Here is a 136077-nt window from a genome sequence, read left to right as displayed (position 1 = left end):
TGGGGGGCACTGGGGATTGAACCCAACAGCACCCTAGCTTTGAGATATGGCCCCGGCCTGTTTCTGTTTTTGGTTTGAAATGAGGGTCTCATTAGGTTGCTGAGGCTGGCCTCGAACCTGCAGTGCTTCTGAGCTACCCAAGTACCTTTCATACCTATCATTATTATTATTATTGTTGCTGTTTTTTATGAGAGAGAGAGCGTGTGTGCGCGTGTGTGCGCATGTGCATACTGGGCATTGAACCAAGGGGAATGCTACCTCAGAGCTTCACCTCTAGCCCCTTTTTATCTTTTATTTTGAAATAGCACCTCACAGCCAGGTGTGGTGGAGCACACCTGTAATCCTAGTACTTGGGAGACTGAGACCGGAGGGTCAGAGGTTTAGGGGCAGCCTCAGCAAGTGGCGAAATTCTCAACCTGAGCTGATGACTCTTCGAAATGAAATTAAGCCGGGCGCGGGGGCGCACGCTTGTCATCCCAGCATTTGGGAGGCCGAGGCAGGAGGAACACAGGTTCGTGGCCAGCCTCAGCTACTTGGTGGGGCCCTCTACAACTTAGTAAGACCCGGTTTCAAATAAAAGAATAAAAAATAGGGCTGGAGGTTTAACTCAGAAGTAGAACACCCCTCCTGGGTTCAATCTCCAGTACTGCAAAAAAAAAAAAAAAAATTAAAATTGGGTTGCGGGTGTAGCTCAGAGGTAGAATGTTCCTAGGTTCAATCCCCAGAACCACAATAAATAAATAAATAAATAGTATCTTCCTAAGTTGCTGAGGGGCTCACTACTTGCTGAGGCTGGCCTCGAACCTGCGATCCTCCTGCCTCAGCCTCCCAAGCGCCTATCATTGTTTCCCTGTGTTTGTTATTATCACCATCATTTATTTTTATACACGCTACCCATGCGTCACGCTGGCTCCAGGGAGACGAGGGTGGGACTGAGGCTGCCTTGAGGGGATGGTGTCTGGGGACAGCACGCTGGGTGGCCTGAGTCCAGGGTAACGTTCAGACACTGAGGGAGCTCTGTGGACGGGACGCCTCCTCTCCTGCCCGTGTGGGACGCGGGGACTTCCAGGCAGACCCTGGGTGTACCTGATGGTCATTTCTCTCCCACAGTACGCTGGCATTGACCCCTCGGACAGCATCAACTCAGAGGTAAGATGCTCCCAGGTGAGGTGAGGTGGTGCCCCCTGGGTGAGGTGGTGCTCCCTGGGTAAGGTGCTCCCCAGGTGAGATGAGGAGGTGCTCCCCAGGTGAGGTGAGGTGGTGCTCCCTGGGTGAGGTGCTCCCCAGGTGAGATGAGGAGGTGCTCCCCAGGTGAGATGAGGAGGTGCTCCCCGGGTGAGGTGAGGTGGTCGCCAGGTGAGGTGGTGCTCCCTGGGTGAGATGCTCCCCGGCTGAGGTGGGGCTCCCCAGGTGAGGTGAGGTGGTGCTCCCCGGGTGAGGTGAGGTGCTCCCCGGGTGAGGTGTTCCCTGGGTGAGGTGTGGTGCTCCCCGGGTGAAGTAAGGGGCTCCCCGGATGAGGTAAGGTGTTCCCCAGGTGATGTGATGCTCCTCGGGTGAGGTGCTCCCCAGGTGATGTGATGCTCCTCAGGTGAGGTGCTCCCCAGGTGATACGATGCTCCCCGGGTGAGGTGGTGCTCCCTGTGTGAGGTGAGGTGAGGTGAGGTGCTCCCCGAGTGAGGTTAGGTGCTCCCCAGGTGGTGTGATGCTCCCCGGGTGAGGTGAGGTGCTCCCGGGTGAGGTGGTGCTCCCCGTGTGAGGTGAGGTGCTCTCCGTGTGAGGTGGTGCTCCCCAGGTGGTGTGATGCTCCCGGGTGAGGTGGGTGCTCCCGGGTTGAGAACCGGGTCCTCTCCCTCCGGGTCTGTCCCGGCCCGTGGCTTCAGCCAGCAGGGCCTTTCTTCTGGGTGTGGGCTTGGACCAGGATCTTCTCCCTGTCCTTGTCCGCCGGGGTGGATTCTGCTGCGCTCTGCTTGTGATGCCTGCTGTGGCCAGGAATTAGCAGAGGGTCCAGGCCGCCCTCCTACCCTCTACCAAAGCGAGGGCCTTGGGCAGTTGAGCTCCAAGCAGGACGCTCATGGACTTGTCCGGTTGCATTTTTCGTTGCTGGTGTTTCTGGTACTGGGGATCAAACCCAGGGACATTCTACCTCCAAGCCACACCCCAGCTCTCCCCCTTTGTTTAATTTGGAGAGGGTCTTGCTAGGCTGGCGGGAATCTCACTACCTGCTGAGGCTGCCCTCGAACCTAAGATGGTCCTGTCTCAGCCTCCGAGTCCTGGGGCGACAAGTGTGCGCCTCCACCCGGCTCTGTTTATCTGTCTTGAGACCGGACCTTGCTGTGTAACCCAGGCTGCCCCAAAACTCCTTAGCTCAGCCGGGCGTGGCGGCGCGCTCGTCATCCCCGCGCTCGGGAGGCGGAGACGGGAGGATCGCGCGGGTTCGAAGCCAGCCTCCGCTGCTTAGTGAGGCTCTCAGCAGCTCAGTGAGACCCTGTTTCTAAATAAAATAGAAAATAGGGCTGAGAGAGCCGGGCGTGGTGGCGCCCGCTGTAATCCCAGCATTTCGGAGGCTGAGACAGGAGGATCGAGGTTCGCGGACAGCCTCAGGTGCTTAGTGAGTTCTCTGCCAGCGACACCCTCAGTGTGATTTGTGTGTGTGTGTGTGTGTGTGTGTGTGTGTGTGTGTGCGCGCGGTACTGGGGATGGGACCCAGGGGCATTGTACCTCTGAGCTCCACCCCCGGCCCTCTTTTTATTTTTTATTTTGAAGCAGCGTCTCACTGAGCTGCAGAGGGCCTCACTGAGTAGCTGAGGCTGGCCGCGAACCCTCCTCCAGTCTCAGCCTCCCGGATGCTGGGATGACCAGCGTGCGCCCCCACGCCCAGCTTCTAGTTATATTATTAGTTATATTATTAGGACTAGAGTCTGAAACACAGGAGGGGGTGGCCGTCCTCCACCCCCCGCCCGTTTCATGAATGGCAGTGACAGGGGTGCCTGGGGCGGGCAGGACCCTGACGTGGACTTTGCCCCCTCTCCGTGCAGGTCCTGGGAGCCACGCGGGTGACCCGCCATAAGAACGCCATGGCTGAACGCTGGGAGGCCGGCATGTATGCCGGCGAGGACGAGGACTGAGCCGGCGGACAGGAGGCCCGCCCTCGTTGCCCGGGCCATCGCGGGTCCCCACCATAGGAAATAGGCCCCCACCTAAACCCACGATGGAGACCCCTCACCCTGAGCGCGCAGCCCCACACCTTTTCTTTTTTTGTTGTTCCGGGGATTGAACCCAGGGGCGTTCTACCTCCGAGCGACACCCCTAGCCCTTTTTTTTTTTTTTAATTCTTTATTTTGAAAATAAGGTCTCACCAAGTTGCCGAGGGCCTCACTAAAGAGCCGAGGTTGGCGGCGAACCCGAGATCCTCCGTCTCGGCCTCCCAAGTGCCGGGTTTTCAAGCTGCGCCACCTCGCCCGGCCCGGCTTCTTTGCTGTTTTGACTTTCCTGGAAGCAGTTTTCTGCTTTTCGGCTGAGATGAGACCCCTCCCCAGACCCATTCCTTCTGCTCCGGAGACTGCCAAGCCCTGGGGGCCCAGAAGACAGGCCAGCTGCCCCCTGCCGGGGTCTCTCCCGCTGCCAGCCTGAGGGTGGGGGTCTCCCAGGGAGGGGTGGGTCTGCACACTTGGGCACCTTGCAATCTGGGGGAGGAGACGCCCACCCCCACGTGCACCATAAAATAAACCAGGAGAGGGCGGCCCGCCCGGCCCAGCAGCTAGACCGACGCCCAGAGCCTCCGTGCGTGGTGTCCCCGGGCGCCGCTGCCCTGCCGGGGGAGGGGGCTGCGGACCTGCGGCCAGCATCCTCGCTGCGCGCTGCAGGGGCGCCCCTCCCGCCGAGCCCGTCCCACAGCAGCGGCGCCCGGGGTACTTACTAAGCGCCGACTGAGTCCCCAGCGGCTGGTATCAGGAGCCGGGCGGGGTCTCCCGGCCCGGGGAGGCTGGGGCCAGCTGGTGAGGGGCGGTGCCGGACCCCGTCCCTTCTCAGCCACGGCCCTCGGGAATCCTCCGCCCGCCGGGGACTCAGTTTCCCCTCGGTGGCGGGGATGGCGGTCAGACTCCGGCTCCAGCGCCCGGTCGGCTGGGTAATTAAGGCTGAGGCGGACAGGGGGCGGGGCGGGGCGAGCGGGTGATTGGGCGGCGATGCAGAGTGGGGCGGGGCGAGTGGGCGAGTGGGCGGGGCAGTGCAGAGGAGGTGGGGCGGGCGGGGAAGATGGGGCGGGGCAAGCAGGAGAATGCAGCGGGCGAAGGCAGAGTGGGCGTGGCAAATGCATAGGGGCGGGGCGAGTGGGGAGAAGAGGCGGGCGAATGCATAAAGGGCGGGGCAAATACAGAGTGGGCGGGGTGAGTGAGAAATGGGGTGGGGCAAACGACAGGGGCGGGGTAAATGCCTAAGGGGCGGGGCAATGCGGATAACGGGGTGCGGCCAGTTCGTGGGCGTGGCCAGTGGAGGCCCCGCCCCGGGAGGCGTGTCCGGGAGGGGCCGCGTTCCCGGAGACCTGGGTTTCCTAGGAGGCCGGCGTGGGTCCGGCCTTTGTTCGGCTGGCCACCTCCGTCCTGGCCCAGCCCCAGGAGCCCAGCATGGCCCGGCCGTCCCCCAGGAGGCAGTTTCAGGCCGGACACACCCGGGGTGGGATGAGAAGTGACGCTTTACCCTGGGGACAAGTTTCTGCCATGTGTATTGGCCTGAAGCCGGTCCAGGCTCTGTGTGTCTGGAGTCTGCAGTCCAGGTGTGGAGGCTCAGGGGGAGGCCGGCCTCCCCCAGCTCCTGGAGGCCCCTTCCTCCGCCTTCAGGGCCAGCAGCAGAGCTTCCCCCGGACTCTCTCTGCCCCCCACCCCCTCCTGCCTCGCTCTCAGAGGACCCTGGGGTGACACTGAGCCCAGGGGACCCTGGCAATGGCCGTGTCAGGGGCGTAGTCCCTTCGGCCATGGGAGGTGAGATGCCCTCCTGTCCTGGGTTTAGTGTTTTTTGTTTGTTTGTTTGTTTTTTTTTTGGTCCTGGGGACGGAACCCAGGGGCCCGCTGCGCAGTCGGCCACCACTGGCCGACCTCACCATCAACCCTGCTTGGCCGGGTGAAGCCCTCCCTCCCAGAGGTGCCTCCACGAGGGCCCAGAGAGGCCCAGAGCGCCATCGGGGGCACACAGCCGGCCAGGGAGCTGGGGTCAGGACTGGAGCTGGCTCGGCAGTGGTCCAGGTGGTTCCGATTGTAAGAAGAAATGGAGGATCGCGGTTCGAGGCAGCCTCAGGTACTTAGCGAGGCCCTCTGCAACTCAGTGAGACCTGTTTCAAAGGATAAAAAATAGGGCTGGGGGTGGAGCTCGGAGGTAGACTGACCCTGGGTCCCATCCCTGGTACCAAAAAAAAAGTTGCGGCTCCAGATGGGCTGGATCAGGCCCCAGACAGCACCCCAAGTTCCTCCACGCCTTGAGGGCCCAAGCCTGAGCCACACGCCAAGCCCAACCCTCTCCCAGCCTCAGTCTCCCCTTTTGTAAACGGAGGTCGCCACGCCCCCTCCCCGCCAAGGGGCGACGCGGGCGCGTTGCCGGCCCCTGGCGTGGAATCAGCGCTGAGTAAATGTTAGTTCTTGTTACCAAGGAGAAAGTACACAAACAGGGCCCCAGCCTGGGCTCAGGTCAACTCCCCGCCGGGGAACCAGACACAAGCGCCGGCGCCGCCAGAGGGCAGCAGACACCACCCGGCGGCCTCCACCTCCCTCCAGCTGGAAGGGCTCCGGCCCCAGCCCCCGCACTTTTTATTTGTTAACAGGGCCTCACTAAGTAGCTGAGGCTGTCCTCAACCCTGCAATCCTCCTGTCTCAGCCTCCCAAGGGCTAGGATTACAAGTACACCACCACGCCTGGCTGATTTTATTTTTGAAACAGGGTCTTGCTATGTCGCCCAGGCTGAGCTCGAACTTGCGACCCTCCTGCTTCAGGCTCCGAGGTGGCTGGGACTACCGCGCGCCCCGCCACGCCTGGCTCGCGTCATTGACAAATCTGTCATTGATTTGTTCTTTGCATACTGCAGACAACGGTCCTCAGGTGGATTATGAGTATCTGTCCCCCAGTGTGCGGTTTGGGGTATCTTCCTGGGACATTTGGGCAAATCGACTGGTTTAAAATGAAAGACAAGCCGGGCGTGGGGGCGCACGCTTGTCATCCCCGCGCTTGGGAGGCTGAGACAGGAGGATCGCGCAGGTTCGAAGCCAGCCTCAGCTGGCTTAAGAGACCCTGTCTCCAAATAAAATATAAAATAGGTCTGGGAGTGTAGCCCAGAGGTAGAGGGCCCCTGGGTCCCATCCCCAGGTCCATAAATAAATAAATAAAAATAAATAAATAAAAATAAAAGACAAGACAAGCCGGGCGTGGAGGCACACGCTTGTCATCCCAGCATTTGGGAGGCTGAGGCTGGAGGATGGCGGTTCATGGCCAGCCTCAGCTACTTATTGAGGCCCTCTGCAACTCAGTGAGACCCTGTTTCAAACTAAAGAATAAAAAAAATAGGGCTGGGGGTCTAGCTCAGAGGTGAATGCCCCTGGTTTCTATCCCCAGTACCAAAAAAAGAAAAAAAGGAATTAAAAAAGAGAGAATTCAACCCGGGCTTGCATACTTGTCCTGGGCTCTAGCAGAAGCCTGGGAGGAATGTTGGTCTCCGGAAGACACACCCCTCGTCCATATTAGGATATTTCTGAGCTAATCTGCAGGTTTGGAATGAAAGGCTCCGATTGAAATTGCAAAAGCCCGTTTCCTGCCCAACCAAACAGACACGAGGTCATTGTTTACGTTGCGCTCTGGCCAGCGGCCGCGAAGGGCCAGACGTTTGTGGGTCTCGGAGTGGAGATGAGGGCCGAGGAGCCCGCAGCCCAGGGATGCTCCCCAGATGGCGGCCAGAGCATCCTCGGCCCACGGCCCGGGGCCGCTGCTAGGTCTTCAAAGGCCTTCCCAGGGCAGCGGCATCGCAGTGGACACTCGAAGTAGCCGTCTTACGCATGGAATACTTGTGGTCAGCGGGCGTGGTGGGCACGCTTGTCATCCCCGCGCTTGGGAGGCGGAGGCAGGAGGATGGCGCAGGTTCGAAGCCAGCCACGCGCGCTGGCTTAGGAGACCCTGTTTCCAAATAAAAAAAATGTAAAAATAGGTCTGGGAGTGTAGCCCGGAGGTAGAAGGGCTTCCAGGAACCCCAGGACCACCAAAAGTAAATAAAAGTAAATAAAAATAAAAATAAAAATAAAATAGGGCTGTGATTGTAGCTCAAAGCTAGAAGACCCCTAAGTTCAATCCTCAACACCAAGACAAGAGAAAATATCTGAGTCTTAAAGTTTCATCCCGAGACTGGAGTGTGGCCCAGTGGGTTAGTGATTGTCCAGTGGGCACAGGGCCCCGGGCTCCCTCCCTCACACTGCCAAAAGAAAAAAAGTGTTTTTTGATTATGTTTTATGGTGCTAGGGATTGAATTTAGGAGCATTCTACCTCTGAGCTACACCCCCAGCCCTATTTTATTTTTGTTTTAAAACAGGGCCTCCCCAGCCGGGCGCGGTGTCGCAGGCTTGTCATCCCCGCGCTTGGGAGGCGGAAACAGGAGGATCGCGCAGGTTCGGAGCCAGCCTCACTGACTTAAGAGACCCTGTTTCCAAATAAAAATATAAAATAGGTCTGGGAGTGTAGCCCGGAGGTAGAAGGGCTTTCAGGAACCCCAGTACCACAGAAAATAAAAGAAAATAAAATAAAAAATAAAACAGGGCCTCCCCAAGTAGCTGAGGCTGTCCGTGAACCCTGAACCTCCGGTCTCAGCCTCCCAAATGCTGGGATTACAAGCGTTTGCCACCACACCTGGCCTACGCTATTTTATTTTATTTATTTATTTTTAGGTACTGGGGATGGAACCCAGGGGCATTCTACCTCCGAGTACACACCAAGCCCTATTTTTCATTCTTAATTTGAAAAATGGTTTCACTGAGGTGCAGAGGGCCTCACTAAGTAGCTGAGGCTGTCCTGGAACCGCGATCCTCCGGTCTCAGCCTTTCTAGTACTGAGATTACAAGTGTGCGCCGCCACACCTGGGACCCTATTTTATATTTATTCTGAAACAGGGTCTCTCTAGGTTGAGAGTCTCACTGCTTGCTGAGGCTGGCCTCGGACCTGCGATCCTCCTGTCTCAGCCTCCCAAGTGCCGAGATCACAGATGTTCGCTGCCACCCAACTAGAGTTTCTTTTTTTGTGGGTTTTTTTTCCACCAACATGAACCTCGGGCCTCAGAGAAATGGGGCACAAACATCCCTAGCAGGTTTTTCCAGCCCACGGAGTCCAAAGTTGTCCAAACTTGCTGGAAGTTCCCAAGTCCTCTGCTGTGTACATGATAAACGGGTCCGTCACGCAGCTTCCCGGGAGCCCAGGCTGCCCCGGAGCAGGATCTGCGAAGGCCACAGGCCGGGCTGAGGCCCTGGCACTTCCTTCCTTCCTTCTTCCTTCCTTCCTTCCTTCCTTCCTTCCTTCCTTCCTTCCTTTCTCTCTCTCTCTCTCTTTTCTTTCACTACTGGGGAACCCAGGGGCATTCTACCTCTGAGCTGCACCCCCAGCCCTATTTTTTATTCTCTATTTTGAAACAAGGTCTCACTGAGTTGCAGAGGGCCTCACTCAGTAGCTGAGGCTGTCCGCGAACCGCGGTCCTCCTGCCTCAGCCTCCCGAGTGCTGGGATGACAAGCGTGGCCACCATGCCTGGTGCAAGCAGAAGGGGAATTAAGGGACGCGGGCTGGGGACAGTGGCGCAACCTATAATCTCAGTACCTGGGAGGCTGAGACAGGAGGACTGCAGCCTTTGCAATAATTTAGTGAGACCCTGTTTTTTTTGTTTTTGTTTTTTTTTTTGGTGGTACTGGGGTTCCTGGAAGCCCTTCTACCTCCGGGCTACACTCCCAGACCTATTTTTACATTTTTATTTGGAAACAGGGTCTCCTAAGCCAGCGCGCGCGGCTGGCTTCGAACCTGCGCGATCCTCCTGTCTCCGCCTCCCAAGCGCAGGGATTACAAGTGTGCGCCACCACGCCCGGCAAAGAGACCCTGTTTTGAAGCAATAAATAAAGACCCGGGCGTGGTGGGCACGCTTGGCATCCCAGCATCCGGGAGGCCGAGACAGGAGGATCGCGGTTCGCGGCCAGCCTCAGCTACTTAGCGAGGCCCTCTGCAACTCAGTGAGACCCTGTTTCCAAATAAAGAATGAAAAATCGGGCTGGGGGTGGAGCTCAGAGGTAGAAGGCCCCTGGGTTCCATCCCCAGTACTGCAAAAAAAAAAAAATAAATAATAATAATAATAATAACAATAATAATAAATAAAATCGGGCTAGGGCTGTAGCTCAGGGGTGGACAGGCCTGGGTTCAATCCCCGGCACTACATGAATTAGGAAAGCGGGCACCCTGGCCTGCGGCCGGAGCTCTCAGCTGTACTAAAAGCCTAAAAAACTGCTTCTCACTCTCCAGTCCAGAGAAAGGAATTCCTGGCAGAGTCTGCTTGAAAAGATAAAAAACAAATAAACAACGTGTGTGGGGGGGACCAAGAAGAATGCGGGCGGCTCTGCGGATCAAGGGCCCAGACATCTCTCTGAGATTACGGGCCTTGGTTTTCTCAGCTATTCCTCGCTGCGAGGTAAAGAGGAAATATGAAAGGCTTGCTTCAGGGATCCCAGGAATCCTGCTTTGGGGCTGGGGTCAGCCTCTCCTCCTGGGGCTTGGGAGCTCTGGACAGGAAGTCCCTGCGGGCTTTGCATTCCTCGGGGTTAGAGCGGCGGATTCCGCGGACGGCTCAGAGGCAGGAGGTTTGCAGAAAGAAATCGCCATGACCTTTACAGGTGGTGGGGAAAGTACTGTGATTTTATTTTATTTTATTTTATTTTGGGCGGTACTGAGGATGGAATCCAGGGGACGTTCTACCTCCAAGCTATATCCCCAGCCCTATTTTTTATTCTTTATTTTGACATTTTTATTTATTTATTTTGTTTTTGTTTTTTTTTTTTTTTGCAGTACTGGGGATGGAACCCAGGGGCCTTCTACCTCGGAGCTCCACCCCCAGCCCTATTTTTTATTCTTTGTTTTGAAACAGGGTCTCACTGAGTTGCAGAGGGCCTCACTAAGTAGCTGAGGCTGTCCGCGAACCGCGATCCTCCTGTCTCAGCCTCCAAAATGGTGGGGTTATAAGCACGCACCACCACGCCCGGCTGATTTTATTTTACTGGTACCTGGGTTATTTTTTATTTTTATATTTTTGTAGTACTGGGGATGGAATCCAGGGGCTTTTCTACCTCCAGGCTACACCCCCAGCCCTGTTTTTTTATTCTTTATTTTGAAACAGGGTCTCACTGAGTTGCAGAGGGCCTCACTAAGCAGCTGGCGCTGGCCTCAAACCTTCGATCCTCCTGTCTCAGCCTCCCGCGTACTGGGATTCTAAATGCACACCACCAGGCCAGACTGAGAGCTGTGATTTCAAAAACTGAGCTGCCCTGTGGCCCGGGCCTTGCCGGAACCTCGTACAATATCTGGAAATGACAAAGAACATTCCAGAGCCCTTGCTTTGGAGATAAATATGTTTGTTTTTTTATTGTTTTATGGTTGGACCTATTTTATCTTGAGAGAAAAAAAGAAGTTACCTAGAAAACAGACTTAGGAAGTCGGGGTGGGGGGGCAGCCTACCATTGTCCAAATGATTCTAGACTTTTATTTTCAGGATATTGTCCATCTCGGAGAGTTCAACCTGCTGGTTCCAGAGAGGAGCTGGGGCGGGGGGCAGGGAGGAAAAGATTCACAGAGGTTTATTTTATTTTTACTTGTTTATTTTGGGGTACTGGGGATGGAACCCAGGAGTACTGTACCTCTGAGTACCCCCTCCCTATTTTTTAGTCTTATTTAATTTTAATTTTTATTTATTTATTTTGGTGGTACTAGGTTTGGAACCCAGAGGTTTTCTACCTCTGAGCTATACCCCCAAACCTATTTTGTTTTAATATTTTATTTGGAAACAGGGTCTCACTAAGGTGCTGAGAGCCTCACTCAGTAGCTGAGGCTGGCTTCGAACCTGCGCGATCCTGTCTCAGCCTCCCAAGCGCGGGGATGACAAGCGTGCGCCACCACGCCCGGCTTTGATTTTATTTCTTATTTGGAAACAGGATCTCCCTAAATTGTGGAGGGCCTCACGAAGTAGCCGAGGCTGGTTTTGAACCTGCAACCCTCCTGTTTCAGCCTTCAAAGTACTGGGATGACAAGCGTGCCCACCACGCCGGGCTTGTTTGTTTTGAAGCAGCCTCTCCCTTGGCTGCTGAGTTGCTGGGGGAGGGCTGGACCCCCAGGCCCTGGGCCTGTCCGGCCTGCAGGCGGAGCAGGGTCGGCCAGGCCTGTGTGGCCGCCCCAGGCCCCCAGCCGGTTAAAGGAAACCATTAACCAGGTCGGGCCTTGTGTGAGGGCCGCGGCCGCAGGAAGGAAGCGGGCTCAGCGCAGGAGGGGACGGAGACCAGCCTGTGGTCACAGGAGGGGCGGCGCCCACCGCCTCTTCTGAACTTCTGCGGGACTTGGGGAACGAACCAGGAGGCTGTGTAGACGCACACAGCCCCCTGACTGAGTACTCAGCGCCGCCATGTTCCCTGAATCTGTTTGGGTATCAATAAAGTTTCTTTCTTTCTTTCTTTCTTTCTTTCTTTCTTTCTTTCTTTCTTTCTTTCTTTCTTTCTTTTTTGCAGGTCTGGGGATGGAACCCAGGGCCATTCTACCTCCTAGCTCCACCCCAGCCCTATTTTTTATTCTTTTTTTTTTTTTTTTTTTGCGGGTCTGGGGATGGAACCCAGGGGCATTTGACCTCCGGGCTACACCCCCAGCCCTATTTTTTTATTCTTTATTTTGAAACCGGGTCTCACTGAGTTGCAGAGGGCCTCACTGAGTAGCTGAGGCTGTCCGCGAACCGCGATCCTCCAGGTCTCAGCCTCCCGAATGCTGGGATTACAAGCGTGCGCCACCACGCCCGGCTTTATTCTTTATTTTGAAACAGGGTCTCCCTGAGTTGCAAGGGGCCTCACTAAGTAGCTGAGGCTGGCCACGAACAGTGATCCTCCTGTCTCAGCCTCCCAGGTACTGGGGTGACAAGCCTGCGCCCCATGTCCGGCTGTCCATACAGTTCTGAAGACAGATGAAGGGGACGTTCACACCGCAGGTGACCACCGGATGCTGCTAAGCAGGGCTGGCCCAAGACGGTGACTGCTGTCAGGTCAGCTTTACACAACAAATACGTAATGTTTCAAGCCGGGCCTGGTGGGGAGGCTGAGGCAGGAGGCTCACAGGTTTGAGGACAGCCAGCAAGTTGTGAGACTTGCATCAATCTAAGGAGACCCAGTTTCCAAACAAGAAAATAAAACAGGGCTGGGGGTATAGCTCGTAGGTAGAATGCCCCTGGGTTCCATCCCAGTACTGTAAAATAAATAACTGAATAAATAAATAAAGTCGGGCGTGGTGGCGCACGCTTGTAATCCCAGTACTTGGGAGGCTGAGACAGGAGGATCGCGCGGGTTCGAAGCCAGCCTCAGCTTGCTTAAGAGACCCTGTTTCCAAATAAAATAGGTCTGGGAATGTAGCCTGGAGGTAAAAAGGCCCCTGGGTTCCATCCCCAGTACCACCAAAAAATAAAAAATTAAAATAAAAATTAAAAAAAAATAGGGCTGGGGATGTAGCTTGGAGGTAGAATGTCCCTGGGTTCCATCCCCAGACCTGCAAAGAAATAAATAAACAAAGAAAGAAAGAAGGGAAGAAATAAAGAATAAAGAAAAATAAACTAGGGCTGGGGGTGTAGCTCGGAGGTAGGATGCCCCTGGGTTCGTCCCCAGCACTGAAACAAAACAAAACAAAAAAACGAATACAGTGGCTAGCTTGTAATCCTGGTACTGAGGAGGCTGTGACAGGCGTCTCAAAGGTTTAAAGACAGACTCAGCGGCTTAGTGAAACTGTTTCCAAATAAAAATAAAATAGAGCTGGGGGTGTAGCTCAGAGGCAGGACACTCCGGGGTCGGATCTCCAGCATTCCACGCACAAAAAGTCAAAAGGGCCAAGGGCCGGGGTCCTACAGCCCAGGGCGGTCCTAGTTCTACCTCCCAAGCCCCCCGCAGAGGGTTTCGGAAGAAATACTCAGATCCTCTGGATAGTTTCAGGGCATAAAACAAAGGGGACTCGGAAAACAGCCTCTTAGACAAGAAAAAAATCCGCCCTATTTGGTGAAATAACAAAGCTACAAAGTTAAAACTTTAAACCCAGTGAGACGCAACAGTTGTTACCTGGGTGCTCGGATGTTGGTTTTCAGCTTTTGTAGCCGATTCTAACCTTAATTGCTTTTCTGGGGCGCTGGGGGAAGTCCCAATTTGTTTGTTTGTTTTTTCTTTACTTTTTTTCTTGGTACTGGGGGTGGAACCCAGGGGCTTTTCTACCTCCGGGCCGTACCCCAGCCCAACTTTATACTTTATTTGGAAACAGGGTCTCACTGAGTTGCAGAGGGCCTCACTCAGTAGCCGAGGCTGGCTTCCAACCTGTGCGATCCTCCTGTCTCAGCCTCCCAAGCGCCGGGATGACAAGCGTGCGCCACCACGCCCGGATTTATTCTTTATTTTGGAACAAGGTCTGTGTTGCAAAAGGCCTAAGTAGCTGAAGCTGCCCGAGAACCGCGATCCTCCGGTCTCAGCCTCCCGAGTGCTGGGATGACCAGCGTGCGCCACCCCTGGCCTATTTTTATTTTGAAACAGGCTCTCCCTAGGTTATGGAGAGCCTCACTAAGTTGCTGAGGCTGACCTTGAACCTCAGATCCTTCCTCTAAGCCTCCCAAATCCTGAGATTACAGGCGTGGGCCTCCACGCCCTACTAGAGACCCTTTTTCACAATTAAGAAACTTGAACGCCGGGCGTGGCGGCGCAGGATTGTCATCCCAGCACTCGGGAGGCTGAGACAGGAGGATCGTGGTTCCTGGACAGCCTCAGCTACTCAGTGAGGCCCTCTGCAACTCAGTGAGACCCAGTTTCAAAATAAAGAATAAAAAATAGGGCAGGGGGTGTAGCTCAGAGGTCGAAAGCCCCTGGGTTCCATCCCCAGACCTGAAAAAAAAAAAAAAAAAAAGAAATTTGAGATCTGGGTGTGGCGCAGGCTTGTAATCCCAGCCTTGAGGAGGCTGAGACCGGAGGATCACGGTTCGTAAACAGCCTCAGCTACTTAGTGAGGCCTCTGCAACTCAGTGAGACCCGGTTTCCAAGTGAAGAATTAAAGATAGGACCGGGGTATAGCTTGGAGGTAGAACGCCCCGGGTTGCATCCCCAGTACCGCAAAAAATAAATTAATTAAAAATAGGGCTGCGGGTGTAGCTCAGAGGTAGAATGTCCCTGGGTTCTATCCCCACTACGAAGAAAGAAAGAAAGAAAGAAAGAAAGAAAGAAAGAAAGAAGAAAGAAAGAACGAACATCTGGCCGCCTGAGAGCAGCCTGGGCCGCTCCCCCTGGACGCAGCCGGGCGCCGTGGAGGGCTCCCGGGCGCCACCCGAGCCGGCGCCCCGAGCAGGTGTCCGCTTCCTGCTATGAAGTATTGATGGGGTGGCGTCACCGGGCAGCTCGGCTCTGGTTTCCCCTTACCTTCCATGGCACTGGGGGCGGCCAGGACCGGGATGGCCGCGGTCCTGGACCCCGCGGGCCCGGCCTGGGCCTCCTGGATGGGCCACACCTTCTGCTGGGACTCTCCCAGAATTAGTTTAACCAGGCCACCCTCTGCCCTCTGAGGGCCAGCATTACTTTTTTTTTTTTTTTTTTTTTGTGGTCCTGGGGGTGGAACCCAGAGGCTTTCTACCTCCGGGCTATACTCCCAGACCTATTTTATATTTTATTTGGAAACAGGGTCTCACTGAGTTGCTGAGAGCCTCACTAAGTAGCTGAGGCTGGCTTCGAACCTGCGCCATCCTCCTGTCTCAGCCTCCCCAGCGCGGGGATGACAAGCGTGCGCCACCACGCCCGGCTCCTGATTTTATTTCTTATTTCGAAACAGGGTCTCACTAGGTTGCCGAGAGTCTCACTACTTGCGGAGTCTGCCCTCAAACCTGAGATCCTCCTGTCTCTGCCTCCCAAGTACTGAGATTACAAGTGTGCGCCACCAGGCCCAGGTCTTATACATATTTTTTTTGGTGGTGGGGAATTAGGGATCGCATCCAGGGAGGGACATCCTACCTCCTGAGCTATGCCCCCAGTCCAGGTTTATATTTATTTTGAAACAGAGTCTCACTACTTGCTGAGGCTGTCCTCAAACCTGTGCTCCTTTAGTCTCAGCCTCCCAAGTACTGGCAAGCGCCACCGCACCTGGCTTCACTGCTAATTATTTATTTATTTATTTATTTATTTATTTATTTATTTATTTTTCACTTTGCGTGTCTGGGGATGGAACCCAGGGGCATTTAACCTCTGAGCTATACCACCTGCCCTATATTTTATTATTTCTTTCTCTCTCTTTTTTTCTTTCTTTCTTTTTTTGTGGTACTGGGGTTCCTGGAAGCCCTTCTACCTCTGGGCTACACTCCCAGACCTATTTTTTATACTTTTTTATTTGGAAACAGGGTCTCGAACCAGCGCGATCCTCCTATCTCCGCCTCCCAAGCGCGGGGATTACAAGCGTGGGTCACCACTTTTTCTTTATTCTGAGTTGCCGAGGGCCTCGCTAAGCAGCTGAGGCTGGCCACACACCACCATCCTCCGGTCTCAGCCTCCCGAATGCTGGGATGACAAGCTTGCCCGCAAAGCCCAGCTTACTTGCTAATTATTTAAAACAAACAAACCAAGAAGTAAACAAGGTCTGCATACCTGCAGCAGGAGGGGGGCCGGGTCCTGAGGGCCTGGGTCTCCAGGCCCGCCCCCACCCGCAGCCTCCACCTTGACCCTGGGCCCGTGGGGAGCAGGTGGCCCCTGGATCACTTACAGCCCGGCTCACTTTCCCTCTCCTATCGAGACATCTTCCTTTTAATAAATTTTGCAAGGCCACGGAGGCCAGCTGGCCAGCAGGCCCGGCTGCATCCCCACACCCACCGGAAGCAGGTGGGGGCAAGCCCGGGCCCCCCAGCTCAGCCCTCCCGCAAGGCTGCGCCCAGAGCCACAGACTCACAGCCTACTCCGGAGGCTGAGACACGAGGATTGAGCGTTGGAGGCCAGCCTCAGCCATTTAGCAAGACCAACCTTCCTCACTCCCTCCCTTCTCTCCTTCCTGTCTTTCCTGAGCATCAAAGCCAGGGCCCTATTTATTTATTTACGTATTTATTTATTTATTGGTACTAGGGATGGAACCCAGGGGCATTCGACCTCCGAGCAACATCCTTAGCCCTGTTTTTTCACTCTTTATTTGGAATCAGGGCCTCACTGAGTAGCCGAGGCTGGCCGTGAACCCGTGCCCTCCTGTCTCAGCCTCCCAAGTGCTCGGCTTGAAACTGTCTTAAGAAATAAAACCGGGCGTGGTGGCGCGCGCTCGCCAACCCCGTACTTGGGGGGCAGAGACAGGAGGATCGCAGGTTTGAGGCCAGCCTCAACGATTTAGCGAGGTCCCCTGCAACTTAGAGAGACCCTATTTCTAAATAAAGAATAAAAAATAGGGCTGGGGGGGGGCATAGCTCGGAGGTAGAACGCCCCTGGGTTCCACCCTCAGTACCGCAACAAGAGAAAAAAGAGACAGGGTTCCACTGAATCGCCCAGGTTGGCCCCCCAACTTGAGAGCCCCCTGCCTCAGTCTCCAGCCCAGACACAATCGGAGGCCAGTTCGCCTCTGGCTTCCAAACGGGGTCTCACTAAATAGCTGCTGCGGCTGACCTCAAACCCACAGTCCTCCCGTCTCAGCCTCCCGCCTACTGGGACGACAGGCGTGCGGCGTCACCCCGCTGCGCCACTGCCCCTCATTCTGACGGAGGGGTAAACCGAGGCAGGACCTGTGCAGACCTGTCGGGCTGCGGGAGGCCCGGCCGGAGTCTAGAGCGCTCTGGGCTCTGGGCGCCCGCCCGGCTCCCTCCCTGCGCTGCCCGGATCATTTTCCGATGATAACAAGGAGTCCAATGTGCCTCTCAGACAATGAGAGCAAGGTGAGCGCCGCCCCACGGAACCTAAATCATTCATGAAGGAAGCAGCTGCCCCAGGGAGACACAAAGAGGGGCCTCGCGCGGGAGCAGAAAGAAGCGGCCTCCGGCAGGCGCCGCATGGGGGGTCGGCTGGGTTTTGTTTTTGGTATGGGAGGCTGAACCCGCAACCTTCCACCCCTAGCCCCTTTTGTTTATATTGTGGTACTGGGGATGGAACCCAGAGGCATTCTAACCTTCCAGCTATACCCCTAGCCGGGTTATTTATTGATTTGGAAACAGGGCCTTGCTAGGTTGATGAGGGTCTAGCTACTTTGGTAAGGCTGGCCTTGAACCTGCGATCCTCCCTCCCGTCTCAGCCTCCCAAGTGCTGGGATGACAAGCAGCAACATCGTGCCTGACTATTTATTTATTGAGGTACTGGGGATGGGACCCAGGGGCGTTTGACCTCAAAGCTACACCCCCAGCCCTATTTTCATTCTTTATTTTGAAACGGGGTCTCACTGAGTCACAGAGGGCCTCATTAGGGCTCCTCCAGTCCCAGCCTCCCGAATGCTGGGATGACTAGCGTGCGCCACCACGCCCGGCTCCTAATTGTTTATTCTTCATTTTGAAACAGGGTCTCACTGAGTTGCAGGGGGCGTCACTAGGTAGCTGAGGCTGGCTGGGAACCGCGATCCTCCCGTCTCAGCCTCCCGGGTACCGAGATTACAAGTGTGCGCCCCCACGGCCAGTTTCTTTTTATTTTTTAGTTGGGTGGTGCTGAAAATGGAACCCAGAGCCTTATCATGATTGGCCAGAAAGGCTACTTTGTCATAGAGCTGGCACCTTGCAAGACAGGAGGCCCATGTCTGTCATCTCAGTACGTGGAAGTCTGAGACAGGAGAATTATGGGTCGGAAGCCAGCCTTAGCAGCCTGGCAGGACTCTGCTTCAGAAAAGAAAAGAAAGAAAAAAAAGGAAAAAAGAGAAAAGAAAGAGTATCAAGGGTGTAGCCTGAGTTCAATTCCCAATTCCTCTTAAAAAGACGAAGCCGCTTGGTCATGGTGTAATCCTCGTACCTGGGAGGTTGAGACAAGAGGATCACAGGTTCAAGGTCAGCGTGTCTAATTTAGCAGTACCTCGCTCAAAACAGAAAGGGAGCCGGGTGTGGGGGCGCAGGCTTGTCATCCCAGGATCGGGGGGGCTGAGACCGGGGGATCTCAAGCTCACAGCCAGCCTGGCTACTTGGTGAGGCCCTCTGCAACTCAGTGAGACCCTGTCTGTAAACAAAGAATAAAAATAGGGCTGAGGGTGTAGCTCAGAGGTAGAATGCCCCTGGGTTCAATCACCAGTACCGCATTACCAAAAAAATAAAAAAATAAATAATAATAATAATAATAATAATAATAATGAGATTCTCATGGATTATTTAGGTGGACCCTTAATCTTATGAGACAAAGATGTTTAGAAAAGTCAGGAGCGGAGGCTCATGGTTGTAATCCTAGAACTTGGGAGGCCAGATGGGAAGATCACAGTTTTGCAACCAGCCTCAGCTACTTAGTGAGACCCTGTTTTAAAATAAAATACAGTTGGGCTGGGGGTGTAAGCTTGGAGGTGTAATTTCCCTGGGTTCCATCACCAGTAAAACACACACACACACACACACACACACACACACACCTGTCTGTGGTGGGGCTCACCTGAAATCCCAGTACTTGTAGGCAGAGGCAGTAGGGCCAGCCTCAAGAATAGAGACATGGACCTTCAGCAGCCTAAGGCGACCCTGTATCAGAATAAAAAAGAAAGCCGGGCATGGTGGGCACGCTGGTCATCCCAGCATTCGGGAGGCTGAGACTGGAGGATCGTGGTTCGCGGGCAGCCTCAGCTACTTAGCGAGGCCCTCTGCAACTCAGAAAGACCCTGTTTCAAAATAATGAATAAAAAAAAAATAGGGCAGGGGGTGTAACTCAGAGGTCAAATGCTCCTGGGTTCCATCCCTAGACCTGCAATAAACAAACAAAATAAAAAAGACTAAAAACTAGGGCTGGGTTTATAGCTTGGAGGTGCAATGCCCCTGGGTTACATTCCTAATACGGAAAAATAAACAAAAAGTATGGAGTCCGCAGGGTTGGGGGGAATCTCCCAGGGGAGCTGAGGATGCCAAGGCCCAGGCCTGGGGGGCTGGGCGTGCAGGAGGGTGTGGGGTGGGTCTAAGGCCAACTTGCCTGTGGGCAGAGCCAAGGCTGTGAGAAACAGCCCCGCACAGAGGCGCACACCTGTCACCCCAGTGCTTGGGAGGGTGACACAGTAGGGTCGCAGGTTCCTTGGCAGCCTCAGCAATTTAGTGAGACCCCCGTGTCCAAATAAAAAATAAAATCGGTCTGGTGGTGTAGCTCGGAGGTAGAATGCCCCTGGGTTCAATCTCAAGTACCACTTTAGAAAAAAGAGAGAGAGAGACGGGCGTGGGGGCGCACGCTTGTAACCCCAGCATTCGGGAGGGAGGCTGAGACCGGAGGATCGCGGTTCGCGGACAGCCACAGCTACTTAGTGAGGCCCTCTGCAACTCAGTGAGACCCTGTTTCAAAATAAAGAATAAAAAATAAGGCAGGGTGTGTAGCTTGGAGGTTGAAGGCCCCTGGGTTCCATCCCCAGACCCGCCCCCCCAAAAAAAGAAAGAAACTGGGGGGCCAGCTGAAGTTGGACCTGGGGTTGGCTAAGCGCGGAGGCAGGAGAGGCGGCCTCCACCCAGGTCAGACGGCACCTGGGCTCTGGCGCGGACACCAGCCCCTGGACGCACAGCTGGCCCTGGTGGCCCGGGAGTCCGGGGCGCGCAAATCCCCGGCGTGTACTGCGGCTTCTCCTAAATCCACCGGGGCATTCCTGATTAGTGACTCCGGGGCTTCAGAGTGCCGCTGGCTGGCGGGGGGCCTCGGTGGAAGTCGGAGCCGCCCCGGACGCCGTGCCGCTGGAATCCCCTGGCTCCGGGCCCGGGGCTGCAGGGCCGCGCCAGGTCTCCTGCACGGGCTCGAGACCCAGCCAGGGTGGGCAGGCGCGGGCGCACAGAGCAGGGGGGAAGGGACCCCATTTCCTCCCACCCGACCCCGGCCAGGCGAACAAGGGAAGATCCCTGTTTACTGACCATGCCCGGCCCCATTAGGGCCTCCTGCAGCCCGGCTGCCCACACCCCACTCGCTCTGGGCTAATTTCCCTGGTCAGGGCGTTCTGGAGGTTAGGGTCCCCAGGAGGGCTTGATTCCGCTGCCCTGATCGACTGTGTGCCCTGCGTGCCTCAGTTTCCCCATCTGTAGCAGCAGCGGCCGCCCGTGCGGCGCGTGCCTCAGTTTCCCCAGATGTAAGAGGGGCCGGTGTGCACACCAGACGGCCTGGGTCTCCATTTCCCCATCCCTGCCTGGGCGCCGGGGCTTGGTTACTCTGGGACGGACAGAGGACCGGTGGGGGGGCGATCCCGGGATCCGCGGCCTGCGCGCCCGGGCCGCGTCGCAGCCTCCATCTGCAGGCGCCCTAGTTCCCCAGCAAACGCTGGGTCGGAATCCGGAGGTTTCGGCTAAGTGCCCGCAAGCAAGATGGAGCCCGGCAGGTTTCACGCCCACTTCCAAGATGGCGGCGCATCTCCCTTTGCCCTCACGCAGCCGGCGGAGGGCCCTTGCCCGCTTGCAAGATGGCGGAAGCGCGAGGCAAGCACGCTTCTCTCCACCTAACTCGCCACGTACCCACTCTCAAGATGGCGTCTCCCCCCCCCAGCCACATACCGAATGGCGGCTCCGTTATTGGCTAAGACGACTGTCACGTGTTCTCACCCTGTTTCCCCGCTACCCCGAGTCCCCAGACCGTTTCCGCCTTCTGGGTTGAGCGACGGCCGCTTCGCCCAATAGCCGCCCGGCCTGTTCCCTGGCACCACCCCCGAGCGGTCTCCCAGCCACTGAAAAGTGCTGGCGGAGGCCCGAGCGGCTCGCCCCGCCCCCCTCCGCGGCGGGAGCCAATGGGCAGCGCGCGCGGGGGACGTGTGCGGGCGTCTCCGCCATCTTGTGAGTCTATAACTCGGAGCCGTTGAGTCGGTTCCTGCTATTCCGGCGCCTCCACTCCGTCCCCCGCGGGTCTGCTCTGTGTGCCATGGACGGGTGAGTCGCGTCGCGCCCCGCACCCGCGTCCCCCTGTGCTCTCGGGCTCCGGCGCGGTCCATCCCGCCTCCCCTGCTGCCCCTCGCCGCCCGGCCCGGGCTTCGCGCGGGGCCTCCGGTCCGCGTGGCGCCGGGCAGCAGCGGCCGCGCCCTCGCCGCCTCCGGCCCCCGCCGCCCCGGCCGCCCCGGCGCCCCCCGCTCCGCCCGCCCGCCCGGCCCCGGCGCCCCGCGCCCAAGCCCTCGGCGCCGCGCGCGGCCCTCGCGCTTCCCGTCGCCCCTCCACGCATGCGCCGCGCCCGCGCGCGATGTCCCTCGGCGCGCCCCGTCCGCCCGGCGCCGCGCGTGCGCGTGCGCAGCGGGCCCTCGGCGGAGGCGCGCGCCTTTCCCGCCGCGCGGGCGGGCTCTGCTCCGGGACCCCGCCCGGCCGCGGCTGCCACCTGGGCCGGGGTCCCCGAGCCCGGGGGTCGCCGGCTGTGCCCAGGCTGGCGCTGCCCCGGCCCCCTCGCGCGGGCGCCGCAGTCGCCCCGGCCTCTGCGAGCCCTTTCTCGCCGGGGCAGCCTCTTGGGGTGCGGGTTGAAGTCCGGCTCAGCTTCCGGTCTGGCCGGAGGAGGCGAGCCCCGGGGCCGCACGCCGGAGCGCGGGGGTCGGGGGGCGCGGGCTCGCGTGCCAGGGTCGCTAGGCCTGGCCAGGAGCCGCGCTGGCCACGTAGAGGCCCCGGGCGCCCTGCGCGCTGCGTTGGGCGAGTCCCAGGTGGAGGTGAGGGAGCTGGGACCGTGGGCAGCCATGATGGCTCGTCGGCCTGCAGAGGAGGGGAGAAAGTCCAGTCGTGCGGAGCCGGGGTTGATTAGTAACTGGGGTTGGATCCTGGCACGCACGTCTGTGCCGTTCGTTAATGTTAACACACCCTTGCAGCGGCCGCCCCGAGCCGAGGCCCCCGGCCCCGGCCCCGGCCCCCCCCCGGGGGGGGCGGTGCGGAGCTGGGGCCTTTCCTTGAGTATTTGCAGAGTTTTTAAACTTTTTGGGTACTCGGGATTGAACCGATGGCGTTCTGCTTCCGACCTCCATCCCCAGTTCCCCCTCCCGTTGCTTCTCGTCAAGTTTTGAAACCAGGTCTGGCCAAGGTGCGGAGTTTCGCCCGCAGCCAGCGATCCTGCCCCGGCCTCCCAAGTTCTGGGGTGCCTAGTGGGAGCTGCCCTGCCGGCCACCTCCAGTACTTGAGAAAGCAAAGGGGAGCCCTTGAACTTTAAGGGCCGGCCGCCGCTCTCGAGGGGGTGTCTTTTGTCTCTCGTGCTCTCCTGCGGCTCTTGGAGGCGGGGCCTGGGGGCCTGCGGGGAGGGAGGGGCTACGCGCAGGGATGGCCTCTTTTCCAGTTCGGAGTAAATGGCGTGGCTGCTCACTTCCCCGCCCTGCTCGGTTTCCTGGCCGCCCAGGCTCTGCCCGAGTGCACCTGGCTGACTTCTGCCCTTTTCTCTCCACAGCATCGTCCCAGACATAGCAGTTGGTACAAAGGTAGGCATCTCTGCTTCCTGGTTTTCGTGTTCTCGAGTGGGCCGGTCCCCTGTGCTGGCTTAGACCCTAGAGCAGCAGTTGTACCCGTTGAAGACTTGAGCCTTGAACCCAGGCGGTCGGGATCGCAGGCGGGAGCTCTTCAAGACCGGAGCCGTGAGCCCTGGCCACGGGGGTTGCGCTGCTCCGGGCCTTGTGTGGGCTTGGGACCGTGGCTTGGGGGGCCGTCCTCCGCTGAAAACACCCTTGGCCTGCGAAGCCTCGCCGAGAGCCTGTCTCCACGGGGCTGAGCAGAGCCGCCACGGCCGGGCTGCCCTTGCTTTCTTTCCTCCGTGTTTTGGTGGCGCTGTGATTCAGAAGAGTAGGCCCCCAGGTCACAGGTGGCTTTTCTCTGGGACTCTTTGAGGTGAACCAGTGGGGGCCCTGGTCCTTGGCTGTCCGGGGACCTTTGGCGTGTTCTGTGGCCTGGAGAGGTCTAGGCTCTCAGGCCCGTCTGCCTTGACTTCCAGAGCTGCTGGATGGTGGGAGTGAGCGGCGCTCCCAGGCGCCGCCTGCACCGCGTGTGGGCTGGGTCAGGGCCTCTTGGCAGCTGTGCTACGGGCGGCTTGTATGTGGGGGACGTCCTGTCTTCAGGGCTCTCACCCTGAGAGCCCTGCAGGCACCACAGGCACCCTAAGGCAGGTGGACCCTGGGGCTGCCCTGGTTGCCTGTGTGCACAGCTGCCTGCACGCCCCCCACCCACCCAGTGGGTCAGGCCTGTGCTGCGGCGGGAGAGGTGGTGCCTCAGGGAGCCTGGCCGCTCCTGGGAGCCGCCTCCCTCGTGGCCTGCACCTGGTGTGTCCTCCAGCCCACCCGGCTGCTCCTCGGGGCGCTCCCCGAGGCTGCTCTTCGGGGCTGCTCCTCGAGGCCTCCTCGGGGCGCTCCTCGAGGCTGCTCTTCGGGGCTGCTCCTCGAGGCCTCCTCGGGGCGCGAGAGGGCAGGAAACCATCCTGGTGGAAGCCCTGGGTGTGGGGAGGGGAGGCTTCTGCCATTCGGCCAGGCCTCCCCGGCCAGGGCAGGAGTGGGGCTCGTCTCGGTCCAGGGTGCCCGTGCCCATCTGCAGGTCGAGCACAGGTGGTGCCTGGGCGCCTGCTCACCCTGGCTGGGGCCGGGCTGCTTCAGGCTGGCGCCGTGCTGCGGACGCTGCTCCGGCTGGCCTGCGGCCCGGGCGGGCGTGGCCTCGGCTGCCACACAGTTCTGGGTGCGCCGGCCATGCCCGTGGGAAGGCAGTTAGGACTCGGGCAGGCGGCCAAGAGTGCCACTTCTAGGAAGCGTGTTCCCACCCACCAGCCCAGGCGGAAGGGAAGATGTCCCTTTAAGGCTAGGGTAGCGGCCACATGGGTGTTGGCCTCTGTCCAGCTCCGGGGTTCTCGAGGAGGAGGGGGTGGCCGTGGGCAGGAAATGACTTTGGAGCCTAGATGTGTCCTGGGTTCTGGAGCAAGGCCATACCTGAGGTGCACGGCCCTGTGGGGACACCTGTGTCCAGCCAGCGGGTACGACCTCGGGCTCCCCTGCTGCTCCCTGGAGGGGCCCAACCTTGGCCTGTGCACCTAGTGGGCACCTGGCTGGAGGTGCTGGCGTGGCCAGGTGAGCAGTGAGTGCTCCCGGGGTGGGGGGCCGGGGAGGCTGAGACAGCCTGGGAGGGGCAGGCTGAAGGCCACAGCTGGGCCCAGGGTTTCTGGGTGAGGTCCTGGGGCTGATGTTGGGAGATGCAGCTGCCCTCCACCCCCTCCCAAGGTAACCCTAGGCCAGCTAAAAGTCTGCGCAGGTGGGCCCTGATGGGCCCGAGCGGGCAGAGGAGGGCTGCTCCTGTGCAGCCTTGCTGCAAGGCCTTGCAGTGTCCTGGCCCAGCCCCAGGGCCCGTTTCCGGGTAACCAAGGACGTCCCAGCGTCTCCAGTTCCAGGTGTGGGCCTGAGCTCCACAGCAGGGCCATGTCTGCCTCCTAGGCCAGGCCCCGCCTCCTGGTGTGATTCCTAAACGTTGATTCAATTAAACTAATGAGGAGGCAAGTTGTCTCTGGAGGGAGGGCCCCGTTGGCGGGCGGGCCGAAGCCCCCTGGAGGACACCTTGGGCGCCGGCAGGAGCCGGGCGGCTAGGGGGGCTGAGGCTTCCTGGCTCAGCCCTGCCTGGCTGCTGGGACCAGGCTGGCCTGCGGCAGCGCAGGCTGAGCCCACTGCCATGGGGGGTGGGGGCGCGGCCATGGCCATGGGAGAGGGGAGTGCAGAGCTACAGGCCCGGCTCGGGAGCGGGGCAGCGTCTGCTCGGGTGTTGCAGGACTCTGGGGATGGGCGGGCGCGGGCTCGGCTGTGGCGGTAGTGAGCAGGGGCAGCGTCTGCTCGGGTGCTGGGGCTCCCGGGACTCGGGACAGGCGGGCTGTGGCAGCAGTGAGCGCCACGTGGCTCTTGTCTTTCAGCGGGGATCTGACGAGCTGTTCTCCTCCTCGTGTGTCAGTAACGGACCCTTTATCATGAGCAGCAACTCGGCCTCTGCAGGTGAGTGGCGGCCCGCCAGCGCCCGCCTCCCAGCCTCGCCCCTGGGCTGAGGGCGCACTTCGCCACTCAGGCTTCACTGAGCTGCTGGGGTCGGCTCTGGGGCCGCTGGGGCCGTCGGCTGTGACCCGGGAGGGGGGCCGGGCACGGGCGGGCCAGGGAGCCGCCCGCTCAGCGCCCTCCGCCCTGCAGCCAACGGGAACGACAGCAAGAAGTTCAAGGGCGACAGCAGGAGCGCCGGCGTCCCCTCCAGGGTCATCCACATCCGCAAGCTGCCCGGCGACGTCACGGAGGGCGAGGTCATCTCCCTGGGGCTGCCCTTCGGGAAGGTGACCAACCTGCTGATGCTGAAGGGGAAGAACCAGGCCTTCCTGGAGATGGGCACGGAGGAGGCGGCCAACACCATGGTCAACTACTACACCTCCGTGACGCCCGTGCTGCGCGGCCAGCCCATCTACATCCAGTTCTCCAACCACAAGGAGCTCAAGACGGACAGCTCCCCCAACCAGGCGGTGTGTCCCCAGCCCCTGCCCGGCCTGCGTCCTGCGGGGGCCGGCCGGCGGCGGGCTGACTTGCTGTCTCCACAGCGCGCCCAGGCGGCCCTGCAGGCCGTGAACTCGGTGCAGTCGGGGAACCTGGCCCTGGCCGCCTCTGCGGCCGCGGTGGACGCCGGGATGGCGATGGCCGGGCAGAGTCCCGTGCTCAGGATCATCGTGGAGAACCTCTTCTACCCCGTGACCCTGGACGTGCTGCACCAGGTGAGGCGGCGCCTCGCGGCGGGCGGCTTCTGGCGGGCGGCGCACAGCCGGGCTCACGCCTTTCTCGGCCCTTGCAGATCTTCTCCAAGTTCGGCACGGTGTTGAAAATCATCACGTTTACCAAGAACAACCAGTTCCAGGCGCTGCTGCAGTACGCCGACCCCGTGAGCGCCCAGCACGCCAAGCTGTCCCTGGACGGACAGAACATCTACAACGCCTGCTGCACGCTGCGCATCGACTTCTCCAAGCTCACCAGCCTCAACGTGAAATACAACAACGACAAGAGCCGTGACTACACGCGCCCCGACCTGCCCTCCGGGGACAGCCAGCCCGCGCTGGACCAGACCATGGCCGCCGCCTTCGGTGAGACACGGCCCTGCGTGGCTCGGTGCTAGGAGCGAGTGCGCACACCCAGGAAGGGCCCGCACCCCGCTGGCCGCGGAGGTGGCTGCGGTGGTTAGTGTCTTGTTTGTTTCTAGGTGCGCCTGGTATAATCTCAGCCTCCCCGTATGCAGGAGCTGGTTTCCCTCCCACCTTTGCCATCCCTCAAGCCACAGGTACTCGACTAGCCCAGACACTGCATGCCACACCTCCCAGGCCGGCTGCTTTCACGCGGCGGCCCGGCAGCGGCAGGGCCAGGCCCGCCCTCCCGGGAGAGGGGAAGGGAGCGCAGGGCAGCCGCTAGGCAGGGCAGGGCAGGGCGGCCTGCGGGCCGTGTGCGTGCCAGGGCGCTGACCGCGCAGTCTTTGATTCCCTTCAAGCGCCCGGGCGAGGACGTGACGCAGTGTGTGGAGGGATGTGTCCCTGTAGATTGAGGTTGAGTGGCCTGGTAAGCAAGTGGCCGCCGAGGCTGAGGAGCATGAGCCCCGGCCAGAACATGTGTGCCTCGTCCGGCGCCGTGGGCGTCGGCGCGTGCCCGCCGTGCTCGTCTGCATGGAGGCATGGGCGTGCACGCGGCCGCGGCGTTCCTGTGGCGGGCCCTGCTTGCAGAGGGCCTGCGTCTGTGTCGTGGCCCGGTGCTTTTGTGCTGTTGGCGCATGCAGATGGGCCCGTGGCCCAGTGGGCCCGGTGCTGTGTGAGGAGACACGGCCCCATGCGTGGGCCGTGAGCCCCCGGGCGCCCCGCGTAGGGCTGGAGGTGGCCACCGCCCGTGGCTCCTGTGTGCATGCAGAGGGGCGCCCGCGCCTCTCGGTGCAGCGGAGGCCGCCGCATGCTCATGCCCCGGCCGCTTCTTCCCCTGCAGGCCTGTCCGTCCCCAACGTGCACGGAGCCTTGGCCCCCCTGGCCATCCCCTCGGCGGCTGCGGCGGCGGCGGCGGCGGGTCGCATCGCCATCCCCGGCCTGGCTGGGGCTGGGAACTCGGTCCTGCTGGTCAGCAACCTCAACCCGGAGGTATGTGCTGCTTCCTCCCAGGCGCCCAGGAGAGCTGCGTGGTGTGGGGCGGGCTTGGGGCGGTGGCCGGCAGGCGTGGCCGCTTGGCTCTGCGTCCGTGCCATGTTGCGACGCCGCTCACGCTCACCCTTCTTTCCGAGAGCGCTCTGAGTTTTCTGTTTCCCTGGCATCTTGATTTGCAAGTGTTTGTCACCGAGGCAGTCTAAGTGCATTGGGAGCCCAGAGTAGAGAGCCTGGGCCGCTCGGCCCCGCCAGGCGTGCGAGAGGGAGTGCGAGTTGGCGTTGGGCTGGTGCTGGGCAGCTTGGCTGAGGCGAGGCTCTGGCCTGGTGCCAGCGCGTAGCCCTCAGTGCTTGGGCCTGCTCCTCCCTGCGTGCCCGGCGCTCCTGGGCTGGAGGCAGGCGTCCTGCCGGGGCCTACGCAGCTGCTCGAGGGGGCGCGCGGAGTGCCCGCGCCTGGCCGTGAGAGTGGGAGTGGCTGAGAGAACACTGCCTTGTTCCTTATGTATTTACTGACCTGTGTTTTTTGCTACTTTTTTTCTTTTCTCCCCTCCCCTTTCCCGGTTTTTTTTCTTGCCCTGATCCGGAATTTCTTTGCCAACTGACTGCACGGTTCTTCTGCTTCCTGTTGTTGCTTGAAACAAAACATAAATAAATAAAAAACCAAAATCCCCCCTCAAACCCTGCTCTCCGGAACCAACCTGCCCTTGAATATTAACATCCTGACAACTTCGTCACGTCAACCACTGCGCCGCCTGGGGACTGTCTTCCTCGCGGTGGACGATGCCCCTGACCTCTCCCTCTCCCTGTCCCTTCGCTGCCTTGCTCTGCTGTCCTCTAAAGAGAGTCACACCCCAAAGCCTCTTTATTCTTTTCGGTATGTTATTCACACTTTTATTACCTTGTTTTCATTTAATTGAGATTACTTTGACGCCCTGAGATGTACTTGAGTTTGGAGTTTGGCATTCGGCCTCTTAGACGTGTGCTTCCGGTGTGCGGTTTTACGTTGCCGTAGACGCGCATGGTTTTCCGCCCCGCATGCTTCTCAGGCCTAAGCGTAGCATGCGGCAGTGGGCGCCCTGACGGTCTCCTTACTCGGCTCAACCCAGCTGCCCCTGTAAAGGGCCCTGGGCCGCTAGGCAGGCTCCGGCGGCGGAATGGGCAGGCCCCGGGCTGAGCAGTCCTGAGGGTGCGGGCCGCGGGCGGGGGCCCCCCGGCACGCGCTCACGGGCTTCTCGTCCCTGCTCCTGAAGGCGTTTACGGTGACGTGCAGCGCGTGAAGATCCTGTTCAACAAGAAGGAGAACGCGCTGGTGCAGATGGCCGACGCCAGCCAGGCCCAGCTGGGTAAGGGCCGCCCGGGCTGGTGGGGGGAGGGGCGCCATCGCCGGCCTGCTCGCTCACCTGTGCCCCTCCCCAGCCATGAGCCACCTGAACGGGCACAAGCTGCACGGGAAGCCCGTGCGGATCACGCTGTCCAAGCACCAGAGCGTGCAGCTGCCCCGCGAGGGCCAGGAGGACCAGGGCCTGACCAAGGACTACGGCAACTCGCCCCTGCACCGCTTCAAGAAGCCCGGCTCCAAGAACTTCCAGAACATCTTCCCGCCCTCGGCCACCCTGCACCTCTCCAACATCCCGTGAGTGCGCCGTCCTGTGCTGGGTCGCTCCGAGCCTCGCCACCTCGCCGAGGCTGCCCTCAAACGTGTCATCTCCTGCCTCTGCCTCCCGAGGGCTGGGGCAGCGCTGACCATTGAGCCATGCCTGCCATCCCAGTGCCTTGAAGGCCGAGACGGAGGATCACAGGTTCAAGGCCAGCCTCAGCTGCTCAGGGAGACTAACCTAGGAGCCTGTTCCAAAACTTACCAGGGGGCTGGGGGTGCGGCCTGGTAGACTGGCCTGGGTTCAAGCCGTGTCATATAGACTTGGACAGGGAGCCAGGCACCGAGGGCTCGCGGGGTCCCGCTTGGCCCTCTGCCCAGTGGAGACTCCTGGTGCTGTCTGTGGGTCCCACGAGGAAGGCCTCAGGCTCACGGAGAACCAGGCTCGGGGTGGGAACAGCCCTCGCGTCTTCTCAGCCTCTCTGCGCCCTCTCCCCCAGGCCCTCGATATCTGAGGAGGACCTCAAGATCCTGTTCTCCAGCAACGGGGGCGTGGTGAAAGGCTTCAAGTTCTTCCAGTGAGTAGAAGCGGCCCCGCCCTGCCCGCGCGGCCCCGTCCCGCCCGCGGCTCCGCACCCTCTGACCCCTTGCCCTCACAGGAAGGACCGCAAGATGGCGCTGATCCAGATGGGCTCCGTGGAGGAGGCCGTGCAGGCGCTCATCGACCTGCACAACCACGACCTGGGCGAGAGCCACCACCTGCGGGTGTCCTTCTCCAAGTCCACCATCTAGGCCGCCGCGGCCGGGCCTGGCGCCGACTTCCGTCATTCCAGAAAAGCCACTTTAAAGCAGCTGAAGTGACCTTAACGACCAGAGATTTTATTTTTTTAAAGAGAAATCAGTTTGCCTGTTTTTAAAAAAATTAAATCTAGCTCACCTTGCTGACCTTGCAGCGACGGGACAGCTCAGGCCCTCGGGACTGTGGCGGGGGTCCCTGCCCGCCACAGCCACCCCAGCCCGGGGCTGCGCTCTGGGGGTCTGGGCGTGAGGCCCGCGGCGGGCGCCCCAGACCGCAGCCCAGCCTTCTCGTGCCTTAGAAACCTGCTCCCTGTGGCCCTGCTCGCCGAGGCCGCCTGGCTGGCGGGGCTGCCCTCAGGCCCCCCAGGATCATGTGCCTAGCGCGGAGGAGCAGAGCGGGCGCCCCACCTAATCAAGTGATGTGATTCTCCCCGCCCGGCCCGGGCGCCTCTTGCTTCTTGAGCTTTGGGCCTTTCTCCTAATCTTTGTACCATACTCCGATGTGGTCGCGGACACCTGTGCCTAGCAATATTTCCAGTTGACCAAATATCCTAATCTTTTTTCATTTATATGCAAAAAATATAGTTTTAAGTAACTTTTTATAGCAAGACGATGCGATGGTATGAGTAGGCTTCCTTCTCGTGGTATCTCTATGCTGTACTTTTTATTTTATTCTTTGTAATTAAATCCCAGGCGGGGTCCAGTCTCTAGGCGCGGGCGCGGGCGGAGCCCCGGAGGCGGCCTGGGTCTTCAGGCCGGCAGCGTTCTTCCCCCAGTTGCCTTATTCCAGCCCCACTTGTAATCTGCCTAGAAAAACAAGCGCTCAAACTTTCAGGGTTTTTTTTTTTTTTCCTTCAAATTTTGGACCAAAGTTGTATTTCTGTTGTATTTCTGCCTCTGCTGGGACCCGGGTGGTGGCCGTCCAGGTGTCCACTGCCCGCCCGCCGCCGCCCCGGTGGCCCTCCTGAGCGGAGGCGCTCCTCAGCCCTCGGGGAGCGCACCAAGGTGTACATATTTATAGTTTTTTATACCTGTCTGAGACGCGGAGGCAGCGGCGGTTTTTTATGGTGACAGATGTATATTTTGATACCAGGATCGCAGGCTCAGTATTGGAGCACATTCCACAGCCGCCCCATGGCTTGTAACGCGGAAAGAGCTCGATTAAACCGTTTTTAACAAACCCTCGCCTTCCTGTAGGCCTCTTTTTTGCTGTTGACATTGTAGAGGGCCGTTGGCCGGTCTGTACTTGGACTTTGAATAAATTTCTTCTGTATCCGCGCCTGGGTTTCCCTCTTTCTTGGGCCTGTCCACCCGTCCCCGCCCCGCCCCGCCCCGCACGGCGCCCCCCCAAGGACGAGCCCGAGCGAGCCGCGGCCTCCAGCAGCCTTTATTGCCCCTGCCCGCCCCTCAGTCCTGCAGCCGGCGCGCCTGCAGCCGGCGGTAGTAGCCCTCGGCCTCGGCCTCGCCGGCGCGCCGCAGCGGGGACTCGCGGCCCGGCAGCCCCTCGCCCGTGGCCAGGTTGACCACGGCGGCGCGCGGCTCCTCGTCGGCCCAGCCCGCGCCCGCCAGGTGCACCACCGGGTGCGGCGGCGCCGCGTCGGCCGAGTCGCGCTCGCTGCTGGACGGCGAGCGGCGCTGCGAGGACTCGGAGCTGGCGCTGGGCGAGGACGGCGCGTCCCGCGCGCCCTGCGACATGGCGAGCACCTGCAGCAGGCGCGGCGGGTTGGCCGGGCGCGGCGGCGCGCCCTGCTCGGCCAGCAGCAGCCACTTGGCGCGCAGCGCGGCGCCGGGCCCCGGGCCCTCCTCGGGGATGTGCACGAGCGGCGGGGGCGCGCGCGGCGCGGGCGCGGGCTCGTCGGCCGCGGGCGCGCGCGCGGGGCTGGCGTCGGGGCGGCCGTCGGGGGCGCCGTCCAGCGCGGGCCGGCGCCAGGGGCCGAGCGGCGGCGGCGCGCGCGCGGGGTCCAGCGGCACGTGCACGCTCAGGTGGCGGCGCGCGGCGTCGTCGGGGCCGGGCGCGGGCGCGGCGCGGGGCAGCGTGTTGCTGAAGGTGACCATGCTCTCCTTGGCCATGGGGCTGCGCGGCGCCAGCAGGTCGGCGTCCACGCTGGCGCGCTTGAGGCCGCCCAGCGCCGCCTTGGCGCGGGCCGCGGGCCGGGGCGCGTCCAGCGCGGCGGGGCCCAGCTCGTCCGTGCTCACCGACTTGTGCTGCTGGTACACCGAGTCGTGGCCGCGCTGCGTGAGCGCCCGCAGCGCGTCGGGGGCCGGCGGGGCCGCGCGCCGCTCCGCCCGCGGCGCCTGGAAGTTGCCCACGGCGTGGCAGGCCTGCGGAGGGCTCCCCTTAGCTTCCCCGCGGTGGCCAGGGGCGGGACCCGGGGCCTTCCACCCCCCGGCCCTCCCCCCGGCCTGTTGTACATTTTATTGGGACACAGGGTCTCCCCGAGCTGCTGGGAGCCTTGGTCAGTGGCTGAGGCTGGCTTCCCACCTGCGCGCCGTCTCAGCCTCCCGAGTGCTGGGATGACCAGTGCCCACCAGGCCTGGCTTCTTTGCAAACAGGGTCTCACGGAGTTGCAAAGGGCCTCACTAAGCAGCTGAGGCTGGCCTTGAACCTGCTCCTGCTGTCTCAGCCTCTGGGACGCCAAGCGTGCACCGCCACGCCCGGCTCAAGAGGTTACTTTATTTATTCTATTTGGTACTGGGGGTTCAGCCCAGAGGCAGTCTACCTCCAGGATACATCCTCTCTTTTAATACGTTTTTTTTTCGGTACTAGGAATGGAACCCGGTGGCATTCTACCTACCTCTGAGCTATGCCCCCCAGCCCTAGTTTTTAATTCTTTATTTTAATTCCGAGTCACAAAGACTAAGTGAATGAGGCTGGCTGCACACTGCAATCCTCCGTCTCAGCCCCCTGAATGCGGGATTACCCGATTTGTTTCTTATCTGGATCCGGGGTCTCACTGAGTAGCTGAGGGTAGCAGCAAACCCGCGGTCCTCCCGCCTCAGCCTCCCACGTACTGGAATTATAAGCGTGCGCCACCACACCTGGCTGCCGATTCGTTTCCTATTTGGACCCAGGGTCGGTCTCGCTAGGTTGCTGAGAGCCTCGCTAATTTGCCGAGGCTGGCTTTGAACCTGCGATCCTCCCGCCTCAGCCTCCCAAGCGCTGCAGTTATGAGCGTGCGGCCCCACGCCCGGCTCAGCCGAGAGGTTCTGCGTCCCGAGAGGCTACGATGCACGGGGCCCCCCAGGACAGGCCTTCCCACAAGCACACCTTGGTGGCAGCCCCCCCTCGGAGGCCAGCCTCCCCCAGGCCCCCGGCCCACCGCTCACCAGGTAGGCGGCGATGCCGGCGCCGATGAGGAAGCCCGCGTAGACGTCCACGGGGTGGCTGCGGTACTGGGTGATCTGCGTGAGCCCGCAGAGCCCGGCAGCGATGGCAAAGGCAAACACCAGCATGGGCTTGAGCAGCTTGGTGGTGTCGGAGATGACGGAGTTGAAGTACATCTGGGGGGCCGGGGTGGGGGCGTCAAGGCCGCGCCCGTCCAGGAGCATGGCGGGCCGGGGCGGGGCGGACTCACCGACACGTAGACGGCCGCGAAGGCGGACAGCGTGGCGTGCTGCGACGGGAAGGTCTTCCTGGAAGCGGGGTCCGGCGTGAGCCCCCCCCCCCCCCCCCGGCAGCCACGCGGTGACTCAGTTTCCCCACGCGTCCACGGGGGGGGGGCGGCTCACCGAGCGGACAGGATGGCGTGGGCGTCGTGGCCGGAGCAGATGTCCTGGGTGATGTAGGGGTTGGCCTCGCAGGACGTGCCCAGCAGGGTGTAGTTGGGCTTGCAGACGGTGAGGAAGAAGGGCGCGTGGTAGCCGGTGGCCAGCTGGATGACGTCGGTGACCAGGGCCGTGGCGCACAGGCCGAACACGTGCACGCCTGCGGGGCCGGGGCGTCAGGGCCGGCTGGCGGGGACACGGGGCGCGCCGTCGGGGCGGGGACTCACCCACGAAGCGCACCGTGCGCCGCAGGAAGGAGTTGAAGTTGCAGCCGCCCGCGTTGATGCTGCCCTCGGCGCCGCCGCGGCCCCACAGGCGGGCCTGCACGCAGTACAGGAGGCCCTCGCCCGCCATGATCTGCGGACGGGCCGGCGGTCAGCGGCCAGCGTGCACACACGCGCGCACACGCGCACACACGCGCGCACACGCTCACCGAGGCGGCGGGCGCGGCGAAGGCCAGACTCAGCAGCATGAGCAGCGGGATGAACTCCTCGTTGGCCTCCACGTACGGCATGGACAGCGCGCGGTCGTGGCACTGGAAGCCCACCTTGGCCGGCTTGAAGAGGTCGGTGAGCTCCAGGAGGTACAGGGTCACCGCCGCCGACGCCACGATGGGCAGCTGCGGGCGAGGCCGGAGCCGTCCCGCCCGCCCGCCAGGTCAGCAAGCCCCGCCTCCGGGCGCCCACCCAGTCACCTGTCCACACATTCACCTACCTGTCCGTCCACCCGTCTGTCTGTCCGTCCACCCACCCATCTACCCACCTGTCACTCAGCCACTGCCAACTCATCCGCCCACCCACCCGTCCACGCACGGCCCGCACCCACCTCTCCATCCCCGTGTCCACTCACCTGTCCATCCATACCCCTCCGTCAGTCCGCGGGTCCACCCCGGCAGCTCCCAATCCAACCAAGCCCGCCCCGCGCTCATGTCTCCCTCTGGCCACCCCTGTTTTCTTTTTCTTTTCTTTTTTCTTTTTTTTTTTTTCCAGTACTGGAGGTTGAACCCAGGGGCATTCTACCCCCGGGCTACACTCAATGCCCTGGTTTTTTTAATTTTTTTTTTTTGGTGTGTGTGTGTGTGTGGTACTGGGGGTGGAACCCAGGGGCTTTTCTACCTCTGGCTACACTCCCAGACCTATTTTATATATTATTTGCAAACAGGGTCTCACTAAGTTGCTGAGAGCCTCACTCAGTAGCTGAGGCTGGCTTCGAACCTGTGCGATCCTCCCGTCTCAGCCTCCCAAGCGCGGGGATTACAGGCATGTACCACCACGCCCAGCTCTTTCTTATTCTTTATTTTATTTCTCATTTTTATTTACTTATTTTGTGGTACTGGGGATGGAATCCAGAGACATTCTACCACTGAGCTACACCCCCAGTCCTAATTTTTATTTTTATTTTTTTGCAGTAAGTGCAGGGGGTGGAACCCAGGAACATTGTACCTCCTAGCTACACCCCCAGCCCTTTTTTATCTTTTTTTTTTTTTTTTTTTTTTGGTGGTACTGGGGTTCCTGGAAACCCTTCTACCTTCAGGCTACACTCCCAGACCTTCCTTCCCTCCCCCCCTCTCTCTCTATATATTTTTTTAACACGGTCTCCTAAGCCAGCGCAGCTGGCTGTGAACCTGTGATCCTCCTGTCTCCGCCCCCAAGCGCGGGGATGACAAGCCTGCGCCACCACGCCAGGCTTCTTTTTTATTTTTGAAGCAGGGTCTCACTGAGTTGCAGAGGGCCTCGCTAAGTAGCTGAGGCTGTCTGAGAACCGCGACCCTCCCGTCTCAGCCTCCCAAATGCTGGGATGACAAGCGTGCGCCACCACGCCCAGCCTTTTTTTCCCCCTTCTTTCCTTCCTTCCTTTATTTACTTATTTTTTGGTTGCAGTAGGGATGGAACCAAGGGGCATTCTACCTCTGAGCTACATCCCCAGCCCTATTTTTTTTTAGTCTTCATTTTGAAACAAGGTCTCACTGAGTTGCAAAGGTCTCAGTGTTGTAGAGACCCTGGGCTCAGTCCCCAGTAACTAACTAACTAACACTCAGGCACACCATGCCCCCTGGAGCCCAGGTGTCTCAGGACACTCAGAAGCAGCGCTCCCATACCGCCATGGTAGCTCACATTTGTAATCCCAGCATTCGGGAGGCAGAAGCCCGGCTGAGACCATGCGTGCCCAGCACTCGCCGAGGCTGGCCTCAGACCTGCCATCCTCCTGTCTCTGCCTCCCACGTGCTGGGATCCCAAGTGTGCGCACACGCGCGGCGTCCAGGGAGGAGTGCCCAGCACCTTCACACGCAGACGTGAGCTGGAACGCAGAGGAGGAGGGCGGTGCGGGCGGGCGTCTGCCTGGGCCAGGCCGGGCTCTGGCGGACCCTCCGATCTCCAGGTGCAAAACGGGCGTGACACATGAGCCCAGCCCGGCCCTCTGGTGCAAGCATCAATGGATAAACACATGGGGAGTGCTTAGCACAGTCTGAACAGACACTGTAATTATTTGTTCCATTATTATTATCAGCGTGGTTTGACTGAGGGACAGCCAGCACCAGGCCAATGGGAGGGCTGTGCCGGGGCCTGGGCACTGCCTTAACCCATGATGTACCGGAGGTCAAGTGTCCAGAGACTGTGGGTAGAGTACTACACAGCAGAGAAAAGGGCCAGGAACCACTTGGCTGCACATTAGGCCAAGGTCTCTCCTTAGGGGCCAGAAAAGACCAGAGCAGAACTCTGTGTTTAAAAAATGGGCAGCTGGGAGCCGGGCGCGGCGGCCATGCTCGTCATCCCCGCGCTCGGGAGGCGGAGACAGGAGGGTCGCGCCGCTTCAGAGCCAGCCGCGCTGGCGTAAGAGACCCTGTTTCCACATAAAATATTTTAAAAATAGGTCTGGGAGTGTAGCCCGGAGGTAGAAAGCCCCTGGGTTCCACCCCCAGTACCACCAGAAAAATAAAATAAAAATAAATAAATAAATAAAAAATGGGTAGGGGAGCCAAGCGTGGTGGTGAACGCTTGCAATCCCAGCATTTGGGAGGCTGAGATTGGAGAATCGTGGTTCGCGGCCAGCCTCAGCTACTTAGACCCTCTGCAACTTGGTGAGACCCTATTTCAAAATAAAGAATGAAAAATAGGGCAGGGGGTGTAGCTCAGAGGCAGAATGCCCCTGGGTTCCATCCCCAGACCCGCAAAAAAAAAAAAAAAAAAAAAAGGGTAGGAGGTGTGGCGTGAGTGCCTGTCCAGCCTGTCCATGCCTGGCATCCAGTACTTGGAGGCTGGGACGGAGGGTCCATGTCTGGGGCAGCGCTGGGGAACCCGGACCCTGCAGGAGGCGCCGGGCTCCACCTCCAGCGCCGCAGGGGAAAAAATAAGAACGGGGGAAGCCGGGCATGGTGGCGCTTATGATCCCAGTCCCCGGGAGGCTGGGACAGGAGGACTGGTTGTAGGTTCTAGGACAACCTCGGCCAGTGAGACTCACCGACCCAGTGGGACCCAGTCTCAGACTAAACATAAAATCGGGCTGGGGGCGGGGCTGGGAGGTCGAATGACCCTGGGCTCCGTCCCCAGTACCGCAAAGGAAAAAGAAAAAGAATGAATGCCCCTGGGTTTGCCCGGCGTGGCGGCGCACGCTGTCACCCCAGCACTCGGGAGGCCGAGACGGGAGGATCGCGGTTCGCGGCCAGCCTCGGCTACTCAGCGAGGCCTCCGCGACCCAGTGAGACCCTGTTTCAGAATAAAGAATAAAAAATCGGGCTGGGGGTGGAGCTCAGAGGTAGAGCGCCGCTGGGTTCCAGCCCCAGTACTGCAAAAGAAATAAAATAAATGCCCCGGGTTACACACACACACACACACATGTACACACACGTACACACAGGCACACGCACACAGGCACACACATGTACACACAGGCACACGCACGCACGCACGCACACACATGTACACACAGTGCACACACGCACGCACACACGTACACAGTACACGCATGCACACACATGTACACACACGCACACACATGTACACACACACACAACACACACACGCGCGCACGCACGCTGGCCGAGGTCAGGCCCTGCCCACCGCCCCGCCGCTCTGAGCAGGGACGACCTATTGTTGCGGGCAGGGAAGCACAATCCAGAAAAATTAGGGTTTTGTAGGGAGCAGGGGGGCGCCGCCTCCCCGGCCCGGGCCCGGCCCCGCCGCCCCCGCCGCCCCCGCCGCCCCGGGTCCAGGGCCGCGTTTCTGCCGCACCCACCACCTTTCCAGGCCGGGACCTCCCCGCGCCGGCCGGCTCCGCCCGCCTGCCGACAGCCCGGCCAGTGCGGGCTCCTACCCGAGCCTCAGAGCCCCAGCCCCGCGGCCCGCGCTCACCTCCACGAAGTAGAAGCAGGGCAGCAGCGTCATGCTGTCCTTCGGGCCCCGGCTCTTCTCCTTGGCCGAGATCATGGCGCGGCGGGCGGGGGGCGCGGGGGAAACTGAGGCTGCGGGGCCGCCCACCGCCCGCCACGGGCCGCGCATGCGGGCGCGGGCGGGGCGGGGCCGGCGGGCGCGGCCCTTTGTCTGCGGCTCGCTCGCCCCGCCCCCCCGCCCACCGCGCCTGCGCCGCCGCCGCCGCCGCGCCCCCCCCCCACGAGGGAAACCGAGGCTGGGGACTGAGGCCCCCGGGCCGGCGCGGGGAGGCCGAGGCCCGAGGATCGCGGCGGGAGGCCGGCCTCAGCCGCTGATGGAGGCCCCCGCAACGCAGTGAGCCCTGCTTCCAAGTACAGAAGGAAGATGGGGCGGGGTGCAGCCCCAGACCGCAAAGAAAATAAATTAATACAAACTAGGGCCGGCGGTGCAGCTCAGAGGAAGAAAGAAAGAAAGAAAAGAAAGAAAGAAAGAAAGAAAGAAAGAAAGAAAGAAAGAAAGAAAGAAAGAAAGAAAGAAAGAAAGAAAGGAAGGAAGGAAGGAAGGAAGGAAGGAAGGAAGGATAGGGCTGGGGGTGCAGCCCGGAGGTAGAATGCCCTGGGTTCCATTCCCAGGACCACAAAATATGTTAATAAATAAATCGTTTTCAAAGCCAGGCGCGGTGGGCGGGCCTGGCATCGGGAGGCTGAGACCCGAGGCTGGCGGTTCGCGGACAGCCTCAGCTACTTAGCGAGGCCCTCTGCAACCCAGTGAGACCCTGTTTCAAAATAAACAATAAAAAATAGGGCTGGGGGTAGAGCTTGGAGGTCGAATGGCCCTGGGCTCCATCCCCAGACCAAAAACAAAACAAAACAAAACCCGGAATACAGAGGCAGGGTCTGAGCGCCCACCGCATGCGCCAGGACCCTTGCCAGGCCACTGAGATGCCAGTGGGTGGCGGGACCCTCTGGGAAGCGCGAGGCCCCTGCGTCGGCCCTCCACACCACCGCCCGGCCTCTCCCCCGACCGTCGTAGCTTCCGTTAGTCACAATATCTTTCCGAAATTGACTCATATTTTCAGACTCAGCCCCCTGTCGTTGAGGATTTTCCATGTGGTGGTAAATTTGGAGAACTGACTGCGGGTGGGCGGCCAGGCCTGGGGGGCGGGGGTGGGTGCCTGGGCGCAAGGAGGCTGGGGGGGGGCGCGGGCAGGCCTCCGGCTGCAGGAAAAGGACATTTTATTTTTTAATTTAAATTTATTTTATTTTTTGCAGGTCTGGGGATGGAACCCAGGGGCATTCTACCTCCGAGCTGCACCCCCAGCCTGTGATCCTCCGGTCTCAGCCTCCCGAGTGCTGGGATGACAAGTGCCCGCCACACTGACTACAAGACAGACCCTCTGGAGGGGGAGGACGAGGAGGACCGGAGGCCGCCCGGGCCCAAGGATTGGCCCACCTGCCCGGGGGCCTAGGCCGTGCCCCACCCCAGGGCCCAGAGAGGGCAGCTGTCCGTTGTCCTCCCCACCCCTGGGCCCTGGGCCTCCCTCCCGGCTCAGCCAGCGGGGAGGAGCTGCTGCCATTGGGAATCGGGGTGTTGAAAGGCGGCCACAAACGGCCCAGGGGCGGCCAGGCGAGGGGGAGGAAGGTGTGGCAATCAGGACCTGGGGGGCCTGCCTCCTTCACAGCCCTGGGGGTGGCGAGGGCCGCCGGGGCTGCAGGCATGTCCACTTCCTACCCAGGCGCGGTGCCCCCAACCGCACCTGCAGCCCTTTTTATTTTATTGATTTATTTTTATTTTTTATTTTTTGTGGTGCTTGGGATGGAACCCAGGGCATTCTACCTCCGAGCTACACCCCTAGCCCTATTTTTTATTCTTTATTTAGAAACAGGGTCTCACTGAGTTGCAGAGGGCCTCGCTAAGTAGCTGAGGCTGGCCGCGAACCGCGATCCTCCTGCCCCATCCTCCCGAATTCTGGGATGACGAGCGTGCGCCCCCATACCTACCGGGCTCCTTTTTGTTAATTAAAAGCAGGCTATTGGGCCGGCGTGGTGGCACAGGCTTGTCATCCCCGCGCTTGGGAGGCGGAGACAGGAGGATCGCACGGGTTCGAAGCCAGCCTCAGCTACTTAGTGAGGCTCTCAGCAACTCAGTGAGACCCTGTTTCCAAATAAAATATAAATAGGTCTGGGAGTCTAGCCCGGAGGTAGAAAGCCCCTGGGTTCCACCCTCAGTACCACAAAAGAAAAAAAAAGAAAAAGACAGGGCTCCAGAGCCTCCGCGTCCATCGCCTCCTTCCGCCCTCTGCGCGGCGGGTGCTGGACAGCGCCTTGGTTTCCGTCAGCATTTCCGTCATGACCAGGCTGGCGCCATCTTCTCCCGAGCTGGCGGCCGCTTGTGATCTTCCTCCCAGAAGCGGCCTCTCGAGAGCTTCCTTCGTCCTTTGTTTTTGAATCACAAGAGTCTTTCTATTCGGAGACTCGGTCTTGATCTCCCCGCGACATTTCTCGCTCGGGTTCCGGGCCGTCCCGCTCGCCTGCCTGGGGTCGGGGTACGGGGGAGGCTGAGATAGGAGGATCGCGGGTTGGAGAGCAGCATGGTGTCATTTAGTGAGACTTGTTTCAAAATAAAATAAAATAGGAGCCGGGCGTGGGGGCGCACGCTTGTCCCCCCAGCCTTCGGGAGGCTGCGACAGGAGGATCGCACAGGTTCGAGGCCAGCCTCGGCGACTTAGGCCCCTGGCAATTTAGTGAGACCCTGTTTCAAAATAAAGAATAAAAAATAGGGCTGGGGATGTAGATTGCAGGTAGAATGCCCCTGGGTTCCATCCTTAGTATCAAAACAAAACAAAACAGGGTTTCGCTGAGCTGCCGAGGCTGCCGTCCTGCCGCGTTGCTCTGACCTGCCGTCCTCTCGCCCCAGCCTCCCTCGTACTGGGATTAGAGGCTTGCGCCACCACGGCCGACTCAGAGTGACCCCTAGACTGAACCACTGCTGCAGACGGGGAAAGAATAAATCTCCAAGACGAGAGCCGGACAGGAAGATACCTGGGATTCTGGCTGGGAGCCGAGGGTTTTATTTAGTTATTAATTCATTCATTTATCTTTTGTGTGCGGTACTGGGGATGGAACCCAGGGGCATCCTACCTCCGAGCTACACCCCCATCCCTATTTTTTATTCTTTATTTATTTTTTATTTTATTTATTTATTTATTGTTTGGTGGTCCTGGGGTTCCTGGAAGCCCTTCTACCTCCGGGCTACACTCCCAGACCTATTTTATATTTTTATTTGGAAACAGCGTCTCCTAAGCCAGTGAGGCTGGCTTCGAACCTGCGCCATCCTCCCGTCTCTGCCCCCCAAGCGCGGGGATGACAAGCGTGCGCCACCACGCCCGGCTTATTCTTTATTTTGAAGCCGGGTCTCGCTGAGTTGCAGAGGGCCTCGCTAAGTAGCCGAGGCTGTCCGCGAACCGCGATCCTCCCGTCTCATCCTCCCGAATGCTGGGATTCCAAGCGTGCCCGCCACGCCCGGCTTGGCTGAGGGCATTATATGACTCCGTGCTCCCTACGTCCGCCCCTTCCCTGTTGGTGCCCAGCATGGGGCGGGCAGCTGGAGCCAGGAGTCCCTGAGTCTCTGGACTGTAGTTCAACCCCAAGCTCTCTGTGACCCCCCCCCGGGTGGAAAGAGGAAGTAGGGGCGCCCAGCCCCACCATGAGGAGCCCCAACGGACACCCAGTGCCGGGTATAAGAGCCGCCAGCGGGCGGGCCCCGGAGACACCATGGCCCGCCGCCTGCAGGCCCCCAGCCCTGCCCTCGTGGGGCTCCTGCTGGCCTTGCTGCTGGGTGGTGAGTGGGGCGCGTCCTCTGCCCACCCTGTGGGCCTGGGTGGTTGGGGGGCGACCGCCGCGAGGTCCGTCCAGAGCCCTCCTGGCACCGCTGGGGAGACAGACAGGCTCTCTTTACAGTTTGACTGAATGCCTGAGGCTTGACTCAGTTTCCCCTCTGTGAAGCTGTTTTCTTGTTGAGTATTATTATTATTATTATTATTATTATTATTATTATTTTCTTTCAGTACTGGGGATGGAACCCAGAGGCATTCTACCTCCAAGCTACACCCCCAGCCCTATTTCTTATTCTTTATTCTGAAACAGGGTCTCACTGAGTTGCAGGGGGCCTCACTAAGTAGCTGAGGCTGGCCGCGAACCGCGATCCTCCGGTCTCAGCCTCCCGAATGCTGGGATGACAAGTGTGCGCCACTATGCCCGGCTCTGAGTTTTGTTTTCTGTATCTTAATGTCCTGCATGACCTTCAGGCCTCCAGGGACAGTTTGGGAATAATACCTCACCCACCAGTCCCTGCGCCCCCCTCCCCAGGCACTGAGCCCCTCTTCCTACACGCAGACCCACCCGGAGGGGACCAAGGCTCAGAAAAGCCCAGGCTCAGGCCCGGCATGGGGGCCCACGCTTGTCATCCCAGCATTTGGGAGGCTGAGACGGGAGGATCCCGGGTTCCCCAACGGCCTCAGCTACTCAGTGAGGCCTTCTGCAACTCAGTGAGACTCTTGTTTCCAAACAAAAATATAAAAAATAGATCTGGGAGTGTAGCCCAGAGGTAGAAGGCCCCTAGATTAAAAAAAAAAAAAAAAAAAAAAAAAAGGAGCCGGGCGTGGTGGCTCACACTTGTCATCCCAGCACTCGGGAGGCTGAGACAGGAGGATCGCGGTTCGCGGCCAGCCTCAGCTACTTAGTGAGGCCCTCTGCAACTCAGTGAGACCCGGTTTCAAAATAAAGAATAAAAAATAGGGCTGGGGGTGTAGCTTGGAGGTCGAATGCTCCTGGGTTCCATCCCCAGTACTGCAAGAAAAAAAGAAAGAAGAAAAAGAAAATAAAAAAGAGACTGAAAGCCCGGGCTCTGGTGCAGTAGCCCAGGCCCTTGCTGCCCTGGCCCCCGGCCAGCAGCACCCTGACACCCCCTGTCCCCCCAGGCGCAGCCCGGGCGGCGGACATCGTGGGCGGGCGGGAGGCGCAGCCCCACTCGCGGCCCTACGTGGCGTCTCTGCAGATGAGCCGGAATCCGGGCAGCCATTTCTGTGGGGGCACCCTCATCCACCCCAGCTTCGTGCTGACGGCCGCCCACTGCCTGCAGGACGTGTGAGCGCCCGCCCGAGCTCCCTCCATGCAAGGGCCGGGCCCCCACGCACCTGGGGGGGCTGGGGGCAGCAGCAGAGCCCCCCAGGGAGGGCCTGGGCGGCCCGGGGCGCTGATGAACCCGGGAGGGGGCAGAGACAGAGCCCTGACCCCCGACCTCCGCAGCCCCGCCGGCATGGTGAGCGTGGTGCTGGGGGCCCACGACCTGCTGCGCCCCGACCCCGCGGAGCAGAAGTTCACCATCTCCCGGGTGTTCCAGAACAACTACAATGCAGAGGAAAACCTCAACGACGTGCTGCTCCTCCAGGTGGGCGGGCATTTCCACGCACGTTTATCGAGCACCTACTGTATACCAGGGCCACGCTGACCCGGCCCTGTGGAGCTGGGGTGGGGAGGGCGCCATCCACCACGGCTCCCGGGCCCCCCTTGCCCTTAGCTTGGGGCCCGGCCCCCACCCCCATCCCAGTTTGCTCCCCGCAATCCCTGCGGGCCCACCTAAAAGATGGGCGGCTGCCCCGGCTAGAGGGAAGCCACGTGGGTGGCGCACGCTGGTCATCCCAGCACTCGGGAGGCTGAGGCAGGAGGATGGCGGTTCGCAGACAGCTTCAGCTACTTAGTGAGGTCCTCTGCGACCCAATGAGACCCGGTTTCAAAATAAAGAATAAAAAATGGGGCTGGGGGTGCAGCTCAGAGGTAGAATGCCCCTGGGTTCCAGTTCCATCCCTAGTACACACACACACACACACACACACACACACACACACAATTTTTTTTAACTGTCTGGTTTTGGAGTCCTGGCACTGAAACAGGCCTGGACATACAGTTGGTGCCCAATGAGTGCAGATGGGCGGCCTGGGCGGGCGGGAGGGCCAGGGCCAGCGCCTGACCCGCCCCCCTGCGCAGCTGGACCGCCCGGCCTCCCTGGGCGCCGAGGTGGCCGTGGCCACGCTCCCGCAGCAGGACCAGCCGCTGCCCCAGGGCACCCAGTGCCTGGCCATGGGCTGGGGCCGCCTGGGCACCCACGCGCCGACGCCCCGCGTCCTGCAGGAGCTCAACGTGACGGTGGTCTCCTTCCTGTGCCGGCCAAACAACGTGTGCACGCTGGTGCCCCGCCGCACCGCGGGCATCTGCTTCGTACGTACCGCCCCTGCCAGCTGCCCCACGGGACCGGGTCCAGCGCCCAGCGGGTGGCCAAGCTGAGCCCGTCCCCGCTCAGGGAAGGTGGTGCTCGCTCCAATCCATCCGAGGCTCGGTGCTGCCTTTGGGGTCCCCTGCCTGCCTTTGAGGGTCCCCTGCCTGCCTTTGGGGGTCCCCTGCCTGCCTCTGCTGCCTTTGGGGGTCCCCTGCTTGCCTTTGGGGTCCCCTGCCTGCCTTTGCGGGTCCTCTGCTGCCTTTGGGGTCCCTTGCCGGCCTTTGGGGTCCCCCCTGCCCGGCCTGCTGGGCCCTGGGGTGCTGTGGGTGACCCCCAGTGCAGTGGCCCGGCGGCCATGCGTCCCGGGCCCTCATCCGGCCCTGGCTGACGCCTCCCCCGCGTCACCCAGGGCGACTCGGGCGGCCCCCTGGTCTGCGACGGCCTTCTCCAGGGCGTGGACTCCTTCGTGATCCGGGAGTGCGCCACCCGCCAGTTCCCCGACTTCTTCGCCCGCGTGTCCCTGTACGTGGACTGGATTGGCTCCATCCTGCGGCAGCAAGGGGGCTCCGGCCGCCGCTGAGCCGCCCCCTAATGGGGCTGGCAGAACTTTCCAGAAGGCCCCTTGTGTCCCTGGAGGGTCTTGACGCTGCCCTCCCCGCCCCCACGGGGTTCCGGGGAGCCAGGCCGGTCCTGCAACCCCCAGCCCCAGTATGTCAATAAAAGTGGAACCACTGCCAGCCCTTCTCGACTTTTGTGCAGGATTAAGGCCCCTCAGGAAGGGGCTGGAGCCAGGCAGACCCCGCGGGTCCCGATGCACCCCGATGTGGGCGCCGGTCCAGCTCCTCTGGGTGGCTCTGGGCTAGGGGCCTCGCATCTCTGCACCTTGGTGTTTGCATACGGAATATGGGGTCACCCCTGACACACTGGCCGGGGTGGTGGGCTGGGAAAACGAGCCCCCCAGGCTGGAGCCTGTCAAAGGTCAAGTCAGCTGTGGTGGCCAAGTCCTAGTACTCGGGAGGCTGAGATGGGAGGATGGCAGGTTTTTGAGGCTGGCCTCAGCAAGTAGTGAGACTCTCATCAACCTACGGAAACCCTGTTTCTAAATAAAGAATTCAAATACAGGGCCGAGAGCCGGGCGTGGGGGCGCGCGCTGGTCACCCCAGCATTCGGGAGGCTGAGACAGGAGGATCCGGGTTCATGGCCAGCCTCGGCTACTTAGTGAGGCCCTCTATGACTCAGCGAGACCCTGTTTAAAATAAAGAATAAAAAATCGGGCTGGGGGTGTAGCCGGAGGTCGAATGCCCCTGGGTTCCATCCCCAGTAACACAATAAGTAAATAATAATAAATAAAAGTGAAATCAGAGCCAGGCTTGGTGGCGCTGGCTTGTCATCCCGGCACTCGGGAGGCTGAGACAGGAGGCTCGCGGTTCGCGGACAGCCTCAGCTACTTAGTGAGGCCCTCTGCAACCCAGTGAGACCCTGATTCAAAAATAAAGAATAAAAAATTGGGCAGGGGGTGTAGCTGGAGGTCGAATGCCCCTGGGTTCCATCCCCAGTAACACAATAAATAAATAAGTAAATAATAAGAAAAAGTAAAGTCAGGCTGGTTCTGTAGATCTGAGGGAGAATCGGGGCTCCATCCTCAGCGCCAAATCAAAACAACAAAAACCCAGGCCAGTTTGCTCCTGGAAGAAACCATAAATGGGAAGGCCGCGCTTGGAGATTTGGCTTACTCTGCTGCCCCCTGGTGGCGCCAATGATTTCTGCAGGAGTGAGGGCGACCCTCCCTCCCTCCACTTGGGGAGGGAGCCAGGGGCATTTGACCTCCGAGCTCCACCCCCTGCCCTCTTTTTTATTCTTTATTTATTTATTATTATTTTGGTGGTATTGGGGTTCCTGGAAGCCCTTCTACCTCCGGGCTACACTCCCAGACCTATTTTTACATTTTTATTTGGAAACAGGGTCTCCTAAGCCAGCGCGCGGCTGGCTTCCAACCTGCGCGATCCTCCTGTCTCTGCCTCCCAAGCGCGGGGATGACAAGCGTGCGCCACCACGCCCGGCTATTTTTTTATTTTTTATTATTATTATTATTTTTTTTGGTGTTACTGGGGTTCCTGGAAGCCCTTCTACCTCCGGGCTACACTCCCAGACCTATTTTTTATATTTTATTTGGAAACAGGGTCTCCTAAGCCAGCAGGCGCGGCTGGCTTCGAACCTGCGCGATCCTCCTGTCTCTGCCTCCCAAGCGCGGGAATGACAAGCGTGCGCCACCACGCCCGGCTTATTCTTTATTTTGAAACAGGGTCTCACTGAGTTGCAGAGGGCCTCACTAAGTAGCTGAGGCTGGCTTCGAACCGTGATCCTCCGGTCTCAGCCTCCCGAATGCTGGGATGACAAACGTGCGCCCCCACGCCCGGTCTTTCTGACTCTTTTAAACCCCAACTGAGCAGGGCGTGGTGGTACATGCCATGCCCAGAGCTAAAAACAAGTGCAAGACTGGAGCTGAGCTCGGCGTGGGATTGCACACCTGTAACCCCAGTACTTGGGACACTGAGTCAGGAGGATCACAAGCTCGAGGACAGCCTCAGCAAGTAGTGAGACTTTCATCAACCTAGACAGAGTCTGTTTTAAAATAAAAATAAAGAGCCGGACGTGGTGGCGCACACTTGTCATCCCCGTGCTTGGGAGGCTGAGACAGGAGGATTGCGCAGGTTCGAAGCCAGCCTCAGCTACTTAGTGAGGCTCTCAGCAACTTAGTGAGACCCTGTTTGCAAATAAGATATAAAACAGGTCTGGGAGCCGGGCGTGATGGTAAACGCTTGTCATCCCCGCGCTTGGGAGGCTGAGATAGGAGGATCACGGTTCGCGGCCAGCCTCAGCTACTTAGTGAGGCCCTCTGCAACTCAGTGAGACCCTGTTTCAAACTAAAGAATAGCCGGGCGTGGTGGCGCACGCTTGTAATCCCCGCGCTTGGGAGGCTGAGACAGGAGGATCGCGCAGGTTCGAAGCCAGCCGTGCTGGCGTAAGAGACCCTGTTTCCAAAAATAAAATAGGTCTGGGAGTGTAGCCCGAAGGTAGAAGGACTTTCAGGAACCCCAGTACCACACACACACACAAAAAACCTAAAGAATAAAAAATAGGGCAGGGGGTGTAGCTCGGAGGTCGAATGTCCCTGGGTTCCATCCCCCAGACCCACAAAAAAAAAAAAAAAAAAAAGAGAAGTCCCAACTGTCTCTGGGCCCCTATGTAACAACGATTTGAAGGAATGTTCTAGAAGGAGCAGCTGCGCTCAGGCCTGGCAGCGAGTGTTGGGGCCCCGTAGTCTGGGGTAACCACTGATGTGCGGGAGGAGCTGGGCTGGGGCTGTTGAAATCCAGGGCAGCACGAACCCAGAGGCACAGGAAACAGGACGTTCTGCACCCGAGGCTCCGGGCCCCCAACCGCTCTGCCTCCCCCGGCCCTCCGCCTGTATCCCCGTCTCCCCCCAAATCAGACCATCTCTCCAGCCTGGGTTTCACAATACCAGATGCAGCGTAAACAACCCCATCTTTCTGCTCCTCTATTTTTTTTTTTTTTTTTTGTGGTACTGGGGTTCCTGGAAGCCCTTCCACCTCTGGCCTACATTCCCAGACCTATTTTTACATTTTTATTTGGAAACAGGGTCTCCTAAGCCAGCGCGCGCGGCTGGCTTCGAACCTGCGCGATCCTCCTGTCTCTGCCTCCCGAGCGCGGGGATGACAAGCGTGCGCCACCACGCCCGGCTATTTTGGTTTTTTTTTGTGGTCCTATAGATGGAGCCCAGGGGCATTCTACCTCCAACCTACACCCCTAGCCCTATTTTTCATTCTTTATTTGGAAACAGGGTCTCACTGAGTTGCAGAGGCCTCGCTAAGTCGCTGAGGCTGGCCGCGAAGCGATCCTCGGCCTCGGCTTCCCGAGTGCTGGATGACAGGCGTGCGCCACCGCGCCCGGCCACTGTGGCAAACTTTGACCAAGTGGAAGGCGCACATCTCTATTGCCGTGGGTTACTCTTGACATATATTTCGCCCTCTGCTTCCAGAATTGACCGCCTCTGGAAGCTGCCACCTGGCCCTGCAGCCCAGACCCTGGCGAGTCCTTGCAATGAGTAACGGTCCATAAACCCTTGTGCCCGGGGGTGTCGCTCAGAGCTCAGTGGTAGAGAGCCCTAGCACGCGTGAGGTCCTGGGTCCACACACACGCACGAACCCCCAAAAATGACTTTCATAGGTCAGAGCTTAACAACTGGTAATTCATTGAGTGGGACGTGGTGGGCACGCTTGTAATCCCAGGGCTTGGGAGGCTGAGACAGGAGGATGGCGGTTTGAGGCCAGCCTTAGCTACTCAGTGAGGCCTTTTGCAACTCAGTGAGACCTTGTTTCCAAATAAAGAATAAAAAATAGGGCTGGGGGTGTAGATCGGAGGTAGAATACCCCCGGGTTCCATCCCCAGACCCGCAAAAACCCCACCACCACCACCAACAACAAAAAAAACCCTAAACCTACATGGCTCTCTGCCCCTACCCTTAGCTTGACACAAGGCAGTGTATACAGCAGGCGCTCACTAGTATCCCACCATGACTTCCAGGCTCCCACACACTGGGGGCAGGCGGGGGCCATGGGTAGGCACTGATCGGGCACCTGCTGTGTGTCCAGCTCCCGGGAAGAAGTGGGCCCTGGCAGAATTAAGGGGTTCAGGCGGGGGGCAGGGCTCCAGGTCCCGGCGACACCCCGCCTCCGGCCTGGGCATCCGTTGCTCCCTCGTGGCCCCTTGCCCCAGAGCCAGGAGGACGTTGCTCTTACGACACTCTTGGCGGGATGGGAGACGCGGCGGGCCAGCACCCCTCCCTCCAGCCCCGGCCGGGTGTGTCGCCGGGACTCAGGGCCTCAGGGGACCAGCAGGGCGGAGGGACAGCGTGCCCACGTGGCGGGACAGCGTGCCCACGTGGCGGGAGGGCCAGCACCCAGGCCTGGGGGCCAGGCTCCGCTCCGAGCGCTGTGGAGGCACCGGCAGACCCCGGCGTGCCTCAGTTTCCCCATCTCACAGGGGCCCAGCCGTCCCCTGAGGCTCCGGGGAAATCTCCGGCTGGAACCGGGCACCAAGACAGCTCAGTACATTATGCATTGCCTGTATTTTGCTTCGGGTAAACTGAGGCACGTGGCGGCTGGTCAAGGCCAGGTTAGCAAAAACACATGATTTCCAGTTAAATCTATAAGCCAGGAAAGTAAATAGCGACCGAAGGTGTGGATAAGTAGATCCTGGGCAGTACTTGGAAGAGACTTTGTTTTCTTTGTGGGTCTGGGGATGGAACCCAGGGCCATTCTACCTCCAACCTACACCCCCAGCCCTATTTTTTATTCTCTATTTTGAAACCGGGTCTCACTGAGTTGCAGAGGGCCTCACTAAGTGGCTGAGGCTGGCCGCGAACCGTGATCCTCCCATCTCAGCCTCCAGGATGCTGGGGTTATAAGTGTGCGCCACCACGCCCGGCTGGGAGATACTTTTTATCGGTATTTGTGTGTGTGGCACTGGGGATTAAACCGAGGTGCAGTCTACCTCCAAGCTACACCCCCAGTCTTATTTTATTTTGCAGTTCTGGGGATTGAACCCAGGCACCTTCTGCCTCTGAGCTACACCCCCAGCCCCATTTTTAATTTTTTATTCTTTATTTGGAAACAGGGTCTCACTAAGTAGCTACGACTGAAGCAAACCCGCCATCCTCCTGTCCCAGCCTCCCAAGGACCGCGATGACAGGCGTGAGCCGCCACCGGCCACATTTAATCTTGCAACCTGAATTTTATCTGGACACCCTGCCAGCCCAGCCTCGGCCTCCCAGTCCTCCCCCACGCCCCCCTGGTGCCCGGCAGAGGAAGTGGGGGTGTGGAACAATGTAACGGCCTCCTTGCCCGGCTATAAGAGGTGCGGTGGGGTGCAGGAGGGGCACAGGCCCGGAGCACAGCCCGCCATGACCCCCAGCCCTGTCCTCCTGTCCGTCCTGCTGGCCTCGCTGCTGGGCGGTGAGTGGGACCAGCGCCCGGCCATTCCGGCCCCCATCGCCCCTGGGGACCCTCCACTGGGCACCCCATCTGGGTGCCCTTACCATACCGTGGGTGACGCAGCTGGGACCAGGGTCTCCGGAAAGGAGACGGAGGTTCCTGGTGGACATTGGTAAACCTGTGGGTCATCAGACCAGGCCTGCGCTGGGGGCTCAGGGAGGGGCCGTGGGCAGCGCCTCATCCCCTGTGCCTCAGTTTCCCCACTTACCCCTAGGGCTCCTGGGGGGGCGCAGGGCCGGGCTGCAGGGGCCCCGGGGCGACCACTCACTCCCCGCCGCCTGCGCCCCCAGAGCCCGCCTGGGCCGCGGAGATCGTGGGGGGGCGCCCGGCCAGGCCCCACGCCTGGCCCTTCATGGTGTCCCTGCAGCGGCGCGGAGGCCACTTCTGCGGGGCCACCCTGATCTCCAACAACTTCGTCCTGTCGGCGGCGCACTGCGTGAACGGCCTGTGAGTCCCCCCTCCCCCCGCGAGCCTCAGTTTCCCCCAACCCTAACCCTAACCTTGGGGCCTTCTGTGTGCGCACTGAGCCCCCGGCCCCCAGGGCTCGCCAGGGCGGTGCTCGGGGTCCCCCGCGGCGCCCCGCAGGGCCACCCACCGCCCACCCGCCGCGCAGGGACTTCCGGTCAGTGCAGGTGGTGCTGGGCGCCCACGACCTGCGGCGGCGGGAGCCCGAGCGCCAGACCTTCCGCGTCCAGCGTGTCTTCGAGAACGGCTTCGACCCCTCCGGCCTGACCAGAGACATCGTGGTTCTGCAGGTGTGCGGCGGGGCCAGGCCCGTGGCTCCCAAGGGGAGCTCCTTTAATTTATTTTATTTTGTGCAGTACTGGGATGGAACCCAGGGCATTCTACCTGCGAGCTACACCCCTAGCTCTATTTTTTATTCTTTATTTGGAAACAGGGTCTCACTGAGGTGCAAAGGGCCTCAATAAGGAGCCCAGGCTGGCCTCCAACCTGGATCCTCCTGGATCAGCCTCCCAAGTACCGGGGTTACCAGTTCTTGAAGGGTTAAATGAGGTTACACCGGCTGGTGTGGGACGCAGGCTTGTAATGAGGCAGAGACAGGAGGATCGTGGCTCACGGCCTCAGCTACTTAGACCCTGGGTTCCATCCCCAGTACTGCAAAAAAAAAAGAGTTGACCCAAGGAAAGCTCTGGGCATTTGTCTCTACTGACCGGCCAGGGCCCAGGGCGGGGATGGTCTCTGTCTTCCCGAAATGAGGCGGAAATTCCAGCCTGGAGCAGGAGGGAGCCTTGAGGGGAAACGGTTCTATGAGATTCCCACTACCATCACTGCCGGGGGAGGCCGGGGAGGGAGTGTGTGCTTTGCTGAGCGCCTACTGTATACCACACCGAGGCCACGTCCAGGGACAGTCTACACCAGGCCACAAGCCGCCGTGGCCGCTCTGGCTTTGCGGATGGGGAATCAGGCTCGGGGAGGGGGCAGCTTGCCGGGTGCAGGGTGTCGCCGACCTCAGGGGGGGGAGGCCCAGCGCGGGGGCTGCCTCCGGCCGTGACGCCTGGCCTCTGTCCCCGCCTGGCACAGCTCAACGGGTCGGCCGCCATCAACGCCAACGTACAGGTGGCCCAGCTGCCGGCCCAGGGCCGCGGCGTGGACAACGGCACGCGGTGCCTGGCCATGGGCTGGGGCAGGCTGGGCATGAACCGGCCGGTGGCCAGCGTCCTGCAGGAGCTCAACGTGACTGTGGTGACCTCCCTCTGCCGCCGCCGGGTCAACGTGTGCACGCTGGTGCCTGGCCGGCAGGCCGGCATCTGCTTTGTACGTACCGGGCTGCAGCTGCACGCGGGCAGACCGCAGGACTCCCCAACCCTGAGGGCAGCCGGCCTCCCCGCCTGGCCTCCTGACCTCCCTGCCTCCACAGGGGGACTCCGGCGGCCCCCTGGTCTGCGACGGGCTGGTCCAGGGAATCGACTCCTTCATCCGGGGAGGCTGCGGCTCCGGCTTCTACCCAGACGCCTTTGCCCCTGTGGCCGAGTTCGCAGACTGGATCAACTCCATTATCCGCAGAGCCCACTAGTAGAGGCGGTCTCTGCCACCCGCCGCCCCGGCCAGGGCCGCTCCTCCGCCTGGCACCATCAAAGCCCGCTCTGGCCGGGCGCGGGGCGCACGCTTGTCATCCCAGCACTGGGGAGGCTGAGACCGGAGGATCGTGGTTTGCGGCCAGCCTCAGCTACTTAGCGACGACCTTTGCAACTCTGGGAGACCCTGTTTCAGAATAAAAAATAAACCACAGGGCTGGGGGTGCAGCTCGGAGGTAGAATGCCCCTGGGTTCCATCCCGGCACCACACAAAAAAAGTAAATAAAAAAATTAAAATAAGCTGGGCGTGGTGGCACACACTTGTAATCCTAGTTCTTGGGAGGTTAAAACCAGAGGATCGCAGAGGTTCGAAGCCAGCCTCGGCAACTGAGTGAGACCCTGTTTCCAAATAAAGTATAAAATATGTCTGGAGCCAGGTGTGATGGCGCACGCTTGTCATCCCAGCATTCGGGAGGCTGAGACTGGAGGATCGTGGTTCGTGGACAGCCTCAGCTACTACTTAGTGAGGCCTCTGCAACTCAGTGAGACCGTTTCAAATAAGGAATAAAAAATAGGGCTGGGGGTGTAGCTCGGAGGTTCAATGCCCCGGGACTTGGGAGGGAGAGAGCTGAAATGAAGACTCGGACAGTCGTCTCTTGGACCACTGACAACTTTATTTCTAGAACTAAGTTTTTATACTTTTTTCCCCTGCACCAAAACCACAACTTCAACAGAAAGAAAAACATCAAAGTACAATCTCAAACACAATGCAGAATGATTGATGTAGGACATACGTCATATGCTTGCAGAATACAATCATGGAGGGAATTTTTTTTTTTTTTTTTTTTTTGCGGGTCTGGGGATGGAACCCAGAGGCATTTGACCTCCGAGCTACACCCCCTGCCCAATTTTTTATTCTTTATTCTTGAAACAGGGTCTCACTAAGTTGCAAAAGGCCTCACTAAGTAGCTGAGGCTGTCCGCGAACCGCGATCCTCCGGTCTCAGCCTCCCGAATGCTGGGATTACAAGCGTGCGCCACCACGCCGGGCTTGGAGGGAAAATTAAAATACAAGAAGAAACCAAGAGGCCTGGTTAAAGATTATTAAGAGCATGATTGCAGCCAGTTCCCGCTCTCACCGGTGGGTCGGGGGTGAGAAATTCCGGAAAGACCAGAAGTCACCCAGAGTCTCGGAAAGCTTGACCTTTCACCAAACTGCCTTAACTCCTTTGGAACCTTTCTTTCTTCAGGTTTCCTCCGTGTCCTCCATCACCCTGTTGTGGGGGGAGATGGGGATATAGCCTGGGGGGCGCAGGCCCCTCTCCGCTTCTTCCCAGCACCGGGGGCTGCCCCCCATTAAAGCTGGCCCTGGCTAGCTCCCCGGAGAGACCCGGTCCCCTTGTGGGACCGTGAGAGGCGGGGTGTGGGGTGACTGGGGGGGGCACAGCCAGAGGAGAGGCCCCAGGGAGGAGGCACGTGGCCGGGGCGGGACCCCTCTTGCGCCAACCTGGCTGGAGACTTGGTGCAGGCTGGGCGGGCAGCTTCCCCTTACCCCAGCTGGGCAGCCGCCAGCGCAGTGGGCTCCAGGGGTGCCGCCCCCTGCACCCCCATAAAAGGGCACGGGCCGGTGGCCCAGCAGCAGCAGCAGCAGCAGCAGCATGATGGCGGGATCCAGCTTGGCGCGCCTGGTGGCCGCGGTTCTCCTGGGCGCCGCCCTGTGCGGTGAGTGGGTCTGGGGGAGACGGGGCGTCAGCCAGGGTCCCCTCTGCAGACAGCACCCTCCCAACGCCCATCGGTGGCCAGGAAGGGGGGGGGCTCTGGAAGCCAAGGGCATCCACAAACCTGAGCCCTTCAGGGTCGGCGACCTGGCTGGGGTCGTAGGCCAGGTCAGCGCCTAAGGCCAGCCTTTGGGGTGCACGCTGGGAATCGCTGCCGCAGCCCCTCCCCTGCGCCCTGGCCCTGGGGCGCTCACTCCGGGTGGGGAGGGGGCTCCCCCGGTGCTCGCTCACCCCCCGCCCCGCAGCGGCCCAGTCCGGCTTCGGGACCCTGGACGTTCCGGAGGCCCAGCCGCACGCGCGGCCCTACATGGCGTCGGTGCAGGTGAACGGCACGCACCGCTGCGGCGGCGCCCTGCTGAGCGCGAAGTGGGTGCTGAGCGCCGCGCACTGCCTGGAGGAGGGGTGAGTGTCCGTGGGGGGGTGGACGGCGGGTGAGTGTCGGTGGGGGCTGGACGGCGGGTGAGTGTCCATGGTGGGGGTGGACGGCGGGTGAGTGTCCGTGGGGGTGTTGGACGGCGGGTGAGTGTCTGTGGGGGGGTCGTCGGGTGCGTGTCCGTGGGGGGGTCGGCCCCCGGCCCGGCTGACCGCGGACCCCCCCAGCGCCCCCGAGCAGCCGCAGGTGCTGCTGGGCGCGCACTCGCTGTCGGAGCCCGAGCCCTCCACGCGCCTGTACGACGTGTCCCGCGCCGTGCGCCACCCCGACAGCCGCCCGGACTCCCTGGAGCACGACCTGATCCTGCTGCAGGTGGGCGCGGTCTCGTGGAGGGGTCCCGGGGGCCAGGTGGGGGTCCCGGGGGCGGGAGAGAGCCGGGGGCCCGGGTGGGGGTCCCGGGTTCGGAGGGAGCTGGGGGGCCGCGGTCCCAACCCGCCCGCCTGACGCCCCCTCCGCAGCTGGCGGAGGACGCCGCGCTGGGCCGCGCCGTGCGCCCCCTGCCCTGGCAGCAAGAGTTCCGCCAGCTTCCGCCCGGGACGCTCTGCGACGTGTTGGGCTTTGACGTGAGGACCCCCGCCGGCGATGGTCCCGGCAGCCTGCTGCGGGAGGTGCTGCCCGTGCTTGTCCGGTCCGGCTGCAACGCGCGCGCCCTGAACGTGGGCGGCTTAGACGCCTTCACCGAGCGCCAGATATGCACTGACCTCCGCCGCCTGGACAGATGCAGTGGGCGGTCCCTGGTAGGAGGGCCCAGGGAGGGGCGGGGCCAGGGAGGGGCGGGGCCAGAGGGGATGCCAGGGAGGAGGGGCGGGGCCAGGGAGGGGCGGGGCCAGAGGGGATGCCAGGGAGGAGGGGCGGGGCCCGGGAGGGGCGGGGCCAGAGTGGAGGCCCCAGCGAAGGGGGAGGAGACGGAGGGGCGGGGCCGGGAGGAAGGGGCGGCCTGGAGGAGAGGCAGAACTCGGGCCGGGGTCCGGGCGGTGAGGCTGTGGGACCCCGAACTGGAGCCCAGAGTGGGCGGGGCCAGCGAGCGGGAGGAGGGGCTGAGAATGAGCCCAGTAGGGAGGGCGGGGCCCGGCAGGATGGACAGGCGAGGGCGGGGCCGGCACTCACGAACCCCCCCGCAGGGCGACTCGGGGAGCCCGCTGGTGTGCGGGGGCGTGCTCGAGGGCGTGGTCACGTCGAGGGGGCACTTGTGCGGCGACCCCAGGGGACCTGGCATCTCCACCCGCGTGTCGAGCTACGCGCCCTGGATCCGGAGCGTGCTGGAGGACGGCGCGGGGAACTGAGCAGGAGCCGGCGGGGCCCGGGGGCTGGGGTGGCATCAATAAAAGCGTTCAGTGCAGCGTCCGGAGCCTTTTTTGGGGGGCGCTGGGGAAATTAGGGATTGAATCCAGAAGGGTCACTATCTCCAAGCTACATCTGCTGCCCTCTTTTTCTTGGGTGGGGTACTGGGGATGGAACCCAGGGGCATTCTACCTCCGAGCTACACGCCTAGCTCGGTTTCTATTATTTTGAAACAGGGTCTCACTGAGTAGCTGAGGCTGGCTTTGAACCTGCGATCCTCCTGTCTCAAGCGCGGGGATTACAAGCGCGCGCCACCACCCCTGACTGCAGCCCTATTTTCTTTTATTTTTATTTTGTAACGGTCTTGCTGCGTTCATGACAATCTCACCTACTGCTGAGACTGGACTCGAGCCTGTGATGGTCTTGTTTCAGCCCCCAAATAACAGAGCTACAGGCGTGGGCCACCGTGTCCGGCTGGCTGTCCCCAGTCGTGGTGGCACACACTTGTAATCCTAGTTCTTGGGAGGCTGAGACAGGAGGATCGCGCAGGTTTGAAGCCAGCCTCGGCGACTTAGTGAGGCTCTCGGCAACTTAGTGAGACCCTGTTTCCAAATAAAGTATAAAATAGGTCTGGAGCCGGGCGTGATGGCGCACGCTTGTCATCCCAGCATTCGGGAGGCTGAGACTGGAGGATCGCGGTTCGTGGACAGCCTCAGCTACTACTTAGTGAGGCCTCTGCAACTCAGTGAGACCGTTTCAAATAAGGAATAAAAAATAGGGCTGGGGGTGTAGCTCGGACGTCAAATGCCCCTGGGTTCCATCCCCAGACCTGCAAAAAAAAAAAAAAAAAAAAAAGGTCTGGGGCGTGTAGCCTGGAGGTAGAAAAGCCCCTGGGTTCCGGGTGGGTGTGGCTCAAGGGAGACTGGGTTCAATCTGCAGGACCACACAAAAATAAAAAAAAGATGGGGATGTTTATAGCTGCACCTGGTATTGTGAAATTCAGGCTGGAAAGACGTCCTGTATGGGGATTCCTCCCCGGGACTTGGGAGGGAGAGACCTGAAATGAAGACTCGGACAGTCGTCTCTTGGACCACTGACAACTTTATTCTCTAGAACTAAGTTTTTATACTTTTCCCCTCTGCACCAAAACCACAACTTCAACAGAAAGAAAAACATCAAGGTACAATTTCAAACACAATGCAGAATGATTGATGTAGGTCATACGTCATATGCTTGCAGAATACAGTCATGGAGGGAAAATTAAAAAACAAGAAGAAACAAGGAGGCCTGGTTAGAGATTATTAAGAGCATGACTGCAGCCAGTTCCCGCTCTCACCGGTGGGTCGGGGGTGAGAAATTCCGGAAAGACCAGAAGTCACCCAGATCTCGGGAAGCTTGACCTTTCGCCAAACTGCCTTAACTCCTTTGGAATCTTTCATTCCTCAGGTTTCTTCCGTGTCCTCCATCACCCTGTTTTGGGGGGAGATGGGGATATAGCCTGGGGGGCGCAGGCCCCTCTACGTTTCTTCCCAGCACCGGGGGCTGCCCCCCATTAAAGCTGGCCCTGGCCGGGCGTGGTGGCGTACGCTTGTCATCCCCGCGCTTGGGAGGCAGAGACAGGAGGATCACGCAGGTTCGAAGCCAGCCGCGCGCGCTGGCTTAGGAGACCCTGTTTCCAAATAAAAATGTAAAAATAGGTCTGGGAGTGTAGCCCGGAGGTAGAAGGGCTTCCAGGAACCCCAGTACCACCAAAAAAAAATAAAAAATAAAAAAAGCTGGCCCTGGCTAGCTCCCCCCCCCTTGTGGGACCACGAGAGGCCGGGGGTTGGGGCCAGACGAGAGGCCCAGGGAGGAGGCACGTGGCCCGGGCGGGACCCCTCTTGCGCCAGCCTGTCTGGAGACTTGGTGCAGGCTGGGCGGGCAGCTTCCCCTTCCCCCAGCTGGGCAGCCGCCAGCGCAGTGGGGCTCCAGGGGTGCCGCCCCCTGCACCCCCATAAAAGGGCCCGGGCCGGTGGCCCAGCAGCAGCAGCAGCAGCAGCAGCATGATGGCGGGACCCAGCTTGGCGCGCCTGGTGGCCGCGGTTCTCCTGGGCGCCGCCCTGTGCGGTGAGTGGGTCTGGGGGAGACGGGGCGTCAGCCAGGGTCCCCTCTGCAGACAGTACCCTCCCAACGCCCATCGGTGGCCAGGAAGGGGGGCTCTGGAAGCCAAGGGCATCCACAAACCTGAGCCCTTCAGGGTCTGAAACTGCAGGGGTCTTAGGTGCAGCCTTGGGGTGCACGCTGGGAATCGCTGCCGCAGCCCCACCCCTGCGCCCTGGCCCTGGGGCGCTCACTCCGGGTGGGGAGGGGGCTCCCCCGGTGCTCGCTCACCCCCCGCCCCGCAGCGGCCCAGCCCGGCGTCGGGACCCTGGACGTTCGGGAGGCGCAGCCGCACGCGCGGCCCTACATGGCGTCGGTGCAGGTGAACGGCACGCACCGCTGCGGCGGCGCCCTGCTGAGCGCGAAGTGGGTGTGAGCGCCGCGCACTGCCTGGACGGCGGGTGAGTGTCCGTGGGGGGTGGACGGCAGGTGAGTGTCCGTGGGGGGGTGGACGGCAGGTGAGTGTCCGTGGGGGGGTGGACGGCGGGTGAGTGTCCGTGGGGGGGTGGACGGCGGGTGAGTGTCCGTGGGGGGGTCGGCCCCCGGCCCCGGCTGACCGCGGACCCCCCCAGCGCCCCCGAGCAGCCGCAGGTGCTGCTGGGCGCGCACTCGCTGTCGGAGCCCGAGCCCTCCACGCGCCTGTACGACGTGTCCCGCGCCGTGCGCCACCCCTACAGCCTCCCGGACTCCCTGGGACACGACCTGCTCCTGCTGCAGGTGGGCGCGGGCCCGGGGCAGGGTGGGGGTCCCGGGGTCCGGGTGGGGGTCCGGGGTCCCAACCTGCCCGCCTGACGCCCCCTCCGCAGCTGGCGGAGGACGCCGCGCTGGGCCGCGCCGTGCGCCCCCTGCCCTGGCAGCAGGAGGACCGCGAGCTGCCGCCCGGGACTCGCTGCGACGTGGCGGGCTGGACCGTGGGGACCCCCGCCGGCCGCCTCCCCGACCGCCTGCTGGAGGCGGTTTTGCCCGCGCTGATCCGCTCCACCTGCAACCTGCGCGCCCTGAACGATGGCCACGGCTTAGTCGGCGTCACCGAGCGCCAGATATGCACCGAGAGCCGCCGCCTGGACAGATGCAAGGTGCGGGCCCAGGGAGGGGAGGGAACAGAGGGGCGGGGCCAGAGGAGAGGCCAGGGCGGAGGGGCGGGGCCGGGTAGGGGCGGGGCTAGAGAAGCCCCAGGGAAGAGGGAGGAGCCGGAGGGGCGGGGCCGGGGAGGGAGGGGGCGGCCTGGAGGAGAGGCAGAACTCGGGCGGGGTCCTGTCTGTGGGACCCGGGGCTGGAGCAGAGAGAGGGCGGGCCAGCGAGCGGGAGGAGGGGACTGAGAATGGCCCGAGCCCAGGAGGGAGGGAGGAGCCCGGCAGGATGGACAGGCCGAGGGCGGGGCCTCGGCAGGATGGACAGGCCGAAGGCGGGGCCTCGGCAGAATGGACAGGCCGAGGGCGGGGCCTCAGCAGGATGGACAGGCCATGGGCGTAGCCTCGGCAGGATGGACAGGCGAGGGCGGGGCCTCGGCAGAATGGACAGGCCGAGGGCGGGGCCTCGGCAGGATGGACAGGCCATGGGCGGGGCCTCGGCAGGATGGACAGGCCATGGGCGGGGCCTCGGCAAGATGGACAGGCCATGGGCGGGGCCTCGGAAGGATGGACAGGCGAGGGCATGGCCGGCACTCACGAACCCCCCCGCAGGGCGACTCGGGGAGCCCGCTGGTGTGCGGCGGCGTGCTCGAGGGCGTGTTCTCCTCGAGCGGGCCTTTGTGCGGCGACCCCAGGGGACCTGGCATCTCCACCCGCGTGTCGAGCTACGCGCCCTGGATCCGGAGCGTGCTGGAGGACGGCGCGGGGAACTGAGCAGGAGCCGGCGGGGCCCGGGGGCTGGGGTGGCATCAATAAAAGCGTTCAGAGCAGCGTCCGGAGCCTTTTTTGGGGGGGCGCAGGGGGGATCGGGGATTGAATCCAGAAGGGTCACTATCTCCAAGCTACATCTGCAGCCCCCCCCCTTTTTTTGGGTACTGGGATGGAACCCAGGGGGTTTCTACCTCCGAGCTACACCCCCAGCTCGGTTTTTATTATTTTGAAACAGGGTGTCACTGAGTAGCCGAGGCTGTCTGCGAACCGCGATTCTCCCGTCTCGGCCTCCCAAATGCTAGGACTGCAGCCCTATTTTCTTTTATTTTTATTTTGTTAAGGTCTTGCTGCGTTCATGAGACTCTCACCACTTGCTGAGACTGGCCTCGAGCCTGTGATCGCCTTGTTTCAGCCCCCAAATAACAGAGCTACAGGCGTGGACCACCGTGTCCGGCTGGCTGTCCCCAGTCCTCACCGAGACAGGCTGGGGTGAGCCTTGGTCCAGAGCCCAGCTCTGAGCCTGCGGGTGCCGTGCCCGCCTCGGCCGCACGGCGGCGCCCTCGCGCCCCCCAGGAAGCCAGGGGGCCCCCAACATGGCCGTGGTGCCGCTCTGCTCCCAGGCACTGAGGGCCGCTCTGGGCGGAGGGTGCGGGTCCCTGCGGTGGGCGTGGGGCGGCCTGGGGCCTGCGTTGAGCTCAGCTCGCCCCTGGATACAGGAGGGACGGGGCAGAACCCGGCCAGCCGGTGTCCTGCCTCCCACCAAGAGCCGAGCCTGGCCACAAAGGGGTGTTGTTGTTGCTAGGGTTGAACCCAGGGACGCTCTGTCTCTGAGCGACACCCCAGCCCTACTTTATTTGGAAACAAGGTCGAATTTGCCAAGCCTGTCCTCGAACCTGCGACTGCCCACTAGGAGAGGCGGCCTCTGCCACCCGCCGCCCCGGCCAGGGCCGCTCCTCTGCCTGGCACCATCAGAGCCCGCTCTGGCCGGGCGCGGGGCGCATGCTGGTCATCCCAGCACTGGGGAGGCTGAGACCGGAGGATCGCGGTTCGCGGCCAGCCTCAGCTACTTAGCGACGCCCTTTGCAACTCTGGGAGACCCTGTTTCAGAATAAAAAATAAACCACAGGGCTGGGGGTGCAGCTCGGAGGTAGAATGCCCCTGGGCTCCATCCCGGCACCACACAAAAAAAGTAAATAAAAAAATTAAAATAAGCTGGTCGTGGTGGCACACACTTGTAATCCTAGTTCTTGGGAGGCTAAAACCAGAGGATCACAGAGGTTTGAAGCCAGCCTCGGCGACTTAGTGAGGCTCTCGGCAACTTAGTGAGACCCTGTTTCCAAATAAAGTATAAAATAGGCCTGGAGCCGGGCGTGGTGGCGCACGCTTGTCCTCCCAGCATTCGGGAGGCTGAGACTGGAGGATCGCGGTTCGTGGACAGCCTCAGCTACTACTTAGTGAGGCCCTCTGCAACTCAGTGAGACCGTTTCAAATAAGGAATAAAAAGTAGGGCAGGGGGTGTAGCTTGGAGGTCAAATGCCCCTGGGTTCCATCCCCAGACCCCCCCCCAAAAAAAAAGGCTTGGGAGTGTTAGCCTGGAGGTAGAAAAGCCCCTGGGTTCCATCCCCAGTACCACTAATAATAATAATAATAATAATAATAATAATAATAATAATAATAATAAATAAAATAAAAAATAAATAAATAAATAAATAAATAAACATCGTTAATATTGGATAAATTGCTATAATACTAGATGTGAACCACTAAGCCAAGCATGGGAAGGAGGGATGGGGAGGGAACGAGTGGGGATCGGGTAGGGGCTAACTGTGCGATGTGTGCATGTATGTCTACAAAAGTAATTTCTTTATATCATTATGATGTATGAATACAGTGCACCAAAAAAAAAAAAAGAAAGAAAAAGAAAAGAAACCCAAGGAGACCCTAAACGGAGACCAATGAAAAAAACTGATTATATTCTACTACTCTAAAATATACTACCTTGCCGGGCGTGGTGGCACACGCTTGTAATCCCGGTGCTCGGGAGTGGGAGGCAGGAGGATCGCGCAGGTTGGAAGCCAGCCGCGCACGCTGGCTTAGGAGACCCTGTTTCCAAATAAAAATGTAAAAATAGGTCTGGGAGTGTAGCCCGAGGCAGAAGGGTTTCCAGGAACCCCAGTACCACCAAAATAAATAAATAAATAAATAAATAAATAAATAAACGAATAAATAAATAAATAAATAAATGGTTCTGTATAGCTGCATCTGGTATTGTGAAATTCAGGCTGCAGTGATGCTCTGTTTTGAGGGGAGGTGGGGATATAGCCTGGGGTGCGCAGACCCCTCCTCGCTTCTTGCCAGCACCGGGGGCTGCCCCCTATTAAAGCTGGCCCTGGCTAGCTCCCCGGAGAGACCCGGTCCCCTTGTGGGACCGCGAGAGGCCGGGGGTCGGGGCCAGACGAGAGGCCCAGGGTGGAGGCTCATGGCCCGGGCGGGACCCCTCTTGCGCCAGCCTGTCTGGAGACTTGGTGCAGGCTGGGCGGGCAGCTTCCCCTTCCCCCAGCTGGGCAGCCGCCAGCGCAGTGGGCTCCAGGGGTGCCGCCCCCTGCACCCCCATAAAAGGGACCGGGCCGGTGGCCCAGCAGCAGCAGCAGCAGCAGCAGCATGATGGCGGGACCCAGCTTGGCGCGCCTGGTGGCCGCGGTTCTCCTGGGCGCCGCCCTGTGCGGTGAGTGGGTCTGGGGGAGACGGGGCGTCAGCCAGGGTCCCCTCTGCAGACAGCACCCTCCCAACGCCCATCGGTGGCCAGGAAGGGGGGGCTCTGGAAGCCAAGGGCATCCACAAACCTGAGCCCTTCAGGGTCTGAAGCTGCAGGGGTCTTAGATGCAGCCTTGGGGTGCACGCTGGGAGTCGCTGCCGCAGCCCCACCCCTGCGCCCTGGCCCTGGGGCGCTCACTCCGGGTGGGGAGGGGGCTCCCCCCGTGCTCGCTCACCCCCCGCCCCGCAGCGGCCCAGCCCGGCGTCGGGACCCTGGACGTTCGGGAGGCGCAGCCGCACGCGCGGCCCTACATGGCGTCGGTGCAGGTGAACGGCACGCACCGCTGCGGCGGCGCCCTGCTGAGCGCGAAGTGGGTGCTGAGCGCCGCGCACTGCCTGGACGGCGGGTGAGTGTCCGTGGGGGGTGGACGGCGGGTGAGTGTCCGTGGGGGGTGGACGGCGGGTGAGTGTCCGTGGGGGGGTGGACGGCAGGTGAGTGTCCGTGGGGGGGTGGACGGCGGGTGAGTGTCCGTGGGGGGGTGGACGGCGGGTGAGTGTCCGTGGGGGGTGGACGGCGGGTGCGTGTCCGTGGGGGGGTTGGACGACGGGTGCGTGTCCGTGGGGGGGTGGACGGCGGGTGAGTGTCCGTGGGGGGTGGACGGCGGGTGAGTGTCCGTGGGGGGGTTGGACGACGGGTGCGTGTCCGTGGGGGGGTGGGACGACGGGTGAGTGTCCGTGGGGGGTGGACGGAGGGTGAGTGTCCGTGGGGGGTGGACAGCGGGTGAGTGTCCGTGGGGGGGTGGACGGAGGGTGAGTGTCCATGGGGGGGTGGACGGAGGGTGAGTGTCTGTGGGCGGGTGGGACGACGGGTGAGTGTCCGTGGGGGGTGGACGGCGGGTGAGTGTCCGTGGGGGGTGGACGGCGGGTGAGTGTCCGTGGGGGGTGGACGGCGGGTGAGTGTCCGTGGGGGGGTTGGACGACGGGTGTGTGTCCGTTGGGGGGTTGGACGGCGGGTGAGTGTCCGTGGGAGGGTTGGACGGAGGGTGAGTGACCGTGGGGGGGTTGGACGGCAGGTGAGTGTTCGTGGGAGGCTTGGACGGAGGGTGAGTGACCGTGGGGGGGTGGACGGAGGGTGAGTGTCCTTGGGGGGTTTGGCCGGCGGGTGAGTGTCCATGGCGGGGGTGGTCGGCGGGTGAGTGTCCTTGGGGGGTTTGGACAGCGGGTGAGTGTCTGTGGGAGGGTAGGTGGCCCGGCCCCGGCTGACCGCGGACCCCCCAGCGCCCCCCAGCAGACGCAGGTGCTGCTGGGCGTGCACTCGCTGTCGGAGCCCGAGCCCTCCACGCGCCTGTACGACGTGTCCCGCGCCGTGCGCCACCCCTACAGGCGCCCCGGCTCCCTGGAGCACGACCTGATCCTGCTGCAGGTGGGCGCGGGCCCGGGGCCGGGAGGGGGTCGCGGGGGCCGGAGAGAGCGGGGGTCCCGGGGCCGGGTGGGGGTCCCGGGGTCCCGCTCATCTCGCCTGACGCCCCCTCCGCAGCTGGCGGAGGAGGCCGCGCTGGGCCGCGCCGTGCGCCCCCTGCCCTGGCAGCAGGAGGACCGCGAGCTGCCGCCCGGAACGCGCTGCGACGTGGCGGGCTGGATCGTGGGGACCCCCGCCGGCGGTGGTCCCGGCAGCCTGCTGCAGGCGCTGCTGCCCTCGCTTGTCCTCTCCACCTGCAACGCGCGCGCCCTGAACGTGGGCGGCTTAGACGCCATCACCGAGCGCCAGATATGCACAGACCTCCGCCGCCTGGACAGATGCAGGGTGCGGGCCCAGGGAGGGGCGGGGCCAAAGAGGGCGGAGCCAAATGAGAGGCCCCAGGGAGGGGCGGGGCCAGAGGACAGGCCCTGGGAGGAGGGGCGGGGACCTAGAGGGGCGGAGCCAGAAGAGAGGCCTTGGGGGAAGGGATCCGGCCAGGGAGGGGCGGACCCAGGAGAGAAGACCCAGGGAGGGGAGGGGACGGAGGGGGGGACCAGAGGAGAGTCCCTAGGGAAGGGCGGGCCAAAAGGGAATCCGCAGGGAAGGGAGAAAAGGGCGGGGCCAGAGGAGAGGCCACAGGGAGAGGGCGGGGCCATAGAGGGGCGGGACCCGAGGACAGGCTCAGGGAGGGGCGGGGGCAGAGGGGAGGCCCCAGGGAAAGGGAGGAAGACGGAGGGGCGGGCCAGCCTGAAGGAGAGGCGGAACTCGGGCCGGGGTCCTGGCGGAGAGGCTGTGGGACCCCGGGCTGGAGCCGGGGTTGGGCGGGGCCGGCACTCACGAACCCCCCCGCAGGGCGACTCGGGGAGCCCGCTGGTGTGCGGCGGCGTGCTCGAGGGCGTGTTCTCCTCGAGCGGGCCTTTGTGCGGCGACCCCAGGGGACCTGGCATCTCCACCCGCGTGTCGAGCTACGCGCCCTGGATCCGGAGCGTGCTGGAGGACGGCGCGGGGAACTGAGCAGGAGCCGGCGGGGCCCGGGGGCTGGGGTGGCATCAATAAAAGCGTTCAGTGCAGCGTCCGGAGCCTTTTTTTGGGGGGCGCAGGGGAAATTGGGGATTGAATCCAGAAGGGTCACTATCTCCAAGCTACATCGGCAGCCCCCTCCCCTTTTTTTTGGGTACTGGGATGGAACCCAGGGGGTTTCTACCTCCGAGCTACACCCCCAGCTCGGTTTTTATTATTTTGAAACAGGGTGTCACTGAGTAGCCGAGGCTGTCTGCGAACCGCGATTCTCCTGTCTCGGCCTCCCAAATGCTAGGACTGTAGTCCTATTTTCTTTTTTTTATTTTGTTAAGGTCTTGCTGCGTTCATGAGACTCTCACCACTTGCTGAGACTGGCCTCGAGCCTGTGATCGCCTTGTTTCAGCCCCCAAATAACAGAGCTACAGGCGTGGGCCACCGTGTCCGGCTGGCTGTCCCCAGTCCTCACCGAGACAGGCTGGGGTGAGCCTTGGTCCAGAGCCCAGCTCTGAGCCTGCGGGTGCCGTGCCCGCCTCGGCCGCATGGCGGCGCCCTCGCGCCCCCCAGGAAGCCAGGGGGCCCCCAACATGGCCGTGGTGCCGCTCTGCTCCCAGGCACTGAGGGCCGCTCTGGGCGGACGATGCGGGTCCCTGCGGTGGGCGTGGGGCGGCCTGGGGCCTGCGTTGAGCTCAGCTCGCCCCTGGATACAGGAGGGACGGGGCAGAACCCGGCCAGCCGGTGTCCTGCCTCCCACCAACAGCCGAGCCTGGCCACAAAGGGGTGTTGTTGTTGCTAGGGTTGAACCCAGGGACGCTCTGTCTCTGAGCGACACCCCAGCCCTACTTTATTTGGAAACAAGGTCGAATTTGCCAAGCCTGTCCTCGAACCTGCGACTGCCCACTAGGAGAGGCGGCCTCTGCCACCCGCCGCCCCGGCCAGGGCCGCTCCTCTGCCTGGCACCATCAGAGCCCGCTCTGGCCGGGCGCGGGGTGCACGCTGGTCATCCCAGCACTCGGGAGGCTGAGACCGGAGGATCCGGGTTCGCAACTTAGTGAGACCCTGTTTCCAAATAAAGTATAAAATATGTCTGGAGCCGGGCGTGATGTGGCAGGGATTGTCATCCCAGCATTTGGGAGGCTGAGACTGGAGGATCGCGGTTCGCGGACAGCCTCAGCTACTACTTAGTGAGGCCCTCTGCAACTCAGTGAGACCGTTTCAAATAAGGAATAAAAAATAGGGCAGGGGGTGTAGCTCGGAGGTCAAATGCCCCTGGGTTCCATCCCCAGACCTACAAAAAAAAAAAAAAAAAAAAAAAAAAAAAAAGGCCTGGGAGTGTTAGCCTGGAGGTAGAAAAGTCCCTGGGTTCCATCCTCAGTACCACCAAATAATAATAATAATAATAATAATAATAATAATAATAATAATAATAATAATAAATAAAAATAAATAAATAATAAAAAACACATCGTTAATATTGGATAAATTGCTATAATACTGGATGTGAACCACTAAGCCAAGCATGGGTTGGAGGAATGGGGAGGGAACGAGTGGGGATCGGGTAGGGACTAACTGGGCGATGTGTGCATGTATGTCTACAAAAGTAATTTCTTTATATCATTATGATGTATGAATACAGTGCACCAAAAAAAAAAAAAGAAAAGAAAAGAAACCCAAGGAGACCCTAAACGGAGACCAATGAAAAAAACTGATTATATTCTACTACTCTAAAATATGCTACCTTGCCGGGCGTGGTGGCGCATGCTTGTAATCCCCGTGTTCGGGAGTCGGAGGCAGGAGGATCGCGCAGGTTCAAAGCCAGCCGCACGCGCGCTGGCTTATGAGACCCTGTTTCCAAATAAAAATGTAAAAATAGGTCTGGGAGTGTAGCACGAGGCAGAAGGGTTTCCAGGAACCCCAGTACCACCAAAAATAAATAAATAAATAAATAAATAAATAAATAAATAAATGAATAAATAAATAAATAAATAAATAAATGGTTGTTTATAGCTGCATCTGGTATTGTGAAATTCAGGCTGGAATGATGCTCTGTTTTGGGGGAGGTGGGGATATAGCCTGGGGTGCGCAGACCCCTCCTCGCTTCTTGCCAGCATCGGGGGCTGCCCCCCATTAAAGCTGGCCCTGGCTAGCTCCCCGGAGAGACCCGGTCCCCTTGTGGGACGGCGAGAGGCCGGGGGTCAGGGCCAGACGAGAGGCCCAGGGTGGAGGCTCGTGTCCCGGGCTGGACCCCCCTCTTGCGCCAGCCAGTCTGGAGACTTGGTGCAGGCTGGGCGGGCAGCTTCCCCTTCCCCCAGCTGGGCAGCGGCCAGCGCAGTGGGGCTCCAGGGGTGCCGCCCCCTGCACCCCCATAAAAGGGCCCAGGACAGTGGCCCAGCAGAAGCAGCAGCAGCAGCAGCAGCAGCAGCAGCAGCAGCAGCAGCAGCAGCAGCAGCAGCATGATGGCGGGACCCAGCTTGGCGCGCCTGGTGGCCGCGGTTCTCCTGGGCGCCGCCCTGTGCGGTGAGTGGGTCTGGGGGAGACGGGGCGTCAGCCAGGGTCCCCTCTGCAGACAGCACCCTCCCATCGCCCATCGGTGGCCAGAAGGGGGGGCTCTGGAAGCCAAGGGCATCCACAAACCTGAGCCCTTCAGGGTCTGAAGCTGCAGGGGTCTTAGGTGCAGCCTTGGGGTGCACGCTGGGAATCGCTGCCGCAGCCCCACCCCTGCGCCCTGGCCCTGGGGCGCTCACTCCGGGTGGGGAGGGGGCTCCCCCGGTGCTCGCTCACCCCCCGCCCCGCAGCGGCCCAGCCCGGCGTCGGGACCCTGGACGTTCGGGAGGCGCAGCCGCATGCGCGGCCCTACATGGCGTCGGTGCAGGTGAACGGCACGCACCGCTGCGGCGGCGCCCTGCTGAGCGCGAAGTGGGTGCTGAGCGCCGCGCACTGCCTGGACGGCGGGTGAGTGTCCGTGGGGGGTGGACGGCGGGTGAGTGTCCGTGGGGGGTGGACGGCGGGTGAGTGTCCGTGGGGGGGTGGACGGCGGGTGAGTGTCCGTGGGGGGTGGACGGCGGGTGAGTGTCCGTGGGGGGGTGGACGGCGGGTGAGTGTCCGTGGGGGGTGGACGGCGGGTGAGTGTCCGTGGGGGAGTTGGACGGAGGGTGAGTGTCCGTGGGGGTGTGGGATGGCGGGTGAGTGTCCGTGGGGGTTCGGCGCCCCGGCCCCGACTGACCGCGGACCCCCCCAGCGCCCCCGAGCTGCCGCAGGTGCTGCTGGGCGCGCACTCGCTGTCGGAGCCCGAGCCCTCCAAGCGCCTGTACGACGTGTCCCGCGCCGTGCGCTACCCCTACAGCCGCCCCGGCACCCTGGAGCACGACCTGATCCTGCTGCAGGTGGGCGCGGGCCCGGGGCCGGTTGGGGGTCCCGGGGGTGGGTGGGGGTCCCGGGGTCACAACCCGCCCGCCTGTTGCCCCCTCCGCAGCTGGCGGAGGACGCCGCTCTGGGCCGCGCCGTGCGCCCCCTGCCCTGGCAGCAGGAGGACCGCGAGCTGCCGCCCGGGACGCTCTGCGACGTGTTGGCCTTTGACGTGAGGACCCCCGCCGGCGGTGGTCCCGGCAGCCTGCTGCAGGCGGTGCTGCCCGTGCTTATAAGCACTGGCTGCAACGCGCGCGCCCTGAAAGAGGGCGGCTTAGACGCCATCACCGAGCGCCAGATATGCACAGACCTCCGCCGCCTCGAGAGATGCAGTGGGCGGGCCCTGGTAGGAGGGCCCAGGGAGGGGCGGGGCCGGGAGGAAGGGGCGGCCTGGAGGAGAGGCTGAACTCGGCCCGGGTCCTGCCTGGGAGGCTGTGGGACCCCGAACTAGAGCCCAGAGTGGGCGGGGCCAGCGAGCGGGAGGTGGGCTGAGAATGAGCCCAGGAGGGAGGGCGGGGCCGGCAGGATGGACAGGCGAGGGCGGGGCCTCGGCAGGATGGACAGGCGAGGGCGGGGCCGGCACTCACGAACCCCCCCGCAGGGCGACTCCGGGAGCCCGCTGGTGTGCGGGGGCGTGCTCGAGGGCGTGGTCACGTCGAGGGGGCACTTGTGCAGCGACCCCAGGGGACCTGGCATCTCCACCCGCGTGTCGAGCTACGCGCCCTGGATCCGGAGCGTGCTGGAGGACGGCGCGGGGAACTGAGCAGGAGCCGGCGGGGCCCGGGGGCTGGGGTGGCATCAATAAAAGCGTTCAGTGCAGCGTCCGGAGCCTTTTTTGGGGGGCGCAGGGGAAATTGGGGATTGAATCCAGAAGGGTCACTATCTCCAAGCTACATCTGCAGCCCTCTTTTTCTTGGGGGGGGTACTGGGAATGGAACCCAGGGGCATTCTACCTCCGAGCTACACGCCTAGCTCGGTTTCTATTATTTTGAAACAGGGTCTCACTGAGTAGCTGAGGCTGGCTTTGAACCTGCGATCCTCCTGTCTCAAGCGCGGGGATTACAAGCGCGCGCCACCACCCCTGACTGCAGCCCTATTTTCTTTTATTTTTATTTTGTAACGGTCTTGCTGCGTTCATGACAATCTCACCTACTGCTGAGACTGGACTCGAGCCTGTGATGGTCTTGTTTCAGCCCCCAAATAACAGAGCTACAGGCGTGGGCCACCGTGTCCGGCTGGCTGTCCCAAGTCGTGGTGGCACACACTTGTAATCCTAGTTCTTGGGAGGCTGAGACAGGAGGATCGCGCAGGTTCGAAGCCAGCCTCGGCGACTTAGTGAGGCTCTCGGCAACTGAGTGAGACCCTGTTTCCAAATAAAGTATGAAATAGGCCTGGAGCCGGGCGTGGTGGCGCACGCTTGTCATCCCAGCATTCGGGAGGCTGAGACTGGAGGATCGTGGTTCGTGGACAGCCTCAGCTACTACTTAGTGAGGCCCTCTGCAACTCAGTGAGACTGTTCCAAATGAGGAATAAAAAATAGGGCTGGGAGTGTAGCTCGGACGTCAAATGCCCCTGGGTTCCATCCCCAGACCTGCAAAAAAAAAAAAAAAAAAAAAAAAGGTCTGGGGCGTGTAGCCTGGAGGTAGAAAAGCCCCTGGGTTCCGGGTGGGTGTGGCTCAGAGGTAGACTGGGTTCAATCTGCAGGACCACACAAAATTAAAAAAAGATGGGGATGTTTATAGCTGCACCTGGTATTGTGAAATTCAGGCTGGAAAGACGTCCTGTATGGGGATTCCTCCCCGGGACTTGGGAGGGAGAGACCTGAAATGAAGACTCGGACAGTCGTCTCTTGGACCACTGACAACTTTATTCTCTAGAACTAAGTTTTTATACTTTTTTCCCCTGCACCAAAACCACAACTTCAACAGAAAGAAAAACATCAAAGTACAATCTCAAACACAATGCAGAATGATTGATGTAGAACATACGTCATATGCTTGCAGAATACAATCATGGAGGGAAAATTAAAAAACAAGAAGAAAGCATGAGGCCTGGTTAGAGATTATTAAGAGCATGACTGCTGCCAGTTCCCGCTCTCACCGGTGGGTCGGGGGTGAGATATTCCGGAAAGCCCAGAAGTCACCCAGAGTCTCGGAAAGCTTGACCTTTCGCCAAACTGCCTTAACCTTTTCGGAACCTTTCGTTCCTCAGGTTTCTTCCGTGTCCTCCATCATTTCCCCCCTTTTTATTAAGTTGAACGGCAGCTGCCGTGAGAGCAAGGTTAGAGGCCTATGATCCAGACAAGGCTCTCCAGACCCATCCGAATCCTAAAACTATAAGCATGAAACATAATCCTATAAGCAACAATTGCAATATTCAAGCTGGTGTTTTTATCAAGTTTGATAAAGGATTATTATTTATAATATTGTCCAAAGCATTAAAAAATTTATCATCATATTCAGAGGAAAGTGTATGAGCAAATGTCTCCTTAATTTTTCTTTTTAAGCCATCAATATCCAAAGAGTTGTTACTTGAGATGCTGGCTAAATGCTGACGAATAGAGTTTTACTTATATTTTGTATGGTTGTATTTTAAATTAGTGACACAAAATTGACTAATGTTCCAATGACATCTCAAGGATAATCGATACTGTGTTTTTACTAATTGACTTTTTATCCATTGTAGAGCTTTTCTGAACTCATTGATCTTATCCAAAAACTGTTGATCTATCTTAGCTTGTTATTTTTACAAATATGAGAATGATTATGTTAATTAGTTATACATTTTTTATTTTAGATAGAATTACATAACGCCGTACCTGTAACAGCACCCACAGAGGCAATGGTTATAAATGCTACTATTTATAAAATGATCTATTTAATAATTTTTTTGTTGTTGTTATTGTTCTGGCCCTAAAAGGCCAGCAGCCACAATGTAAGGTCTAGGTGGAGCCAAATTTTCATTGTTTTAAAAAATTATGGGGTTTGTTGCCAGAAAGAAACATTACTTTGATATTTAGATTTAGTAATATTTTAGTATACAATATTCTTATTACAATAAACACTATCATTACGCTCTTCATCACAATCAGTAAAATACCCGTATGGCCCCCAATCTACAAAAGTGAAATTTTTATGAGTAGCAATCTGGGCCAATTTTGCTTTACATGTATTTTAATGTAACAGAGCATAATTTTAATTAATTTTTTTTAAGAAACTGCTTTACATGGCAAATCTAAGGGGGCTAAGAAAGTCATGGTGTAATTACTCATATGATGAGGAGCCATCAAATCAGTAGCATTAAGTAAAAAGAAAAAGCAGCACAAATTTAAGGTGTAATCCAGTCCCATTGTTAACACTGTATCCCCACCATTGGGGAAATATTGGAAGACATAGGTCAATTCCCCCAAAACAAATAGGTAAAGTCTCAAATCCCAATGTGAAGTTTATCAATTCTTCTTCTTTATCTGGGTGGCTCAGTGGCATTTTCTTCCAGGGCCACAGGGTGGCATTATTCCTGAATGGCTGGTGAGCACTAGTGGAGCATTATCTGTCCAGTCAACAAGCTTTAAGTCCAGTATGTGTAGTTGTCATCAGGACAATATGGCAATTATTGCTAAAAAACATCTTGTCCGGTGTTACCGGTCCTCCAGCTTCTTTAACTATAGTCTTCGCCTTCTTACTCAGATTCTTTATTTGTACCCATGTCAGGTAGGGTTTCTTTTCCAATATCTGCGTCCGGTGAAGCTGGAGCCATAAGTTTCTCATCTCTTTTTCTCCACCGGAGTTTTCGTTCGGGGGATCCAGAATTGCTCGCCATTTTCCGTGGAGACAAGAGCATAACCTCTGCCTGGGAAATGTAATTTTCCTGGATTCCATTCATTATTACGGTCCTTAACCCAAACTGCCTGATGTAATAATGGCTTCTTCTTTGTATGAAAATGCTTCTCTGCTCTGGTAATATCAGAAGAATTTTTAAAATTTAAATAGTTTAAAGTATAAAGAGTTGTATATAAAACTTCTCTAGGGTCCATACTGATAAGTTGGGTCCTGCACTCATGTGACTTTGTGTCACATGACCTCTGCAGGGCAAGGGAGGGGCTGAAACCCCCGCGAGAATTGGGCGTTCCCGCAAGTAAACCCTCCTCTCGCGAGATGCATACCTTGAAAAGGAGAGCCTGCGTCCTCAAGCTTCGGACAGGCGCGCGGGCCCCACGGTGCCTCGCCCTGATCCCCGGGAGAGCCGTGCCATTAAAACTTTACATGCCACGTGTACCGGACCTCTCGTGTTTTTCACACTCTGCCGTACGCACATTATTTTTATTTTACTCGCATTAATTTTTTATTTTACTTATCATTTGGTGCCGAACCGGAAGAACTCTTGGGTCCCTCCCCATTTTTTTCTTTTTTTTTTTCTTTTTTCTCTTTTTCTTTTTACTCTCTTTTTGAGCCCCGGACTCTCCGACCCGCCAGCAGCTCGACTGCGAGGTCCCACACCAGCGCTCCGCTTGCAGGCGTTGCTCCCACCACTGCCGCCGCTGCCGCCCCGTGCCTGCCCGGACCGTAAGCCTCCTTCCCCAGCCCCGCGCTCTCCGGGAGAGCCGGCGGCCTTCTTCCCGCCCCGGGCTCTGCTGAGAGCTCGCGGCCATCTTTTCGGCCCCGCGCTCTGCTGAGAGCCGGTGGCCATCTTTCCGGCCCCAAGCTCTGCTGAGAGCCGGTGGCCATCTTTCCGGCCCCAAGCTCTGCTGAGAGCCGGTGGCCATCTTTCTGATCCCGCGCTCTGCTGAGAGCCCGCAGCCATCTTTCCGGCCCTGCGCTCTGCTGAGAGTCTGCGGCCATCTTTCCAGCCCTGCGCTCTGCTGAGAACGGTGGCCATCTTTCCAGCCCTGCGCTCTGCTGAGAGCCGGTGGCCATCTTTTCCCGCCCACGTGCTCTCTTCTGGAGCGCCGGCAGCCATCTTCCACTGCCACCGCGGCCGCAGCCACCACCACCAGGGTGTGAAGGCTCCGCCGGCCGCCAGGCTGCCAGTTCCACCCGCCCGGAGCCAGGCTCCTTGGGTGATGCTGGCACCTGCTCTGTCTGCCGACCGCCTGCATGGACCAGGACCTCTGCCTGCTGCTTGGACCTCCTAAAACCACCATTCCAGCTCGGCGCTCCACCGGGACCTCTGGCCGGTTTGCCCTGCCCGCCCCGAGCCAGGCTCATTGGGCGGCGCAAAGCCGGCTTTGGTGTCCGCCACAGTCACCCGCGCCAGGCATAGCTCTACTCGCTGCTGCTGCTCCATTTCGCCCGCCCAAGCCAGGCTCACTGGCGGTGCTCCTCGGGGCCCAGCCTCAGCGACTGCCGCATGCCTGGAAGCCATTTTGTCTCCACGCCGCAAACCCGGCAAGCCATGCCGCCTGCGTGCCACCGTTTGATCCCGCCTGCACCAGCCGCCAGTGCCGTCCACACCAGCCACCGGCATCCGCGTGCCCCAGCTCCACCGCGCCCCCAGCAGCTTCTCAGAGCTTCTGTCGCAGCCAGCACTGGCTGGCAACACTTCACTCCGGTAAACTGCCTCCTTCCCTTGGTTAGCGGGTTCCGGACTTGGGTCTTCCGGTCCACTGGGACCCCAAAATTCAAGCGCTTGGTGACCCATTGTACCCCGGTCCACTGGGACCACCCTCCGGATGACCAGGTCATCCTCCGGTTTTGAGAAGGGATGAAGACGTTTTTCCCTATCTCTTAACCTCTGTTTCCGAACGATTGAGCAGGGAAGTCAGGGACGCCCATTTCCTGTTCATCGTTTCCGCCCGCAAACCAATTATGGGGAGTCGAATCTTTATACCAGCAGATGCCCTGAGCGCCTGTCTGCCTTGATACGAGTTGGGAAATGGGTTGCGGTGGCCCAGGAATAGTTAGGAACTTTTATAAGTGGTCTGGTATCCCTCCAAATGCTCTCCCCTATCAGCTGCCATTTATTTTCCCGCCAGCTGCCATTTTGTGATGGCGCATAGTTGCTGCCTGGTGATGTCACAGTCGCCATCTTGGCCCGTGCCAGACTGCAATTTTGCTGGGCGGCCCACGTGGGCGCGCCCTAGGTGCTGTGGGAAACGCCGGGCCGGGGCTGGGGCGACACCCTCTGCCCATGGGGAGTCTGTGTTGCCATTCTTGCCAGACACCTGCCCCGGGACGCGCTCTTTGTGAGTATAGGTCTGTCGCAGCTGACAGAACCTTAACATGGCATCTAAGTTTTAATTCCAGAGAGAAACAGGCGGAAATGGAGCGTACACTCCGACTTTGCCAAAAAGCAGATCCCTGGTAGCTGCCCTTCAGCTGGCGGTGGCGGCTCAGCCCCCTGGAGCGCCACCTAGGTGTGGAGGGCTGCAACAACAACTACCTCCAGGAGCCTGCCTGAAGTGGGGTAAAGCCACGCCTACCAATCAGACTGCTCAGCGTGTGGCCAGGAGGGCCACTGGAACAGTGCCCTTGGAAAAGGCCCTTGCCTGTTCAAGCCTCCTCAAGCACACATCACTAAGCTGTCCAGGGTAACCTCCAATTCGCACTGCAGCTATGCACCCACCTGCACCCCCTTCTGGGGGACTGGACTCCCGACTCCTCCCGGCCTGGGGTCCCTGACGACGCCCCTTGACAGCAGGAAGAAGCTAGAGGGTCCAATCGTCATCCTTTATCCCTACCATCAAAAGGCCGGGATGATAAGTTGGGTCCTGCACTCATGTGACTTTGTGTCACATGACCTCTGCAGGGCAAGGGAGGGGCTGAAACCCCCGCGAGAATTGGGTGTTCCTGCGAGTAAACCCTTATCTCGCGAGATGCATACCTTGAAAAGGAGAGCCCGCGTCCTCAAGCTTCGGACAGGCGCGCGGGCCCCATGGTGCCTCGCCCTGATCCCCGGGAGAGCCGTGCCATTAAAACTTTACATGCCACGTGTACCGGACCTCTCTCGTGTTTTTCACACTCCGCCCTACTCACATTATTTTTTATTTTACTCACATTAATTTTTTATTTTACTTATCACATACTCCCCCTCTTTTGTTTAGAGAGAAGTAGCTTAATAGTAGCATTAGCACGTTCAACCAAGGCTTGACCTTGGGGGTTGTAGGGGATGCCAGGAACATGGGAAATATTCCATTTAGTAAGAAACTGTTTAATTGCTTTCGAGGTAAAAGCAGGTCCATCATCTGTTTTTATTTGTAGAGACACTCCCATAACCGCAAAAGTGTTTACTAATGCCAGTCTTGCTGCCTTGGAAGTTTTACTTTTAGTAGGTATTGCCCAGATAAAAGAAGAATAAGGGTCTATAATTATCAAGGCTAAGGAATAAAGAGGTAAAGAAATATGAGTAAAGTTTACCTGCCAGAAATCATTAGGTTTTAGGCCCCTAGGGTTAACACCTGCAGGTTGTTCAGTTAAATGAAAAGGCCGGCATATAGGGCAATTTCGTGTGATTTGTTTTGCTTGAGAAAAAGGAATTTTATATGTTACATATAACCTGTTGGCATTTGAATGAAAAAACGTATGTTTCTCCTGAGGTGAGGAGAAAACTGCTGCCAAAAGGGCACCAGCACCAGCGTTTCCTTGTGTAACGGGCCAGGGAGACTGGAGTGTGATCTAATATGGGTAACATAAAAAGGCTCAGATCGGCGTCTGATTAAACACTGGAGCCTGAGAAAAAGTTGCGTAATAGGTGCAGGGCCATCAGGGATATATGCGGTTTCAATACCAGGAAATAAATTAACTACATAAGCTGAATCAGATACCACGTTTAAAGCACAAGAGCATCTTTCTAACAATGCAATCAGAGCGAACAATTCATTTTTCTGTGTAGATTGATAAGGGGTTGGGAGTTGCAATTTTAAATCAGGACCATAAATGGCAGCCTTATGTTGTTTAGTAGCATCGATATAATAAGTGGGAACTTTAGAAACGGGTTGTGAGACAACAACAGAATTAATAACCCAATCACATCTAGTGAGGAAATTCCAGAACTTTCCTTGAGGATAATGAAAAGTAATATCACCAACAAAATCACCCAAAGCAATTTGTAATGAAGTATAAAGATTAAGAAGACTATGAAAGGTTTCTTTGTTAAACGGCACAGGAATAAACTCAGCATCATATCCAGAAAGAGAAATAATCCTTTTTTTTTTACCTAAAACAATCAACGTAGACACATGTTCAATATAAGGGGTGATTGTTTTTGACCCCTTATGGTGGGTATACACCCATTCTAATGGTTTGTCTTCTTGGACCACAATTCCCGTAGGGGCATTAGGAGTTTTCATGATTAATAATCCTATTTTTCTGCCAGGTTGATATCGTTGAACAAACGCCTCGGAAATCTTTTGTTCTACCAATTTTAGCTCTTGTTTTGTCTGGGCAGGAAGCACCCGTGGACTATTTAAGGAAGGATCCCCTTCTAAGGTGGCAAAAAGATGCCGTAAGGCATAATTTGGAATTCCAAGAGTGGGTCGAACCCAATTAATGTCTCCTAACAGTTTTTGCATATTATTTAAAGTACAATTGGCCGGAATGTTTCTGCGGGCAACTTTGGGTTTTACTGTTTGTCTTTGCACCACATTACCTAAATAGTGATCAGAAGGCATTGTTTGAATTTTTTCCGGGGCAATTCTCAAGCCTTGAGCCTGCAGGGCTCGCACTGTTTTCCTGAGAAGATTAAGCAAGACCTCTTTTTCAGGGTGGGCGATCAAAATATAGTCCATGTAATGGATCATATATGCCCCTGGGTACAGGTCCCTACCGGGCTGTAACGCTGCATCAACATAATACTGACGCAGAGTCCGGAGAGTTCGCCATGCCCTGAGGCAGTACCTTCCATTGTAATCGTTTTGCAGGCTGAATATTATTAAGAGAGGGGAGAGGAGAGGCAAACCTCTGACAGTCTTTAGAACGCAAAGCAATTGAGAAAAAGCAACCCTGTATGTCAATCACAGAAATCTCCCAATCCTGAGGTATCATGGGTGGGGCAGGTATACCTGACTGTAATGCACCCATTGGCTGAAGAGTCTTATTAACATTTCGCAAATCTATTAGCATTTTTTATTTTCCTGTTTTCTTTTTTATTGCAAATATAGGGGAGTGCCAAGGTGACACAGAAGGTTCAATATGTCCACTTTGCGATTGCTCTTGTACAATAACATGCAGAGCCTGTAACTTTTCTTTTGTAAGGGGCCATTGAGGAGTCCGCACAGGCTCATCTGAATACCAAGTCAATGTCATGCTTGTGTTTTCTCAATGGCCCCTATCAAAAATGCTCATTCAGAACTAAGGTGGCTTTTGTTTCTTGTAAAAAAATCTCTGCCCCACAGATTGATAGGCAAATCCGCAATACAAGGCTGGAGCAAAATGTTAGTTCCGTCAGCAGTCTCAATAGGTAAAATTTCTTACGTTGATATACACTATCTTGTGCTCCCAAACCTACTAAAGTAGTAGGGGGGTTTTGTTTAGGCCAACCTTTTGGCCATTCAACTGTTCTTATAATAGATATGTCTGCTCCAGTATCTAGCATGCCTGTGAAAGGCCGCCCCTTAATAGTAATAGTAAGAATAGGTTTATTATTTTTTTGTAAAAAAGCAGTTAACCCTATGATATCAATATTTCTTGACTTTTTCGTCTGTTCTTTATTTTCAGTGTTACACTTAAAATAGGGGAGGATTAACAATTGAGCAAGATATTCTCCTTTCCTTATCTCCACATTATCGGAGACATGGATCAAGATGGAAATTACCCCCGTATAATTCTTATTAATTACACCAGTATGTACCAGAAGGCCCTTCAGAATATTATCACTGAGACCAAGAAGTAACCCCACAGTATTGTTTGGAATAGGGCCCACATATTCAAAATCTATTTTATGAGGATTATTAACAACCAACAGTCGTTGAGAATGAGGGGCTGGTAAATACATAGCAGCACTTCCTTGAGTGACTGTAGCAAGAGCCGTTACATTTTGTAAAGTTACAGGATCGGTCTTGTCCTTAATTGTCATATTTTCCAAAAGTCCTTTTAATTTTTTGAGTTTTTGTTCAGAAAATTGTCCCTCATTTTGTTTGGGGCTGAAATAACACCCCCTTATTACTTTTCCTGATTTTTTTGTAACTCATTTTCATCCTTATCAAATTTAGATTTACATTCACTTTTCCAATGTCTCCCCTTCTTGCATCTAGGACATATCCCGGGGAGTGTTGATTTCTCCCCCTTTGGTCTGTAGTTATTTGTTTGTAAGGGGATTCTACATTTCTTCTTTATATTTCCGGGTCTTCCACAATTAAAACACTTTCGCTTATCTATATCCTGCATTCTCTTGGTTTCGATCACCGCTATTTGTACCTTATGTTTCACTGTTTTTATATTTTGACATGTCTTCATATACTCTAAAACATTCCCGGCCTCTCTAATGGGCCGGATAGCGGCCTGACAGTCTTCATTAGCATTATCAAAAGCTAGTTGCTTGGTTAATATTTCTGACAATTCCGCGTTATTTATGGTTTTCTGAATAGAATCCTGCAGTCTCCCAAGGAAGGAACTCTGCTCTTCAGTGGGTCCTTGTAAAATTTTTGTAAATGGCTCTCCTGTTCCTGTATCAATTTTTTTCCAAGCCAAAATAGCAGCTTCTCGAATCCAATATATATGCTGCGGATGTACATTTTGGATCTGAGCTGCTTGGTCTGACCAAGCCCCAGTTCCAGTGAGTAACCATAAGACAACTGAGCCTGATTCCCTCGAGCCAAGTGATCACGCAGAACTTGCTTTGCCTCCTCACTGAGCCACATTTGCCATTGTGAATATTGCTGTCCTGTCAGGACCATCTCTGCTGCTGTATAGAAATCATAGGGATCGAGACCCCTGGAGAAACCAGGCCCAGAAAGACGCTGGGTTCTGGGCGGGGGTCGCGGGACTCTGGGTCCCGGCCGAACTGCGCGTAGCACGCCAGACCCCTGGAGGTACCAGGCCCAGTAAGATGCTGGGTTCTGGGCGGGGGTCGCGCGCGGGGCACGCCAGCTGGGGCCTGGGTCACGGGACTCTGGGCTCTGGGCTGAACTGCGCGTAGCACGCCAGACCCCTGGAGAAACCGGGCCCAGAACCGAAAAAGATAAAGAAAAATATCGGAGAGGAGGTAAGAAAGCAGTTATGGATGCCAGGACACTGGAGATGCAGACAAAACTTATCTAAATGCACTGGAACTTATGGAAAAATTCGCCATGAAAGAGGACTGCTATTTCTCTATATTGTTAAGAATCTCAGACATCACATATAAGGAGAGAGTTTAGCGGAGACCAAGGAGAAATGCGGTGTTGAAAGAGTTCTCCGTGATGGTGGTGGAGACTTGTATTCAGGAGAAGCAGAAACCGGATCTTACCAACTTTATTTTTTTGGAGAAATTACACCAAATGTCGAATGCTACCATCACGCATGCTTAGGAACACTGGACAACATTCAGAGTGGAAAAAGAGCCTGGGAAGGATTTGAAACGGTGGAGGCAGTGGCAATGCCAGTGGCCAATATTCGGGGGAGGCAGAGATCTGATACATTACACCTGGAACCTTTGAAATAATAACCACAGAGACAGTGATCGGAACCTGCTGAGGGGTTAGGCGGGCGCCGGGGCCAGTGGCCGACATCGGAGTTTGCTGTGAGGCAAGACCACTACTGAGGCCTCCGTGGCCGGGATTGGAACCTGCAGAGGGGTTAGACCGATGCTGAGGCCAGCGAGGCCGGCATTGGAGCCTGCCATGAGGCAAGGCTTGTGCTAGGGCCTCCGAGGTCGGGTCCGGAACTTGCTGAGGGGTTAGGCCGGTGCTGGGGTCAGCGAGGCCGGCATCGGAGCCTGCCGTGAGGCAAGGCCAGTGCTGGGGCCCCCGAGGATGGGACCGGAGCCTGCTGAGGGGTTAGGCCGGTGCTGGTGCCAGCGAGGCCGGCATTGGAGCCTGCCGTGAGGCAAGGCCGGTGCTGGGGCCTCCGAGGCCGGGATCGGAGCGTGCCTTGAGGCAAGGCTGGTACTGGGGCCTCTGAGGCCAGGATAAGAGCCTGCCGAAGGGTTAGGCCGGTGCTGGGGCCAGCGAGGCCAGGATAAGAGCCTGCCGAAGGGTTAGGCCAGTGCTGGGGCCAGCGAGGCCGGCATCGGAGCCTGCTGTGAGGCAAGGCTGGTGCTGGGGCCTCCGAGGCCGGGATTGGAGCCTGCACTGAGGCAAGGCCGGTACTGGGGCCTCGAGGCCAGGATAAGAGCCTGGTGAGGGGTAAGGCCAGTGCTGGGGCCAGCGAGGCCAGCATCGGAGCCTGCCATGAGGCATGACCAGTGCTGGGGCCTCCAAGGCTGGGATCGGAGCCTGCCGCGGGGTTAGGCCGGTGTTGGGGCCAGCGAGGCCGGCATCGGAGACTGCCTCGAGGCAAGGCCGGTACTGGGGCCTCCGAGGCCAGGATAAGAGCCTGCTGAGGGGTTAGGCCGGTGCTGGGGCCAGCGAGGCCAGCATCGGAGCCTGACATGAGGCATGACCAGTGCTGGGGCCTCCGAGGCTGGGATCGGAGCCTGCCGAGGGGTTAGGCCGGTGCTGGGGCCAGTGAGGCCGGCATCGGAGCCTGCCTCGAGGCAAGGCCGGTACTAGGGCCTTGAGGCCAGGATAAGAACCTGCTGAGGGGTTAGGCTGGTGCTGGGGCCAGCGAGGCCGGCATCGGAGCCTGCCTTGAGGCAAGGCCGGTACTGGGGCCTCGAGGCCAGGATAAGAGCCTGCCGAGGGGTTAGGCCCGTGCTGGGGCCAGTGAGGCCGGCATCGGAGCCTGCCGTGAGGCATGACCAGTGCTGGGGTCTCCGAGGCCGGGATCGGAGCCTGCCGAGGGGTTAGGCCGGTGCTGGGGCCAGTGAGGCCGGCATCGGAGCCTGCCGTGAGGCAAGGCCGGTACTGGGGCCTCCGAGACCAGGATAAGAGCCTGCCGAGGGGTTAGGCCCGTGCTGGGGCCAGCGAGGCCGGCATTGGAGCCTGCCGTGAGGCAAGGCCGGTACTGGGGCCCCCAAGGCCGGGATCGGACCCTGCCGAGGGGTTAGGCCGGTGCTGGGGCCAGTGAGGCCGGCATTGGAGCCTTCCTTGAGGCAAGGCCGGTACTGGGGCCTCGAGGCCAGGATAAGAGCCTGCCGAGGGGTTAGGCCAGTGCTGGGGCCAGCGAGGCTGGCATCGGAGCCTGCCGTGAGGCATGACCAGTGCTGGGGCCTCCGAGGCCGGATCGGAGCCTGCCGAGGGGTTAGGCCGGTGCTGGGGCCAGTGAGGCCGGCATCGGAGCCTGCCTTGAGGCAAGGCCGGTACTGGGGCCTCGAGGCCAGGATAAGAGCCTGTTGAGGGGTTAGGCCGGTGCTGGGGCCAGCGAGGCCGGCATAGGAGCCTGCCATGAGACATGGCCAGTGCTGGGGCCTCAAAGGCCAGGATCGGAACCTGCCGAGGGGTTAGGCCGGTGCTGGGGCCAGTGAGGCCGGCATCGGAGCCTTCCTTGAGGCAAGGCCGGTACTGGGGCCTCGAGGCCAGGATAAGAGCCTGCCGAGGGGTTAGGCCGGTGCTGGGGCCAGCGAGGCCGGCATCGGAGCCTGCCGTGAGGCATGACCAGTGCTGGGGCCTCCGAGGCCGGGATCGGAGCCTGCCGAGGGGTTAGGCCCGTGCTGGGGCCAGTGAGGCCGGCATCGGAGCCTACCTTGAGGCAAGGCCGGTACTGGGGCCTCGAGGCCAGGATAAGAGCCTGGTGAGGGGTTAGGCCGGTGCTGCAGCCAGGGAGGCCGGCATAGGAGCCTGCCATGAGACATGGCCAGTGCTGGGGCCTCCTAACCCGGGAACGGAACCTGCCGAGGGATTAGCCCGGTGCTGGGGCCAACGAGGCCCGCATTGGAGCCTGCTGTGAGGCTAGGCCGGTGCTGGGGCCTCCAAGGCCGGAATTGGAATCCTGCCAAGGGGTTAGACCGGTGCAGGGGCCAATGGCCAGCATTGGAGCCTGGCGTGAGGCAAGTTCACTCCTGCGGCCTCCAAGGCCAGGACCAAAGCCAGCTTAAGGGTTAGGCCGGTGCAGGGGCCAGCGAGACCAGAACTGGGGCCTCCCATGAGGCAAGGCCGCTGCTTGAGCCAGCGAGGTCTGGATCAGTCCACTGAGTAGCCAGGCCACTACTGGGACCATCAAGAGTGGGATCGGTACTTGCAACGCAGCATGCACAGAGAAATATCGCAGAAAATATAAATCAGACGCTTCTCTTAATCAGCAATAACCAGGAGGAAAAGGGCAACAGGAAGAGGTTGAGCTATAGAAAGGGCCCTATAGTGAAGCAACTAATGTGACCAATCAGAGGGTATGTAATACTGGAGGACGGAGCCTCTTTAAAACGCAGGAGGTACGTAAACAAATGTATCAAAGTAAATCACCAAAGAAGCGTGGGATGGAGGGGGGGATGGAATGGGAGGGGGGCTGGAGGAGGGCTAATTGGATGATGTGTGCTTGTATATCCTCTCAAGTCTTGTACTCCAATGTGATTGATATATGACTACAATGCACCAATTTAAAAAATAAATTAATAAAAAAATTGCAAAAAAAAAAAAAAAGAAATCATAGGGATCCAGTTCTCTGCCCAAGAGCACAAGAATTCAACACAGTAATTAGAAACAGGTCCACAAAGCATGCGTGCCTTTTTGAAAGGAGAAATAGTATCAAATTCAAGCCCTCTCCATTCAATTTGCTGCCACGGACCAGGGTTAAAAGTGACAGGGAAGGTAAAAGCTAAATGAGCAGGGTAGTCTCGAGGTCTGAGAGACATAGATTTAGGCGAGACTGGATTCGTTCTGTGCTCTAAAAGATTTATGCTTTCTGCCACAGGGGCCGAAGGGGGGGCGGGCGTGGGCGCCAAGACGCTCGCTCCGACTTCTTTTCCTGGGCTTTCGGAGGCAAACATTTTGTCCTTTTGTTTTGTGGCTCGATCTAAATCTTCCTTCGACAACTCATATATTTGAAGCGATTTTTCAGTTTCACTCTCTGTGTCTAAAGCCTTGCCGTCAGTTTGTTGAATGGTCATTTTAATTAAAGACTAAGTGACCCGCCACTGAGGGAGGATTTTCTCCCCTTGCCAATAGGCTGTCATAATATTTTTTTCGAACTCTGTCCCATATTTCTTCATCTAAAGTTCCTTCATCAGGAAGCCAAGGATTATATTCTGCGGCTAAATCATAACAATTTTGCAACTCTTCTTGTGATACCTTTATCTTACATTGCTTTAAAAGATAATGTGCTAATTTTGTAAAAGGATCCTTACTTACTTGATTTCCCATAGCTGCTTACCTCTTTCTGCAGCGGCCTCCTCCCTCTTCTCTTTGGGGCTCCTTCAAGTCCCTGTTTGCGGGCGCCACATGTGGGGATTCTTCCCCGGGACTTGGGAGGGAGAGACCTGAAATGAAGACATGGACAGTCGTCTCTTGGACCACTGACAACTTTATTCTCTAGAACTAAGTTTTTATACTTTTTCCCCTGCACCAAAACCACAACTTCAACAGAAAGAAAAACATCAAAGTACAATCTCAAACACAATGCAGAATGATTGATGTAAGACATACATCATATGCTTGCGGAATACAATCATGGAGGGAAATTTTTTTTTTGGGGGGGGTCTGGGGATGGAACCCAGAGGCATTTGAACTCCGAGCTACACCCCCTGCCCAATTTTTTATTCTTTATTCTTGAAACAGGGTCTCACTAAGTTGCAAAAGGCCTCACTAAGTAGCTGAGGCTGTCCGCGAACCGCGATCCTCCGGTCTCAGCCTCCCGAATGCTGGGATTACAAGCGTGCGCCACCACGCCGGGCTTGGAGGGAAAATTAAAAAACAAGAAGAAACCAAGAGGCCTGGTTAAAGATTATTAAGAGCATGATTGCAGCCAGTTCTCGCTCTCACCGGTGGGTCGGGGGTGAGAAATTCCAGAAAGACCAGAAGTCACCCAGAGTCTCGGAAAGCTTGACCTTTCGCCAAACTGCCTTAACTCCTTTAGAACCTTTCGTTCCTCAGGTTTCTTCCGTGTCCTCCATCACCCTGTTGTGGGGGGAGATGGGGATATAGCCTGGGGGGCGCAGGCCCCTCTCCGCTTCTTCCCAGCACCGGGGGCTGCCCCCCATTAAAGCTGGCCCTGGCTAGCTCCCCGGAGAGACCCGGTCCCCTTGTGGGACAGCGAGAGGTGGGGTGTGGGGTGGCTGGGGGGGGGCGCAGCCAGAGGAGAGGCCCAGGGAGGAGGCACGTGGCCGGGGCGGGACCCCTCTTGCGCCAGCCTGGCTGGAGACTTGGTGCAGGCTGGGCGGGCAGCTTCCCCTTCCCCCAGCTGGGCAGCGGCCAGCGCAGTGGGCTCCAGGGGTGCCGCCCCCTGCACCCCCATAAAAGGGCCCGGGCCGGTGGCCCAGCAGCAGCAGCAGCAGCAGCAGCAGCAGCAGCATGATGGCAGGACCCAACTTGGCGCGCCTGGTGGCCGCGGTTCTCCTGGGCGCCGCCCTGTGCGGTGAGTGGGTCTGGGGGAGACGGGGCGTCAGCCAGGGTCCCCTCTGCAGACAGGACCCTCCCAACGCCCATCGGTGGCCAGGAAGGGGGGGCTCTGGAAGCCAAGGGCATCCACAAACCTGAGCCCTTCAGGGTCTGAAGCTGCAGGGGTCTTAGGTGCAGCCTTGGGGTGCACGCTGGGAATCGCTGCCGCAGCCCCACCCCTGCACCCTGGCCCTGGGGCGCTCACTCCGGGTGGGGAGGGGGCTCCCCCGGTGCTCGCTCACCCCCCGCCCCGCAGCGGCCCAGCCCGGCGTCGGGACCCTGGACGTTCGGGAGGCGCAGCCGCACGCGCGGCCCTACATGGCGTCGGTGCAGGTGAACGGCACGCACCGCTGCGGCGGCGCCCTGCTGAGCGCGAAGTGGGTGCTGAGCGCCGCGCACTGCCTGGAGGAGGGGTGAGTGTCCGTGGGGGGTGGACGGCGGGTGAGTGTCCGTGGGGGGCTGGACGGCGGGTGAGTGTCCGTGGGGGGTGGACGGCGGGTGAGTGTCCGTGGGGGGGTGGATGGCGGGTGAGTGTCCGTGGGGGGGTCGTCGGATGAGTGTCCGTGGGGGGGTGGACGGAGGGTGAGTGTCCGTGGGGGGTGGACGGCGGATGAGTGTCTGTGGGGGGGTTGACGGCAGGTGAGTGTCCGTGGGGGGTGGACGGCGGGTGAGTGTCCGTGGGGGGGTCGTCGGATGAGTGTCCGTGGGGGGGTGGACGGCGGGTGAGTGTTTGTTGGGGGGTGGACGGCGGGTGAGTGTCCGTGGGGGGGTGGACGGCGGGTGAGTGTCCGTGGGGGAGTGGACGGCGGGTGAGTGTCCGTGGGGGGCTGGACGGCGGGTGAGTGTCCGTGGGGTAGTGGACGGCGGGTGAGTGTCCGTGGGGGGCTGGACGGCGGGTGAGTGTCCGTGGGGGGGTCGGCCCCCGGCCCGGCTGACCGCGGACCCCCCCAGCGCCCCCGAGCTGCCGCAGGTGCTGCTGGGCGCGCACTCGCTGTCGGAGCCCGAGCCCTCCACTCGCCTGTACGACGTGTCCCGCGCCGTGCGCCACCCCTACAGCCGCCCCGGCTCCCTGGAGAACGACCTGATCCTGCTGCAGGTGGGCGCGGGCCCGGGGCCGGGTAGGGTCCGGAGGCCGGGTGGGGGTCCGGGGTCCCGCCACGCCCGCCTGACGCCCCCTCTGCAGCTGGCGGAGGAGGCCGCGCTGGGCCGCGCCGTGCGCCCCCTGCCCTGGCAGCAGGAGGACCGCGAGCTGCCGCCCGGGACGCGCTGCGACGTGGCGGGCTGGGGCGTGGGGACCCCCGCCGAGAGCGACTCCGTCCCTCTGCTGGAGGAGGTGCTGCCCTTGCTCGACTTCGCCACCTGCAACCTGCGCGCCCTTTACGGCGGCGTCGTCGGCCGCGACGGCCGCGTCACCGAGCGCCTGATATGCACGGAGCTCCGCCGCCTCGAAGGCTGCAGGGTGCGGGCCCAGGGAGGGGCGGGGCCGGAGGGGCGGGGCCAGAGGAGAGGCCCAGAAAGAGGCGGAGCCACAGGAGAGGCTCCAGGGAGAGGGGCGAGGCCGGGGAGGGGCAGGCCAGAGAGGCTCCAGGGAAGGGGAAGGAGACGGAGGGGCGGGGCCGGGAGGGAGGGGCAGCCTGGAGGAGAGGCAGAACTCGGCCCGGGGTCCTGGCGGGGTGGCTGTGGGACCCCGGGCTGGAGCCCGGAGTGGGCGGGGCCAGCGAGCAGGAGGAGGGGGCTGAGAATGAGCCCAGGAGGGAGGGAGGAGCCCGGCAGGATGGACAGGCCGAGGGCGGGGCCCGAGCGAGATGACAGGCTGGGCGGGGCCGGCACTCACGAACCCCCCCGCAGGGCGACTCCGGGAGCCCGCTGGTGTGCGGGGGCGTGCTCGAGGGCGTGGGCACCTCGGGCCGGCGGCGCGTGTGCGGCGACCCCAGGGGACCTGGCATCTACACCCGCGTGTCGAGCTACGCGCCCTGGATCCGGAGCGTGCTGGAGGACGGCGCGGGGAACTGAGCAGGAGCCGGCGGGGCCCGGGGGCTGGGGTGGCATCAATAAAAGCGTTCAGAGCAGCGTCCGGAGCCTTTTTGGGGGGGGGCGCAGGGGAAATTGGGGATTGAATCCAGAAGGGTCACTATCTCCACTATCTGCAGCCCCCCCCCTTTTTTTGGGTACTGGGATGGAACCCAGGGGCATTCTACCTCCGAGCTAAACCCCCAGCTCGGTTTTTATTATTTTGAAACAGGGTGTCACTGAGTAGCCGAGGCTGTCTGCGAACCGCGATTCTCCTGTCTCGGCCTCCAAATGCTAGGACTGTAGTCCTATTTTCTTTTTTTTATTTTGTTAAGGTCTTGCTGCGTTCATGAGACTCTCACCTCTTGCTGAGACTGGCCTCGAGCCTGTGATCGCCTTGTTTCAGCCCCCAAATAACAGAGCTACAGGCGTGGGCCACCGTGTCCGGCTGGCTGTCCCCAGTCCTCACCGAGACAGGCTGGTGTGAGCCTTGGTCCAGAGCCCAGCTCTGAGCCTGCGGGTGCCGTGCCCGCCTCGGCCGCATGGCGGCGCCTTCGCGCCCCCCAGGAAGCCAGGGGGCCCCCAACATGGCCGTGGTGCCGCTCTGCTCCCAGGCACTGAGGGCCGCTCTGGGCGGAGGATGCGGGTCCCTGCGGTGGGCGTGGGGCGGCCTGGGGCCTGCGTTGAGCTCAGCTCGCCCCTGGATACAGGAGGGACGGGGCAGAACCCGGCCAGCCGGTGTCCTGCCTCCCACCAAGAGCCGAGCCTGGCCACAAAGGGGTGTTGTTGTTGCTAGGGTTGAACCCAGGGACGCTCTGTCTCTGAGCGACACCCCAGCCCTACTTTATTTGGAAACAAGGTCGAATTTGCCAAGCCTGTCCTCGAACATGCGACTGTACACTAGGAGAGGCGGCCTCTGCCACCCGCCGCCCCGGCCAGGGCCGCTCCTCCGCCTGGCACCATCAAAGCCCGCTCTGGCGGGGCGCGGGGCGCACGCTGGTCATCCCAGCACTCGGGAGGCTGAGACCGGAGGATTGGGGTTCGCGGCCAGCCTCAGCTACTTAGCGACGCCCTTTGCAACTCTGGGAGACCCTGTTTCAGAATAAAAAATAAACCACAGGGCTGGGGGTGCAGCTCGGAGGTAGAATGCCCCTGGGTTCCATCCCGGCACCACACAAAAAAAGTAAATAAAAAAATTAAAATAAGCTGGGCGTGGTGGCACACACTTGTAATCCTAGTTCTTGGGAGGCTAAAACCAGAGGATCACAGAGGTTTGAAGCCAGCCTCGGCGACTTAGTGAGGCTCTCGGCTACTTAGTGAGACCCTGTTTCTAAATAAAGTATAAAATAGGCCTGGAGCCGGGCGTGGTGGCGCACGCTTGTCATCCCAGCATTCGGGAGGCTGAGACTGGAGGATCGCAGTTCGTGGACAGCCTCAGCTACTACTTAGTGAGGCCTCTGCAACTCAGTGAGACCGTTTCAAATAAGGAATAAAAAATAGGGCAGGGGGTGTAGCTTGGAGGTCAAATGCCCCTGGGTTCCATCCCCAGACCCCCCCCCCCAAAAAAAAGGCTTGGGAGTGTTAGCCTGGAGGTAGAAAAGCCCCTGGGTTCCATCCCCAGTACCACCAATAATATTAATAATAACAATAATAATAATAATAAATAAAAATAAAAATAAAAAAATAATAAATAAATAAATAAACATCGTTAATATTGGATAAATTGCTATAATACTAGATGTGAACCACTAAGCCAAGCATGGGAAGGAGGGATGGGGAGGGAACGAGTGGGGATCGGGTAGGGGCTAACTGTGCGATGTGTGCATGTATGTCTACAAAAGTAATTTCTTTATATCATTATGTTGTATGAATACAGTGCACCAAAAAAAAAAAAAGAAAAAGAAAAAGAAAAGAAACCCAAGGAGACCCTAAACGGAGACCAATGAAAAAAAACTGATTATATTCTACTACTCTAAAATATGCTACCTTGCCGGGCGTGGTGGCGCACGCTTGTAATCCTGGTGCTCGGGAGTGGGAGGCAGGAGGACCGCGCAGGTTGGAAGCCAGCCGCGCGCGCTGGCTTAGGAGACCCTGTTTCCAAATAAAAATGTAAAAATAGGTCTGGGAGTGTAGCCCGAGGCAGAAGGGTTTCCAGGAACCCCAGTAACACCAAAAATAAATAAATAAATAGATAAATAAATAAATAAATGGTTGTTTATAGCTGCGTCTGGTATTGTGAAATTCAGGCTGGAGTGATGCTCTGTTTTGGGGGGAGGTGGGGATATAGCCTGGGGTGCGCAGACCCCTCCTCGCTTCTTGCCAGCACCGGGGGCTGCCCCCCATTAAAGCTGGCCCTGGCTAGCTCCCCGGAGAGACCCAGTCCCCTTGTGGGACCGCGAGAGGCCAGGGGTCGGGGCCAGACGAGAGGCCCAGGGTGGAGGCTCATGGCCCGGGCGGGACCCCTCTTGCGCCAGCCTGTCAGGAGACTTGGTGAAGGCTGGGCGGGCAGCTTCCCCTTCCCCCAGCTGGGCAGCCGCCAGCGCAGTGGGGCTCCAGGGGTGCCGCCCCCTGCACCCCCATAAAAGGGACCGGGCCAGTGGCCCGGCAGCAACAGCAGCAGCAGCAGCATGATGGCGGGATCCAGCTTGGCGCGCCTGGTGGCCGCGGTTCTCCTGGGCGCCGCCCTGTGCGGTGAGTGGGTCTGGGGGAGACGGGGCGTCAGCCAGGGTCCCCTCTGCAGACAGCACCCTCCCAACGCCCATCGGTGGCCAGAAGGGGGGGCTCTGGAAGCCAAGGGCATCCACAAACCTGAGCCCTTCAGGGTCTGAAGCTGCAGGGGTCTTAGGTGCAACCTTGGGGTGCACGCTGGGAGTCGTTGCCGCAGCCCCACCCCTGCGCCCTGGCCCTGGGGCGCTCACTCCGGGTGGGGAGGGGGCTCCCCCGGTGCTCGCTCACCCCCCGCCCCGCAGCGGCCCAGCCCGGCGTCGGGACCCTGGACGTTCCGGAGGCCCAGCCGCACGCGCGGCCCTACATGGCGTCGGTGCAGGTGAACGGCACGCACCGCTGCGGCGGCGCCCTGCTGAGCGCGAAGTGGGTGCTGAGCGCCGCGCACTGCCTGGACGGCGGGTGAGTGTCCGTGGGGGACTGGACGGCGGGTGAGTGTCCGTGGGGGGGTGGACGGAGGGTGAGTGTCCGTGGGGGGTGGACGGGGGTGAGTGTCCGTGGGGGGGGTGGACGGCGGGTGAGTGTCCGTGGGTGGGTGGACGGCGGGTGAGTGTCCATGGAGGGAGTGGACGGCGGGTGAGTGTCCGTGGGGGGGTGGGACGACGTGTGAGTGTCCGTGGGGGGGGTTGGACGGTGGATGAGTGTCCGTGGGGGGGTCGGCGGCCCGGCCCCGGCTGACCGCGGACCCCCCCAGCGCCCCCGAGCTGCCGCAGGTGCTGCTGGGCGCGCACTCGCTGTCGGAGCCCGAGCCCTCCACGCGCCTGTAAGACCTGTCCCGCGCCGTGCGCCACCCCGACAGCCGCCCGGACTCCCTGGAGCACGACCTGCTCCTGCTGCAGGTGGGCGCAGGCCCGGGGCCGGGTGGGGGTCCCGGGGTCCCGCCCCATCCCGCCTGACGCCCCCTCCGCAGCTGGCGGAGGAGGCCGCGCTGGGCCGCGCCGTGCGCCCCCTGCCCTGGCAGCAGGAGTTCCGCCAGCTGCCGCCCGGAACGCGCTGCGACGTGGCGGGCTGGATCGTGGGGACCCCCGCCGGCGGTGGTCCCGGCAGCCTGCTGCAGGCGCTGCTGCCCTCGCTTGTCCTCTCCACCTGCAACGCGCGCGCCCTGAACGTGGGCGGCTTAGACGCCATCACCGAGCGCCAGATATGCACAGACCTCCGCCGCCTGGACAGATGCAGGGTGCGGGCCCAGGGAGGGGCGGGGCCAAAGAAGGGCGGAGCCAAATGAGAGGCCCCAGGGAGGGGCGGGGCCAGAGGACAGGCCCTGGGAGGAGGGGCGGGGACCTAGCGGGGCGGAGCCAGAAGAGAGGCCCCGGGGGAAGGGATCCGGCCAGGGAGGGGCGGACCCAGGAGAGAAGACCCAGGGAGGGGAGGGGACGGAGGGGGGGACCAGAGGAGAGTCCCTAGGGAAGGGCGGGCCAAAAGGGAATCCGCAGGGAGGGGAGAAAAGGGCGGGGCCAGAGGAGAGGCCACAGGGAGAGGGCGGGGCCATAGAGGGGCGGGACCCGAGGACAGGCTCAGGGAGGGGCGGGGGCAGAGGGGAGGCCCCAGGGAAAGGGAGGAAGACGGAGGGGCGGGGCAGCCTGAAGGAGAGGCGGAACTCGGGCCGGGGTCCTGGCGGAGAGGCTGTGGGACCCCGGGCAGGAGCCGGGGGTGGGCGGGGCCGGCACTCACGAACCCCCCCGCAGGGCGACTCGGGGAGCCCGCTGGTGTGCGGCGGCGTGCTCGAGGGCGTGTTCTCCTCGAGCGGGCCTTTGTGCGGCGACCCCAGCGGACCTGGCATCTCCACCCGCGTGTCGAGCTACGCGCCCTGGATCCGGAGCGTGCTGGAGGACGGCGCGGGGAACTGAGCAGGAGCCGGCGGGGCCCGGGGGATGGGGTGGCATCAATAAAAGCGTTCAGTGCAGCGTCCGGAGCCTTTTTTGGGGGGGCGCAGGGGAAATTGGGGATTGAATCCAGAAGGGTCACTATCTCCAAGCTACATCTGCAGCCCCCCCCCCTTTTTTTGGGTACTGGGATGGAACCCAGGGGGTTTCTACCTCCGAGCTACACCCCCAGCTCGGTTTTTATTATTTTGAAACAGGGTGTCACTGAGTAGCCGAGGCTGTCTGCGAACCGCGATTCTCCTGTCTCGGCCTCCCAAATGCTAGGACTGTAGTCCTATTTTCTTTTTTTTATTTTGTTAAGGTCTTGCTGCGTTCATGAGACTCTCACCACTTGCTGAGACTGGCCTCGAGCCTGTGATCGCCTTGTTTCAGCCCCCAAATAACAGAGCTACAGGCGTGGGCCACCGTGTCCGGCTGGCTGTCCCCAGTCCTCACCGAGACAGACTGGGGTGAGCCTTGGTCCAGAGCCCAGCTCTGAGCCTGCGGGTGCCGTGCCCGCCTCGGCCGCACGGCGGCGCCCTCGCGCCCCCCAGGAAGCCAGGGGGCCCCCAACATGGCCGTGGTGCCGCTCTGCTCCCAGGCACTGAGGGCCGCTCTGGGCGGACGATGCGGGTCCCTGCGGTGGGCGTGGGGCGGCCTGGGGCCTGCGTTGAGCTCAGCTCGCCCCTGGATACAGGAGGGACGGGGCAGAACCCGGCCAGCCGGTGTCCTGCCTCCCACCAACAGCCGAGCCTGGCCACAAAGGGGTGTTGTTGTTGCTAGGGTTGAACCCAGGGACGCTCTGTCTCTGAGCGACACCCCAGCCCTACTTTATTTGGAAACAAGGTCGAATTTGCCAAGCCTGTCCTCGAACCTGCGACTGCCCACTAGGAGAGGCGGCCTCTGCCACCCGCCGCCCCGCCCAGGGCCGCTCCTCTGCCTGGCACCATCAGAGCCCGCTCTGGCGCGGTGCGGGGCGCAAGCTGGTCATCCCAGCACTCGGGAGGCTGAGACCAGAGGTTCGTGGTTCGCGGCTAGCCTCAGCTACTTAGCGACGCCCTTTGTAACTCAGTGAGATCCGGATTCAAAGTAAAAACTAAAAAATAGGGCAGGGGTGTAGCTCGGAGGTCAAATGCCCCTGGTTTCCATCCCCAGACCCGGAAAAAAAAAAAAAAAAAAAGGCCTGGGAGTGTTAGCCTGGAGGTAGAAAAGCCCCTGGGTTCCATCCCCAGTACCACCAATAAATAAATAAATAAATAAATAAATAAATAAATAAATAAATAAATAAATAAATATTAAAAATTAAAAAAATTAAATTAAAAAACCACATCGTTAATATTGTATAAATTGCTATAATACTAGATGTCAACCACTAAGCCAAGCATGGGAAGGAGTGATGGGGAGGGAACAGAGTGTGGATCGGGTAGGGGCTAACTGGGCGATGTGTGCATGTATGTCTACACAAGTTTTTTATCCCATTATGATGTATGAATACAGTGCACCAATTAAAAAAAAAAAAGAAACCCAGGGAGACCCTAAACGGAGACCAATGAAAAAAATGATTATTTTCTACTACTTTAAAATATGCTACCTTGCCGGGTGTAGTGGCGCACGCTTGTAATCCCCGCGCTCGGGAGGCGGAGACAGGAGCATCGCGCAGGTTCAAAGCCAGCCGTGCGCGCTGGCTTAAGAGACCCTGTTTTCAAATTTAAAAAAGTATAGCCGGGCGTGGTGGCGCTCGCTTGTACTTGTAATCTCAGCATTCGGGAGGCTGAGACCTGGAGGATTGCGGTTCACGGACAGCCTCAGCTACTCAGTGAGGCCCTCTGCAACTCAGTGAGACCCAGTTTCAAAATAAAGAATAAAAACTAGGGAAGGGGGTGTAGCTCGGAGGTTGAAGTCCTCTGGGTTCCATCCCCAGACCCCCCCCCCCAAAAAAAAAAGTATAAAAATAGGTCTGGGAGTGTGGCCCGGAAGTAGAAGGGTTTCCAGGAATCCCAGTACCACTAAAAAGTAAAATAAAATATGCTACCCAATTCCACCCAAATGAGTCTGTTAAACAAAGAAATAAAAATCTTCTGATTACAAAAAAAAAAAAAAAACAAACAGGGCAGAATGGGTGTGGCTCAGAGATAGACTGGGTTCAATCTGGAGGAACACAAAAATAAAAAAAATAAATAAAAGAAATAAAAGATGGGGTTAGGCTGGGCATGGTGGCGCACGCTTGTAATCCCCGCGCTCGGGAGTCGGAGGCAGAAAAATGCCGCAGGTGCTGCTGGGCGCGCACTCGCTGTCGGAGCCCGAGCCCCCCACGCGCCTGTACGACGTGTCCCGCGCCGTGCGCCACCCCGACAGCCGCCCCGGCTCCCTGGAGCACGACCTGCTCCTGCTGCAGGTGGGCGCGGGCCCGGGGCCGGGTGGGGGTCCGGAGGCCGGGTGGGGGTCCCGGGGGCCTGGTGGGGGTCCGGGGTCCCGCCCCGCCCGCCTGACGCCCCCTCCGCAGCTGGCGGAGGAGGCCGCGCTGGGCCGCGCCGTGCGCCCCCTGCCCTGGCAGCAGGAGGACCGCGAGCTGCCGGGCGGGACGCGCTGCGACGTGGCGGGCTGGACCGTGGGGACCCCCTTCGGCCGCCGCCCCGACCGCCTGCTGGAGGCGCTGCTGCCCGTGCTTTTCCGATCCGGCTGCAACCTGCGCGCCATACATCGCGGCCGCCTCGCCGCCATCACCGAGCGCCAGATATGCACAGACCTCCGCCGCCTGGACAGATGCAGGGTGCGGGGCCCAGGGAGGGCCGGGCCCAGGGAGGGGAGGGCCCAGGGAGGGAGGGGCCAGGGAGGGGAGGGCCCAGGGAGGGAGGGGCCAGGGAGGGAGGGGCCAGGGAGGGAGGGGCCAGAGGAGAGGACCCAAGGATCAGGGGTGTGGTCAGAGGAGAGGCCTAGAAAGGGGCGTGGCCAGGAGGTCCTGGGGAGGAGCGGGGCCAGAGGAGAGGCCCCCAGGGAGGAGGGCCGTGGCCAGGGATGGAAGAAGCCAGAGGAGAGGCTCGAAGGAAGGGGGAGGAGCCGGAGCGGTGGGGCCGGTGAAGGAGGGGGCGGCCTGGAGGAGAGGCAGAACTCGGGCCGGGGTCCTGTCTGTGGGACCCCGGGCTGGAGCCGAGAGAGGGCGGGCCACTAGCGGGAGGAGGGGACTGAGAATGGCCCGAGCCCAGGAGGGAGGGAGGAGCCCGGCAGGATGGACAGGCCGAGGGCGGGGCCTCGGCAGGATGGACAGGCCGAGGGCGGGGCCTCGGCAGGATGGACAGGACATGGGAGGGGTCGGCAAGAAAACCAGGGGTGGGCGGGGCCGGCACTCACGAACCCCCCCGCAGGGCGACTCGGGGAGCCCGCTGGTGTGCGGCGGCGTGCTCGAGGGCGTGTTCTCCTCGAGCGGGCCTTTGTGCGGCGACCCCAGGGGACCTGGCATCTCCACCCGCGTGTCGAGCTACGCGCCCTGGATCCGGAGCGTGCTGGAGGACGGCGCGGGGAACTGAGCAGGACCCGGCGGGGCCCGGGGGCTGGGGTGGCATCAATAAAAGCGTTCAGTGCAGCGTCCGGAGCCTTTTTTGGGGGCGCAGGGGAAATTGGGGATTGAATCCAGAAGGGTCACTATCTCCACTATCTGCAGCCCCCCCCCCTTTTTTTGGGTACTGGGATGGAACCCAGGGGCATTCTACCTCCGAGCTAAACCCCCAGCTCGGTTTTTATTATTTTGAAACAGGGTGTCACTGAGTAGCCGAGGCTGTCTGCGAACCGCGATTCTCCTGTCTCGGCCTCCAAATGCTAGGACTGCAGCCCTATTTTCTTTTATTTTTATTTTGTTAAGGTCTTGCTGCGTTCATGAGACTCTCACCACTTGCTGAGACTGGCCTCGAGCCTGTGATCCTCTTGTTTCAGCCCCCAAATAACAGAGCTACAGGCGTGGGCCACCGTGTCCGGCTGGCTGTCCCCAGCCTTCACCGAGACAGGCTTGGTCCAGAGCCCAGCTATGAGCCTGCGGGTGCCGTGCCCGCCTCGGCCGCACGGCGGCCTCGCCCCCCCAGGAAGCCAAGGGGCCCCCAACATGGCCGTGGTGCTGCTCTGCTCCCAGGCACTGTGAGGGCCCTTCTGGACAGAGGATGCGGGTCCCTGCGGTGGGCGTGGGGCGGCCTGGGGCCTGCATTGAGCTCAGCTCGCCCCTGGATACAGGAGGGACGGGGCAGAACCCGGGCCAGCCGGTGTCCTGCCTCCCACCAACAGCCGAGCCTGGCCACAAAGGGGTGTTGCTGTTGCTAGGGTTGAACCCAGGGACGCTCTGTCTCTGAGCGACACCCTAGCCCTACTTTATTTGGAAACAAGGTCGAATTTGCCAAGCCTGTCCTCGAACCTGCGACTGCCCACTAGAAGAGGCGGCCTCTGCCACCCGCCGCCCCGGCCAGGGCCGCTCCTTCTCCTGCGACCATCAGAGCCCGCTCTGGCCGGGCGCGGGGCGCACGCTGGTCATCCCAGCACTCGGGAGGCTGAGACCGGAGGATCGGGGTTCGCGGCCAGCCTCAGCTACTTAGCGACGCCCTTTGCAACTCTGGGAGACCCTGTTTCAGAATAAAAATAAAACACAGGGCTGGAGGTGCAGCTCGGAGGTAGAATGCCCCTGGGTTCCATCCCGGCACCACACAAAAAAAGTAAATAAAAAAATTAAAATAAGCTGGGTGTGGTGGCACACACTTGTAATCCTAGTTCTTGGGAGGCTGAGACAGGAGGATCGCACAGGTTTGAAGCCAGCCTCAGCGACTTAGTGAGGCTCTCGGTAACTTAGTGAGACACTGTTTCCAAATAAAGTATAAAATAGGTCTGGAGCCGGGCGTGATGTGGCAGGGATTGTCATCCCAGCATTCGGGAGGCTGAGACTGGAGGATCGCGGTTCGTGGACAGCCTCAACTACTACTTAGTGAGGCCTCTGCAACTCAGTGAGACCGTTTCAAATAAGGAATAAAAATAGGGCAGGGGGCCGGGCGTGGTGGCGCATGCTTGTAATCCCAGCGCTTGGGAGGCGGAGGCAGGAGGATCGACAGGTTGGAAGCCAGCCACGCACGCTGGCTTAGGAGACCCTGTTTCCAAATAAAAATGTAAAAATAGGTCTGGGAGTGTAGCCCGGAGGTAGAAGGGCTTCCAGGAACCCCAGTAACACCAAAAAATAAAAAATAAAAAAAAATAGCCGGGCGTGGTGGCGCACGCTTGTAATCCCCGCGCTTGGGAGGCAGAGACAGGAGGATCGCGCAGGTTGGAAGCCAGCCATGTGCGCTGGCTTAGGAGACCCTGTTTCCAAATAAAAATGTAAAAATAGGTCTGGGAGTGTAGCCCAGAGGTAGAAGGGCTTCCAGGAACCCCAGGACCACCAAAAAAAAAAAAAATAGCCGGGCGTGGTGGCGCACGCTTGTAATCCCCGCGCTTGGGAGGCAGAGGCAGGAGGATCGCGCAGGTTGGAAGCCAGCCACGTGCGCTGGCGTAGGAGACCCTGTTTCAAAATAAAAATGTAAAAATAGGTCTGGGAGTGTAACCTAATGCAGAAGGATTTCCAGGAACCCCAGTACTATAAAAAAAAAAAAAAGAATGGGTTGTTTACTAGCTGCATCTGGTATTGTTAAATTCAGGCTGGAAGGATGCTCTGTTTTGGGGGTAGATGGAGATATAGCCTGGGGGGCGCAGACCCCTCCCCGCTTCTTGCCAGCACCCCATTAATGCTGGCCCTGGCTAGCTCCCCGGAGAGACCCGGTCCCCTTGTGGGACCACGAGATGCCGGGGGTGAAGGCTCATGGCACGGGCGGGACCCCTCTTGCGCCAGCCTGTCGGGAGACTTGGTGCAGGCTGGGCGGGCAGCTTCCCCTTCCCCCAGCTGGGCAGCCGCCAGCGCAGTGGGGCTCCAGGGGTGCCGCCCCCTGCACCCCCATAAAAGGGCCCGGGCCAGTGGCCCAGCAGCAGCAGCAGCAGCATGATGGCGGGACCCAGCTTGGCGCGCCTGGTGGCCGCGGTTCTCCTGGGCGCCGCCCTGTGCGGTGAGTGGGTCTGGGGGAGACGGGGCGTCAGCCAGGGTCCCCTCTGCAGACAGGACCCTCCCAACGCCCATCGGTGGCCAGGAAGGGGGGGCTCTGGAAGCCAAGGGCATCCACAAACCTGAGCCCTTCAGGGTCTGAAACTGCAGGGGTCTTAGGTGCAGCCTTGGGGTGCACGCTGGGAATCGCTGCCGCAGCCCCACCCCTTCATATACTCTAAAACATTCCCGGCCTCTCTAATGGGCCGGATAGCGGCCTGACAGTCTTCATTAGCATTATCAAAAGCTAGTTGCTTGGTTAATATTTCTGACAATTCCGCGTTATTTATGGTTTTCTGAATAGAATCCTGCAGTCTCCCAAGGAAGGAACTCTGCTCTTCAGTGGGTCCTTGTAAAATTTTTGTAAATGGCTCTCCTGTTCCTGTATCAATTTTTTTCCAAGCCAAAATAGCAGCTTCTCGAATCCAATATATATGCTGCGGTTGTACATTTTGTATCTGAGCTGCTTGGTCTGACCAAGCCCCAGTTCCAGTGAGTAACCATAAGACAACTGAGCCTGATTCCCCCGAGCCAAGTGATCACGCATAACTTGCTTTGCCTCCTCACTGAGCCACATTTGCCATTGTGAATATTGCTGTCCTGTCAGGACCATCTCTGCTACTGTATAGAAATCATAGGGATCCAGTTCTCTGCCCAAGAGCACAAGAATTCAACGCAGTAATTAGAAACAGGCCCACAAAGCATGCGTGCCTTTTTGAAAGGAGAAATAGCATCAAATTCAAGCCCTCTCCATTCAATTTGCTGCCGCGGACCAGGGTTAAAAGTGACAGGGAAGGTAAAAGCTAAATGAGCAGGGTAGTCTCGAGGTCTGAGAGACATAGATTTAGGCGAGACTGGATTCGTTCTGTGCTCTAAAAGATTTATGCTTTCTGCCACAGGGGCCGAAGGGGGGGCGGGCGTGGGCGCCAAGACGCTCGCTCTGACTTCTTTTCCTGGGCTTTCGGAGGCAAACATTTTGTCCTTTTGTTTTGTGGCTCGATCTAAATCTTCCTTCGACAACTCATATATTTGAAGCGATTTTTCAGTTTCACTCTCTGTGTCTAAAGCCTTGCCGTCAGTTTGTTGAATGGTCATTTTAATTAAAGACTAAGTGACCCGCCACTGAGGGAGGATTTTCTCCCCTTGACAATAGGCTGTCATATTTTTTTCGAACTCTGTCCCATATTTCTTCATCTAAAGTTCCTTCATCAGGAAGCCAAGGATTATATTCTGCGGCTAAATCATAACAATTTTGCAACACTTCTTGTGATACCTTTATCTTATATTGCTTTAAAAGATAATGTGCTAATTTTGTAAAAGGATCCTTACTTACTTGATTTCCCATAGCTGCTTACCTCTTTCTGCAGCGGCCTCCTCCCTCTTCTCTTTGGGGCTCCTTCAAGTCCCTGTTTGCGGGCGCCACGTGTGGGGATTCTTCCCCGGGACTTGGGAGGGAGAGACCTGAAATGAAGACTCGGACAGTCGTCTCTTGGACCACTGACAACTTTATTCTCTAGAACTAAGTTTTTATACTTTTTGCCCCTGCACCAAAACCACAACTTCAAAGAAAGAAAAACATCAAAGTATAATCTCAAACACAATGCAGAATGATTGATGTAAGACATACGTCATATGCTTGTGGAATACAATCATGGAGGGAAAATTTTCTTTTTTGGGGGGGTCTAGGGATGGAACCCAGAGGCATTTGACCTCCGAGCTACACCCCCTGCCCAATTTTTTATTCTTTATTCTTGAAACAGGGTCTCACTAAGTTGCGAAAGGCCTCACTATGTAGCTGAGGCTGTCCGCGAACCGCGATCCTCCGGTCTCAGCCTCCCGAATGCTGGGATTACAAGCGTGCGCCACCACGCCGGGCTTGGAGGGAAAATTAAAAAACAAGAAGAAACCAAGAGGCCTGGTTAAAGATTATTAAGAGCATGATTGCAGCCAGTTCCCGCTCTCACCGGTGGGTCGGGGGTGAGAAATTCCGGAAAGACCAGAAGTCACCCAGAGTCTCCGAAAGCTTGACCTTTCACCAAACTGCCTTAACTCCTTTGGAACCTTTCGTTCCTCAGGTTTCTTCCGTGTCCTCCATCACCCTGTTTTGGGGGGAGATGGGGATATAGCCTGGGGGGCGCGGGCCCCTCTCCGCTTCTTCCCAGCACGGGGGCTGCCCCCCATTAAAGATGGCCCTGGCTAGCTCCCCGGAGAGACCGGGTCCCCTTGTGGGACCACGAGAGGCGGGGTGTGGGGTGACTGGGGGGGGGCACAGCAAGAGGAGAGGCCCCAGGGAGGAGGCACGTGGCCGGGGCGGGACCCCTCTTGTGCCAGCCTGTCAGGAGACTTGGGTGCAGGCTGGGCGGGCAGCTTCCCCTTCCCCCAGCTGGGCAGCCGCCAGCGCAGTGGGGCTCCAGGGGTGCCGCCCCCTGCACCCCCATAAAAGGGCCCAGGCCAGTGGCCCGGCAGCAGCAGCAGCAGCATGATGGCGGGACCCAGCTTGGCGCGCCTGGTGGCCGCGGTTCTCCTGGGCGCCGCCCTGTGCGGTGAGTGGGTCTGGGGGTGACGGGGCGTCAGCCAGGGTCCCCTCTGCAGACAGCACCCTCCCAACGCCCATCGGTGGCCAGGAAGGGGGGGCTCTGGAAGCCAAGGGCATCCACAAACCTGAGCCCTTCAGGGTCTGAAACTGCAGGGGTCTTAGGTGCAGCCTTGGGGTGCACGCTGGGAGTCGCTGCCGCAGCCCCACCCCTGCGCCCTGGCCCTGGGGCGCTCACTCCGGGTGGGGAGGGGGCTCCCCCGGTGCTCGCTCACCCCCCACCCCGCAGCGGCCCAGCCCCGCGGCCGGATCCTGGGCGTTCGGGAGGCGCAGCCGCACGCGCGGCCCTACATGGCGTCGGTGCAGGTGAACGGCACGCACCGCTGCGGCGGCGCCCTGCTGAGCGCGAAGTGGGTGCTGAGCGCCGCGCACTGCCTGGACGACGGGTGAGTGTCCGTGGGGGGTGGACGGCGGGTGAGTGTCCGTGGGGGGGGTTGGACGGCGGGTGAGTGTCCGTGGGGGGTGGACGGCGGGTTAGTGTCTGTGGGGTGGTGGACGGCGGGTGAGTGTCCGTGGGGGGCTGGACGGAGGGTGAGTGTCCGTGGGGGGGTTGGACGGAGGGTGAATGTCCGTGGGGGGGTTGGACGGCGGGTGAGTGTCCGTGGGGGAGTTGGACGGAGGGTGAGTGTCCGTGGGGGTGTTGGACGGCGGGTGAGTGTCTGTGGGGGGGTCGTCGGGTGAGGGTCCGTGGGGGGGTCGCCCCCCGGCCCGGCTGACCAAGGACCCCCCAGCGCCCCCGAGCTGCCGCAGGTGCTGCTGGGCGCGCACTCGCTGTTGGAGCCCGAGCCCTCCACGCGCCTGTACGACGTGTCCCGCGCCGTGCGCCACCCGTACAGCCGCCCCGGCTCCCTGGAGAACGACCTGATCCTCCTGCAGGTGGGCGCGGGCCCGGGGACGGGTGGGGGTCCGGATGCCGGGTGGGGGTCCCGGGGCCGGGTGGGGGTCCGGAGGCCGGGTGGGGGTCTCGGGGGCCGGGTGGTGTTCCCGGGGTCCCGCGACGCCCGCCTGACGCCCCCTCCGCAGCTGGCGGAGAACGCCGCGCTGGGCCTCGCCGTGCGCCCCCTGCCCTGGCAGCAGGAGGACCGCGAGCTGCCGCCCGGGACGCGCTGCGACGTGGCGGGCTGGGGCGTGGGGAACCCCGCCGGCAGCGGCCCCGGCAGCCTGCTGCAGACGCTGCTGCCATTGCTGGACCGCTCCGTCTGCAACCTGCGCGCCCTGAACGAGGGCGGCTTAGGCATCGTCACCAAGCGCCAGATATGCACGGAGAGCCGCCGCCGGGACAGATGCAGGGTGCGGGCCCAGGGAGGGGAGGGAACAGAGGGGCGAGGCCAGAGGAGAGGCCAGGGCGGAGGGGCGGGGCCATATTGGGGCGGAGCCAGAGGAGACCTCCAGGGAGGACGGGAGGGCCATAGAGGGGCGGAATCAGAGGACAGGCCCAGGGCGGAGGGGCGGGGCCGGGGAGGGAGGGGGCGGCCTGGAGGAGAGGCAGAACTCGGGCGGGGTCCTGTCTGTGGGACCCCGGGCTGGAGCAGAGAGAGGGCGGGCCAGCGAGCTGGAGGAGGGGACTGAGAATGGCCCGAGCCCAGGAGGGAGGGAGGAGCCCGGCAGGATGGACAGGCCGAGGGCGGGGCCTCGGCAGGATGGACAGGCTGAGGGCGGAGCCTCGGCAGGATGGACAGGCCGAGGGCGGGGCCTCGGCAGGATGGACAGGCCATGGGCGGAGCCACGGCAGGATGGACAGGCGAGGGCGGGGCCTCGGCAGGATGGACAGGCGAGGACGGGGCCTGCACTCACGAACCCCCCCGCAGGGCGACTCGGGGAGCCCGCTGGTGTGCGGCGGCGTGCTCGAGGGCGTGTTCTCCTCGAGCGGGCCTTTGTGCGGCGACCCCAGCGGACCTGGCATCTCCACCCGCGTGTCGAGCTACGCGCCCTGGATCCGGAGCGTGCTGGAGGACGGCGCGGGGAACTGAGCAGGAGCCGGCGGGGCCCGGGGGCTGGGGTGGCATCAATAAAAGCGTTCAGTGCAGCGTCCGGAGCCTTTTTTGGGGGGGCGCAGGGGGGATCGGGGATTGAATCCAGAAGGGTCACTATCTCCAAGCTACATCTGCAGCCCCCCCTTTTTTTTTGGGTACTGGGATGGAACCCAGGGGGTTTCTACCTCCGAGCTACACCCCCAGCTCGGTTTTTATTATTTTGAAACAGGGTGTCACTGAGTAGCCGAGGCTGTCTGCGAACCGCGATTCTCCTGTCTCGGCCTCCCAAATGCTAGGACTGTAGTCCTATTTTCTTTTTTTTTTATTTTGTTAAGGTCTTGCTGCGTTCATGAGACTCTCACCACTTGCTGAGACTGGCCTCGAGCCTGTGATCGCCTTGTTTCAGCCCCCAAATAACAGAGCTACAGGCGTGGGCCACCGTGTCCGGCTGGCTGTCCCCAGTCCTCACCGAGACAGGCTGGGGTGAGCCTTGGTCCAGAGCCCAGCTCTGAGCCTGCGGGTGCCGTGCCCGCCTCGGCCGCACGGCGGCGCCCTCGCGCCCCCCAGGAAGCCAGGGGGCCCCCAACATGGCCGTGGTGCCGCTCTGCTCCCAGGCACTGAGGGCCGCTCTGGGCGGAGGGTGCGGGTTCCTGCGGTGGGCGTGGGGCGGCCTGGGGCCTGCGTTGAGCTCAGCTCGCCCCTGGATACAGGAGGGACGGGGCAGAACCCGGCCAGCCGGTGTCCTGCCTCCCACCAACAGCCGAGCCTGGCCACAAAGGGGTGTTGTTGTTGCTAGGGTTGAACCCAGGGACGTTCTGTCTCTGAGCGACACCCCAGCCCTACTTTATTTGGAAACAAGGTCGAATTTGCCAAGCCTGTCCTCGAACCTGCGACTGCCCACTAGTAGAGGCGGCCTCTGCCACCCGCCGCCCCGGCCAGGGCCGCTCCTCCGCCTGGCACCATCAAAGCCCGCTCTGGCGGGGCGCGGGGCGCACGCTGGTCATCCCAGCACTCGGGAGGCTGAGACCGGAGGATCGCGGTTTGCGGCCAGCCTCAGCTACTTAGCGACGACCTTTGCAACTCTGGGAGACCCTGTTTCAGAATAAAAAATAAACCACAGGGCTGGGGGTGCAGCTCGGAGGTAGAATGACCCTGGGTTCCATCCCGGCACCACACAAAAAAAGTAAATAAAAAAATTAAAATAAGCTGGGCGTGGTGGCACACACTTGTAATCCTAGTTCTTGGGAGGCTAAAACCAGAGGATCACAGAGGTTTGAAGCCAGCCTCGGCGACTTAGTGAGGCTCTCAGCTACTTTGTGAGACCCTGTTTCCAAATAAAGTATAAAATAGGCCTGGAGCCGGGCGTGGTGGCGCACGCTTGTCATCCCAGCATTCAGGAGGCTGAGACTGGAGGATCGCGGTTCGTGGACAGCCTCAGCTACTACTTAGTGAGGCCTCTGCAACTCAGTGAGACCGTTTCAAATAAGGAATAAAAAATAGGGCAGGGGGTGTAGCTTGGAGGTCAAATGCCCCTGGGTTCCATCCCCAGACATCCCCCCCCCAAAAAAAAGGCTTGGGAGTGTTAGCCTGGAGGTAGAAAAGCCCCTGGGTTCCATCCCCAGTACCACCAATAATAATAATAATAATAATAATAATAATAATAATAATAATAATAATAAATAAAAATAAAAATAAAAAAATAAAAAAATAAATAAATAAACATCATTAATATTGGATAAATTGCTATAATACTAGATGTGAACCACTAAGCCAAGCATGGGAAGGAGGGATGGGGAGGGAACGAGTGGGGATCGGGTAGGGGCTAACTGGGCGATGTGTGCATGTATGTCTACAAAAGTAATTTCTTTATATCATTATGATGTATGAATACAGTGCACCAAAACAAAAAAAAAAGGAAAAGAAAAGAAACCCAAGGAGACCCTAAACGGAGACCAATGAAAAAAACTGATTATATTCTACTACTCTAAAATATGCTACCTTGCCGGGCGTGGTGGCGCACGCTTGTAATCCCGGTGCTCGGGAGTGGGAGGCAGGAGGATCGCGCAGGTTGGAAGCCAGCCGCGCACGCTGGCTTAGGAGACCCTGTTTCCAAATAAAAATGTAAAAATAGGTCTGGGAGTGTAGCCCGAGGCAGAAGGGTTTCCAGGAACCCCAGTAACACCAAAAATAAATAAATAAATAGATAAATAAATAAATAAATAAATAGTTGTTTATAGCTGCATCTGGTATTGTGAAATTCAGGCTGGAATGATGCTCTGTTTTGGGGGAGGTGGGGATATAGCCTGCGGTGCGCAGACCCCTCCTCGCTTCTTGCCAGCACCGGGGGCTTCCCCCCATTAAAGCTGGCCCTGGCTAGCTCCCCGGAGAGACCCAGTCCCCTTGTGGGACCGCGAGAGGCCGGGGGTCGGGGCCAGACGAGAGGCCCAGGGAGGAGGCTCATGGCCCGGGCGGGGCCCCTCTTGCGCCAGCCTGTCTGGAGACTTGGTGCAGGCTGGGCGGGCAGCTTCCCCTTCCCCCAGCTGGGCAGCCGCCAGCGCAGTGGGGCTCCAGGGGTGCCGCCCCTGCACCCCCATAAAAGGGCCCGGGCCAGTGGCCCAGCAGCAGCAGCAGCAGCAGCAGCATGATGGCGGGACCCAGCTTGGCGCGCCTGGTGGCCGCGGTTCTCCTGGGCGCCGCCCTGTGCGGTGAGTGGGTCTGGGGGAGACGGGGCGTCAGCCAGGGTCCCCTCTGCAGACAGCACCCTCCCATCGCCCATCGGTGGCCAGAAGGGGGGGCTCTGGAAGCCAAGGGCATCCACAAACCTGAGCCCTTCAGGGTCTGAAGCTGCAGGGGTCTTAGATGCAGCCTTGGGGTGCACGCTGGGAATCGCTGCCGCAGCCCCACCCCTGCGCCCTGGCCCTGGGGCGCTCACTCCGGGTGGGGAGGGGGCTCCCCCGGTGCTCGCTCACCCCCCGCCCCGCAGCGGCCCAGCCCGGCGTCGGGACCCTGGACGTTCGGGAGGCCCAGCCCCACGCGCGGCCCTACATGGCGTCGGTGCAGGTGAACGGCACGCACCGCTGCGGCGGCGCCCTGCTGAGCGCGAAGTGGGTGCTGAGCGCCGCGCACTGCCTGGACGGCGGGTGAGTGTCCGAGGGGGGTGGACGGCGGGCGAGTGTCCGTGGGGGGTGGACGGCGGGCGAGTGTCCGTGGGGGGTGGACGGCGGGTGAGTGTCCGTGGGGGGGTGGACGGCGGGTGAGTGTCCGTGGGGGGTGGACGGCGGGTGAGTGTCCATGGCGGGGGTGGACGGCGGGTGAGTGTCCGTGGGAGGGTCGGCAGCCCGCCCCGGCTGACCGCGGACCCCCCCAGCGCCCCCGAGCTGCCGCAGGTGCTGCTGGGCGCGCACTCGCTGTCGGAGCCCGAGCCCTCCACGCGCCTGTACGACGTGTCCCGCGCCGTGCGCCACCCGTACAGGCGCCCCGGCTCCCTGGAGAACGACCTGCTCCTGCTGCAGGTGGGCGCGGGCCCGGGGCCGGTTGGGGGTCCCGGGGGTGGGTGGGGGTCCCGGGGGTGGGTGGGGGTCCCGGGGTCCCAACCCGCCCGCCTTTGCCCCCTCCGCAGCTGGCGGAGGACGCCGCTCTGGGCCGCGCCGTGCGCCCCCTGCCCTGGCAGCAAGAGTTCCGCCAGCTGCCGCCCGGGACGCGCTGCGACGTGTTGGGCTTTGGCGTGGGGACCCCCGCTGGCGGTGGTCCCGGCAGCCTGCTGGGGAGTGTAGCCTGGAGGTAGAAAAGCCCCTGGGTTCCGGGTGGGTGTGGCTCAGAGGTAGACTGGGTTAAATCTGCAGGACCACGAAAAATTAAAAAAAGATGGGGATGTTTATAGCTGCACCTGGTATTGTGAAATTCAGGCTGGAAAGACGTCCTGTATGGGGATTCCTCCCCGGGACTTGGGAGGGAGAGACCTGAAATGAAGACTCGGACAGTCGTCTCTTGGACCACTGACAACTTTATTCTCTAGAACTAAGTTTTTATACTTTTTTCCCTGCACCAAAACCACAACTTCAACAGAAAGAAAAACATCAAAGTACAATCTCAAACACAATGCAGAATGATTGATGTAGGACATACGTCATATGCTTGCGGAATACAATCATGGAGGGAAAATTAAAAAACAAGAAGAAAGCATGAGGCCTGGTTAAAGATTATTAAGAGCATGACTGCAGCCAGTTCCCGCTCTCACCGGTGGGTCGGGGGTGAGAAATTCCGGAAAGCCCAGAAGTCACCCAGAGTCTCGGAAAGCTTGACCTTTCGCCAAACTGCCTTAACCTTTTCGGAACCTTTCGTTCCTCAGGTTTCTTCCGTGTCCTCCATCATTTCCCCCCTTTTTATTAAGTTGAACGGCAGCTGCCGTGAGAGCAAGGTTAGAGGCCTATGATCCAGACAAGGCTCTCCAGACCCATCCGAATCCTAAAACTATAAGCATGAAACATAATCCTATAAGCAAGAATTGCAATATTCAAGCTGGTGTTTTTATCAAGTTTGATAAAGGATTATTATTTATAATATTGTCCAAAGCATTAAAAAATTTATCATCATATTCAGAGGAAAGTGTATGAGCAAATGTCTCCTTAATTTTTCTTTTTAAGGCATCAATATCCAAAGAGTTGTTACTTGAGATGCTGGCTAAATGCTGACGAATAGAGTTTTACTTATATTTTGTATGGTTGTATTTTAAATTAGTGACACAAAATTGACTAATGTTCCAATGACATCTCAAGGATAATCGATACTGTGTTTTTACTAATTGACTTTTTATCCATTGTAGAGCTTTTCTGAACTCATTGATCTTATCCAAAAACTGTTGATCTATCTTAGCTTGTTATTTTTACAAATATGAGAATGATTATGTTAATTAGTTATACATTTTTTATTTTAGATAGAATTACATAACGCCGTACCTGTAACAGCACCCACAGAGGCAATGGTTATAAATGCTACTATTTATAAAATGATCTATTTAATAATTTTTTTGTTGTTGTTATTGTTCTGGCCCTAAAAGGCCAGCAGCCACAATGTAAGGTCTAGGTGGAGCCAAATTTTCATTGTTTTAAAAAATTATATGGTTTGTTGCCAGAAAGAAACATTACTTTGATATTTAGATTTAGTAATATTTTAGTATACAATATTCTTATTACAATAAACATTATCTTTACGCGCTTCATCACAATCAGTAAAATACCCGTATGGCCCCCAATCTACAAAAGTGAAATTTTTATGAGTAGCAATCTGGGCCAATTTTGCTTTACATGTATTTTAATGTAACAGAGCATAATTTTAATTAATTTTTTTTAAGAAACTGCTTTACATGGCAAATCTAAGGGGGCTAAGAAAGTCATGGTGTAATTACTCATATGATGAGGAGCCATCAAATCAGTAGCATTAAGTAAAAAGAAAAAGCAGCACAAATTTAAGGTGTAATCCAGTCCCATTGTTAACACTGTATCCCCACCATTGGGGAAATATTGGAAGACATAGGTCAATTCCCCCAAAACAAATAGGTAAAGTCTCAAATCCCAATGTGAAGTTTATCAATTCTTCTTCTTTATCTGGGTGGCTCAGTGGCATTTTCTTCCAGGGCCACAGGGTGGCATTATTCCTGAATGGCTGGTGAGCACTAGTGGAGCATTATCTGTCCAGTCAACAAGCTTTAAGTCCAGTATGTGTAGTTGTCATCAGGACAATATGGCAATTATTGCTAAAAAACATCTTGTCCGGTGTTACCGGTCCTCCAGCTTCTTTAACTATAGTCTTCGCCTTCTTACTCAGATTCTTTATTTGTACCCATGTCAGGTAGGGTTTCTTTTCCAATATCTGCGTCTGGTGAAGCTGGAGCCATAAGTTTCTCATCTGTTTTTCTCCACCGGAGTTTTCGTTCGGGGGATCCAGAATTGCTCGCCATTTTCCGTGGAGACAAGAGCATAACCTCTGCCTGGGAAATGTAATTTTCCTGGCTTCCATTCATTATTACGGTCCTTAACCCAAACTGCCTGATGTAATAATGGCTTCTTCTTTGTATGGAAATGCTTCTCTGCTCTGGTAATATCAGAAGAATTTTTAAAATTTAAATAGTTTAAAGTATAAAGAGTTGTATATAAAACTTCTCTGGGGTCCATACTGATAAGTTGGGTCCTGCACTCATGTGACTTTGTGTCACATGACCTCTGCAGGGCAAGGGAGGGGCTGAAATCCCCGTGAGAATTGGGCGTTCCCGCAAGTAAACCCTCCTCTCGCGAGATGCATACCTTGAAAAGGAGAGCCCGCGTCCTCAAGCTTCGGACAGGCGCGTGGGTCCCACGGTGCCCCGCCCTGATCCCCGGGAGAGCCGTGCCATTAAAACTTTACATGCCACGTGTACCGGACCTCTCTCGTGTTTTTCACACTCCGCCGTACGCACTTATTTTTATTTTACTCGCATTAATTTTTTATTTTACTTATCATTTGGTGCCGAACCGGGAGAACTCTTGGGTCCCTCCCCATTTTTTTCTTTTTTTTTTCTTTTTTCTCTTTTTATTTTTACTCTCTTTTTGAGCCCCGGACTCTCCGACCCGCCAGCAGCTCGACTGCGAGGTCCCACACCAGCGCTCCGCTTGCAGGCGTTGCTCCCACCACTGCCGCCGCTGCCGCCCCGTGCCTGCCCGGACCGTAAGCCTTCTTCCCCAGCCCCGCGCTCTCCGGGAGAGCCGGCGGCCTTCTTCCCGCCCCGGGCTCTGCTGAGAGTCCGCGGCCATCTTTCCAGCCCCGAGCTCTGCTGAGAGACGGTGGCCATCTTTCCGGCCCCAAGCTCTGCTGAGAGCCGGTGGCCATCTTTCCGGCCCCAAGCTCTGCTGAGAGCCGGTGGCCATCTTTCTGATCCCGCGCTCTGCTGAGAGCCCGCAGCCATCTTTCCGGCCCTGCGCTCTGCTGAGAGTCTGCGGTCATCTTTCCGGCCCTGCGCTCTGCTGAGAGCCGGTGGCCATCTTTCCAGCCCTGCGCTCTGCTGAGAGCCGGTGGCCATCTTTTCCCGCCCACATGCTCTCTTCTGGAGCGCCGGCAGCCATCTTCCACTGCCACCGTGGCCGCAGCCACCACCACCAGGATGTGCAGGCTCCGCCGGCCGCCAGGCTGCCAGTTCCACCCGCCCGGAGCCAGGCTCCTTGGGTGATGCTGGCACCTGCTCTGTCTGCCGACCGCCTGCACGGGCCAGGACCTCTGCCTGCTGCTTGGACCTCCTAAAACCACCGTTCCAGCTCGGCGCTCCACCGGGACCTCTGGCCGGTTTGCCCCGCCTGCCCCGAGCCAGGCTCATTGGGCGGCGCACAGCCGGCTTCGGTGTCCGCCACAGTCACCCGCGCCAGGCGTAGCTCTACTCGCTGCTGCTGCTCCGTTTCACCTGCCCAAGCCAGGCTCACTGGCGGTGCTCCTCGGGGCCCAGCCTCAGCGACTGGCGCATGCCTGGAAGCCATTTTGTCTCCACGCCGCAAACCCGGCAAGCCATGCCACCTGCGTGCCACCGTTTGATCCCGCCTGCGCCAGCCGCCAGTGCCGTCCACACCAGCCACCGGCATCCACGTGCCCCAGCTCCACCGCGCTCCCAGCAGCTTCTCAGCGCTTCTGTCGCAGCCAGCACTGGCTGGAAACAATTCACTCCGGTAAACTGCCTCCTTCCCTTGGTTAGCGGGTTCCAGACTTGGGTCTTCCGGTCCACTGGGACCCCAAAATTCAAGCGCTTGGTGACCCATTGTCCCCCGGTCCACTGGGACCACCCTCCGGATGACCAGGTCATCCTCCGGTTTTGAGAAGGGATGAAGACGTTCTTCCCTATCTCTTAACCTCTGTTTCCGAACGATTGAGCAGGGAAATCGGGGACGCCCACTTCCTGTTCTTCGTTTCCGCCCGCGAACCAATTATGGGGAGTCGAACCTTTATACTAGCAGATGCCCTGAGCGCCTGTCTGCCTTGATACGAGTTGGGAAATGGGTTGCGGTGGCCCAGGAATAGTTAGGAACTTTTATAAGTGGTCTGGTATCCCTCCAAATGCTCTCCCCTATCAGCTGCCATTTATTTTCCCGCCAGCTGCCATTTTGTGATGGCGCGTAGTCACTGCCTGGTGATGTCACAGTCACCATCTTGGCCTGTGCCAGACTGCAATTTTGCTGGGCGGCCCGCGTGGGTGTGCCCTATGTGCTGTGGGAAACGCCGGGCTGGGGCTGGGGCGACACCCTCTGCCCATGGGGAGTCTGCGTTGCCATTCTTGCCAGACACCTGCCCCGGGACGTGCTCTTTGTGAGTATAGGTCTGTCACAGCTGACAGAACCTTAACATGGCATCTAAGTTTTAATTCCAGAGAGAAACAGGCGGAAATGGAGCGTACACTCCGACTTTGCCAAAAAGCAGATCCCTGGTAGCTGCCCTTCGGCTGGCGGTGGCGGCTCAGCCCCCTGGAGCGCCACCTAGGTGTGGAGGACTGCAACAACAACTACCTCCAGGAGCCTGCCTGAAGTGGGGTAAAGCCACGCCCACCAATCAGACTGCTCGGCGTGTGGCCAGGAGGGCCACTGGAACAGTGCCCTTGGAAAAGGCCCTTGCCTGTTCAAGCCTCCTCAAGCGCACATCACTAAGCTGTCCAGGGTAACCTCCAATTCGCACTGCAGCTATGCACCCACCTGCACCCCCTTCTGGGGGACTGGACTCCCGACTCCTCCCGGCCTGGGGTCCCTGACGACGCCCCTTGACAGCAGGAAGAAGCTAGAGGGTCCAACGTCATCCTTTATCCCTACCACCAAAAGGCCGGGATGATAAGTTGGGTCCTGCACTCATGTGACTTTGTGTCACATGACCTCTGCAGGGCAAGGGAGGGGCTGAAACCCCCGCGAGAATTGGGCGTTCCCGCGAGTAAACCCCCATCTCGTGAGATGCATACCTTGAAAAGGAGAGCCCGCGTCCTCAAGCTTCGGACAGGCGCGCGGGCCCCATGGTGCCTCGTCCTGATCCCCGGGAGAGCCGTGCCATTAAAACTTTACATGCCACGTGTACTGGACCTCTCTCGTGTTTTTCACACTCCGCCGTACTCACATTATTTTTTATTTTACTCACATTAATTTTTTATTTTACTTATCACATACTCCCCCTCTTTTGTTTAGAGAGAAGTAGCTTAATAGTAGCATTAGCACATTCAACCAAGGCTTGACCTTGGGGGTTGTAGGGGACGCCAGGAACATGGGAAATATTCCATTTAGTAAGAAACTGTTTAATTGCTTTCGAGGTAAAAGCAGGTCCATCATCTGTTTTTATTTGTAGAGGCACTCCCATAACCGCAAAAGTGTTTACTAATGCCAGTCTTGCTGCCTTGGAAGTTTTACTTTTGGTAGGTATTGCCCAGATAAAAGAAGAATAAGGATCTATAATTATCAAGGCTAAGGAATAAAGAGGTAAAGAAATATGAGTAAAGTTTACCTGCCAGAAATCATTAGGTTTTAGGCCCCTAGGGTTAACACCTGCAGGTTGTTCAGTTAAATGAAAAGGCCGGCATATAGGGCAATTTTGTGTGATTTGTTTTGCTTGAGAAAAAGGAATTTTATATGTTACATGTAACCTGTTGGCATTTGAATGAAAAAACGTATGTTCCTCCTGAGGTGAGGAGAAAACTGCTGCCAAAAGGGCACCAGCACCAGCGTTTCCTTGTGTAACGGGCCAGGGAGACTGGAGTGTGATCTAATATGGGTAACAAAAAGGCTCAGATCGGCGTCTGATTAAACACTGGAGCCTGAGAAAAAGTTGCATAATAGGTGCAGGGCCATCAGGGATATATGCGGTTTCAATACCAGGAAATAAATTAACTACATAAGCTGAATCAGATACCACGCTTAAAGCACAAGAGCATCTTTCTAACAATGCAATCAGAGCGAACAATTCATTTTTCTGTGTAGATTGATAAGGGGTTGGGACTTGCAATTTTAAATCAGGACCATAAATGGCAGCCTTATGTTGTTTAGTAGCATCGATATAATAAGTGGGAACTTTAGAAACGGGTTGTGAGACAACAACAGAATTAATAACCCAATCACATCTAGTGAGGAAATTCCAGAACTTTCCTTGAGGATAATGAAAAGTAATATCACCAACAAAATCACCCAAAGCAATTTGTAATGAAGTATAAAGATTAAGAAGACTATGAAAGGTTTCTTTGTTAAACGGCACAGGAATAAACTCAGCATCATATCCAGAAAGAGAAATAATCCTTTTTTTTTACCTAAAACAATCAACGTAGACACATGTTCAATATAAGGGGTGATTGTTTTTGACCCCTTATGGTGGGTATACACCCATTCTAATGGTTTGTCTTCTTGGACCACAATTCCCATAGGGGCATTAGGAGTTTTCATGATTAATAATCCTATTTTTTTCTTTGCCAGGTTGATATCGTTGAACAAACGCCTCGGAAATCTTTTGTTCTACCGATTTTAGCTCTTGTTTTGCCTGGGCAGGAAGCACCCGTGGACTATTTAAGGAAGGATCCCCTTCTAAGGTGGCAAAAAGATGTCGTAAGGCATAATTTGGAATTCCAAGAGTGGGTCGAACCCAATTAATGTCTCCTAAGAGTTTTTGCATATTATTTAAAGTACAATTGGCCGGAATGTTTCTGCGGGCAACTTTGGGTTTTACTGTTTGTCTTTGCACCACATTACCTAAATAGTGATCGGCAGGCATTGTTTGAATTTTTTCCGGGGCAATTCTCAAGCCTTGAGCCTGCAGGGCTCGCACTGTTTTCCTGAGAAGATTAAGCAAGACCTCTTTTTCAGGGTGGGAGATCAAAATATCGTCCATGTAATGGATCATATATGCCCCTGGGTACAGGTCCCTACCGGGCTGTAACGCTGCATCAACATAATACTGACGCAGAGTCCGGAGAGTTCGCCATGCCCTGAGGCAGTACCTTCCATTGTAATCGTTTTGCAGGCTGAATATTATTAAGAGAGGGGAGAGTAGAGGCAAACCTCTGACAGTCTTTAGAACACAAAGCAATTGAGAAAAAGCAACCCTGTATGTCAATCACAGAAATCTCCCAATCCTGAGGTATCATGGGTGGGGCAGGTATACCTGACTGTAATGCACCCATTGGCTGAAGAGTCTTATTAACATTTCGCAAATCTATTAGCATTTTTTATTTTCCTGTTTTCTTTTTTATTGCAAATATAGGGGAGTGCCAAGGTGACACAGAAGGTTCAATATGTCCACTTTGCGATTGCTCTTGTACAATAACATGCAGAGCCTGTAACTTTTCTTTTGTAAGGGGCCATTGAGGAGTCCGCACAGGCTCATCTGAATACCAAGTCAATGTCATGCTTGTGTTTTCTCAACGGCCCCTATCAAAAATGCTCATTCAGAACTAAGGTGGCTTTTGTTTCTTGTAAAAAAATCTCTGCCCCACAGATTGATAGGCAAATCCACAATTCAAGGCTGGACCAAAACGTTAGTTCCGTAAGCAGTCTCAATAGGTAAAATTTCTTACGTTGATATACACTATCTTGTGCTCTCAAACCTACTAAAGTAGTAGGGGGTTTTTGTTTAGGCCAACTGTAAGATTAAATGAAGTGCAGGGTGTGCCCCATTAGCACAGAGACACGCCGAGATCCATAATAAGTTACGAGAGGCTTTATTCGTGGGGGGTCAACCCCCAGCCCCCGCGGGGGCGCGGGGGCCGGTGGCCGGCGGGAGAATACCTCCCTCACTCTCCGGATCCTCTCTGAACTCTGCTCTTCCGGGGCGGGAGGTCTGGTCCCCGGAATCGCAGGCTCCACCTCCTAGCTCTCGGCCCTGCCCCCACTTTACATTCCGACCTCTTTGACTCAGGGGTGCAGAAGGGCTTTGACTAAGGGGGTGCAGAAGGGCGTGGTTTTTGCTCATCTAGCGGCTTCATGCTGATACTGGGCGACGTCAATCAAGGGCCCCAGTCAAAGGCCCCAGGTCGGGAGAAGTCGGAATTTGAGCCGCTGGAAGGGAGCAGGTGGCTGTGGTCGCAGGGAGAGTTGTAGGTTACCCTGGAGAGCTCGGTGACCGGTTTGCTTTGAGGAGACTAACAGGCAAGGTGCTATTAAAGAAAAAGAAAATTGTGAGAACGGAACCCAGGCTGGGCAGAAGCCCTTTTAGACACGAGGCAGTCACTAGATCTACTAACTTAAATAGCAACATTTTCCTGAGGAGAACGTCTATCGCCCCTTTAGCAGTTTTTTATTAGATCAGAGTTATTAATAGCAGCAACTCCCAAAGCAGACCCACACCACTCTTTTTAGCATTGAGTGAGTATGGATATGTCTGGTTAAACACCTGTCACTGCCTTGGGAGCATAAGTTACCCATTTTAGAAGTTTAATACTTAGGCAATTTGGCATCCGAGGAGGGAGAGCACCATAGTACGTAAACAAGTGGACCTGCTAAAATATAAACATCAAAGAGAGTTATGTCGATAGAAACAAAGTTTAGTGGATCCCAACACCGTGCAAGAGAGTTTGTCCCTGGAGCTGTTGTAACAGAGCCCTTTTAGATATGGCCTAAGCTGTGGGCAGAGGCTGGAGGGCTTGCCTCATCATCCTGAACCGAAACTTGAGAAGGAAACTAAGGCCTGAAAGATCAAGCAGGCCACCAAAGAGGAAACTGGCTCACCCTGTACCTGCAGTTACCCTGGGCCATCAAGGAAGATGGAGGAAGGAGGACAAGGGATTCCAGAAGCTGTCAGTCCTTGGTCAGACCAGATAGGGCCAGCGGCGAGTCCTTGTCCAGAAGGGTAGACCCCCTGTAGTGAGGTACCTGAGGTCCACCGCTTTTTAAAGGACACTCGCCTTTCCAATGGCCATATACTCCACACCTGAAACAGGCTCCTGGAGGTGGTTGTCTTTACTGTCGTCCTCTCCTGGGTGGCGCTTGCCACCCGGAGGGCTGACCTTCCTCCTCCGGCCTCAGGGCTGCAATCAGGGCCTGGGACTGTAAGTCCGCCATCTGACGAAGATGGAGAGTACGCTCCGCTTCGGCCTGTTCCTCTCTGGAATTAAAACTTAGATGCCATGTTAAGGTTCTGTCAGCTGCGACGGACCTATACTCACAAAGAGCACGTCCCGAGACGGGTGTCCAGCAAGAATGGCAACGCGGACTCCGCACGGGCAGACAGAGAGTGTCGCCCCAGCCCCGGCCTGTCGTTTCCCGCAGCACCTAGGGCGTGCCCACGCGGTCCGCCCAGCAAAATTGCAGTCTGGCGCAGGCCAAGATGGTGACTGTGACATCACCAGGCAGTGACTACGCGCCATCACAAAATGGCAGCTGGCGGGAAAATAAATGGAAGCTGATGGGGGAGAGCATTTGGAGGGATACCAGACCGCTTATAAAAGTTCCTAACTATTCCTGGGCCACCGCAACCTATTTCCCAACTCGTATCAAGGCAGACAGGCTCTCAGGGCATCTGCTAGTATAAAGGTTCGACTCCCCATAATTGGTTCGCGGGCGGAAACGAAGAACAGGAAATGGGCGTCCCCGATTTCCCTGCTCAATCGTTCGGAAACAGAGGTTAAGAGATAGGGAAGAACGTCTTCATTCCTTCTCAAATCCGGAGGATGACCTGGTCATCCGCAGGGTGGTCCCAGTGGACCGGGAGACAATGGGTCACCAAGCGCTTGGATTTTAAGGTCCCAGTGGACCGGAAGACCCAAGTCCGGAACCTGCTAACCAAGGGAAGGAGGCAGTTTACAGGAGTATAGTGATGTCGGCCAGCGCTGGCTGTGACAGAAGCGCTGAGAAGCTGCTGGGGGCGCGGTGGAGCCAGGGCGCGCGGATGCCGGTGGCTGGTGTGGACGGCACTGGCGGCTGGCGCAGGTGGGATCAGTGGGGGTACGCAGGCGGCATGGCTTGCCGGGCCCGCGGCGTGGAGACAAAATGGTTTCCAGGCACGCGCCAGACGCTGAGGCTGGGCCCCGAGGAGCACCGCCAGTGAGCCTGGCTCGGGGCGGGTGGGGCAAACCGGCCAGAGGTCCCGGCGGTGACCGGAGAACCAAGCTGGAACGGTGCTTTAGGAGGTCCAAGCGGCAGGCAGAGGTCCTGGCCCGCGCAGGCGGTTGGCAGGCAGAGCAAGTGCCAAGCTGCCTGGCTCGGGCCGGAAAGATGGCCGCCGACTCCTAGGATTGGTTAGGAGTGGAAAGTGGGAGGGGATTAAAGATTGTGAGGCCTCCAGTGAGGCCATGAGGTGGGAGGGGTTAAGGATGGCGAGGCCTCCAGCGAGGCCGTGAGGGGGAGGGGTTAAAGAAACATGGCAGCTCCTCAGTGATTACACGTGGGCCAAAGGCGGGCCTCCCCCCCACAGTGATGCCCTGTGGGTGCTTACCGAAATGGCCGGGTCCGGGCAGCGGGGGTGGGCGGGCGGAGGGTGAAGGGCGCAATCAGCAGAGAGCCGGCGCAGGGGCCTGCGCCATCTGGCAGGCAGGGGCGGGCAGGTCTAAGCACGCCAGGCGCAGAGAAGGCATGTGCAGCACAGGCTGGAGTTGGCGGGTCGGGGGGAGAGAGAGGTCCGCGGGGCCGCGGGCCTGCCCCGGTGATGGGAGCGCGCGCGCCGGCAGTGCGACCCCATCCTGGGTCCGCGGGCGGGCGGGCGCCGCAGCCCATACCGGTGGAGGCGGCGCCGGGTACCTTTTTTCAGCAGTTTGCAGAAGTCCACGGGCCGGGCGGGCGGGCGCGCAGAGAGGGGATGGAAAGTCCGAGTCCAGTAAGCGCAGATTCAAGCCAGGTCCCAAAAGTCCGGTACGAATTTCGGCACCAAAATGTAAGATTAAATGAAGGTGCAGGGTGTGCCCCATTAGCACAGAGACACGCCGAGATCCATAATAAGTTACGAGAGGCTTTATTCGTGGGGGGTCAACCCCCAGCCCCCGCGGGGGCGCGGGGGCCGGTGGCCGGCGGGAGAATACCTCCCTCACTCTCCGGATCCTCTCTGAACTCTGCTCTTCCGGGGCGGGAGGTCTGGTCCCCGGAATCGCAGGCTCCACCTCCTAGCTCTCGGCCCTGCCCCCACTTTACACCAACCTTTTGGCCATTCAACTGTTCTTATAATAGATATGTCTGCTCCAGTATCTAGCATGCCTGTGAAAGGCCGCCCCTTAATAATAATAGTAAGAATAGGTTTATTATTTTTTTGTAAAAAAGCAGTTAACCCTATGATATCAATATTTCTTGACTTTTTCGTCTGTTCTTTATTTTCAGTGTTACACTTAAAATAGGGAGGATTAACAATTGAGCAAGATATTCTCCTTTCCTTATCTCCACATTATCGGAGACATGGATCAAGATGGAAATTACCCCCGTATAATTCTTATTAATTACACCAGTATGTACCAGAAGGCCCTTCAGAATATTATCACTGAGACCAAGAAGTAACCCCACAGTATTGTTTGGAATAGGGCCCACATATTCAAAATCTATTTTATGAGGATTATTAACAACCAACAGTCGTTGAGAATGAGGGGCTGGTAAATACATAGCAGCACTTCCTTGAGTGACTGTAGCAAGAGCCGTTACATTTTGTAAAGTTACAGGATCGGTCTTGTCCTTAATTGTCATATTTTCCAAAAGTCCTTTTAATTTTTTGAGTTTTTGTTCAGAAAATTGTCCCTCATTTTGTTTGGGGCTGAAATAACACCCCCTTATTACTTTTCCTGATTTTTTTGTAACTCATTTTCATCCTTATCAAATTTAGATTTACATTCACTTTTCCAATGTCTCCCCTTCTTGCATCTAGGACATATCCCGGGGAGTGTTGATTTCTCCCCCTTTGGTCTGTAGTTATTTGTTTGTAAGGGGATTCTACATTTTTTCTTTATATTTCCGGGTCTTCCACAATTAAAACACTTTCGCTTATCTATATCCTGCATTCTCTTGGTTTCGATCACCGCTATTTGTACCTTATGTTTCACTGTTTTTATATTTTGACATGTCTTCATATACTCTAAAACATTCCCGGCCTCTCTAATGGGCTGGATAGCGGCCTGACAGTCTTCATTAGCATTATCAAAAGCTAGTTGCTTGGTTAATATTTCTGACAATTCCGCGTTATTTATGGTTTTCTGAATAGAATCCTGCAGTCTCCCAATGAAGGAACTCTAGTCTTCAGTGCGTCCTTGTAAAATTTTTGTAAATGGCTCTCCTGTTCCTGTATCAATTTTTTTCCAAGCCAAAATAGCAGCTTCTCGAATCCAATATATATGCTGCGGTTGTACATTTTGGATCTGAGCTGCTTGGTCTGACCAAGCCCCAGTTCCAGTGAGTAACCATAAGACAACTGAGCCTGATTCCCCCGAGCCAAGTGATCACGCATAACTTGCTTTGCCTCCTCACTGAGCCACATTTGCCATTGTGAATATTGCTGTCCTGTCAGGACCATCTCTGCTACTGTATAGAAATCATAGGGATCGAGACCCCTGGAGAAACCAGGCCCAGAAAGACGCTGGGTTCTGGGCGGGGGTCGCGGGACTCTGGGTCCCGGCCGAACTGCGCGTAGTACGCCAGACCCCTGGAGGTACCAGGCCCAGTAAGATGCTGGGTTCTGGGCGGGGGTCGCGCGCGGGGCACGCCAGCTGGGGCCTGGGTCACGGGACTCTGGGCTCTGGGCCGAACTGCGAGTAGCACGCCATACCCCTGGAGAAACCGGGCCCAGAACCGAAAAAGATAAAGAAAAATATCGGAGAGGAGGTAAGAAAGCAGTTATGGATGCCAGGACACTGGAGATGCAGACAAAACTTATCTAAATGCACTGGAACTTATGGAAAAATTCGCCATGAAAGAGGACTGCTATTTCTCTATATTGTTAAGAATCTCAGACATCACATATAAGGAGAGAGTTTAGCGAAGACCAAGGAGAAATGCGGTGTTGAAAGAGTTCTCCGCGATGGTGGTGGAGACTTGTATTCAGGAGAAGCAGAAACCGGATCTTACCAACTTTATTTTTTTGGAGAAATTACACCAAATGTCGAATGCTACCATCACGCATGCTTAGGAACACTGGACAACATTCAGAGTGGAAAAAGAGCCTGGGAAGGATTTGAAACGGTGGAGGCAGTGGCAATGCCAGTGGCCAATATTCGGGGGAGGCAGAGATCTGATACATTACACCTGGAACCTTTGAAATAATAACCACAGAGACAGTGATCTGAACCTGCTGAGGGGTTAGGCGGGCGCCGGGGCCAGTGGCCGACATCGGAGCTTGCTGTGAGGCAAGGCCACTACTGAGGCCTCCGTGGCCGGGATTGGAACCTGCAGAGGGGTTAGACCGATGCTGAGGCCAGCGAGGCCGGCATTGGAGCCTGCCATGAGGCAAGGCTTGTGCTAGGGCCTCCGAGGTCGGGTCTGGAACTTGCTGAGGGGTTAGGCCGGTGCTGGGGTCAGCGAGGCCGGCATCGGAGCCTGCTGTGAGGCAAAGCCAGTGCTGGGGCCCCCGAGGACGGGAGCAGAGCCTGCTGAGGGGTTAGGCTGGTGCTGGGGCCAGCGAGGCCGGCATCGGAGCCTGCTGTGAGGCAAGGCCGGTGCTGGGGCCTCCGAGGCCGGGATTGGAGCCTGCCCTGAGGCAAGGCCGGTACTGGGGCCTCCGAGGCCAGGATAAGAGCCTGCCGAGGGGTTAGGCCAGTGCTGGGGCCAGCGAGGCCAGCATCGGAGCCTGCCATGAGGCATGACCAGTGCTGGGGCCTCCAAGGCTGGGATTGGAGCCTGCCGAGGGGTTAGGCCGGTGTTGGGGCCAGCGAGGCCAGCATCGGAGACTGCCTCGAGGCAAGGCCGGTACTGGGGCCTCCGAGGCCAGGATAAGAGCCTGCTGAGGGGTTAGGCCGGTGCTGGGGCCAGCGAGGCTGGCATCGGAGCCTGCCGTAAGGCAAGGCTGGTGCTGGGGCCTCCGAGGCCGGCATCAGCCTTCCTTGAGGCAAGGCCGGTACTGGGGCATCCGAGGCCAGGATAAGAGCCGGCCGAGGGGTTAGGCTGGTGCTGGGGCCAGCGAGGCTGGCATCGGAGCCTGCCTTGAGGCATGACCAGTGCTGGGGCCTCCGAGGCCGGGATCGGAGCCTGCTGAGGGGTTAGGCCGGTGCTGGGGCCAGTGAGGCCGGCATTGAAGCCTGCCTTGAGGCAAGGCCGGTACTGGGGCCTTGAGGCCAGGATAAGAGCCTGCCGAGGGGTTAGGCCGGTGCTGGGGCCAGTGAGGCCAGCATCGGAGCCTTCCTTGAGGCAAGGCCGGTACTGGGGCCTCCGAGGCCAGGACAAGAGCCTGCTGAGGGGTTAGGCCGGTGCTGGGGCCAGCAAGGCCGGCATCGGAGCCTGCCTTGAGGCATGACCAGTGCTGGGGCCTCCGAGGCCGGGATCGGAGCCTGCCGAGGGGTTAGGCCGCTGCTGGGGCCAGCGAGGCCGGCATCGGAGCCTGCCTTGAGGCAAGGCCGGTACTGGGGCCTCTGAGGCCGGGATCGGAGCCTGCCGAGGGGTTAGGCCGCTGCTGGGGCCAGTGAGGCCGGCATCGGAGCCTGCCGTGAGGCAAGGCCGGTGCTGGGGCCTCCGAGGCCAGGATAAGAGCCTGCTGAGGGGTTAGGCCGGTGCTGGGGCCAGCGAGGCCGGCATCGGAGCCTGCCTTGAGGCATGACCAGTGCTGGGGCCTCCGAGGCCAGGATCGGAGCATGCCGAGGGGTTAGGCCGCTGCTGGGGCCAGCGAGGCCGGCATCGGAGCCTGCCTTGAGGCAAGGCCGGTACTGGGGCCTCCGAGGCCAGGACAAGAGCCTGCTGAGGGGTTAGGCCGGTGCTGGGGCCAGCAAGGCCGGCATCGGAGCCTGCCTTGAGGCATGACCAGTGCTGGGGCCTCCGAGGCCGGGATCGGAGCCTGCCGAGGGGTTAGGCCGCTGCTGGGGCCAGCGAGGCCGGCATCGGAGCCTGCCTTGAGGCAAGGCCGGTACTGGGGCCTCCGAGGCTGGGATCGGAGCCTGCCGAGGGATTAGGCCGCTGCTGGGGCCAGTGAGGCCGGCATCGGAGCCTGCCGTGAGGCAAGGCCGGTGCTGGGGCCTCCGAGGCCAGGATAAGAGCCTGCTGAGGGGTTAGGCCGCTGCTGGGGCCAGCGAGGCCGGCATCGGAGCCTGCCTTGAGGCAAGGCCGGTACTGGGGCCTCCGAGGCCGGGATCGGAGCCTGCCGAGGGATTAGGCCGCTGCTGGGGCCAGTGAGGCCGGCATCGGAGCCTGCCGTGAGGCAAGGCCGGTGCTGGGGCCTCCGAGGCCAGGATAAGAGCCTGCTGAGGGGTTAGGCCGGTGCTGGGGCCAGCGAGGCCGGCATCGGAGCCTGCCTTGAGGCATGACCAGTGCTGGGGCCTCCGAGGCCAGGATCGGAGCATGCCGAGGGGTTAGGCCGCTGCTGGGGCCAGCGAGGCCGGCATCGGAGCCTGCCTTGAGGCAAGGCCGGTACTGGGGCCTCCGAGGCCAGGACAAGAGCCTGCCGAGGGGTTAGGCCGGTGCTGGGGCCAGCGAGGCCGGCATCGGAGCCCGCCGTGAGGCAAGGCCGGTACTGGGGCCTCCGAGGCCAGGATAAGAGCTTGCCGAGGGGTTAGGCCGGTGCTGGGGCCAACGAGGCCGGCAGCGGAGCCTGCCGTGAGGCATGCCCAGTGCTGGGGCCTCCGAGGCCGGGATCGGAGCATGCCGAGGGAGTAGGCCGGTGCTGGGGCCAGCGAGGCCGGCATCGGAGCCTGCCTTGAGGCAAGGCCGGTACTGGGGCCTTGAGGCCAGGATAAGAGCCTGCCGAGGGGTTAGGCCGGTGCTGGGGCCAGTGAGGCCAGCATCGGAGCCTTCCTTGAGGCAAGGCCGGTACTGGGGCCTCCGAGGCCAGGACAAGAGCCTGCTGAGGGGTTAGGCCGGTGCTGGGGCCAGCAAGGCCGGCATCGGAGCCTGCCTTGAGGCATGACCAGTGCTGGGGCCTCCGAGGCCGGGATCGGAGCCTGCCGAGGGGTTAGGCCGCTGCTGGGGCCAGCGAGGCCGGCATCGGAGCCTGCCTTGAGGCAAGGCCGGTACTGGGGCCTCTGAGGCCGGGATCGGAGCCTGCCGAGGGGTTAGGCCGCTGCTGGGGCCAGTGAGGCCGGCATCGGAGCCTGCCGTGAGGCAAGGCCGGTGCTGGGGCCTCCGAGGCCAGGATAAGAGCCTGCTGAGGGGTTAGGCCGGTGCTGGGGCCAGCGAGGCCGGCATCGGAGCCTGCCTTGAGGCATGACCAGTGCTGGGGCCTCCGAGGCCAGGATCGGAGCATGCCGAGGGGTTAGGCCGCTGCTGGGGCCAGCGAGGCCGGCATCGGAGCCTGCCTTGAGGCAAGGCCGGTACTGGGGCCTCCGAGGCCAGGACAAGAGCCTGCTGAGGGGTTAGGCCGGTGCTGGGGCCAGCAAGGCCGGCATCGGAGCCTGCCTTGAGGCATGACCAGTGCTGGGGCCTCCGAGGCCGGGATCGGAGCCTGCCGAGGGGTTAGGCCGCTGCTGGGGCCAGCGAGGCCGGCATCGGAGCCTGCCTTGAGGCAAGGCCGGTACTGGGGCCTCCGAGGCTGGGATCGGAGCCTGCCGAGGGATTAGGCCGCTGCTGGGGCCAGTGAGGCCGGCATCGGAGCCTGCCGTGAGGCAAGGCCGGTGCTGGGGCCTCCGAGGCCAGGATAAGAGCCTGCTGAGGGGTTAGGCCGCTGCTGGGGCCAGCGAGGCCGGCATCGGAGCCTGCCTTGAGGCAAGGCCGGTACTGGGGCCTCCGAGGCTGGGATCGGAGCCTGCCGAGGGATTAGGCCGCTGCTGGGGCCAGTGAGGCCGGCATCGGAGCCTGCCGTGAGGCAAGGCCGGTGCTGGGGCCTCCGAGGCCAGGATAAGAGCCTGCTGAGGGGTTAGGCCGGTGCTGGGGCCAGCGAGGCCGGCATCGGAGCCTGCCTTGAGGCATGACCAGTGCTGGGGCCTCCGAGGCCAGGATCGGAGCATGCCGAGGGGTTAGGCCGCTGCTGGGGCCAGCGAGGCCGGCATCGGAGCCTGCCTTGAGGCAAGGCCGGTACTGGGGCCTCCGAGGCCAGGACAAGAGCCTGCCGAGGGGTTAGGCCGGTGCTGGGGCCAGCGAGGCCGGCATCGGAGCCCGCCGTGAGGCAAGGCCTGTACTGGGGCCTCCGAGGCCAGGATAAGAGCTTGCCGAGGGGTTAGGCCGGTGCTGGGGCCAACGAGGCCGGCAGCGGAGCCTGCCGTGAGGCATGCCCAGTGCTGGGGCCTCCGAGGCCGGGATCGGAGCATGCCGAGGGAGTAGGCCGGTGCTGGGGCCAGCGAGGCCGGCATCGGAGCCTGCCTTGAGGCAAGGCCGGTACTGGGGCCTCCGAGGCCAGGATAAGAGCCTGCCAAGGGGCTAGGCCGGTGCTGGGGCCAGCGAGGCCGGCATCGGAGCCTGCCTTGAGGCATGACCAGGGCTGGGGCCTTCGAGGCCGGGATCGGAGCCTGCCGAGGGGTTAGGCCGGTGCTGGGGCCAGCGAGACCGGCATCGGAGCCCGCCGTGAGGCAAGGCCGGTACTGGGGCCTCCGAGGCCAGGATAAGAGCTTGCTGAGGGGTTAGGCCGGTGCTGGGGCCAACGAGGCCGGCAGCGGAGCCTGCCGTGAGGCATGCCCAGTGCTGGGGCCTCCGAGGCCGGGATCGGAGCATGCCGAGGGGGTAGGCCGGTGCTGGGGCCAGTGAGGCCGGCATCGGAGCCTGCCGTGAGGCAAGGCCGGTACTGGGGCCTCCGAGGCCAGGATAAGAGCCTGCCAAGGGGTTAGGCCGGTGCTGGGGCCAGCGAGGCCGGCATCGGAGCCTGCCTTGAGGCATGACCAGTGCTGGGGCCTCCGAGGCCGGGATCGGAGCCTGCCGAGGGGTTAGGCCGCTGCTGGGGCCAGCGAGGCCGGCATCGGAGCCTGCCGTGAGGCAAGGCCGGTACTGGGGCCTCCGAGGCCAGGACAAGAGCCTGCTGAGGGGTTAGGCCGGTGCTGGGGCCAGCGAGGCCGGCATCGGAGCCTGCCGTGAGGCAAGGCCGGTACTGGGGCCTCTGAGGCCGGGATCGGAGCCTGCCGAGGGGTTAGGCCGCTGCTGGGGCCAGTGAGGCCGGCATCGGAGCCTGCCATGAGGCAAGGCCGGTACTGGGGCCTCCGAGGCCAGGATAAGAGCCTGCTGAGGGGTTAGGCCGGTGCTGGGGCCAGCGAGGCCGGCATCGGAGCCTGCCGTGAGGCAAGGCCGGTACTGGGGCCTCGAGGCCAGGATAAGAGCCTGCCTAGGGGTTAGGCCGGTGCTGGGGCCAGCAAGGCCGGCATCGGGGCCTACTGTGAGGCAAGGCCGGTACTGGGGCCTCCGAGGCCAGGATAAGAGCTTGCTGAGAGGTTAGGCCAGTGCTGGGGCCAACGAGGCCGGCAGCGGAGCCTGCCGTGAGGCATGCCCAGTGCTGGGGCCTCCGAGGCCGGAATCGGAGCATGCCGAGGGGTTAGGCCGGTGCTGGGGCCAGCGAGGCCGGCATCGGAGCCTGCCGTGAGGCAAGGCCGGTACTGGGGCCTCCGAGGCCAGGATAAGAGCCTGCCGAGGGGTTAGGCCGGTGCTGGGGCCAGCGAGGCCGGCATCGGAGCCCGCCGTGAGGCAAGGCCGGTACTGGGGCCTCTGAGGCCAGGATAAGAGCCTGTCAAGGGGTTAGGCCGGTGCTGGGGCCAGTGAGGCCGGCGTCGGAGCCTGCCGTGAGGCATTACCAGTGTTGGGGCCTCCGAGGCCAGGATTGGAATCCTGCCAAGGGGTTAGACCGGTGCAGGGGCCAATGGCCAGCTTCGGAGCCTGGCGTGAGGCAAGTTCACTCCTGTGGCCTCCAAGGTTGGGACCAAAGTCAGCTTAGGGGTTTGACCGGTTCAGGGGCCAGCGAGACCAGAACTGGGTCCTCCCATGAGGCAAGGCCGCTGCGTGAGCCAGCGAGGTCTGGATCAGTCCACTGAGTAGCCAGGCCACTACTGGGACCATCAAGAGTGGGATTGGTACTTGCAACGCAGCATGCACAGAGAAATATCGCAGAAAATATAAATCAGATGCTTCTCTTAATCAGCAATAACTAGGAGGAAAAGGGCAACAGGAAGAGGTTGAGCTATAGAAAGGGCCCTATAGTGAAGCAACTAATGTGACGAATCAGAGGGTATGTAATACTGGAGGACGGAGCCTCTTTAAAATGCAGGAGGTACATAAACAAATGTATCAAAGTAAATCACCAAAGAAGTGTGGGATGGAGGGAGGGGGAGGGAATGGGATGGGGGCTGGAGGAGGGCTAATTGGATGATGTGTGCTTGTATATCCTCTCAAGTCTTGTACTCCAATGTGATTGATATATGACTACAATGCACCAATTTAAAAAATAAATTAATTTAAAAAAAAAAAGAAAAAAAAAAGAAATTGTGGAATCTAAAAAAAAAAAAAAAAAAAAAAAGATAATGTGCTAATTTTGTAAAAGGATCCTTACTTACTTGATTTCCCATAGCTGCTTACCTCTTTCTGCAGCGGCCTCCTCCCTCTTCTCTTTGGGGCTCCTTCAAGTCCCTGTTTGCGGGCGCCACGTGTGGGGATTCTTCCCCGGGACTTGGGAGGGAGAGACCTGAAATGAAGACTCGGACAGTCGTCTCTTGGACCATTGACAACTTTATTCTCTAGAACTAAGTTTTTATACTTTTTCCCCTGCACCAAAACCACAACTTCAACAGAAAGAAAAACATCAAAGTACAATCTCAAACACAATGCAGAATGATTGATGTAGGACATACATCATATGCTTGCGGAATACAATCATGGAGGGAAATTTTTTTTTGGGGGGGTCTGGGGATGGAACCCAGAGGCATTTGACCTCCGAGCTACACCCCCTGCCCAATTTTTTATTCTTTATTCTTGAAACAGGGTCTCACTAAGTTGCAAAAGGCCTCACTAAGTAGCTGAGGCTGTCCGCGAACCGCGATCCTCCGGTCTCAGCCTCCCGAATGCTGGGATTACAAGCTTGCGCCACCACGCCGGGCTTGGAGGGAAAATTAAAAAACAAGAAGAAACCAAGAGGCCTGGTTAAAGATTATTAAGAGCATGATTGCAGCCAGTTCCCGCTCTCATAAGTGGGTCGCGGGTGAGAAATTCCAGAAAGACCAGAAGTCACCCAGAGTCTCGGAAAGCTTGACCTTTCACCAAACTGCCTTAACTCCTTTGGAACCTTTCTTTCCTCAGGTTTCTTCCATGTCCTCCATCACCCTGTTGTGGGGGGAGATGAGGATATAGCCTGGGGGGCGCAGGCCCCTCTCCGCTTCTTCCCAGCACCGGGGGCTGCCCCCCATTAAAGCTGGCCCTGGCTAGCTCCCCGGAGAGACCCGGTCCCCTTGTGGGACAGCGAGAGGCAGGGTGTGGGGTGGCTGGGGAGGGGCACAGCCAGAGGAGAGGCCCCAGGGAGGAGGCACGTGGCTGGGGCGGGACCCCTCTTGCGCCAGCCTGGCTGGAGACTTGGTGCAGGCTGGGCGGGCAGCTTCCCCTTTCCCCAGCTGGGCAGCCGCCAGCGCAGTGGGGCTCCAGGGGTGCCGCCCCCTGCACCCCCATAAAAGGGCCCGGGCCCGTGGCCTGGCAGCAGCAGCAGCAGCAGCAGCAGCATGAAGGCGGGACCCAGCTTGGCGCGCCTGGTGGCCGCGGTTCTCCTGGGCGCCGCCCTGTGCGGTGAGTGGGTCTGGGGGAGACGGGGCGTCAGCCAGGGTCCCCTCTGCAGACAGCACCCTCCCAACGCCCATCGGTGGCCAGGAAGGGGGGGCTCTGGAAGCCAAGGGCATCCACAAACCTGAGCCCTTCAGGGTCTGAAGCTGCAGGGGTCTTAGGTGCAGCCTTGGGGTGCACGCTGGGAGTCGCTGCCGCAGCCCCACCCCTGCGCCCTGGCCCTGGGGTGCTCACTCCGGATGGGGAGGGGGCTCCCCCGGTGCTCGCTCATCCCCCGCCCCGCAGCGGCCCAGTCCGGCTTCGGGACCCTGGACGTTCGGGAGGCGCAGCCGCACGCGCGGCCCTACATGGCGTCGGTGCAGGTGAACGGCACGCACCGCTGCGGCGGCGCCCTGCTGAGCGCGAAGTGGGTGCTGAGCGCCGCGCACTGCCTGGACGACGGGTGAGTGTCCGTGGGGGACTGGACGGTGGGTGAGTGTCCGTGGGGGACTGGACGGCGGTGAGTGTCCGAGGGGGGCTCGACGGCGGGTGAGTGTCCGTGGGGGGGTGGACGGCGGGTGAGTGTCCGTGGGGGGTGGACGGCGGGCGAGTGTCTGAGGGGGGCTGGACGGCGGGTGAATGTCCGTGGGGGGGTGGACGGTGTGTGAGTGTCCGTGGGGGGGTGGACGACGGGTGAGTGTCCGTGGGGCGCTGGACGGCGGGTGAGTGTCTGTGGGGGTTTGGACGGGTGAGTGTGCGTGGGGGGGGTTGACGGCGGGCGTGTGTCCCTGGGGAGGGGGTGGACAGCGGGTGAGTGTCCGTGGGGGGATTGGACGACGGGTGAGTGTCTGTGGGGGGGTTGGACGGCGGGTGAGTGTCCGTGGGGGGGTTGGAAGGCGGGTGAGTGTCCGTGGGGGGTTGGACGACGGGTGAGTGTCTGTGGGGGGGTTAGACGACGGGTGAGTGTCCGTGGGGGGGTTGGACGGCGGGTGAGTGTCCGTGGGGTGGTTGGACGGCGGGTGAGTGACCGTGGGGGGGCTGGACTGAGGGTGAGTGTCCGTGGGGGGGGTGGACGGAGGGTGAGTGTCCGTGGGGGTTTTGGCCGGCGGGTGAGTGTCCATGGCGGGGGTGGCCGGCGGGTGAGTGTCCTTGGGGGGTTTGGACGGCGGGTGAGTGTCCGTGGGAGGGTCGGCGGCCCGGCCCCGACTGACCGCGGACCCCCCCAGCGCCCCCGAGCTGCCGCAGGTGCTGCTGGGCGCGCACTCGCTGTCGGAGCCCGAGCCCTCCACGCGCCTGTACGACGTGTCCCGCGCCGTGCGCCACCCCTACAGCCTCCCGGACTCCCTGGAGCACGACCTGATCCTGCTGCAGGTGGGCGCGGGCCCGGGGCAGGGTGGGGGTCCCGGGGGCCGGGTGGGTGTCCGGGGTCCCGCCCCGCCCGCCTGACGCCCCCTCCGCAGCTGGCGGAGGAGGCCGCGCTGGGCCGCGCCGTGCGCCCCCTGCCCTGGCAGCAGGAGGACCGCGAGCTGCCGCCCGGGACGCGCTGCGACGTGGCGGGCTGGACCGTGGGGACCCCTATCGGCCGCCGCCCCGACCTGCTGGAGGCGCTGCTGCCCGTGCTTGTCCGGTCCGGCTGCAACCTGCGCGCCCTGAACGACGAACGCGGCTTAGTCGGCGTCACTGAGCGCCAGATATGCACAGACCTCCGCCGCCTCGACAGATGCAGGGGGCGCGCCCTGGTAGGAGGGCGCAGGGAGGGGCGGGGCCAGGGGGGCGGAGCCAGAGAGGTCCTGGGGAGGGGCGGGGCCAGAGGGGAAGCTCCAGGGAGGAGGGGCGGAGCCAGGTAGGGGTGGAGCCAGAGGGGAGGCCCCAGGGAAGGGGAAGGACACGGAGGGGCGGGGCCGGGAGGGAGGGGCAGCCTGGAGGAGAGGCAGAACTCGAGGTGGGGTCCTGGCGGGGTGGCTGTGGGACCCCGGCTGGAGCCCGGAGTGGGCGGGGCCAGCGAGCGGGAGGAGGGGACTGAGAATGAGCCCAGGAGGGAGGGCGGGGCCCGGAAGGATGGACAGGCCATGGGCGGGGCCTCGGCAGGATGGACAGGCGAGGGCGGGGCCGGCACTCACGAACCCCCCCGCAGGGCGACTCCGGGAGCCCGCTGGTGTGCGGGGGCGTGCTCGAGGGCGTGGTCACGTCGAGGGGGCACTTGTGCGGCGACCCCAGCGGACCTGGCATCTCCACCCGCGTGTCGAGCTACGCGCCCTGGATCCGGAGCGTGCTGGAGGACGGCGCGGGGAACTGAGCAGGAGGCGGCGGGGCCCGGGGGCTGGGGTGGCATCAATAAAAGCGTTCAGTGCAGCGTCCGGAGCCTTTTTTGGGGGGGCGCAGGGGAAATTGGGGATTGAATCCAGAAGGGTCACTATCTCCAAGCTACATCTGCAGCCCTCTTTTTCTTGGGTGGGGTACTGGGAATGGAACCCAGGGGTATTCTATCTCCGAGCTACACGCCTAGCTCGGTTTCTATTATTTTGAAACAGGGTCTCACTGAGTAGCTGAGGCTGGCTTTGAACCTGCGATCCTCCTGTCTCAAGCGCGGGGATTACAAGCGCGCGCCACCACCCCTGACTGCAGCCCTATTTTCTTTTATTTTTATTTTGTAACGGTCTTGCTGCGTTCATGACAATCTCACCTACTGCTGAGACTGGCCTCGAGCCTGTGATGGTCTTGTTTCAGCCCCCAAATAACAGAGCTACAGGCGTGGGCCACCGTGTCCGGCTGGCTGTCCCCAGTCGTGGTGGCACACACTTGTAATCCTAGTTCTTGGGAGGCTGAGACAGGAGGATCGCACAGGTTCGAAGCCAGCCTCGGCGACTTAGTGAGGCTCTCGGCAACTGAGTGAGACCCTGTTTCCAAATAAAGTATAAAATAGGCCTGGAGCCGGGCATGATGTGGCAGAGCTTGTCATCCCAGCATTCGGGAGGCTGAGACTGGAGGATCGCGGTTCGTGGACAGCCTCAGCTACTACTTAGTGAGGCCTCTGCAGCTCAGTGAGACCGTTTCAAATAAGGAATAAAAAATAGGGCAGGGGGTGTAGCTCGGAGGTTCAATGCCCCTGGGTTCCATCCCATCCCCAGACCCGCAAAAAAAAAAAAAAAAAAAAAAAGGTCTGGGGAGTGTAGCCTGGAAGTAGAAAAGCCCCTGGGTTCCATCCCCAGTACCACCACCACCAAAAAAATAAAAATAAAAAAAATAAATAAAAACACGGCCGGGTGGGTGTGGCTCAGAGGTAGACTGGGTTAAATCTGCAGGACCACGAAAAATTAAAAAAAGATGGGGATGTTTATAGCTGCACCTGGTATTGTGAAATTCAGGCTGGAAAGACGTCCTGTATGGGGATTCCTCCCCGGGACTTGGGAGGGAGAGACCTGAAATGAAGACTCGGACAGTCGTCTCTTGGACCACTGACAACTTTATTCTCTAGAACTAAGTTTTTATACTTTTTTCCTCTGCACCAAAACCACAACTTCAACAGAAAGAAAAACATCAAGGTACAATCTCAAACACAATGCAGAATGATTGATGTAGAATATATGTCATATGCTTGCAGAATACAATCATGGAGGGAATTTTTTTTGGGGGGGGTCTGGGGATGGAACCCAGAGGCATTTGACCTCCGAGCTACACCCCCTGCCCAATTTTTTTATTCTTTATTCTTGAAACAGGGTCTCACTAAGTTGCGAAAGGCCTCACTAAGTAGCTGAGGCTGTCCGCGAACCGCGTTCCTCCGGTCTCAGCCTCCCGAATGCTGGGATTACAAGCGTGCGCCACCACGCCGGGCTTGGAGGGAAAATTAAAAAACAAGAAGAAACCAAGAGGCCTGGTTAAAGATTATTAAGAGCATGATTGCAGCCAGTTCCCGCTCTCATAAGTGGGTCGCGGGTGAGAAATTCCAGAAAGACCAGAAGTCACCCAGAGTCTCGGAAAGCTTGACCTTTCACCAAACTGCCTTAACTCCTTTGGAACCTTTCTTTCCTCAGGTTTCTTCCATGTCCTCCATCACCCTGTTGTGGGGGGAGATGAGGATATAGCCTGGGGGGCGCAGGCCCCTCTCCGCTTCTTCCCAGCACCGGGGGCTGCCCCCCATTAAAGCTGGCCCTGGCTAGCTCCCCGGAGAGACCGGGTCCCCTTGTGGGACAGCGAGAGGCGGGGTGTGGGGTGGCTGGGCGGGGTGGGGGAGTGGGGGTGGGGGTGGTGGTGGTGGGGTGGGGGGGACAGCGCAGCCAGAGGAGAGGCCCAGGGAGGAGGCGCGGGCGGGGCTGGACCCCCCTCTTGCGCCAGCCTGTCAGGAGACTTGGTGCATGCTGGGCGGGCAGCTTCCCCTTCCCCCAGCTGGGCAGCCGCCAGCGCAGTGGGGCTCCAGGGGTGCCGCCCCCTGCACCCCCATAAAAGGGCCCGGGCCAGTGGCCCAGCAGCAGCAGCAGCAGCAGCAGCAGAAGCATGATGGCGGGACCCAGCTTGGCGCGCCTGGCGGCCGCGGTTCTCCTGGGCGCCGCCCTGTGCGGTGAGTGGGTCTGGGGGAGACGGGGCGTCAGCCAGGGTCCCCTCTGCAGACAGGACCCTCCCAACGCCCATCGGTGGCCAGGAAGGGGGGGCTCTGGAAGCCAAGGGCATCCACAAACCTGAGCCCTTCAGGGTCTGAAGCTGCAGGGGTCTTAGGTGCAGCCTTGGGGTGCACGCTGGGAGTCGCTGCCGCAGCCCCACCCCTGCGCCCTGGCCCTGGGGCGCTCACTCCGGGTGGGGAGGGGGCTCCCCCGGTGCTCGCTCACCCCCCGCCCCGCAGCGGCCCAGTCCGGCTTCGGGACCCTGGATGTTCGGGAGGCGCAGCCGCACGCGCGGCCCTACATGGCGTCGGTGCAGGTGAACGGCACGCACCGCTGCGGCGGCGCCCTGCTGAGCGCGAAGTGGGTGCTGAGCGCCGCGCACTGCCTGGACGGCGGGTGAGTGTCCGTGGGGGGTGGACGGCGGGTGAGTGTCCGTGGGGGGTGGACGGCGGGTGAGTGTCCGTGGGGGGTGGACGGCGGGTGAGTGTCCGTGGGGGGTGGACGGCGGGTGAGTGTCCGTGGGGGGTGGACGGCGGGTGAGTGTCCGTGGGGGGTGGACGGCGGGTGAGTGTCCGTGGGGGGTGGACGGCGGGTGAGTGTCCGTGGGGGGGTGGACGGCGGGTGAGTGTCCGTGGGGGGGTGGACAGCGGGTGAGTGTCCGTGGGGGGGTCGGCGGCCCTGCCCCGGCTGACCGCGGACCCCCCCAGCGCCCCCGAGCAGCCGCAGGTGCTGCTGGGCGCGCACTCGCTGTGGGAGCCCGAGCCCTCCAAGCGCCTGTACGACGTGTCCCGCGCAGTGCGCCACCCCGACAGCCGCCCGGACTCCCTGGAGAACGACCTGATCCTGCTGCAGGTGGGCGCGGGCCCGGGGCAGGGTGGGGGTCCCTGGGGCAGGGTGGGGGTCCCGGGGGCCGGGTGGGGGTCCGGGGTCCCGCCCCGCCCGCCTGACGCCCCCTCCGCAGCTGGCGGAGGAGGCCGCGCTGGGCCGCGCCGTGCGCCCCCTGCCCTGGCAGCAGGAGGACCGCGAGCTGCCGCCCGGGACGCGCTGCGACATGGCGGGCTGGACCGTGGGGACCCCCGCCGGCCGCCTCCCCGACCGCCTGCTGGAGGCGGTTTTGCCCGCGCTGATCCGCTCCACCTGCAACCTGCGCGCCCTGAACGATGGCCGCGGCTTAGTCGGCGTCACCGAGCGCCAGATATGCACGGAGAGCCGCCGCCTGGACAGATGCAAGGTGCGGGCCCAGGGAGGGGAGGGAACAGAGGGGCGGGGCCAGAGGAGAGGCCCCCAGGGAGGAGTGCTGTGGCCAGGGATGGAAGAAGCCAGAGGAGAGGCTCGAAGGAAGGGGGAGGAGCCGGAGCGGCGGGGCCGGTGAAGGAGGGGGCGGCCTGGAGGAGAGGCAGAACTCGGGCCGGGGTCCTGTCTGTGGGACCCCGGGCTGATGCCGAGAGAGGGCGGGCCACTAGCGGGAGGAGGGGACTGAGAATGGCCCGAGCCCAGCAGGGAGGGAGGAGCCCGGCAGGATGGAGAGGCGAGGGCGGGGCCTCGGCAGGATGGACAGGCCATGGGCGGAGCCTTGGCAGGATGGACAGGCGAGGGCGGGGCCACGGCAGGATGGACAGGCGAGGGCGGGGCCTCGGCAGGATGGACAAGCGAGGGCGGGGCCTCGGCAGGATGGACAGGCCGAGGGCGGGGCCTCGGCAGGATGGACAGGCGAGGGCGGGGCCTCGGCAGGATGGACAGGCGAGGGCGGGGCCTCGGCAGGATGGACAGGCGAGGGCGGGGCCTCGGCAGGATGGACAGGCCGAGGGCGGGGCCTCGGCAGGATGGACAGGCGAGGGCGGGGCCTCGGCAGGATGGACAGGCGAGGGCGGGGCCGGCACTCACGAACCCCCCCGCAGGGCGACTCGGGGAGCCCGCTGGTGTGCGGCGGCGTGCTCGAGGGCGTGTTCTCCTCGAGCGGGCCTTTGTGCGGCGACCCCAGGGGACCTGGCATCTCCACCCGCGTGTCGAGCTACGCGCCCTGGATCCGGAGCGTGCTGGAGGACAGCGCGGGGAACTGAGCAGGAGCCGGCGGGGCCCGGGGGCTGGGGTGGCATCAATAAAAGCGTTCAGTGCAGCGTCCGGAGCCTTTTTTGGGGGGGCTCAGGGGAGATCGGGGATTGAATCCAGAAGGGTCACTATCTCCAAGCTACATCTGCAGCCCCCCCCCTTTTTTTTGGGGTACTGGGATGGAACCCAGGGGGTTTCTACCTCCGAGCTACACCCCCAGCTCGGTTTTTATTATTTTGAAACAGGGTGTCACTGAGTAGCCGAGGCTGTCTGCGAACCGCGATTCTCCTGTCTCGGCCTCCCAAATGCTAGGACTGTAGTCCTATTTTCTTTTTTTTTATTTTGTTAAGGTCTTGCTGCGTTCATGAGACTCTCACCACTTGCTAAGACTGGCCTCGAGCCTGTGATCGCCTTGTTTCAGCCCCCAAATAACAGAGCTACAGGCGTGGGCCACCGTGTCCGGCTGGCTGTCCCCAGTCCTCACCGAGACAGGCTGGGGTGAGCCTTGGTCCAGAGCCCAGCTCTGAGCCTGCGGGTGCCGTGCCCGCCTCGGCCGCATGGCGGCGCCCTCGCGCCCCCCAGGAAGCCAGGGGGCCCCCAACATGGCCGTGGTGCTGCTCTGCTCCCAGGCACTGAGGGCCGCTCTGGGCGGAGGATGCGGGTCCCTGCGGTGGGCGTGGGGCGGCCTGGGGCCTGCGTTGAGCTCAGCTCGCCCCTGGATACAGGAGGGACGGGGCAGAACCCGGCCAGCCGGTGTCCTGCCTCCTACCAACAGCCGAGCCTGGCCACAAAGGGGTGTTGTTGTTGCTAGGGTTGAACCCAGGGACGCTCTGTCTCTGAGCGACACCCCAGCCCTACTTTATTTGGAAACAAGGTCGAATTTGCCAAGCCTGTCCTCGAACCTGCGACTGCCCACTAGGAGAGGCGGCCTCTGCCACCGCCGCCCCGGCCAGGGCCGCTCCTCTGCCTGGCACCATCAAAGCCCGCTCTGGCCGGGCGCGGGGCGCACGCTGGTCATCCCAGCACTCGGGAGGCTGAGACCGGAGGATTGGGGTTCGCGGCCAGCCTCAGCTACTTAGCGACGCCCTTTGCAACTCTGGGAGACCCTGTTTCAGAAAAAAAATAAACCACAGGGCTGGGGGTGCAGCTCGGAGGTAGAATGACCCTGGGTTCCATCCCGGCACCACACAAAAAAAGTAAATAAAAAAATTAAAATAAGCTGGGCGTGGTGGCACACACTTGTAATCCTAGTTCTTGGGAGGCTAAGACAGGAGGATCACAGAGGTTTGAAGCCAGCCTTGGCGACTTAGTGAGGCTCTCGGCTACTTAGTGAGACCCTGTTTCCAAATAAAGTATAAAATAGGCCTGGAGCCGGGCGTGGTGGCGCACGCTTGTCCTCCCAGCATTCGGGAGGCTGAGACTGGAGGATCGCGGTTCGTGGACAGCCTCAGCTACTACTTAGTGAGGCCTCTGCAGCTCAGTGAGACCGTTTCAAATAAGGAATAAAAAATAGGGCAGGGGGTATAGCTTGGAGGTCAAATGCCCCTGGGTTCCATCCCCAGACACCCCCCCCCAAAAAAAAGGCTTGGGAGTGTTAGCCTGGAGGTAGAAAAGCCCCTGGGTTCCATCCCCAGTACCACCAATAATAATAATAATAATAATAATAATAATAATAATAATAAATAAAAATAAAAATATAAAAATAAAAATAAAAATAAAAAAATAAATAAACATCGTTAATATTGGATAAATTGCTATAATACTAGATGTGAACCACTAAGCCAAGCATGGGTTGGAGGGATTGGGAGGGAACGAGTGGGGTTCGGGTAGGGGCTAACTGGGCGATGTGTGCATGTATGTCTACAAAAGTAATTTCTTTATATCATTATGATGTATGAATACAGTGCACCAAAAAAAAAAAAAAGAAAAGAAAAGAAACCCAAGGAGACCCTAAACGGAGACCAATGAAAAAAACTGATTATATTCTACTACTCTAAAATATGCTACCTTGCCGGGCGTGGTGGCGCATGCTTGTAATCCCCGTGTTCGGGAGTGGGAGGCAGGAGGATCGCGCAGGTTCAAAGCCAGCCGCACGCGCTGGCTTATGAGACTCTGTTTCCAAATAAAAATGTAAAAATAGGTCGGGGAGTGTAGCACGAGGCAGAAGGGTTTCCAGGAACCCCAGTACCACCAAAAATAAATAAATAAATAAATAAATAAATAAATAAATAAATAAATAAATAAATGGTTGTTTATAGCTGCATCTGGTATTGTGAAATTCAGGCTGGAATGATGCTCTGTTTTGGGGGAGGTGGGGATATAGACTGGGGTGCGCAGACCCCTCCTCGCTTCTTGCCAGCATCGGGGGCTGACCCCCATTAAAGCTGGCCCTGGCTAGCTCCCCGGAGAGACCCGGTCCCCTTGTGGGACGGCGAGAGGCCGGGGGTCGGGGC

The 136077-nt window shown here is 59.4% G+C and overlaps 11 protein-coding genes and 2 pseudogenes across 14 annotated transcripts in view; 12 read left to right on the top strand and 1 right to left on the bottom strand.

The window, feature by feature from the left end:
• MISP (mitotic spindle positioning) overlaps positions 1 to 3125 on the top strand; it is a gene marked incomplete at its 3' end in the record, with an annotated part of 5937 nt that extends 2812 nt beyond the window's left edge. Inside the window, exons 3-4 of the mRNA XM_080713064.1 lie at positions 1111 to 1149; positions 3036 to 3125. Of these exons, the coding sequence (XP_080569190.1) occupies positions 1111 to 1149; positions 3036 to 3125 (129 nt within the window). The remainder of the gene's footprint in view (positions 1 to 1110; positions 1150 to 3035) is intronic.
• Positions 3126 to 22740: 19615 nt separating this feature from the next.
• Positions 22741 to 29829, top strand: PTBP1 (polypyrimidine tract binding protein 1; the record flags this gene model as incomplete). Of its 2 annotated transcripts, none has more annotated exons than XM_080712763.1 (12): positions 22741 to 22767; positions 25218 to 25296; positions 25486 to 25805; positions 25881 to 26051; positions 26129 to 26414; positions 26531 to 26608; positions 27295 to 27443; positions 28284 to 28317; positions 28694 to 28786; positions 28860 to 29076; positions 29538 to 29615; positions 29697 to 29829. In XM_080712763.1, exons 2-12 carry the CDS (start codon positions 25272 to 25274, stop codon positions 29827 to 29829), a joined length of 1584 nt encoding a protein of 527 aa, XP_080568889.1. In that variant the 5' UTR covers positions 22741 to 22767; positions 25218 to 25271. The 2 variants fall into 2 exon arrangements, with proteins under 2 accessions (XP_080568889.1, XP_080568890.1); XM_080712764.1 differs by having other exon boundaries at positions 22744 to 22767; positions 25218 to 25300; positions 25610 to 25805.
• Positions 29830 to 31242: 1413 nt separating this feature from the next.
• PLPPR3 (phospholipid phosphatase related 3) lies at positions 31243 to 38024 on the bottom strand (the record flags this gene model as incomplete). Its single annotated transcript, XM_080713063.1, has 7 exons — positions 31243 to 32157; positions 33163 to 33336; positions 33411 to 33468; positions 33565 to 33760; positions 33828 to 33957; positions 34034 to 34219; positions 37950 to 38024. The coding sequence occupies 7 exons, from the start codon at positions 38022 to 38024 to the stop codon at positions 31243 to 31245; spliced, it is 1734 nt and encodes a 577-aa protein (XP_080569189.1).
• A 3716-nt stretch (positions 38025 to 41740) lies between these two features.
• LOC308275055 (transmembrane protease serine 9-like) lies at positions 41741 to 52349 on the top strand (the record flags this gene model as incomplete). Its single annotated transcript, XM_080713062.1, has 11 exons — positions 41741 to 41807; positions 42946 to 43111; positions 43274 to 43415; positions 44012 to 44242; positions 44650 to 44795; positions 48301 to 48366; positions 50235 to 50364; positions 50529 to 50761; positions 50928 to 51069; positions 51857 to 52090; positions 52194 to 52349. 11 exons carry the CDS (start codon positions 41741 to 41743, stop codon positions 52347 to 52349), a joined length of 1713 nt encoding a protein of 570 aa, XP_080569188.1.
• A 1661-nt stretch (positions 52350 to 54010) lies between these two features.
• On the top strand, positions 54011 to 55843 carry LOC308275054 (complement factor D-like; the record flags this gene model as incomplete). The annotated part of the gene is made up of 5 exons (XM_080713061.1): positions 54011 to 54071; positions 54373 to 54529; positions 54728 to 54872; positions 55019 to 55297; positions 55682 to 55843. The coding sequence occupies 5 exons, from the start codon at positions 54011 to 54013 to the stop codon at positions 55841 to 55843; spliced, it is 804 nt and encodes a 267-aa protein (XP_080569187.1).
• Positions 55844 to 57886: 2043 nt separating this feature from the next.
• Positions 57887 to 59824, top strand: LOC308275053 (complement factor D-like; annotated as a pseudogene). Its single transcript has 5 exons — positions 57887 to 57947; positions 58226 to 58381; positions 58553 to 58697; positions 58787 to 59056; positions 59663 to 59824. The product of its transcript is annotated as a complement factor D-like (transcript).
• A 7683-nt stretch (positions 59825 to 67507) lies between these two features.
• On the top strand, positions 67508 to 69219 carry LOC308275052 (complement factor D-like; the record flags this gene model as incomplete). Its single annotated transcript, XM_080713060.1, has 5 exons — positions 67508 to 67568; positions 67847 to 68003; positions 68290 to 68434; positions 68524 to 68802; positions 69058 to 69219. 5 exons carry the CDS (start codon positions 67508 to 67510, stop codon positions 69217 to 69219), a joined length of 804 nt encoding a protein of 267 aa, XP_080569186.1.
• A 2940-nt stretch (positions 69220 to 72159) lies between these two features.
• On the top strand, positions 72160 to 87009 carry LOC308275051 (complement factor D-like; the record flags this gene model as incomplete). The annotated part of the gene is made up of 8 exons (XM_080713059.1): positions 72160 to 72166; positions 72263 to 72314; positions 84580 to 84658; positions 84859 to 84973; positions 85253 to 85409; positions 85948 to 86092; positions 86180 to 86455; positions 86845 to 87009. The coding sequence occupies 8 exons, from the start codon at positions 72160 to 72162 to the stop codon at positions 87007 to 87009; spliced, it is 996 nt and encodes a 331-aa protein (XP_080569185.1).
• Positions 87010 to 87548: 539 nt separating this feature from the next.
• On the top strand, positions 87549 to 91577 carry LOC308275050 (complement factor D-like; annotated as a pseudogene). The gene is made up of 6 exons: positions 87549 to 87620; positions 89592 to 89697; positions 89976 to 90132; positions 90425 to 90569; positions 90641 to 90907; positions 91416 to 91577. The product of its transcript is annotated as a complement factor D-like (transcript).
• Positions 91578 to 93852: 2275 nt separating this feature from the next.
• LOC308275049 (complement factor D-like) lies at positions 93853 to 95116 on the top strand (the record flags this gene model as incomplete). Its single annotated transcript, XM_080713058.1, has 3 exons — positions 93853 to 93987; positions 94096 to 94362; positions 94955 to 95116. The coding sequence occupies 3 exons, from the start codon at positions 93853 to 93855 to the stop codon at positions 95114 to 95116; spliced, it is 564 nt and encodes a 187-aa protein (XP_080569184.1).
• Positions 95117 to 100171: 5055 nt separating this feature from the next.
• Positions 100172 to 102252, top strand: LOC308275048 (complement factor D-like; the record flags this gene model as incomplete). Its single annotated transcript, XM_080713057.1, has 5 exons — positions 100172 to 100232; positions 100512 to 100668; positions 101014 to 101158; positions 101306 to 101572; positions 102091 to 102252. The coding sequence occupies 5 exons, from the start codon at positions 100172 to 100174 to the stop codon at positions 102250 to 102252; spliced, it is 792 nt and encodes a 263-aa protein (XP_080569183.1).
• A 29222-nt stretch (positions 102253 to 131474) lies between these two features.
• LOC308275047 (complement factor D-like) lies at positions 131475 to 133635 on the top strand (the record flags this gene model as incomplete). Its single annotated transcript, XM_080713056.1, has 5 exons — positions 131475 to 131535; positions 131815 to 131971; positions 132283 to 132427; positions 132537 to 132806; positions 133474 to 133635. 5 exons carry the CDS (start codon positions 131475 to 131477, stop codon positions 133633 to 133635), a joined length of 795 nt encoding a protein of 264 aa, XP_080569182.1.
• Positions 133636 to 134181: 546 nt separating this feature from the next.
• The window catches only part of LOC308275046 (complement factor D-like), a gene marked incomplete at both ends in the record, with an annotated part of 4568 nt that continues 2672 nt past the window's right edge, over positions 134182 to 136077 (top strand). The window contains one exon of the mRNA XM_080713055.1: positions 134182 to 134253. Coding sequence (XP_080569181.1) covers positions 134182 to 134253 — 72 coding nt within the window. The remainder of the gene's footprint in view (positions 134254 to 136077) is intronic.

The sequence above is a fragment of the Muscardinus avellanarius genome, assembly GCF_963383645.1.
Source record: "Muscardinus avellanarius genome assembly, chromosome: 16".
Taxonomy (NCBI): Eukaryota; Metazoa; Chordata; class Mammalia; order Rodentia; family Gliridae; genus Muscardinus; species Muscardinus avellanarius.
This window is presented reverse-complemented; position numbering and strand designations above follow the sequence as displayed.